At 41.3% G+C, this 144,179-nt stretch overlaps 6 protein-coding genes across 13 annotated transcripts; 4 read left to right on the top strand and 2 right to left on the bottom strand.

The window, feature by feature from the left end:
* The first annotated feature begins 4,486 nt into the window (after positions 1 to 4,486).
* On the top strand, positions 4,487 to 6,578 carry pth2 (parathyroid hormone 2). Its single transcript, XM_054614646.1, has 3 exons — positions 4,487 to 4,590; positions 4,821 to 5,000; positions 6,401 to 6,578. The coding sequence occupies exons 1-3, from the start codon at positions 4,487 to 4,489 to the stop codon at positions 6,576 to 6,578; spliced, it is 462 nt and encodes a 153-aa protein (XP_054470621.1).
* Positions 6,579 to 7,606: 1,028 nt separating this feature from the next.
* Positions 7,607 to 12,989, bottom strand: tedc1 (tubulin epsilon and delta complex 1). Of its 3 annotated transcripts, none has more exons than XM_054614433.1 (8): positions 12,683 to 12,989; positions 12,491 to 12,575; positions 11,859 to 12,082; positions 11,651 to 11,788; positions 11,266 to 11,337; positions 10,369 to 10,455; positions 9,325 to 9,471; positions 7,607 to 8,056 (listed from the first exon to the last, which is right to left on the bottom strand). In XM_054614433.1, exons 1-8 carry the CDS (start codon positions 12,824 to 12,826, stop codon positions 7,643 to 7,645), a joined length of 1,311 nt encoding a protein of 436 aa, XP_054470408.1. In that variant the 5' UTR covers positions 12,827 to 12,989; the 3' UTR covers positions 7,607 to 7,642. The 3 variants fall into 3 exon arrangements, with proteins under 3 accessions (XP_054470408.1, XP_054470410.1, XP_054470411.1); XM_054614435.1 differs by having other exon boundaries at positions 12,686 to 12,989; XM_054614436.1 differs by having other exon boundaries at positions 12,794 to 12,989.
* An 804-nt stretch (positions 12,990 to 13,793) lies between these two features.
* dnal1 (dynein, axonemal, light chain 1) lies at positions 13,794 to 18,198 on the bottom strand. 2 transcript variants are annotated; one of them, XM_054614096.1, is made up of 8 exons: positions 18,133 to 18,198; positions 17,108 to 17,149; positions 16,797 to 16,906; positions 16,389 to 16,444; positions 16,233 to 16,288; positions 15,970 to 16,096; positions 15,436 to 15,576; positions 13,794 to 15,109 (listed from the first exon to the last, which is right to left on the bottom strand). In XM_054614096.1, exons 1-8 carry the CDS (start codon positions 18,133 to 18,135, stop codon positions 15,060 to 15,062), a joined length of 585 nt encoding a protein of 194 aa, XP_054470071.1. In that variant the 5' UTR covers positions 18,136 to 18,198; the 3' UTR covers positions 13,794 to 15,059. The 2 variants fall into 2 exon arrangements, with proteins under 2 accessions (XP_054470071.1, XP_054470072.1); XM_054614097.1 differs by lacking the exon at positions 18,133 to 18,198 and adding an exon at positions 18,018 to 18,076.
* Positions 18,199 to 25,939: 7,741 nt separating this feature from the next.
* On the top strand, positions 25,940 to 59,563 carry gphna (gephyrin a). 2 transcript variants are annotated; one of them, XM_054613630.1, is made up of 24 exons: positions 25,940 to 26,051; positions 32,852 to 32,930; positions 34,661 to 34,718; positions 35,224 to 35,316; positions 35,784 to 35,878; positions 36,062 to 36,128; positions 36,555 to 36,860; positions 37,589 to 37,690; positions 39,289 to 39,426; positions 41,336 to 41,378; positions 41,622 to 41,759; positions 41,916 to 42,008; positions 42,890 to 42,945; positions 43,390 to 43,509; positions 43,612 to 43,670; positions 44,450 to 44,603; positions 44,785 to 44,906; positions 45,601 to 45,688; positions 45,879 to 45,952; positions 47,025 to 47,089; positions 53,128 to 53,231; positions 54,154 to 54,250; positions 55,939 to 56,077; positions 56,187 to 59,563. In XM_054613630.1, exons 1-23 carry the CDS (start codon positions 25,988 to 25,990, stop codon positions 56,070 to 56,072), a joined length of 2,349 nt encoding a protein of 782 aa, XP_054469605.1. In that variant the 5' UTR covers positions 25,940 to 25,987; the 3' UTR covers positions 56,073 to 56,077; positions 56,187 to 59,563. The 2 variants fall into 2 exon arrangements, with proteins under 2 accessions (XP_054469605.1, XP_054469606.1); XM_054613631.1 differs by having other exon boundaries at positions 56,171 to 59,563.
* Positions 59,564 to 61,182: 1,619 nt separating this feature from the next.
* pals1a (protein associated with LIN7 1, MAGUK p55 family member a) lies at positions 61,183 to 84,411 on the top strand. Of its 2 annotated transcripts, XM_054614382.1 has the most exons (18): positions 61,183 to 61,399; positions 61,519 to 61,583; positions 70,388 to 70,692; positions 72,246 to 72,423; positions 73,027 to 73,127; positions 74,517 to 74,624; positions 76,257 to 76,334; positions 76,519 to 76,659; positions 77,227 to 77,388; positions 77,862 to 77,939; positions 78,066 to 78,249; positions 78,377 to 78,448; positions 78,825 to 78,896; positions 79,928 to 80,095; positions 80,322 to 80,411; positions 81,747 to 81,859; positions 82,043 to 82,153; positions 82,313 to 84,411. In XM_054614382.1, exons 3-18 carry the CDS (start codon positions 70,498 to 70,500, stop codon positions 82,487 to 82,489), a joined length of 2,028 nt encoding a protein of 675 aa, XP_054470357.1. In that variant the 5' UTR covers positions 61,183 to 61,399; positions 61,519 to 61,583; positions 70,388 to 70,497; the 3' UTR covers positions 82,490 to 84,411. The 2 variants fall into 2 exon arrangements, with proteins under 2 accessions (XP_054470357.1, XP_054470356.1); XM_054614381.1 differs by lacking the exon at positions 61,519 to 61,583.
* A 3,495-nt stretch (positions 84,412 to 87,906) lies between these two features.
* On the top strand, positions 87,907 to 136,322 carry ccdc88c (coiled-coil domain containing 88C). Of its 3 annotated transcripts, XM_054613430.1 has the most exons (31): positions 87,907 to 88,329; positions 90,626 to 90,738; positions 93,587 to 93,695; positions 105,201 to 105,270; positions 106,259 to 106,317; positions 107,365 to 107,448; positions 108,615 to 108,758; positions 109,092 to 109,324; positions 109,843 to 109,924; positions 112,146 to 112,304; positions 112,499 to 112,645; positions 112,880 to 113,030; positions 113,129 to 113,310; positions 113,401 to 113,538; positions 113,716 to 114,000; positions 114,120 to 114,917; positions 115,697 to 115,824; positions 115,955 to 116,096; positions 116,187 to 116,297; positions 116,609 to 116,770; positions 116,897 to 117,174; positions 119,384 to 119,527; positions 120,444 to 120,630; positions 120,812 to 120,957; positions 121,797 to 121,886; positions 122,000 to 122,304; positions 125,559 to 125,648; positions 126,008 to 126,112; positions 126,207 to 126,344; positions 128,419 to 128,657; positions 131,768 to 136,322. In XM_054613430.1, the coding sequence occupies exons 1-31, from the start codon at positions 88,270 to 88,272 to the stop codon at positions 132,530 to 132,532; spliced, it is 5,844 nt and encodes a 1,947-aa protein (XP_054469405.1). In that variant the 5' UTR covers positions 87,907 to 88,269; the 3' UTR covers positions 132,533 to 136,322. The 3 variants fall into 3 exon arrangements, with proteins under 3 accessions (XP_054469405.1, XP_054469404.1, XP_054469407.1); XM_054613429.1 differs by having other exon boundaries at positions 115,955 to 116,297; XM_054613432.1 differs by lacking the exons at positions 125,559 to 125,648; positions 126,008 to 126,112; positions 126,207 to 126,344; positions 128,419 to 128,657; positions 131,768 to 136,322 and adding an exon at positions 123,794 to 124,207 and having other exon boundaries at positions 115,955 to 116,297.
* The last annotated feature ends 7,857 nt before the right edge of the window (positions 136,323 to 144,179 follow it).

The raw sequence follows: 144,179 nt of genomic DNA, 5'->3' as shown, positions 1-144,179 counted from the left end.
TGCTTTCATATCCAAATCATGTGGCTGAGGTTTGATTCATTCAAGTGAATCTTTGATCATTTTCAAACAGCTCTGTGTCACTGTACAGCAGATGACGCAAAACAACTAGCGGAGTTTGCTCCGGTGCTGGTGACGTAGTGATGAGTTGAGGAGCGATTCATTCAGTCCTCTGAAGCTCCGTATTGCACCAAACTCTAAGCCCGCCCACCTTTTTAGTTGTCCAATCAAACGCAAAGAATTTAATCTAAGTAAGCGGAGTGTAGTTGAGAGCACAATAATTGTTTGAACATTTTAGTTCAATGTATGTAACTTTTACAATACGAGTAGCAGAGATCTCTTACAGTTTAGCATAACGTTTTCTCTCCATCTCTGAAATGCTTTTCTGATATTGTAGCTTGCTAGAGCCTCGAATCACAGTTTGTCATCTTTATTACTTACTGATTCTGGCACCAAACGACACAGCAAGACGATATTTTCAACTGTGTAACTTCAGCCGACTACCCTGAGGTGATTGATATTCGCCTCTTGTCTTCCCTTTGTTTTGTCTCTAGCTAACCACGTGAAGTAATCATGATGTTGGCACTGAAAGGGTCTATTCCCGGTTGAGAAATGTTGAAACGAGAAACTAGTTTGATTCAACCACACTTAACCCCTAACCGTGTTTGACTCGAAAGTTTCTCCCCATTTGAAATGAACAGTATTAGCAGTCCATGCTGATGTCGGGGCTGTTGACAAGCTTAAACATCAAAATTCACTCAAGTTTCTCCAGAATTTGATCTTTGAGTGAATGCCATTTCCAGCTGATGAATGCAGTTCGGTGACGATGGCACCGATGGGAGGTGACTGTGTTTCTGATGAGAATACAGGTGGTGTGAGGTGACACTACTTTGTGTGCGACGCTTGTTATCCTCTGTAACATCAGTGTGTTGCACAGCCATTGTTAAGGCCAGCTGCTTCCTGTCTGCAGGTCATTATTTCCAGCAGCGGCCATAACGAGGTCCTTAAATGGTAACAAGCTTCCTGTCTGCCGACAAACCTCAGATTCTCTACGACCTTTATGTCTTGTTCCATTTCAGTACGCACCGAAAACGTTTCATGACCCAAAGGCAAAGTATCAAATACGCGTGTGTGAATGGAAACATCCAATTTTATTTTTTCATCACTTCCTGTAAAGCTGATGTTTGGAGATGAGTGGTTTCTTAGTACTGATATACTAACAAGGTGTCTATTTACAGCAGTGGTGGTCAACTCTTTCACTAAAACGAGTGTCAAAAACTCTCTCAATAAATTGTCGATGCCATTTGGTATAACAAAGCCAGAGAACATTTTTTTAAATGATTTGTCCAGGAAACGATAGCTATGCAGCACTGTCCTACTTCAGAGTATCAACGGATGCCTTTAATCCACAGATGTTTTCACCAGGGTGGCCTTGGAGAAAATGGTGAAATGATGTATATGGAAGTGATGGAATCATTGATGTGTCTACTAGATGCAGTGAACACATTTGTAGGATGACCTTCAAGTCTGTTACATGTGCAATAGTTATTCACACTATGGTGTGCTCATTGACTACCTTTTCCCAAGTTGAAAAAACAATTCAGACCTTTGTATGTGCCATAAGAATGGAAAAGTCTTGAAAAATTGCCATGCAAATGGTAACAAGCATGGATGAAGATTCTACCACACCCTCCTGTCAACAGGACGGATTCCTTCATTGCTAACTGGTTGGGACAAAATAGCCTTCCCTCCCAAACTAAAAACATCTAATATGTCACAATACATTACTTAAAGGTGCGAAATTTAAAATTCAGGGCATTAAGAAAGAAGTAAACAACTATTTGCTATGTAAAGATACAGTGTAGTGATGTCTACCTGAGCAGAGAATGAAGTCACTCTCGTAGCTTAACATTTAACAGTATACAAACCTGTCATGTCACTTTTGTTTTGATTAAACTTCCTGATTCTGCAAATAAAATAGTGTGACTATATTATATATATATATATATATATATATATATATATAGTATAAATTGTATCAATTACAACACTGCAGCATTTCTGTCAGGGTGCTTCCGTCACAAGGCTTTGGGGTCGTGTGTGAGCTAAAAGGCAGAGCTTTTGATTTACAATTTTACCTGTGTTGAATTGTCTACTTTGATCCCAAAGGTTCTTTCATCTAGCGCCATCATCAGGTCAAAATTAATTACGTCCAATACTGTACTTCGGTTTATAACCAAAAAAACCCCCAAAAAAGAACAACCTCAGCTGTACATTGTGTTTAGTGCTAATTAACAAATGCTTGCATGCTAACCCTTGAACTTATATTATACCTGCTAAACATCAACATGCTAGCATTATTATTGTGATCATGTTAGCATGCTAACGTTAAAGTGTAACCTCACCCCCAGGTCTGAGCCTTAGTCCACCTACTGCATCATTTTGAAAAATACAAAAGTTTAGGCATTATGCTGAGAGATGAAACCACACCCACTACTGTGTGAACAAAGTGTCGACAAATATAACAGCCACAGAAGCCTGGAAAATAGCAATATGACATTGGAAACTGAGTTTGATGAGTTTACCACGGTTCCACTGCCTCACAGGAGACCATTTTCTGAAACCAGTGTGGCGGTAGCATGAAAACATGGTAGAGATAGCAGGCTAATGTTAGTTAGCTAACTAGCCATATACGCACTCGTCATAGCATAGGAAAGCACCCTGATAATCAATCACTAACAGCCATTAACACTAAAAAACACATTTAAGTGTGCAGTTACTCTTTAATCTCAAGCATAGTCTCACACGCCTCTAGCATGGTTGTAGATTCTTTGCGGGCGTTCGGACCAGAATCATCCCTGCGTTAAAGGGCAGGTGGACACAAACATGACTCCAAATCAAAGCTAAAAATGAAGTAACTGCATGCTAACAAGTTTGCAAAATCAAGTCAATAGTGTTATAGCCAACATATCAATGTCAAATTAGTTATTGGAGGTTGAATTTACTATTACTTTATATATTTCACATGATTTTGTTGTCTTGTATGGAATTTTGATTATTGACATCACATCATATCATTTTTCCCTAAGTCCAAATGAAGTAATGCCTCAGTCTTTGAGAGAAGCATCAATTGTTTGCTCAACCTGCCACAGAGTATGAATGAACACACGCGCACACATATACACACACACACACACACACACACACAAGCACTATAATGGTATTCAGTAATAAGACGTGGGATTTCCACAACAGCACCATGACTAAGAGTCTTTGAAACAGGACACTAACAAGCTAACTGCACTTCCACTGGGGCTGTCCTCTTGCACGCTGGTGAAAGGTGTGTATGCTTGCGTATATGTGTGGGTGGGTTAGGGGGATGGGGGGTTAAAACACTCCAGTCCAGGGTATATAAGTATGTACGACAAGAAACCAATGCTTTTCAACCACCGTAGACCTGCATGCCGCCATTTACAGAAGCAACCGGCAGACCAAACGCACAGAAAGAAAAGCTGAAATCCAAGTTTTTATCCAAACTATTTAGAGAAGACGGGAGAAGAAATAAGTGGTAGATAGGAAGCAGCAACAAACAGATAGTACCTAACTGCACATACAGCATTCTATCGCTGCGATCAGTTTTTTGCCCTGAAACATATCTCTGCTTGGCTGACACCTGACCTTTAACCTCAGAAGTTCAGCCTGGACAGGTTCTTTGCTGATACAAACTTTTAACAGACCAACACGACCACCTGAGAAGCAGGTAAGAAATCAGCCGGACTACTAAAAACTTTTAACATTTTCCATATCCAACACCTTTCCATGAAGCTAATTCTACTTTATACTGTGTTGTATGTTAGTCTATTTTACTTTTTCCACCCAAGAGGGGTAAGAATGCATTTATAGAATTCTGTAGAAAAATTGTTTCTCATTGACTGTGAATTTTTTTTTTGTGGGTTATGTCGAACATACCTGCACAGTCTGAAATGGTTCATTAAAGCAGCATGCAAGGGCAGGGTCAGGGTTCCTCAATCATTTCTGGCTGCTTTAACATCCCAAATTCATGAAACCAGCAGCTTCCAAGTTGAATTTCAGTAGATTCTTGTTCTTGGTTAAAAAGTCCTTGGATAGAGCTCCAAGTGAATTACATAGAAATGATGACATACTCTAAGCCTATTTTATTTAATTTCAAATATACTGTATTCTGAGTCTTAAAAAAAACAAAAGACCCTAATCACAAGTTTCAACATTGTACAGAACCTTCTGATCTAAAGAATCCCAATGTAAAAATTAGTAATACGGTCACCTTGAATTGTGAAAGATTTCAGTTTTGTTTTTTTTCATTGTAAAAAACACACTGCTATGTATTAATAGTGATGAAAATATGTTTCTGTTTTTATGGTTTTGTATTATTTTGATGTTAATTTGATTTAAGATTGTTTATATTTACAAGCATATAAAGAAGAAGCATCTTTTTTTTTTTTTTTTTAGGATGTGTGAGCTGACTGCTTTCCCCCGTATGTCCTACCTGTTGCTTTGCATTCTGGCTATGACCTTGGTGACATCTGGCTTCCCTCAGCCTCGACTACATGTCAGGTGGGAAAACACACAATTTCGTCAAGGCAGAAGCAAAATATGAAATGTTAATGTTATAGTGGTTTTGAGTGAATACGTACCATTATTACACACCACTGAACTATCTAGTACCTTAGACACCTAACTTTATTTTTTCCTTAATTTGTTGTACTTATTTAGATATTCCTACGTACAATACAAATAAATTTGTTTCTCAATGAGCAATTAGGTTTTATATGATCTGATTCCAGAAGTCCTGATGATTCAGAGGAACCTAAACGAGACGACTGGGATGTCCTCTTCCCCTCCATCTCACTCCGTGATTGGAGCATTCAAATGATGTCATCGCCCAGCCTCGCAGCCGCAGCTGATAGCAAGGCGAGACTGATGAGGGAGGCGTGGCTGTTTGCCCCTGAGAGGGCAGAGGAGAGGTAACTGCATAGTGCGGGAAAAGCATTTTAATGATTTTTTTCCTTTAAATGAAACTAAAATAAAACGAGAAAGGTGCACCGCCTGACTAAACACCAACGGGATGTACGGCATGGCAGAACACACTTCATTCAAACACAAAAACAAGCCACGCTTATGCAGGCAATCGGCTCAAAGCTGTGGTTTATGACACGTAGCAGCATCTGAATGGTGGAAATGTACAGCAGGTGTAATGGTAGCTCCGTTAGCTGTCAGCAGTTAGCCAAACACAAATAATGCAAATAATAAAAGTGAGCCAACTAAGAACCATTGATGTACGCAACCAATGGGCTATAAAGACCATTGAAAACGCTTCATTAAACAAGCCGCTATGTATGCAAGCAATCGTATAAAATATATAAAAAACTGTTTATATAATCTTGGCGAAAACTAAATCAAACTCAACATACTGTATGTCTGCTTAGAAGCAGTTGAGTTGCGGCAAGGTATAGCAGTGTGTGTGCCGGTGGTTACGTTAGCTGTTAGCTAAACGCACTGTACAATTCTTTGTGTGTGTTTGTCAGCATGTTTAGTTGTCTATTCCTGTGCTTCCCTTGTTTGTGCAGACATATGGTACAAGGCCTAACTCTGACTTCATGTGCTCCTTTATTTACTTTGTTAATATTTCATTCGATGGTCCGTTTGAGTCAAGAGTTAGATGAGAAGATTGATACCACGCTCCAATTTGTGCGCTAGTTCACTAACTAACATGTTATATCTTGTTTAATACGCACAAAAGTTTAAAGTTTAAATATGACAGGCAGGGGTGGAATCTGTTCACTTTGGACAGAGCCAGGCTAGCCGTTACCATTGTTTCCAGTCTTAATGCTAAGCTAGGCTAACTGGCTGCTGGCTTCAAATGTACAGGTGGTATTGATCCTCTTTTCTAACCCTCGGGATGATAGCGATTTCCCAAAATGTGAAACTCATAGACGATATAAAAGAAGTGTACGTAGTCAGCATTTTGTCAGCCACTGGTTTGTGGACTGATGTTTTGAAGCCTAGCGTTCGATTTTCAGTTACAAGGATTAAAATCCAATCCTTCTCATTTAATTGGATTGGTAAAAAAGTGGGCGGGCATAGAATTGAGGGCAACCCGATACTGAAAACCCACATTTTTTTATGTAAAATACAATAAATCCTTTTTTTGATATTCCTTTGCATACATTGGGAAATAGGTGCACAATATTACGGGAGATGTGATTTTAAAGTAACCAATTTCATCTTTCATTTTCAACTACAATGCAAAGTGTCATGACAAAAACAAAAGAACAGCAGTAATATAAATGAAGTGTTGGAGACTTTGGTACCTGGATGGATTTCTTGTCACTGATCTTGAGGTCTTTGGTCTGTGTTTCTCTAGCGGGGAGAGGGCGTGGCCTGCTGAATGGTCGACTCAGGGCGCCCGCATGGTAAAGAGGAACATGGTTGTGGCTGATGACGCTGCCTTCAGAGAGAAGAGTAAACTCCTCACCTCCATGGAGAGACAGAAGTGGCTCAACTCCTACATGCAGAAACTACTGGTGGTTAATTCTTCATGATAATTTAGTCTTCACAGCCCCTCGACAAATCAAACCTGAATCCAGCACTGGAGCGATACCCCAAGTCTTTGAAGTTGTTTCTCAGTCCACAAACTAATGAGATAAACTACAGTAGACAGAAGTCATTAACACCTGCTGTATTATTATTCTAGCATCTTAACATTATTTTCGTACTTTTTGTAGCACTTTCAATATTTTATGACGCTAAAAAATAATTTGGTGTTATTCATTTTGATGAATAAAGAGGTGCAAATATTGTTTTCAATGACTGTAGCTTGTGTTTGGCTTAATTCAGTATAGCAGCTGAATTTAATATTGTTGTTATTCTATGTAATCATCTATTTGTATATTTAAAGACATACTTAGCTTTCAAATAAATGTACATAACATATTAAATAGTAGTTTAACATACTGGGAGATACGCTGGTTTGCTTTCTTTCAGAGAGTGAGATGAGAAGATTGATACCAATCTCGTGTCTGAGTGTTAAGTCCTGATCTGGAGCCAGGATTGGGTTAGCCTAGCTTAGCATTGAATCTTAAAAAGGGGGGGCTCTGTATAAAGTTCAGAAATCCTACCAGTACTTTTTTATTATTCTTACATTTCTGTGCATGTATGGATCAAACAAAGGAGAAAACAAGTTAATTAATGAGAATTTGAGGGTTTTGCAGGTTTTTTCTTCACTTTGGACAGAGCCAGTCTAGCTGTTTATCCCTGCTTCCAGTTTTTATGCTAAGCTAGGCTAATCATGTCTTAACTCCAGCTCCTTACTTAACGCACAAGTGTGTTTCTCAAAATGTCCTATAAAATCCAGTTCTCAAACACTTTTTAATAGTATTAATTCTATATTATATCATTTTAGCTGTAATATTTGTGATGTAGGAATTACATTTTATTTAGTTTTTTAAAACCCTTCGTTACTGTGTTTTTAAAAAATGACATAAATGTTATTACCATTTTCAGCTACAACAAATTAAAGTTGTTTAATAGATTATTTCTTTGTGAAAAAAGAAAATATCTGGATTCCGTCCGAATGTCAAACTACAAAATAAAATCCATATTGTGTTTATTTCTGAATGAATAAATCAGCAGTTCGAGGATTTAAAAAAGTCTGTGGCGGTATCAACACCAGTTCGTCCAAGCTGCCAATCATCTCCTGCAGCTGCGTCCTATTGGCCAGTCTCTGCCTGTCCCTCCTCTCCAGCAGCAGAGCCTCCGTCTGAAGAAGCAGCTGGGCAGCCTGAGACGCTTGGAGCTCGTCCGGGGTCTCTGCCCCGCGGTGGGTCCCTTCTGCTGGGCGTCTGCTGTGTCTGACTGGCCTCTCAGTCTGGAGCCTGGCTCGGTAGACCTGGGGGAGGGAGGGCAAGCAGGAGAAAGAGGAGACAAGAGGAGGGAGGCGAGAGGTGTCCGATCCACATTGCGACCTCTCTCCTCCTTCTCCTCTGTCCTCACCATCCCTTCTGGCTCTCCTCTGTCCTTTCTGGGGCATAAGACAGGAACATACAGCACACAAATATCATTACAAAACAAGAAAACGATATGGTCAATGTATTATAGTACAAAATGTTATGATAATACAAAGCTTTTTTTCATTAAATTGCCATATTTTTATATTTATATGGGACTATATAGCACTGGGCGATAAGTCAATATGACAATTCATAGTCCTTCAACTGAATCATATCATAATGAAATCATATATCAACCCAGCGTGATGCACAGCTCCGTCGTGTAAATTGATAATAGGAAGCACATAATAACTAATATTTCTCAGAAAATCTGATTCTGAAGTTCTGAATGAAATGAGAGAATACTTTGTACTTTTCATTTGTCAAGTATATAATTCACACAGGAACAAAACTGTATGGCTTTTCACATAGACTATTCAGTTATTCAATTGAACAGAAAACATACCATATTGTGATATACATCGTTATACATTGTTATCTAGATGTGAAATGGCCTATATCAGGATAGAAGATTTTGGCCATATTTCCATATATTATGTTTGAGGGGGGATCGGGTGTTCCTGGATAGAGTGTTATTGGTTGCTATAATTGCCACTTATTATGGTCCTGGGCATTAGTAGCTCCATTTATATCTGTTCCTGCACTGATGTTCCTGAGTCATAGATGTGACCAAAAATAAATACTTCTATTTCAAAATTGAATAAATAAATATTGCTTTGTTTTAATACATTAATTTGCATTTGTCAAAAGACTTCATGAATCACACAGGACACAATGAATGAAAAGTTTAAAGAAATAGTTCAACATTTTGGAAAGTTAATTTATTTGCTTTATTTGCAAGATGGAGATGAGAGGATTGATACCCCTATTGCCTCGTTAATTTTGCACGAAGACTGGAGGCAGAGGGAGACAGCTAGCCTGGCTCTGTGCCAACACCTCTATGTCTCACAGATCTGGAGCACATGGTCACAGTAAGAGCTTTTAATAAGGTCAGCAATGAGGAGCAGATCATCCGTTTTGCATCCGTCTAATGACGTGCCATGGCAAGATTCCCAGTGTGAAAAGCAGCCTGATGTTCTGCAATCTTCCGTTTGAGAGCTCATGGCCGACATGCACTTTTGTTTTTAACAAATGGATTTCTCCAAAACGATCATCAGAACCATTCGTCAAAGACCTCTGTAGGAATGAACTTTTGTGTGTGTGTGTGTGTGTGTGTGTGTGTGTGTGTGTGTGTGTGTGTGTGTGTGTGTGTGTGTGTGTGTGTGTGTGTGTTGCACACCTGTCCTGTAGGCAGCCTCAAAAGCATGTCCTCCAGTTTCTCTAGCCCCCGGTTTCCGTGGTGACACACTCTTGCATTTCCATAGGGTGCATCATGCGTAGGCTTCTTGATGACAGGATCTGTCAGATGGCCATCCAACACACTGTCCTACACAAACACACACACACACACACACATGCGCACACGCACACACACATGCTTTGCATCACATTTCCTGGCACACGTGGCTGCTGACATTTTTGGAGGACACTGAGTGGAGAATTTAGTCAATCTGTTGGCTGGTAATTATAATAGTACTTGGTCAAAGAAAATAATATATCAGTGTCCAAATCCAGTCACATCACTCTTTGTTACGAGTTTGTATGCTGCTGTTACTTTTTTTTGTTATAAAGATTTATAAAGAATCATGAATCACAAGAAAATGGCCCTGTTTACACCTGGCATGAACATGTGTCCTCCGTGATCAGTCACAAGTGGACAGCTCTGAGAACGCCAGGTCACACCCGGCGATAGAGTGCGTCTCGAGGGAACGCTTCATCGGATCTCACTTCCCTTTTCTATAGGCAAAGACCAATGTGTTGTTAAAAACAACACATTGGTCTTTGAGATGATCTCATTTATGCATTTGTGCCGAGCAAATGACGCACTTTGCTAACAATAGGCTTTGAATGAAAATATTTCATTAACTGTACCACTCAGAGTCAGTGGTCAGCTTTTAAGGTGGAATGTTTTCTTGTATGTTGGCGTTGTGAATAGATCAACACACCTTAAATGTCAACATCACGACGTTGACCGGTCTATTTGTTTTTACTGGCCCTCTTGCATGACATACGCTTTACTGATGATTGGATCTTTAACTGCTAAAAAAAAAATTTGTATGCATTTTAACTGGATTATGCATATCGAAATATTTAATTTCCTCACTTGGAGAAAAATGTGTCCCGGTCATTTGTTTCCTGTTGTGATCAGATAAACCAAAGACACATGTTGATGCCAGGTGTGAAATCAATTCTGTGTTGAATTGTGCTGCCGTGTCTCACTCACCATCCAGGTCCAGAAGACTTTCTCCACCTGTTTCCAGTTTAGATATGCTTCTAGCAGGTCACAGAGCTGCTGCATACAAACACAGTCCTGTAACACACAAACACACACATTAATGTCACGTTATAGTTTTAGGGACACCCCAAAGCATGTTGTGATAACACAGTATGAAGACGTACTCTCAGGCGTAACTTTAACACTGCATTTTATAAGATTAGTATATTTCACAGACAACCAAACAAACTTGCAACTACAGAGCAACTTTTCACTTTTTTGCAAGAAAAACTCTCTCTAAATGAACAGTTCAATGTTTAATTCTTAAACTAAGCAAGCCATTAAGTCAAACTTCACTATCATGATATGGCCAAAGCGTGGTAACAAAGTGTCAAATGAACAATAAAGAAGCTGATACACAAACATTTGATTTTCTTGGCGTGGAGAAAACCAAAATTATTTTGTGGGCAGAAAGTAAGATAGAACATGGTTGTTAACAGAGAGGACATGTTACAGATATGTAACTCTAACTATAGGCAGAGCACATTGTTAAGATAAGATAAGATAATCCTTTATTAGTCCCGCAGCGGGGAAATTTGCAGGCTTACAGCAGCATAGAGTTAAAGTGCACACAAGAGACATAGTAAAGAAAGACAAGATAAAAAAATAATAATAATAAAAAATAAAAAAAACGAGAAAAAAAAATGAAAAAAAACAACAAGTATTATAAATAAGCAATAAAAACAGTAGAAAAACACAATAACTGAAATATAATATTTACAGACAGAAAAAAACTATTTTAACTATTATTGCACAGTGTTTTTATTGTCATGTGTCATGTGGTCTGCTGGGAGCAGAGCTGGTTGGTGATTGCTGTTAATAACAGCAGCAAACACACACTTTTACCTCCGTTAGCACGGCAGAACTTTGATCAGAGGAGGAGGAGGATACAGAAGACGAAATGCTGGCAAAGAAAACCTGAGGAAACATGGATTTCATAGCTTATTTCAATACATATGTCAGCTACTTAAACTGAGAAGTTTAAGAAAAATTCCAGAATTTATGCAGAAAAACACTTGACAGTAACCAAAGGGATCAAACAGTGAGAGTGCAATAAGTAATTCTGTTCTTCTTTGAGGAGAAAAAGGCTACGGTTTGGATTGGAAACTTCTGTCATTTGCACGTTTCCTGCCCAAATCTTTTAACTTGCTTAACTTTAAGCAATGTTTCCCGACTGACGATTACAGAATGGCAGCATGTGGAAAAGTTGGAAAAGACAGGATTTTCTCACAGCGTGGAGCAAGCGGGTTCGCTCCTCTTGCATGGACAGCAGGGTCCGCCCCTGGTATCTCAGGCAGCCAATGAGCCAGTGTAGTCTCTTTAGAGATGCGGAGTCTGACGGGAGCCTGTTGGTGAGCTGAGGGTTCACCTGACAGAGAGATATTCAGTTATACACATCTACCAATACAGAATTAGGTTTAACGTGGTGGTACACTTACAGGTGTAGGTGCGAGCAGTGTTTTGTCCAGCTGCTGCACTCGCAGTGTCAGCAGCTCCTCCAGTTTTCCTGCAGCCAGCAGCCAGCCCAGCGCCAGGAGGAGGTCTCTGCTGGAGGGTCTCACTCCCTCCCCTCCTGCTCCTCCTCCCCAGCTCCCATACATCCAGCCAGCGTGGTAGCCAGTCTGCCAGAGGCCTGCCACCACCAGCTTCCTGTTCTCTGCAGCTAAACACAGACGGAGAAAACATACTCGATCCCTCAGCAATACTGCTTTAAACTGTTTCCATCCCATCAGCAGAAGTCAGTCTGTTTGGTTCCGTGTCGCCTTGTTTTTTGTTCTATTCAGTCCAGTGAGTGGTAATCAGTCGAGTTAAATGGGGTTATGCACAAAGTGGGTGTGTGATCTTACAGATGGTGAGCAACATTCACAGCATTATGTTTCTGATAGCACACAGAACAGACTTTGCATTTTGGACAATGTGTCATTTTGGGTTCTTTTCCACAGACCACTTTAATGTGTGTTTTGTCTAATGTTATTGTTTCAAATCATGGGGGAAAAAAAGCTTTTACGTGGAATTAAGTAAAGTGCTGGCCAAACAGCATTAAAGCCACAGAGAGATCACTGAGACTTGCCTCCTCCTGGCTGCACACTAGCTCCACTGGAAACGAGGAGAGACGTCTGGAGGACATCAGAGAGGAGCTGCCAGAGCTGGTCCTCCTGCAAGACACCAGCACAGAAACATCTAACCTAACTAGTGACCCAAGCTGTCAAATACCAGTAACACGTGTTAAAGACACTGCAGTGACAGCAGGAAACAAACGCACCACCTCGGGTCCGCCACCGAATTTAGCCCGTCTGAAGCTCTCCGGTGTGGGGACAGACTGCAGGCCGGTGGCCGCGACCAGCCTGCACAGCGCTGCGACCACCCGCCTCACCTCCACACTCACGGCCGCTTTACTCCGCTGCATGGCGGCCGTCACTCTCCCCCGTCACTCCACCACACCTTCTACCCCTGCAGAGACTGGTTCTTAATGCACATCTGTTCAAGAAACTTCCATCGCTCTGAAGTTGAGCTGTTGATATTTCGCGGCGAAGACAACGACTTCCGGGTACGAGGGGCCGTTGCCAGGGAAGCGGATGGGCCAAGTTGTGATTGACATCTACGAGGGCCAATTAGAAATGGGGTTCTGAGGGCGGGAGGTCGGGCTGACTTTTCATTGGTGGAGCTAGTTTAACCGGAGTTTAACGGGGTGGTATTTCTTATGTAAAGTTTGGACACACCTTCTCATTCAACTACTCTGAAGAATGTAAAATATAAAACATATTCTGGTTTGTTGAGCATTTGTTTGTTTACCACATAATTCCATATGTGTTCCTTCATAGTTTGGATGTCTTCAATATTAATCTACAATGTAGAACAAAATTAAAAATAAAGAAAAAACATTGAATGAGAAGGCGTGTCCAAACTATTGACTGGTACTGTATATATAAATAAATAAAAAAAATATATATATATTTATTTATTTATATATAAATAAGTTTGGACACACCTTCTCATTCAACTACTTTGAAGAATCTAAAATATAAAACATATTCTGGTTTGTTGAGCATTTGTTTGTTTACCACATAATTCCATATGTGTTCCTTCATAGTTTGGATGTCTTCAATATTAATCTACACTGTAGAAAAAAAAAAAAAAAGAAAGAAAGAAAAACCATTGAATGAGAAGGTGTGTCCAAACTTTTGACTGGTACTGTACATTCAATGGGTCTATAAAATACACTGTTTCCATGTATTAGTCCAATTACTAAATTATGATATACTATATTTCCAGAATTTACCAAGAATAATGTTGCATTTCAAGTAACTGATATACTTCAATATAATTTATTTCAAATTTGAAAATCATAAAAAAAAAGAACACAAACACTTCACAACTGCATGTTCAAACACGCCTAAATACCTTAATACATGAAAATCATTTAACAGAGACAATGATTAATGTAGCTAATGAGAACATGCTACATGCATTGACCTTGGTATCACGTTCAAAAAACAGGAACAACGTGTAATCTATGGATCCAAAATTAGATTAAAACTGTCAGTTAAATACAGTAGACTAGCTTCTGCCCTTCAAAAAGTTTAAAACATTTAGACATATAAATAGAATGCCTCCAAGAAAGTACCAGACAGAGCGGTGGATGTATCTTTTGCCTGTAAGTTGTCACTCTCAGCGTTGTTGGCTCCAGTCCTGACCAAAGGCCAGTGCAATGTGGCCAGTGATGGCCCCTTCATGTCCCATGAGAAGGATGGTAAATATTAGCTTCCTGCTTTATTGCTACTACTGTTTTCTACCTGAGAAGTCAGAGTTCTGTAACAGACCCTGATGCACATATTTGCTGGATTTACATTTGAGGTTCACACTAAAATGTATCACTCCAAGTCACTTTTTTCTCACCATCAATTGTTCCACTGCCTAGTCTAATATGATGTGAATGTAGCATTATACATCTTATATTAAGCTGTATATGGTCATCTCTCCATGGTGATGATATGGAGGGAGAACAGTGTTTTTGGCCCATAAATATTACTGTCCTCATCATGTATTTGTACTTATAATGTCTCATCAAAATGTCCTTTTCGTCCAAAGCCAATAAGGCCTTAAAGTGGCAATCATTTAGATTTCAGTCCTGTTTGATTTAAAATTTCTATTTGAGTGAAAACAATGGAATTGTGTTTTGAGTTTTACAGGGTGAGGCCTTGACTGTGCCCAAAATTCCATATATATATATTTTTAGAATTGTGTGCATAGTCCACGTTTTGTGCGTTTATTAAGAAAATCGGAAATAAAGCATTTTTTTCCAGGAATGTAACCACAGTTGGTAATACTGCAAAGATATGAAATATTGCATCGCCATAGGCTCAATCCCCATTGCGTTACTGCTTTCAGTGATAGATGAGGGACATGTATACCGATTTAAATCTTTGAGATTGCCACTTTAAGTTTTGACAATTTAACAGACTTTTCTCATTCTAAAACATAAACATCTGTGTATTTGGTTAACTTGTGCTTGTCTATTTATAACAAAGTTTATGATGTAAAAATCCTTTCATAAAAAGAAAAGCACCATGAAAAACCATACAAAACTTTAAAAAAGACTTCGGAAAAGGAGGTTGCAGTTTTGCAGATAGTCATGCTCCTCAGCTCTCTCCTTCTGCTTCATCCACTTCCTGTTTGATGACTGGGGTTCCTGGAAACCACAGGAAAAGAGATCTCCAATTATAACTTCAAAGAAACAGCGTATTGCTATTTTGTGTTTTGTGACTGACAAGACACATCATTTATTTTTGTTATCATTACCTAAACTGACTCACTAAAAAGACTCTCTTGGTTATGTTGGCAATGAATTTCGGTTCATTATTATTAATTATTCAGAATTTACGGACGGTAAAGTGTAATCATAAGTTGTCTTCAACCCTGGAATCTCATGGGAATGTTTTTTTAATTACTCATATATCCAGCAATGACTATACCGTCAATGGAAGCTAATTACAGGAGCAGCTGAAACCCTCTTACCATCTAGTTTCCGTAGATTAGGTAGTCTTTTAGAGGCTTCGTCCATCCAGGTCCCCTCAGCTGAATGCTTCTCCTCCAGAGGATTCCCAACAAACACCAGGTCTGCGAGGCAGGGCAGGTCGGCCATCCTCACAAACTCTCCTACAGGGCACAGAAATGACATCATATATCAAGTGAAAGTGGTCACAGAGGATTTTTCTACACCAACAAACCATCAGGAAAATACCTTTAAAAATATAAATGATTAAAGAGACCAATGCTAAAAAGTTAGAAAGCTTTAATGGCAGTAGTTTAAATCTTGACATACAGTGTAAAGGAATAAAAGGCTGCTTTTAATAACTCACTGCTGTCATATTCATCCTCTTCAATCAAACAAAATCATGTTAAGGCAAGAGGACGAGGAAGAGTTTTGTTTTTTTCTTAGCCTCATAAATGTTCCATGAAACCAGGAATAAACCCAACATAGTCATTTTCCAAAGTCATTAGCTCGGTTTATTTCAATATGTGTCGATTGCGGTTTTGAACGTAGCTCACCCCATTCTTTGACCAGGTTGTTGGACATGTAGAGGACTCGGAGTTTCTTCATGGATTGAATTCCCTTCAGTTTCTCAATCAAGTTATAGGAAATCCACAACTCTTCTAATGTTTCCCCCACTGCCTCCTGCACACACACGCACACACGCACACACACACAATGAACATTCAAAGTATGTATTAAGCATGTCTGAAACCCCTTTAAGAAAAAAGGGAACTAATAAAAACACTGGTAATTCTGATGCATACAGTGTGTTACTTACCAGCCCAGTGAGAGACTTAATGTTATTCCTTCCTAATGACAATATCCTCAAGTTCTCTGGAAGAACATAACACAACGACACATTACAACCCCACATTTCCATCAGTGAAGAGTCTGTGTTTGTGTGGTTATGTGTATATATGGAGTCAGGACTCACTCAGGCCATTGAGATTGGTTATTTTTTCAATGCAGTTTGTGGACAGAGAGAGCTTCCTGTGGAGGATACAGTACAAAACATATCAGGTATTTGAATGAGGGTGATTTTAAAAGCAGTGATTATCAACCTTTTGTAACTTAAGGCCCACTTCTTATTGTTACAAAATGTTCCATCAAAATGGCACATGTACAATCTAATCAAGACAAACACGTGTATGTTATGAAAAAAATATGTTTCTGTCACCAATGATATCAAATAAATCTGCATAATTAGGCTAATCTCAAGAGTTTAACGTGCCTTCAAATAATGCAGAGTCATAAAAATGGCATCCACGAGTTTGTCCAACTTAAGGTATGAATGGATATAAACATGTCAACCCATTATTGGTGGTATCTTTACAAGACTCACTCGCAGATGGTGAGTGTGGAGAGAGAGGCGTCCATCTTCTCTATAGGAGGAACCTGACCATACAGTTTAATGGCTTTACTCTCGCTCACTTTCTCCCCTGACTTCTCCTCCTGTGCGCACGCACACACACACACACACACACACACACACACACACACACACACACACACACACACACACACACACACAGTTTTAAACACTTGAGACATAAGGACACAGATAAACACTTGAGACATAAGGACACAGATAAACATCATGTTGCACAGTGTTGCATGGTGTTGCATGGTACTCTGTCCGTGTGGTCCACTCACCAGTTTGACCAGTGCCTCTTTCACAGTCGTTGCTTTGGCCTGCTGTAAGGACACAACATTGAGTTAGACAGGGAGAGACTAGACTCTAGTGTGAGGACACAACATTGAGTTAGACAAGGAGAGACTCTAGTGTGAGGACACAACATTGAGTTAGACAAGGAGAGACTAGACTCTAGTGTGAGGACACAACATTGAGTTAGACAAGGAGAGACTCTAGTGTGAGGACACAACATTGAGATAGACAGGGAGAGACTCTAGTGTGAGGACACAACATTGAGATAGACAGGGAGAGACTCTAGTGTGAGGACACAACATTGAGTTAGACAAGGAGAGACTCTAGTGTGAGGACACAACATTGAGATAGACAGGGAGAGACTCTAGTGTGAGGACACAACATTGAGTTAGACAAGGAGAGACTCTAGTGTGAGGACACAACATTGAGTTAGACAGGGAGAGACTCTAGTGTGAGGACACAACATTGAGTTAGACAAGGAGAGAGTGAGGACACAACATTGAGTTAGACAGGGAGAGACTCTAGTGTGAGGACACAACATTGAGTTAGACAGGGAGAGACTCTAGTGTGAGGACACAACATTGAGATAGACAGGGAGAGACTCTAGTGTGAGGACACAACATTGAGTTAGACAGGGAGAGACTCTAGTGTGAGGACACAACATTGAGTTAGACAGGGAGAGACTCTAGTGTGAGGACACAACATTGAGTTAGACAGGGAGAGACTCTAGTGTGAGGACACAACATAGATGGGTGCACTGTCTTCATGTCATGTTCATGGGGTTGAGACACGTCCTTCTTAAAGGGGACAGTCGTCCCACCCTCGGGTGAGCAGGAAGTAGAGGTGGTAAACACACAGCCCTGATGCTAGCCAGCTAATTAACGTCAGCTAATTAACCTCAGCCCACGTGAGCAGTCCACACAGGCCTCACAGACGGAGGACTCGCGTGCTAACATGTCGTAAACACCCGTAACTATCAGCGACACGAGGACCCGACGACACGGACACTCACCATGTCGATGGTTGACGTCGTCTCTCCGGTTGCTATGGCACTGACAGGCAGCCTACCGCCCGCGCATGCGCACTGCGCAGAGTCACTGTGCCAGGGTTTGACCCAGTTAAATGCAGATGAACAAGAGAACTGCTGGCTGCTTTAGTCATTAGACTGTAGGTAGTGCTGTATTAGTGACTGTATCACAATGTAACTCACTGCAGATGAAGTTTATCTCTCATTGCAAACCTATCCACTTGAAAGGAAAGGAAAGGTCTCATATATGGACCTTGACAGTCTGCAACATGAAGATGGCTCTTCATTTTGACCTTAAAACAATGTGAAGAGATTCTGGTCAAGTTCTGCTGTAGATGGAGACAATAAATGGTGGTGTGTGTGTGTGGATGCTCTACTGCAGATGCTCCCCCTGGATACTGCATTGCAGCAGCGCCCTCCAGTGATAGGACTTTAGTATTGCATCGCAGTCTGATCTCAGGGCTCTGTGTGCCTCTACTTTAACCTTGGATCAACTCTTGAGATTTCATTACATGTTTAACTGTTAGTCTAAGTAACCCTTGATGTACAGTAATGTGGATGTATAAATACTGCAATCTACTGTATGCCAAAGGTTCATGAGCGGGCGGGAAGACATATAATACAAATCAGAATGGTTTGATGTCAAGCAAGACCAAGCAAGGTCAAAGCAAGGTCAAATGTGGAAAGGTATTGAATGTAGCTGTTTCATACACTATTCTTATCATTAACAAAAGGGGGTGATCATAATGAAAACAATACATGTGGAAGCTACTTAGTAAAAAGATTAACAATGTGACAAAAAATACTGATTTAACTTTTTTATTTATAAAGAAAATTGAAGAAAACATAGTCTGAGGAATGTATATGTGAGGAAATCAGAACTGCGTCCATAGCAACGGTCTGCTATTCATAGCAGCAGTCTGCTCTAGATAAATAACAAACCTTAGAGTGCCGTAATTGACCAATCAGAATTGAGTATTCAACAAATTTGTGTTATAATTGCAATTTAAAGCAACAGAGTGCTGCAGGGATGAAATATTTCTGTTGTCCAACAGGAGGTCAGCATCGCACTGTTTCCCTCAACAGAAAGCCAGTAAGATTTGTTCCACTGGATTTTAGATTATTTCAGAATATAAACTCGGTGGTTAACAAATGGTTGTGATATTCTACCGACTTTTTTGGCAACATTTGGCAAGACTGGGCTCGTTTTGTTTTTGGGGTCGTATACTTTCTAGAACAAAAAACTCCCGCACACTGTCTTCTTCACTTGCATATAAATATATTTTCAGTACGTAGACCTTCATCAGGTTATTTGGTCGTATACTTTCAAAATCATTCGTACTCTTCTCCGATTCTTCCGACCCCAGGCTTTCACTTGGCTCGTTATGTCGCAAGTCTCCCCAATATTATCATCGTTGATAGAAATTAAATCGATAAGGTACTCGCTAGCTTCCGGGTAAGAACTTTTCAGCTTCCCAAGGGGTCAAGACAGAAAAAGTTTGGGAACCACTGATCTAGAATAAGAGTTTAATCTGAACTCTTCTTCACTCTTCTTCTAAATCCTATCACTGTAATTTGATTCCGTTCATATGCACATAGCATTGGTAGAGTGATACATTGCTTCTAATGAAGAGGTGTCTTAAATGCTTTCTCAGAAATGTCTCTCACCCAATGAAAACGGAGAAAGAGAGCAGTGACTATAATATATATATATATATATATATATATATATATATATATATATATATATATATATATATATATATATATATATATATATTATATATTGGGCATTAAAATCAATAACTCCAGCTTGCAAAATATGAAAGCTTCCTTTGAAATCTGAATTTTGAGCCTCTCTTTCAAGTCACACAAAAACATACTTATGTATACCTTAGTGTCTGTCAGTGGAAGAAGTGAGCTCACCATGGCCAGTGGGCCGGCTGAGCCGTTAAGGCGGTGTATAGTGTCACACACAGCTCATAATACGTCCACTGAAACTTTAGAGCTGACCCTTGTTGTGTACCACGTCAAAATGTTTGCTGACGTACGCGTCCAAACAAACCGACAGGAGACATATTATCTTCACTCAGTGGCAGTGATTGTTTATGTACAGAGTACTTCAGAACATTAGAGACTGACAGTGATGCTTACCATCAAATACTTGGTTGGATCTGTCACAATTGGAGCTATTCTGAGTTTTATTGTTAAAACAATATTTTATCAACAAAAAAAAAATTATTTATTACAATCACGCCGCAAGGAAGTGCACAGTGTCTGTGACAGCTGCTAAATAATCCACTCCTCCACTTCCCCATTTTTAGCAGAAACTTAATTAAATGACCAGGAAGTGGATTCAGATGGAGTCACTGAGGAGCTCTTTAGAACGTGACTTGAAACTGAAACCTCTTAGGTTTTGCAGTGCACACCAGCTATTCCCGCTCTGACGGTATTGTCCTATATATCCACAGTGCCAGATCAAATACCCTTAGTGGTGAATATTTTACAGGAGGCTTCACAAGAGAGACGTGTTAGGAAGGCCGTCGTTCCAGTCAGGTCAAGTAATGTCCATTTAATTCACATAGCCCATGACAAAAATATAGATAGCTTTTAAACATATGAGGAATGAATCCGAAAGGACATCAAGTAACTTCAGGTGGTTCCAAACAGATGGGACCTGAGCCACACAACCTCCTCTCCACTATGGACACCTGGAAAAAGGACAAACTACGCAATCGCACACCATTCACACAGATAGGAGAAAGGACACACCAACACACAGAGGGAAGTAGAGACAAGAGTAGAGGCTGAATCTCCTGGAGGACGAAGAACCAGATCCAAATCATCCAGACACACAAATGTGTGTTGACTACAGAACTAGCTTAGCATTAAGATTGGAAGCAGGGGGAAGAAGGGGAAAACAGCTAGTGTGGCCCTGTCTAGAATGAATTAACATATACCAGGACCAGCCATAGATCTGTGGCTCAGGTAAAGCGGTTCATCGTCCGTTCAGCCATCTTAGAAGTTCAGCAGTTTGAGCCCAGAACTCAAGTCTGCAAGTCAAGGCCGCCCTTGGGCAAGACACAGAACACCAAATTGCTCCCAAAGCCATCAGTGTATGAATATGAATTAGTTTTAGAGGAGTAGTTAAGGTCCTGATGGGCAGGCGGCACCTTGCATGGTAGCCTCTGCCATCAATGAGTGAGTGTAAATGGGTGAATGATGAGAGGTACAGTGCAGCGCTTTGTCTCCACAGACATCAGAAATTCACACTGACATGAAGTCCTCAAGAATGGAGTTCGGATCATTTCAGGTAACCCATAAAAGGTCATGTTACAGATCAAGTGACCGCTCAGGTTTGTGTGTGCGTGTTTGTGTGTGTATGGAGTGGGCTGGGTCTTGAAGGGACAGGCAGTATAAAAGAAGGTTGACAATAAAGTGGGTCTATGTGCCTCAAAGATGGATCAGTTTTCCTGACAGAGCATGCAACAGGCTGTTGAAGCTATGAAAAGTTCACACACAGCTGTTCTCAACAAGCAGGATCGGAGCAGGAGGTCAGGACGATGGGGATGGAATGTTACGGAAAGGAGACGTCCGACTTTGGAGATCAGCGTCCAAAGGATTGAGACACCAGTTGTTGCAGACATCAAAACAGCCGGCACTGCGCACACACTGACCTGGACAAAATGTCTCATGGGTCCGTCCAAAGCAAGAAAAACGTCAAGCGTCCTTCTTCCTCCCATCAGCCGACCAAGAGCCATCTCTGACAAAGTGGAACGCACTGATGCTCTGACAGCACACAGGAAGGAGACGAGCAAACCAAAAAGATACAGCGCCCGTTTACCGACTGGTAACGTTATGACAGAAAATACAATGTTTCACGTGTTGGTCACACAATGTGGGAAAATAAACAAGGAGTCTAACAAATACAGTAAAATCAGTGTTGCCTTTGCAGCGCAAAACAAAGCAGCTGTCCAGGATTTGGAGACTAGCAGCAGACTGATTAAACGGACCTTTGACGGTCAGCCAGCTGCAACGTCGACTCCAGCACCAGCGAACCCTCAGGTACGACAAGAGATGAACGAGGCTAGTGATCCTGGCGCCAATGACAGCAGCACGACGATGCCAGTCACGGCCGAACACGATGCCAGACTCTGCCAAGCAAGGCAACAAAGGGAATTCTGCTCCGATGACTCAGCCATTGACACCGAATCCGAGGGCCCTGAAGACGAAGGTCATCCCGAGAGGCTGGAGGAGGACGATGAGGACGAGTACTACACCAACCAGAGGATCACAGAATGGGTCCTCAACGTCAACTCCAGCCTCTTCTCAACAGGAGAGGAAGAGCCGAGCCGCTCAAAACCTGCAGAAGAGCAGGACGTGGCGACTATTAAGATCATCTACAGTGGAGACTGAACTTATTTAGTATTAGTATTGTTGGCATTTTCATTTTAACTCAAGTTCCACTCACTATGCCCTGGTCACATATAACACGGTGGAAGTTTACAACACCAGGTTTATGTTGTGAATTAAATCAAATCTGCCTGGTTAGGTTTAGGAAAAGATTAAATAAGGATGTTTGGTAGGTAAACTAAGTTACACAAGTTAAGTAATCCATGGTTGACTTTTTGTGTCACACAGGCCACGAACAGCGGTCTCCTGGGTGAGAGTCGTGTGTTTGTTTGTAAATTATTAAGATAATTTCTACCAGCAAACCAGGTATTACTGTAAAGGACTTGGTCTAAAAGCTATCCTTTTTACAACATACATATGTACCTCTCTGTAGAGAGATAACCAATGTCTATGAATATCCCTGTGCTCTGGAAAACTATAAAGGTCAAGTTGTCTGATGTAAGAGAGGCTGGCAGTGTTTAAACATTCTGTGCAAGTGTCTATTTCTTATTATTATTGATCGATAACAATCTCAATAATTTTCAAATCTGTGATTTTATTTTGTGTCTGTTTCAAGTGGTGTGAGAGACTTTCCACGACAAGGTAGTCAAGCTTTTGTTTGTGATGGAATAATAACCCCACTTCTTGTTTTTCTGATGTGAAGCAATCCAACAAGTTTCAAGTATGGTGTCATATTTACTTTAACTTAATAGAATATTTTTTAACAGATATAGGAATTGAATCAACTAATATTTATGTCTCCACAATTTGAAAAGGTAGGCACTAATCATTTCCATGATAACCATAACATTTATAACAGGATCACGGCCTGAGGCCTTCACAGGGACAATAGGCCCATAAGAAGGGGTTGGGTTTGCAGCCTTGGTGGAGGAGCAACTGAAGGTGATGGTCAGTTCTTGGAACCAAGGCGTTGCCCACTGCTGCCTCCTCGTGGACAGCCATCAGACACCGACGTCCTGCTGCAGACCAGACCTGCTTTATGAGAGGGAAGAGTTTATAGTGCCAACATTCTCACATTCTCATCCTCTCTAGTGATCAATGGTTGTTTCCAGTCTCTGCAAATTAATCTGTGAACATTACAACGGCCACAGAAAATAATATGGGCTTCACTCTATCTCCTAATACAAAAAATGCTGCAAAATCTGCATAAAGCTGGGCTTCTGGAGCAGCAATACCTATGAATGGTTACAAAATGGTTTGATTATGCAACATTAGGATGTTTTAAGGTTTGCTATTTACAATATAACTCAATGAGTTTTTGCCCAAATGACTGCATCATTTTGATCAATTGCACCAAACAAGCACTTCATCCAGTATTTAAATATCCTGATATTTTTAAATGAGTGACAGGTGAATGTGTTATCACTTTCTAATGTGGCATACTTTAGAAACGGTTTACAGGTTTTAACTAATGGTCGCAGTGATGCTTTATAGTTTAGCAATAAGCCATCAACAACAAGGATAAAACATGTCTGCTGGGGTAAATTCTCCTCCAGCATGACTTGTTCTGTCTTTTTAATTGCAACCAAAATGTACATTTGAACCCCTTGCAAAGCTCAAGTGCATCTCAACTTAAATCCATTTATTAATAGCCTTTTTAACATTTAAGCCGCTTAACATTTTTGCCCACCATCAACTCCACCTGGGCAAGACAGGTTAAGAGGGTAATTGGTCTGACTGGAGGGGCATGAGAGCTCAGCAGACGGGAACATGGGTGACCCAGGAGGACATTTGGACGGACCAGAGACTAGCTGGACCTATGAGAGGAACACTGGGGCGTCACTTTTATAATATGTGAGAAAGGATAACCATACACTAGAAGAATTTTGCAAGACTTTGAAAAGATGACAATTTCTGACATAGAAAGACAATGCTGATAAAATTACAATCGTATGCGCGTACACAGGAAGTAAATGTTGGACTTGTTACGATCATAACAGGAATGTTTTTTTTAGTCCAAAATGAATTTAATTAGTGAACACCAAGACAAAGACATAATCAACACATGTACACACAAAAAAAGATGATTGCAAAAAATAGTAAACAATTATATATATGAAAACATTTCATTTAAGTATCCAATTAAATTCTAATTCAATACCAAGATACGCAGCAGCCACCCCCTACTTAGCAGCCATTTTTTGCAGCAGTGATGAAGAGTCCTTTAGGTCAGGGGTTTGCAACCTTTTGTAACTTAAGGCCCACTTTTGATTGTTAAAAACAAATCTGGGAACCACCTTCCCAAATGAATGAGAAAAAAACACGACAAAAAAAAGTAAAGAATACTGTAAATATGTTGGATGTCATGACCAAATAAATATTCTGCTAACCCTTAACAATCATGGCTGACATTATGAATCCAAATTGAATGTATTATGGGTCATATTTCCTCACTACCTGCTTCGTTTACTGGTGCAGGGGTATCTCCCACATCGCTTAGTTTCAAACAACAATCCATTTTGTGTCACTGCATCTGAGGGAACGCTAGCTAGCAAACATTGAATTGGGTCATGATGGGTGTGGCGACACTCAAATCCAATTGCTCACTGAAATTATGCTTTGTTTGAATTACTATTTTCTGTTCTTGAGCACCTTTCCAAATAAAAAGAATTTGCTTTGTAAATTACTATTCTTTTTTTTCAATTCAATCGAACTATTTGCCAGTAGCTCCGCAGCCCACTAGATGGCGCTCTGAAGCCAACCAGGGGGCTTCGGCCCAGGGGTTACGAAGGTGCCCGTCTAGTGGAGAAAATAGTGTCCTCTAAGCTAGGGTGCCCGTCCAGTGGGGAAAAATAGTGCCCTTTAGGGTGCACATCCAGTGGAGAAAATAGTGCCCTTTAGGGTGCCCGTCCAGTGGAGAAAATAGTGCCCTTTAGGGTGCCCATCCAGTGGAGAAAATAGTGCCCTTTAGGGTGCCCGTCCAGTGGAGAAAATAGTGCCCTCTAGGGTGCCAGTCCAGTGGAGAAAATAGTGTCCTCTAGGGGGCAAAGACAGGCATAACATAATGCAGATGCATGTGGATAATTTAGCTAAAGATTAGCCTGAATTGCTAAACTAGGCAGTTTTTTTCCCAATATGGTGGCTTTGGGGCAAAGTTAGCCATATGTTATCAACCAAAAGGAGCCGGTTCTGATGGAGCTGGTGCTGCGGCCATGTTTGTGTAGAACTAGCAGGTCTCGTAAACACCTAAGCCTCTCCTGTAGCTGTAGTCACTCCTAACTGGACTCTCATTCATCCTATCCTCTGTCTTAACTTGACACAAATCCCGTTTTCTTTTTTTGATTTTTTTTTCGCGTGTGTAATGATGTGATCCCGCAACTCTCGCGAGATCTCGTCGTGACATCGCGAGACTCCAGCTGCCGTGCAAGGTAATCCTTCAGCCCGCTCTCCCCTATGTGCCGGCACAGTGCAGACAGAGGTTGTAAACATGGCGGCGGACGGGATGGTTCTCACCAACCACGACCATCAGACCCGCGTGGGGATCCTGACGGGTAAGGAGGCTCCTCCGCTCCCCGGGAGTGCAGCTCTGCGGCGGGCTGCACGGCGGAGTCACGATGCCGTCTCCGCCGCCGAGCTAGCCGTCGGTACCAGCATGCTAAGCTAACCGGGCTCGTTGGCTGCCATTGCGCTCTCGGTGGCCGTGTGTGTGTGTGTGTGGGGGGGGTATCGTGTGCACGGGGTCACAGTCACGAGCAGGGCTGCTTTAGATATTTGCACGACATTGTAGGGATGTATTTTTAATCGTTGTCAAGCGGGGACACCGGGAGGAGCACCGGGTCGAGAGGACCTTCACAATCAGACGCGCTGGTGCGGCCGCAGCAGCGCGGGGCTCTTATTGTGAAGGGGCCGCTCCCGTCTTCCGGTCTGGCCGCGGCTGCGTGTCGCCACCTTGACGGCCGCCGTAGAGGAGTCGAGAGGCTCCGGCTGCATTATTCATGTCGCGGTGCAGAGCCGACGTGTTGAGAGGGAGCCCTCCAGAAGACGGCCATTTCACCTGGGCTGCTGTGTGAAGCATGCATGGTGCATCAGGAGGAGAGGAGGCTGTGCAGGTGCTTTTTGAGCAGCTTTCCTAATTGGCTCAGCTGGTGGTGGTGGTTTGAGTCGTGCAGAGGAGGACTGGGACCAGTATACAGTCACCAGTAGCCCAGGCAGGAGGAGGAGGAGGAGGGACGTGAGACTAATGCTGAGAGGATGCGCCTCAGCAGCTGGGCTAACAGCAGCTGACGACCAGAAGCTCCATGTTCACATGTCACATGTCAACGCACGTTCCTGTGTGTGTGTGTGTGTGTGTGTGTGTGTGTGTGTGTGTGTGTGTGTGTGTGTGTGTGTGTGTGTGTGTGTGTTTAACTGAGGAGTTTAGGTCATGTTTAGGGTCAAATATGGGGTTGGGAACATTTGACGCAAGGCATGCCTGATGTTACATATATGGAGCAAAAGGTGTCTGAATATATGAAGAAATGTTGACCGTGAGCACATACGAACAGATATTTCTACTTGAATCAGCATTAGAGAAACCAGAGAAGAGAGGTTGTGCCTTTGTGTTTACTGGGCAGAAGGCTACATGTAGCTAAGATACTATTGGAATGACTTCCAATACACCAGGCCATGGTTCGTCCAAAGGGGGGAACTATGCTCGGAAAGAACCAAACCATCAAGAATGAATCCTACTAACACGTATTCTCTATGTATCCAAAGCCCGATACCTCTCCTTCCTCCAAAGATGTAAAAAAACGTCAAATAAGCAGCGAGCTGTGCACTGGATGATGGCCACTGTAGTTTATTTTTGAATCAACCCCACATACTCCTTCCTGTCGCTGTAAATGCTCACTAGCGCACTACATGTCTAATAATCCGCAGCCCAAAATAGACCCTGACAATATTTCCCTGTCCCAGTAGCATTTGTGAGAGAAAAAAAACAAAACACAGTGCTCAGCTGTTTCAAGAAATGATTTGGCTTTTTTAAATATTAATTATATATACATTTTGGTAGGGACTAATACAAATATATCTTCTGCATGACTAAAATATATATCCACTGTCCTAAGTTGCATCTCTGTTTCCTTTCAAGGTAGCAAGAAATTCCATGTTGTGGCTTGTTTTGTATGACACAGGGAAATATAAACCACAATAAGCAATAGGAATTCACATCACATAGTCAAATGTAACTGATCAATTGTTTTAGTATTGGTTCATGTCGTACAAATTGAACAAGGTCATGGAGTTGCGATGGGTTTCAATTTTTTCTTTTATTTTTTTACTGTGCAACTAAACAAAAAGTTTCTTTCTCGAGAGGTTAGATGAGTTTCCTGAGGATTCTCAAAATACCATCATAACAACATTATGTTTTGTTAAAGAATCATCTGGGGTTTTCAAAGATTGACTATATTTATTCTTCCAAAACCTGGAACTTAAATGTAATAATGGGGCTGGAAGTAGGAAAGTACTAAGTGACACCTTGTTGGTTTTGGTCTTTTCATTTCTGATCAAATTTTTATTGAATTTTAAGATATGCATTTGAAATCAACAAACAAGATAACATGAAAAACACAGGCGGGGAAAAAATAATAATTAAATAAATAAACATTACGAAGTACATAAATGGTACATCTATTCAAGTAAATATACATCTACCCCCCCCCCCCACCCACAACTGGCGACACCCACCCCCATATACATCTCCATATATTACACAAGGGAATGTGTAATGATAGAATTCATTTACATAGATTCTTGGATTTAATTTAAGACTGTAGTCCAGGATAAGATGTTTTTTCCTTTAGCACCATGTATTCCAGCTACTGAAAGTTCCATATTCACAACATCAAGATAGCTAGCTATCCACTGGGATTTTGTGAGAGTATGTGGGGGACTCCAACGTAGTGCCAGCATTTTTTTTGCTGCTGTTGGGCTGTCTAAAGAGATGCGTTGTTGAAGCAGTGATAACTTTAACAAAGACAAATCATTTAGTAGAAGCACAGTCGAGGTGCATGGGACTACATAATTCAGGTTTTTTGTCATAAAGGAGCATACCATTTTCCAAAAAAGAGTTTCATCTTTACAAAGCCAATACATGTGTATGAAAGAGCCAACAAGTCCTTCTGTACAAAGAGTACATAGCGGTGTTGGAGTTATTTTCACTAAAAGACTTTTCCGAGGTGTTACTATCCCTATTTTCATGGCTATAATTCTACTGTAATAATTGCTGCTGTTATTATAAGTAGTCTTATTATATGAATAATTTATGTCATATACATTGAATGTGTTGTATCTCTGTTATGCTGCTCATTCTGTACACATGACATCTATTGCATTCTGTCCATCCTGGGAGAAGGATCCCTCCTCTGTCGTTCTCCCATAGGTTTCTTCCTTTTTTCTCCCTGTTAAAGGGGTTTTTAGGGGAGTTTTTCCTGTGCCGATGTGAGGGAAGGACAGAGGATGTCGCATGTGCACAGATTGTAAAGCCCTCTGAGGCAAATTTGTAATTTGTGATTCTGGGCTATACAAAATAAACTGAATTGAATTGAATTGAATTAAGATAAATTAGGTGTGAAAAAATTGAGATAGATCTGCTGATGATTCGGATTTTTGGAAGTTTCAGATATAGCGTTCCAAATGTGATCCCAGTCCAGTAGCACATTATCCGTCAGGTGTCCGAGGTCTTTGGCCCAGACCCGTTCAATATACAGAGGTTTGTAAGAAGATACAGAGAAGAATGAGAACAGCTTTGTGTATTCAAGATATGATGTGATCCCAAAGGTTCATGTCATGGTACCCTTTATGCTTTAAGTGATGATCTTAGTTGTATGTATAGAAAAAATTATAACCCGGGTAGGTCGTAGGAAATATGTTAAATGACCATAGACCATTCTCATTAAAGATATCTGCTAGTTTATATACCTTTTTGCTTGGCAAATATACAAATATACCCCCCCCCCCGTAAGTAGTAAACAATTATAAAAAATTGGGGTGTCAAGATGCCATTTGAGATTTGTTTTTGTCTCCTTTTCAACGATGCACCATGTCGATAATAAAAATGCTATTATTGGGCCAAGGCGGAGTTTAGATTGTTTGAGCAGAATATTAGAATGAACCAGGTCCTCTGATCTGGAAGGTGAGGCAAGATTTTCTTCAATTAGTTTCCAAGATACTGATGCATCAGATTGAGAGTGGTCTCAAAACAAAAGATCATAAATAGTGTTTACATCTTGACCCATGGTTGTTTCCCGCCCCATATGAATTTGGAAATTAAGGAGTGAAGTTTATTCCAATAATTAGATGGTGGAGATAGGGGTAACATAGATGCAAAGACATTTACCTTCGGTAGAATGTCCATCTTCACAATTGAAACCCGATGCGATTTTGAACTGTGAGTCCATCTGTTAAGGTCGGATTCAATACATTTATAAAACCCCATATAGTTTTTTGATATGATCGTATTAAGGGAATTGAAGATTTCAATTCCAAGGTATTTAAAGTGTTTAACAACGGGAATATCAGAAGGCAGGGACATCGGTATCAGATGTTGATTTAATGGTAAAAGAGCTGATTTGGTCCAATTTATTTTATAACCTGACAAGGAACTGAAATCTGCAAAGGTGCTTAGAATGTGAGGGATTGAGGTAGGAGCTTTATCAACATATAATAAAATATCATCTGCATATAAGGAAATGATATGACTGGTGTCATTGAAAGTTATTGGAAAAATAGATGGGAGTTCTCTTAGAGTTTTTGCAAGTGGTTCAAGTGACAGAGCAAATAAAGAGGGGCTAAAGGGGCACGCTTGTTGACAGGAACGTGTAATGTGAAAACGGGGAGAAGCAATCCCATTAGTAACAATAGAAGCCGTAGGATTTTTATAAAGTAGTTTGATCAATTTAATATATTTTTTCCTCCAATCCAAATCTTTCCAATACTCCCCACATATAACCCTATCAAAAGCTTTTTCAGCATCCAGGCTAAGGACAGCACTTGGGGAATGCGATATCTTTCACAGCATGAATAATATGAAGAAGACGGTGCATATTATCAAAAGCCAATCGTGACTTAATAAAGCCTGTCTGGTCATTCTGAACCAATTTGGTCATATATGGTTCAAGACGGGATGCAAAAATGCGTTTTCAAGGAAAATGTTGACAATAAGAAAGCTATATACAAGTGGGCGGGTCCTTTTCTACTAAATATGCAATCCAACTGTGGTGAGAAATAACTCAGCTCCACCTTTATCAGCTGCATCATTAAAGTGATGAACACATCCATACATCAATAATTATAATTCAGTAATATAATAATTTTTTTTCTGGTCAGTAATTTTGCTTTTGGTACTTTTAAGTATATTTGGATGATAATACTTTTGTACTTTTACTTCAGTAAGATTCTGACTGCAGGACTTTCAACACTGCAATAAAAGTACATCAAGTAGTAAGCTGTCATTAGCTGATCACAGATACATCTGTATTGGTGTACATGTTGGCCAATAATAATATAGAAATATTCGTTTTTAGTTTGTCATCAGTGTACCCATCACGTAGTTTGTCTTTAAGATTGCACTGACAAGTTTATTTTTCAACTGGGAAACGTACACCTCGGTACACAACCTAATTTAAGAGATCCTAAGAGAAAATGTTGAAGTCGTGCTGTTTTTAAAAATGAATGGGAAGGTCATGAATTTGTGTCGAAGCCAAAAAGCTTCACAACGGTTCCCTAATATCACTTTGACATATTATCCGTCATTGAGGTCTTATTCATCAGTTGGTGACATTTGTAATGTCAGATCTTTGAGAGGAGGGAGGTGAGCTCGGTCGGCTTCACTCTTATCAAAATGGACACACTGTGCCAAGTCAAACAGTTAGGATCTCACTGTATCCGCTCATCAATTGAGTTAGTACAATACAATAAAGCTCAGATTAATGAAGCAGGTGTACTTATAAAGTCATATACTGTATCCTAGCTATGGTGGAAGTCAGCAAGTCTTGTGTTGCATCCACAGCCAAATCAGTCACAACTTCATATTGATGCAGTGTTCCGTCTATTTTAGAACAATTCATTGGTAAGATAGGGATGAATGTTTTTTTGTTTTTTTTCCTTGGCTTCAAACATGGCTGTAAGTCTGTCTGAAGAGCAAGAGAAATTAGACAAATTGTCAAAGTTTGGTTTAGTTGGACTCCACTATTCACGCTCACTGCCCAGTGATCACATTGACTTTACTCTTAACAATGTGTCAATTCAGAAAATATGTGTTGTGGGTTCAGGTTGAATTCAATCATGTGTCACTGTTATTGTTCCAGAGCCAATGTGAGTTCTTAATGTCCTAAAAAGCTGAAAATTAACTCTCCCACAAACTCAGAGTATATTCAGAGTTACTTGTTCATTCTGTGCTACTTTTCTTCTTATTTGAAACGGAGGTGTACAACTACAAAACAAGCCACATTTTGACCTGGTTTCAGAGATAAAGGTCACTCTTGAGAACACACTCACTTTCACCTAAATACCAGAGTTGAAAGCCTGCATGCTCTCTAAAAAGATTTGCCCTTGAACCCAGTGGACTAAGGTTTCACAACAAGCTACATTTTTCTGTGTCAGAGGGACTGTAATGTAAATGTCTGCAAGTGCTTCAAAAGTCTTCAAATGTAATCAAGTGTAATAGCTTTTAAACAGCTTGGGGTTCTGTGGTGAGAAGTCACTTATATTTATGTTCAGCACAATGTAGGCTAACTTTAACTTTTCTTTTAAAGAAAAAATGTATACCTATAAAGAAATTGTGGGAAGTACCATTATTGTCTTTCCTGCAATGGGTTGGATAAAATAATTAATACCACTCATATCTGTCCGTGAAATACAAGGTTTCAGCCGAAAGCTGGTTAGCCTAGCTTAGCATGAAGACTGGAAACGGGCAGAAAAAGCCACTCTACTGCTGTCAGAACCAGTCCATAAGAAAGTCTGAAGTTTGACTTGAAACTCACTGGGCAGACCTTCTAATTAACTGTGTTAGTCTATACATTTCACACAAGTGGATTTTGGACAATCTCAGTTTTTTCCTTCAACAATTCATAATGGATATTGTAAAATAAATATATAATTCATGAATTAATAGAGATCCGTGTTTAGAGACCGTGAAGGAATACAAGTAAATGAATTAAGTGTACATGTGTCAACTTCAATTGAAATGTCTCAATAGTACCAACCAAGGTTCCACTTTTATTGTTGTTGTAGGCAACCAGTCAGCGTATCATTGATCAGTTTTATTTTGCATCATATTCATCCGTCCTCTAACCTGAACTTCTCTCCCCTTCAGTCAGTGACAGCTGTTTCAAGAACTTGGCTGAGGACCGGAGTGGAGTCAACCTGAAGGACCTGGTCCATGATCCCTCACTGTGAGTACACACACACACACACACACACACACACACACACACACACACACACACACACACACACACACACACACACACACACACACACACACACACACACAATCAGACGTCTCCCTCCATCCCCCAATCATGTTAGCGTACATTCAAGGGTATGGTTTAATTTGATCAATAAGCGTTTCATCTGCACTGTCTGTAACTATAAACTGGAGGATGGTCATCACAACTAACTACAACCAGCTGCCCAGAGGTCAGAGGTCAACTTCAACCTGGAGGCTGGTGGTGGCACTCAAAAAGTGTAATTAAGTCTTAGTGTGCATGAGTAAATATGTTTGAGTAATGAATGCTTGATGCATTAGTGAGGGTAGTAGGTAGGGGCCTTTAAAACTAGTGTTAGCTTACAAGTTAGCAATATATTGCTAAGAGACAACCCAGGATTATTAGCTAGCTAGCCATAATATGATCCTAGAAATGTAAGGCAACATAACCTAAGCGTTAACTCACTTGCAAATAGCTAACCTGTTTAAATATTTGCTAGCAAACCATAGTAAGTAAATGGATAACTAGCCTGCTTTGATGTTGTGTAGTGGGGCGGCTGTGGCGTAGTGGAGAGCAAGGTAGTTCTCCAATCAGAGGGTCGGTGGTTCGATATCCAGCTTCGGCAGTCGATGTGTCCTTGGGCAAGACACTTAACCCCAAGTTGCTCCCGAAGGCTTGCCATCGGTGTGGACTGGATGTTGCATGAATGTTAGTTAGAGTCTGATGGTGGCACCTTGCATGGTAGCCTGTCATCAGTGTGTGAATGGGTGAATGATATGTAATATACTACTGATTGTAAGTCGCTTTGGATAAAAGCGTCTGCTAAATGACTGTAATGTAATGTAATATTCTGGCTAGCTAGCTAATGATCCCCGGTTGTCTATGAGCATTATATAGCTAACTTGTTAGCTGACGATAGTGTTAAATATCTTGCCAAGACGGTCACTGCTTACACTTGGTATGAGATAAAATGGTCTGGGAGTGTCTAAGTAGCAGCCTTGATTAGAGCTGGGTGGATTCTATGACTGCAGAGGAAAGGTGCCTCAGTGCCTCCTCTCTTACCTTGAGTTCAAGGAAAAGTGGTTAGAAAAACAGCCATGGAGCGACGTCACCACACGCCATGTTGAGGTTGACCTCTGACCTCCTGTAGCTGCGTGTAGTTAGTTTGATGCACATCCTTCTGTTCATAGCCAAATACTGCACAGATCGTATGCTTTGTGTGAACACATGAAATCATACTTTCAAATCTCTAGTCTTGAGTCGTGGCAGGGGAGTCTCAAAACACCCACACAAACAAATTCAGAAGTTCACACATGACAAGCAGTTTATAAACGCAGGTCCAACAATGTGTTATAAATGTTACAACGTCCACATATGTTTTGGATACAAATTGCAAATAATTGGGTTTATGTACAACAATAACTGTTTTTCTCTGCATTGAAAACAGTTTTTGTAGCGAGAGTCAATTTCAACATGAATCATGAGATGCATTTGTGAATCCCTCTGTGTGCATCCATTAATACTACGACTGATCTGACCCCATCATTTGTGGTCTACACACACACACACACACACACACACACACACACACACACACACACACACACACACACACACACACACACTTACAAACAAAGTCCACACATGCACGTGCACTGGCGTTACAACCTCTCCGTCTTTGTCCCCTCCTGCAGGCTAGGAGGATTCATAGCGGCCTACAAGATAGTTCCAGATGAGATTGATGAAATCAAGGTACGTGTCGTCGTTCGAGCTCACTAGCAATCCCATCACTCCCAGTTTTACAAGACACATAGACACGTAGCAATATGAGGTGAAGACTTCCCACTGTCCCACTGGCAACCAAAACATGTTTCAATCTGTCATAGAAGAGGACAGAGAGAGAGAGAGAGAGAGAGAGAGAGAGAGAGAGAGAGAGAGAGAGAGAGACAACACTGAATGAAAACAGTGGCACATTCTTCCTCACATACTTCCTCAATCTTTTTCCTTTTGGCTCACGAGTCTTATTATCATCCAACACTTAGGCACCCATGATCCTACACTTCAATGCTTTTCTAGCCACCCAATGCAGTGAGGATATGGTCCTGAATGAAGGTGTCTTTATCCACTGCAGCGGCCTGCTGGGCCCATAGCCTTCCAGATAAAGAGGATGCATGGTGTAGTTTTAAACTGTGTGTGTGTGTGTGTGTGTGTGTGTGTGTGTGTGTGTGTGTGTGCGTGTGTGTTTACATGTGCACAGGATACTCTTCTGGAGTGGTGCGATGAACAGCAGCTCAATCTCATTCTCACTACTGGAGGAACCGGATTTGCACCACGAGATGTTACACCTGAGGTACATAAGCATAGAGGCAACGACTGCAACACTTAATAGTGATAATAATAATAATATAAAAAAAAACTATAAACACGGCTGGGGTTAGACTTGCCTTTTCAATGTATACTTTTGTGATGGGATGCGCCAGATCGGAACTCTGCTGTGTGGTTAGAATATGTGTGCCCACACTTGACACTTAAATGCAATCTGCCTGATCAGATGTATTTCGTGGTCAAAGAGCGGCTGTAAAACGCTGGATAAATATTTCATGTTTCATTGCTGCTCACTCTTCCTCCCTGCAGTGTTAGTAGACTTTTTTTTAATTGAAGAATAGCAGCTAACGAAGCTCTGTTAATTCATTGCTAAACCTGCTTTCCCATAAATTCTTCAAAATAAGAGTCCCCTGTTATTTCGAAACAGCAAAATCGGGAAAAACAAGCCCTTCAATGTTTTAGCTAGCTGAGAACAGGTTCTTTGTGTTGCAGGCCACCAGAGAGGTGATAGAGCGAGAGGCTCCGGGTATGGCTCTCGCCATGCTGATGGGATCACTCAACGTCACACCACTAGGCATGCTGTCCAGGTGAAGACTTGATATTTTCACTACCATGTTCACCAGTCAGTTAAGACTTGCTGTCTCTATCAGGATGTGCAGCACTGAATCTGCTAATCTGTTTAATTTGAGTTAGTGTGTTAGTTTAACAGATCAGAGTGTGTGGTATCCTCTCCTGCTCTAATCTGCTTCCTACTTGCTTTGTCTCTCCAGGCCAGTGTGTGGCATTCGTGGCAAGACCCTGATCATCAACCTGCCAGGGAGCAAGAAGGGCTCTCAGGTGGGATTCTGTGCTTATCTGAACTCTGCTAGAATCCTATACATGCCCAATCATGTAATGTACGTCTACCTGCTAGCTATTATGAGAATCTGTAGCCAATTATGATGCGTTGATTCGACTTAATGATTTAAAAAAAAAAGTTAATTGTTCAATTTGTATTACTATAACATTAACTTTGTGAGGGGGTGTGGGTGTGTGGGGACCTACCATGCAGGCAGTTCCCTGTAAGCCTATTTTTTGAAGCAGGCTGCTGTTTTTCAGTGAAAAAGCTCCAAAAAACGACCGTATGCTCCCAGCCCAGCATTAATGTTATCAATATATTGATAAATCCATCTACGTTTTAAGTAAGAAAGTATGGAGCTACTACACTCAATCCAATGTCTGAAAGTGCTCCAGATCTATCTTGCTCGTTGTCTTGTTTTCCAGGAGTGTTTTCAGTTCGTCCTGCCCGCTCTGCCCCACGCCATTGACCTGCTGCGTGAGGCTGCCGTCAGGGTGAACACCACTCACGCCGCCCTGGAGCAGCTGCCCTCCCCCTCCCCCCTGCTGGCCAACATGCACATCGACGCACACATCAACATGCACACCATGGAGCGCGGCACCCAGTGCGAGGATGAGGAAGAGGAAGAGGAGGAGGAGAGGATGCGGGGTCCACACGTGCACAACCATCACCACCATCACCACCACCAGCATGGTTCCTCCCACATCACCGCAGCTGCCATCGCTGCCAAGGTAACCAGTCGCCGGGACGCGCCGCGACCAGTGCTGCTGCTGCTGCTGGAGACTTGATAGATGAAACTTTAATGATCCCTGTGGGGAAATTGGGTCATTGCAGCAGCAGGGTACTGTACTACAGACAACCACTGCTCAAATGCTATTGGCTGCTGCAGGACTGCAAAAATCTCACTTATTAGTAATAAAAGAAATAAGCAGCAGGGCATTTCAGAAAAATCAAAACAGTTCCGATCTTTTTTTCCCCTACTATGATTAAAAAAAAAAAGAAGAAAAATCTAGTCTGGGTCAAGCTGAGGAAAGTTTCTGTTTGGAGAACGAGTGCTTGAGTACATTTTATAACATCCCTTGGGAAATAGGATGGAAAGTAATCCCACTTAAATAATAATTACTTTTATATCCAAACATGAGACATTGAGAGCATGTTTAAAGATCAGTCAGCACTCCTTACTCCTTATGGCCTACTCTCACAATTCCAAATACTTGTTTGAATTCTGTGTGGAGCATAACTAGTAGGAATCAGTAGCACACACATTTGGTTAATATTTAGAAGTAGTCGATGGAGCAGCTGTTACATGAAAATGTCCACTTTTTGTGACATCATTCATTCACCTGATTGAAGCACTCCATTTCATCTCATTCACTGTCCGTGTATGTGGACATGTGTCTGTCTGTCTTCCTGTCTTCCTGTCTGTGTGTTTCTGCATGTGTGTGTGTGTGTCCATCAGACAAGCCATGCAGCGGTCATGGCTAAGGGCGGTCCCTACCTGCTCGGAAACACGCCCGCCCCGCCCACTCATTTCACCTGCTCCTGCTCCCATGACCAGCAGGTGAGACGCTCCCACACACCCCTCCTCTCCCTGTCATTGGTCACTTCATCCTGTCTTTCAGGTACACACTGCCTGGCCCTGTTCTACATAGATAACCGTTCTTTGACTGCCTTTTCTCTGAATTGCTTAAAATGCATCTAGAGCATTCGGCAAATATGATAATATTTAAATGTGATTTTTAGAAGCTTGTTTCTGCTGCCCCCAGGTGGCCAAAAAAGTTAATGTCGCTTATAAAAAAGGACCAATCCCAAATTTGTTTGGGATGCTTTTAGTTACTGGTAAAGTTAGTACATTTTGTCGTTAAACACTGAAATGTATAATGCGTACTTCATATGTAGAAAATCAATACACTGGCTTAAGGAAAGATATAGAAGGTTCCAGTTTTGAATAAGCTAGTGGGCAGCTGCGCTAAAGCTGCTAGCCACGGTGTAATGTCACCCTTTCATGAGTGCACTCACATGATCGGCTCACAGCCAATCAGGGTTCTCTGCTCATGTTGCCTTTAAGAAAAACAAATTAATCTTCCGACTGCTGTTCAGGTAGCTAGATAAAAATGTATACGATTTATTTAAGCCGGCTAACGTCATGTTAGCCATGACTAGCTTAACCATGTTTATAAAAGCAGTTTGTAGGTGTGATGGCTCTTTACGTTACAACTTGGGGAAAAAAAGCTTTTATGTATCTTTAGAATAATATTGGTACAAAATTGTGTCCATTTTTGTGGTCACCTTGGCAATTCATTGATGAGACCATAGACAATAAATCATCCATATGCACCTGGCACATGTTTGACTTAACTATGCTACACCTTAGAAAACTTACAAAAAACTTTGCAGATTATTATTTATCACAGTCACCATTTAAGCCCTTTTCATTTTTGACCTGTTAGTCCTCCAGAAGATTTGAATAACTGCAGATGTTCTGTTTTGTTCTTAATCTACCACAAATGTTCCAATGAATGCCATGTACCGGTGATTCCAGTTCAAATGACCTATGTTTTTCCAGACATTGAGGCTCTTTTTATTTCTGATTAATGGAGGCTACAGTGAAATTTTATTAATAAGAGCGTTAATAGTATTTTGTGTGACATTGAAAACCCATTGAGAGAAATAGTAAGTGTAAATAGAATTTGAAGATAATCCTTCAGGCAGGGATTTGGTCGGTTAATTGAAGTTAAACATAGACCTTGTTTACCCCATGTGAATGTGCCACACATTGATGTGGGGATGAATTGCCAAGTCACAGGAAGTCCACAGTCCCTAGTTGCTTCTAAACCAAATGCTAAAGTGTTAGCTGAACCATCGGACAGTGATCTTGTAAGGAAACATTGATGATTTTTGGTGTCTATGTTTTTGTAAGGAAGCTTTTGGAGGAAGTTCATTAAGTTGAATGGGACACATGAAACAATATATATATATATAAATCAAAGATAAAGCACTACTCAACTTGTTTCATTTGCAGCATATGTAAAAATTGATAAGAGTTCATTTTTTGCTTCAACAGATTAGATTGTCTAGATTGCATTCCAAATAACGAAGCGCCATGTAGACCTAAACTCAATGACTCAGCATTGTGTGCGTGTGCGTGTGTGTGTGTAGATCCCGGACTCTATCATTTCTCGAGGCGTTCAGGTGCTTCCTCGAGATTCTGCCTCTTTAAGCTCCACCCCTTCTGAGTCACCACGGGCAACACAGGCCACCTCCCGCCTTTCCACCGCCTCATGCCCGACACCCAAGGTACACGCACGCTTTCATACACACACACACACACACACACACACACACACACACACACACACACACACACACACACACACACACACACACAAATGATCACTAAGAAATCTCTGAAAATAAAAATCTTTCAACCATAAATAAAACTATTTGCACTTTGCATAAAATTTAAGTTTAAGAAGTTTTTTTTTATAATATATGCTTTACAAGTCTCATAGAACATGTCGAGTACATATGTATACTAATCTCAGCAGTTCCCAATAAAACAACAAACAATAAAGGACAGTTCATGCATGATTAGAGTTTTTGCTTATTTCTCTTCTGATGCTTTCATACCTTATTATAACAACTTCAAAACTTTAAAAAAAATTGTTTTCTTTCAGATTGTTTTGAGAGTTGTTTGTCCCAATGAAACCACTAAGATCCCTTACCAAATGGTATAAGTGTTGAGGATGGGCATACTAAATGTGACCCCGAATCCTGTCTCACTTTGGCTTTCAACTGGGTAGATTCATGTGAGACCAAATTCAATGTTTGTAGTCTGACGTGACTGTCGGCCTCTCTCTCCCAGTGAAGGACTACCCTCTGGTTAAAAGTCTCCGGGCCTTGTGTGCTGTTTGGAATTGTATGGGAGTGAATGAGACTGTTTGGTAAAACTGAAATATAAATATCTTCAGTTGTGGTACATTCACGAAAAAAATTGTCCTAAATTGATATAAAGGGATAGGCTATGGGGGGGAAAATGGGGATAAAAAACTCATATTTTGTGAGAGTTGCCTTAAATGTCAAACTCTCAAATGATAGTGGCCTTTATTTACCTCAAATACAAAGAGATTCAGGCTTTGATTGATGTAACAAACTTTTAGGCCTTTATTTCAATTTCAAGTATTTTCCTGTCGTCTATGCACGGATATTCCGTCCGCTACCATTTTAAGAAACTATTAATGCAAACTCAAACACTAATTCCATCAATGCAACAACAGATTAATGTCTCACTCACCACTTTGCCGCTCCGAAATTATCCCTGGTAGTAGAAATAACTAAATAGTTACACCTCTAACTAATGATTTTGTTGGTTGAAATGTTACATTGCATGGGCTTGAAACATTCAGTGCGTGGACTACCCCTCCTTTTCCTTTGTAGGCTTTTACTTTGAAACATGAGCGCAGGAGGCGCTGTCTTTCATTGACGATAAACTCAGCATTGATCGAAACAGTAGAGATTGGAGTTATTTAGCGAATGAAAATGGTATTTCTGTGTAAGAAAGGAACAAGAGCAGCAGAGCGGTGAGAAGAACATTACTCTGTTGTCGTTAAAGCTGAATTCATGTTAGTCAAAAGTATAAAGGAATTTCCACCAATCCTTAATGATTTCTTAATTTTTCTTTATTGTTGACCAGCCTTTTTTATTTTTTGTTAGTACCGGACATTGCTATTATTTGAATTCTGGCTTTATTTTCAGAATTTACCTTTTTTTTCATTTGTAATCAATGGCAACCAGGGTTATTAACATTTAAATCAAGACAAAGTGACAACTCCGGAAAAAGCGTGTTAAAAAAGATAATAAAAGCAATAAAGAAGTTGATGTATGGAGAAGGTAAAATGTCATCACAGGTTTTACAAACTGTTTTGATAACACTGTGCTAGGAGAGGAACTTCTGATTGCGATTAACAGAACAGAATTGGACCAATTCACCAATTCACCAACCAAACCTGGCTTTAACGTCCCAGCTAGAATTCATGTTACTTATGTGTCCATGTCCTGTGTATTCATGTTATTAATAGATCATGAAAGCCTTTAACCAGACTGTCATGTTATGGAGGAGAGGCATTTCAAATCTTCTCTTCCATATATTTTCATCAAACAATGACCAAATATAGAATAACCCATAGAATGTCCCGTCTCTCTGCAGGTTCAGTCACGATGTGGCAGTAATGAGAACATTCTGAGAGCCAGTAAGTTCAGTTTGCGTGCGGGCGTGCATATGCGTGCGTGCGTGTGTGTGTGTTTGCGTGTGTGTGTGTGTGTCTCATTAACATGCCAGCCCTGCTTCAGTAACTTACATCTCTGTGGAAAATGTTTAAACTTTGTGGTATTTTTTTTATAGTAACATGTTCAGCCTCTTACTCACGTTCACTTTCTTTAATTCTGTGTGTGTGTGTGTGTGTGTGTGTGTGTGTGTGTGCGTGTGCGTGTAGGCCACAGTGCGGTGGACATCAGCAAGGTGGCACGTCGTCATCGCATGTCTCCGTTCCCGTTGACGTCAATGGACAAAGCCTTCATCACTGTTCTAGAGATGACACCTATTCTGGGAATTGAAGTCATTAACTACCGAGGTGAGTCCTCAGTGTGTGTGTGTGTGTGTGTGTACTGTAGGTGTGTGCGTTCTGTTTAGTTTTATGCGTAGGATAGATCCTATTGTATTGTCATGTTGTTGTTTGTAATTTGCAAAACATTCACTAAACCGACGTGGCTCGGGCTCGTTTCTGCAGACGGTTTGGGTCGTGTGCTCGCTCAGGACATCTATGCCAAAGACAACCTTCCTCCGTTCCCTGCTTCCGTTAAAGACGGCTACGCTGTACGAGGTGAGACATCGGATAAACAGAACGTCAGGGGACACAAATGTAAAACAGCATCCAAGACAATAACATTCTATTTGACCTGGCTGACATCCGCATTCATCCACACATTTACACACATTCACTTCTTGGCATTGAATGAATTGGTCAATGGGGGAAAAAACCTCTGAGAATTGTCTTAAAAGTAATGTTTAAATTACTACAAACTCTCAATGATGGTGGCCTTTAATTTTCTCAAATGCACCGAGATTCAGGCTTTTATCGATGTAACAAGTTTTCAAGCCTTTATTTTTCCTGTTGTGTATGTACTGATTATTATATCACTGAACTGTTTCTATTATGTGTTTTCGCTGTTCATATTTTAACATTCATGCTTAGGGATAAGGGTGCGTTTTGGTTCTTTACAGATACTCTTATCGGTTCTTTTTCATGAATAAATAATCGCTTTTTGTTATGTTATTTCAAAAAAATTGACTGAGAACGTTATTAGAATTTAATCATTCACACTGACGGCTTTTGTTTAACATTTTGCAATGAGCCGAGCGAGCGCTTGTGTAACCATAGCGATGACGGAGCAGATTGAAATATTGCTTCCCTTTTATGATTACATCATGTTTATGCGTGCTGAACAGGTGTATTTATATAGTATATAAACCCATGAAGGTTGGGCTCTTTATGGGCATGACACAGAAATAAATGAATCATTCAATCAATCAAATATTTGCTTTTTACTGCTCTTACTGTACAGTAACGAGCGTGGAAGTAATCGTCACTGTTGTGCCAGAACAATTACCACAGACACTGTCGGGCAGCAATAACAAATATCTTGTATCTTATCTTGTTTTTTTATTATGAACCTAATCAACATGTATGTCGTTGACCCGTAGCTGCTGACGGCCCCGGAGATCGCTTCATCATGGGAGAATCACAGGCCGGACAACAGGTCAGCTATTAATACTCTGTTCTTAGTGTTAGGGTCCAGAGTAATACAACGTAGTACCTTAAGTGTGCTTTAGCAGTACAGGTACCAGCACCGCTAACAACACAGCTATTAGCACTTCTGCTAATACAAATCCCACCAGATACATCGGGCACGTGAGCAACACTGCTAAACACACATAATGTGGTTCTATTGGGGCTACTGTATTGGTGAAAGCGTCTGTGTGACTGAATAAACACACTCTCAGCCAGTCACATCACCGGTGTCATGGCCGCAGAATAGCTTAGCCAATCGTAGCAAAGCATGACAACAAGCAGAGAGAGCTTCTCCAGGAAATCCTCTCTTTATATTAGAAGTTGAGATATTAAACATCTGATCATATCAGCCCACTGATGTTGCCGGTCATCTTTTTGAAACGCATTCATGATTCGACGTGCGCGGGTGCAGCCCACACACACAGTGATGCCGGGCCAGGTGATGAGGGTGACGACCGGGGCTCCGATTCCCTGTGGAGCCGACGCCGTGGTCCAGGTGGAGGACACGGAGCTGCTGAGGGAGTCTGAGGATGTGAGTACACGAGTGAGGGTGTTAGCTTGAGTGCTGTCTAGTTTAACCGTATTATGTGTCACTGTTAGCAGGCATGGCGATATTGAGTCTGGCTTATTTCAGGGCACAGAAGAGCTGGAGGTGAGGATTATGGTCCAGGCCCGGCCCGGACAGGACATCAGGTAAAAAACAAAGCACAACGTGCTAAAGGAACTAGGTGGAGGCTAACGACTTTTAGGGGTGTCCTTGAATGGTCCACTATTTATACGATCCGCTCTCAGGAGCCTGATCCGACTGTTGATTCTCTATCAGCGGGATCTTTGCACTAAAATAAATGTGTCAATGAAACAAAGGATCGTTCCATTCTGGCTACATGGGGTGCTGAATGTCTGATGTTTACATAGAATTGCTTGGTATCTCCCAATAAATCACGATGTAAATCACAAAATGACCTTGTAGCCTAAATTGCGCCGTCCAAATGAACAGGACCATCAGAGCAGCATCTTGGCCATAGCCTCAGAAAGGAAAAAATAACAACAGCATAAGGTTACTAAAGAATAAATCTAATAAAGAATACATCGGTTAATCAGAGCTAAATGTATTTTGAATTTCTGAAAGATTCTTTGTAAGATCAGCATGGTGGAGGCACGTAGAAACAGCTGTCTGTCTATAGATCTCCTCCACTCCGTTTCAGTACTACGGACAGCGCCAACCCCTACACACCAGAAGAAGAAAGATGTTATAATGGATGCTTCAGCTCTTTTGTTTCGTTTAGAATAAATGGAAGCCAATGTCCCAAATGAGAATGTGGAGCAATGGCAAGAAAAACCAAACAAACATGATTCTTTGATAAGCCAAATCAGATTGGACTGTGTTAATACTTAGTGGTAATTCAAAGCTGCATTAGAAAGCCACCAGCTTATTACGATTGCAATGTGTTTGTGTGTGTGTCTCTGTACAGGCCCATAGGTCATGACATCAGGCGAGGGGAGTGTGTGTTGGCCAAAGGGACACACATGGGCCCGTCAGAGATCGGCCTGCTGGCCACAGTGGGAGTGACCGAGGTCAGCGTGCACAAGTTCCCCGTGGTGGCCGTCATGTCCACCGGAAACGAGGTACACGCACACACATGGACGGATGTGAAAAATGCACGCAGGCTTGGCTTTAAAATCTTTGCATTTACATTTTTGGGGGTTTCTTCTATGTGTGTGTGGTTGTTTGTGTGTATCTCTGTGTGTTTGTGTGTGTGTGTGTGTGTGTGTGTGTGTGTGTGTGTGTGTGTGTGTGTGTGTGTAGCTGTTAAATCCAGAGGATGACCTCCACCCAGGGAAAATCCGAGACTCCAACCGCTCCACCCTGCTGTCCACCATCCAGGAGCACGGATATCCCACCATCAACCTGGGCATCGTCGGAGACAAGTAGGAGCATTTTAGGTTTCCACAAAAAAACCTGCAGGAGGCACGAAACGTAGCGTTGCTGCCAGTCCTTTTGGCCAAAAAACAAACAGAAACGAAATGAACTCAGGAAATGTATTTGAAAGCGTACAGTTTTAAAAACACGTAGTTTGCAGCGCGCAAAAGAACTCTGCCTGCAGCATTTGGGCAATGATGTGTCTATAATTGTATTCATCACCTTTGGGTGATGGTGATACATTGATAAACATACAATACATTTGTTCTCATTTCATTCCAAACAAATTCAAAACTTTTTTACAAAATAACTAATAATACAACTAATAAGAATATCCAACGGTGGGAGTTTTCTTTCATTGAGTACTCATTTTGATGTTGCACTTAATTAATCAGAGTGAAAATGAATGGTCTGAATTTGATGCCGCGTTAAGAGTCCCTAGTACTGGATCCTTCACTTCCCATAATGCCACTTGATTGTGTCTTTTTGTCAGAACTTCTTTGCCTGCTGAACACCCTTATCTTTCATGTCCTACATCTACAGTTTGTACACAGGCTTTCTATTAATAATATGGCTTCACTGCAGCAAACCCCCCTCACAGCCGCAGAAGACGTTCTAAAGGATGCTGTCTCCATAAGCTGAGTGGTATTACTCCTCATTAGGTCTTGAACTGAGTTGGCTCTGTTGTGCTCGTGTTTGCAGCCCTGATGACCTGCTGTCAGCTCTCCACGAGGGAATCAGTCGTGCCGATGTCATCATCACTTCAGGGGGGGTGTCCATGGGAGAGAAGGTAACCTTTTCACCACTGATCCGTTCTCCTATAACTTACTGAATGATTCACTGACTCGTCATCCTTTTTCACTATATATTTGTTTGCCGACCGTTTATCCTCCAGGTTAGTTTTTCTGCTCTAATAAAGATCTGAAATGCTTTTACAGTGTTGTTGTTATTAATCTGTCTGTGTTTGTGTGTCTCATCAGGACTACCTCAAACAGGTGCTGGATATTGACCTTCACGCTCAGATCCACTTTGGACGAGTCTTTATGAAGCCAGGGTGAGATGGGGGAGATGGGTGGAGTAATCTGTAACTGCTTGTGCTGCTGCATCCTCTAGTAATGCTAATCCTACAGCCTCTGCTACTACTGCTAGAGTGCTGCAGGGATGACGTGTTTTTGTAGTCCAACAGGAAGTCGGCATCACACCGGTTCCCTCTACAGAAACCAACGGGATTGATTTTGGAAAATTGCAGAAAATTAACTTTGTGGCAAACAAAATTTTATGATACTCACGTGTGTTGTTCAGCGAGACAATCTTCACAAACGAACACCACTTAAAGAATTTTGAAGCATGAATGCAATCACCAAAAGTAGAAAGCTAATGTTAGGCTATAAAGGAACTCCACCACGGTCACATGACTTCATGCATCACCCCCCAAGCTGAAGGAGGACTAGTGTTCTAGTGATGACGTTTGGTCGTCTCATTTTTTTCACTTTTTTTAAGACGCATAAAAGCTTTATATTTCACAAGAGGGTATTTACTGATATATTTTATTTAGTAGAACCAAAGGTTAAAATATCTTCAGGCGTCTAACCTAAAACACATTGACTTCAAGACAAGGGAACAGCAAGTGCAAAAATGCTGACTCACTTCTGGGTTTTAGGACTCATTCCTGCACCACTCTAAACAGTTACTACTACTACTACTACTACTACTAGTACTAGTAGTACTACTACTACTACCACACTTACTAATGCTTCTTCTTCTTCTACTGCTACTGTTTAAGTACTCACACTACCAGTACTGTTGTTGCTGCTACTCCGATTTCTATTAATTACTACTGCTAATAATCCAATACTACTATGGTTACTATTCCTTCTACTTCTTTTACAAATATGAGTGCTGCTTCTAATACTACTGCTACTTCTACTATTGCTATTAACGTTGCTGCTAGTACTGCTTGCGCTACTACCTCTGTTACCGTAACGACTACTGCTACTTTTATTTTAGTGCTTTTACAAGTGTTTACTACTACTTCTACTACTGCTGCTATTTCTATTGGGGATGCTACCACTGCCTCTGGTGACATCTAGAGGAAAAATAATGACCCGTGTGTTTCTGTCCCTCAGTCTTCCTACTACCTTTGCCACAGCTGACATCGATGGAATACGGAAACTCATCTTTGCTCTGCCAGGTAGCATATTTATGTCTCAAGTAAATGTGTGTGTGTGTGTGTGTGTTCTTTGGGTGTCAGTGTGTCCTTGTTGTCTAATCCCCTAGACCATCTCTGACACCCCACCGCTTTTCCCTGCAGCTGTTTTGCTAGCATTTATTATCATTCAACGGTGTTGGTTAAGGCGGTGATTACCAATCCAGGACGCCAAAGATCACAGCTTGGATTTTTCTGCTCTGAGGTTGTCAGAATTAAATTTGTACTTATTAACACATTTACTTGATAATTTATACAAGTCTGTATTGAGTGTCCTCAATCAAAAATAATACCTATAAACCTGATATTTGTACACGGTGTCAGAGAAAGATCAGTATTAATACTATACTATGTATAGAATTAGATTCCAGTGGTGGCAGCGTAGGACTGTTTCCGACTTCCAGCAACTCCGGAGCGTTGGGAAGGCCAAAAGTAAAATCCGTAAAGATGCCATCGCCTCATTTATGTTGACGAAAGTGGCGGCTTACATATTCATTTAAGGAAGTTGATTTGATAAAAACAGACTAACTCGTTTAATCCGTTGCTCTCTTAATTCAAATTGAGGATTTTGTTCATTGATTTATAATTATTTTCAAGGGAGAAAATGTTTGGAGCCAGTGGGTTCAGGCGTGATCTCTTTCGTAATACAGTACATATGTTTAGGTATTTGCCAATTGAGACCCAGTTGAAGCTAGGGATTGTTTCATTGAAAAAAATATCATGAACGTACAAGAAAGAGTGGGTTTTACAGGCAAAACAAAACGAAAGAGTGACTCAACTTCTTTTGGCCCCTGTTTCTTAGGGGTTAGGGTGTTTTTCATATTATGTACGATTTGAATCGTACCATGCCTGAGATCCATTGCACTCCACCGCCGCTCAGCTTTCACATTAGTTAAGTTGTTCCGTACTTCTATGTCATCATCTACGTGATTTTTTGTTGTTGTTGTTGCTACAGCGTAGAAAAGTGTGCAGATCACAAGATCCAAAGCCCCATACATGGAGTCCACCCATTATGCCTCTATTGTCTTTGTTTTGGAGACCGGTGGCGTCTAAAAAATTTGAAATTCTACTTGTAAGAGGCTAATTGTGTTTGATTTTTTTTTTTGGTACAGTTAGTCAGTTTTCACACTTGATGGGAAAACATACCCAAGAACATAAGAACCGTTCTTGAGGCTAACCTTTCAAGTGTACTCGGGTCCCGGCCCGGGTCCCCGATGTGAAAGCCTCAATACTAAACCAACGCCAGCAGATAAAACTCAGCAACACTCTGGTAGAAGGCCAGTCCCTGAGGCAGCTTGCATTCTATTGGTCTGAGTGACACGATTGCAAATGGACGTGACTCCATCTATGATGTCACCTAAACCTAAAGGGTGTGTCTCCTGACGGTCTGACTTGCTTGAATCGGATGTTGAACAGAGGCCCAAACTTCCCAGTTGGTTTATAATGGTTGGCTCTTCCCTCAGCCTACTGTAGCCCGTCCCACCAGCCCCCGGACCCACATGTAGTGTCAGCCCCTGTTTTGTGTGTCTGTACTCTAGCTGTCCTCGTCATTGGTGTGTATGGTATGTTCATGTACTGTCCGAGTGATTTATTGCTGATATACTGGAACATTAGATAGTTAAATCAGTCACATCCAATAAGCAGGAGGTTCTTCTTATTTGATTCAAGCAGTCTCACTCCTGGCCTATGTGTATTCACCTCACTCTGCCTCTCAAGACAGTTCTTCCCATTTTTGCCCAGGACCCTGTATCTCTTCATCCACAGCACACACTGCATGTGCTTTACAGACAGGAAGAAGTTATACGGAAGCCTGAATGCACCCGATGCTCTAACGTGCTTTTTCCTGAAACGTTAATACACCTTGGCACTGGGAAATGTCACAGTGGTGTAACCATAGACTGTAAATAAGAAGTGGACGTGGTCCCACCATTGGTTTGTTGACTGCTGTTTTAAAGCCTCGAGTTCTGAGTTTTTGGAGTGCGGTAGAGACGCCACACACAGCCCTAAAGCATCCCCTGCTTTATGGTCTATTTGACTCTAAATGGAGCATAATTTACTAAATGAACATCATGCTGTATTGAAGAAGACTTGAAACTAGAGATTGAGACCATAAACTCATGTTTACAATGTTTACTGAGGGAATAAATCAAGAGAGAAGTAGAGTCATTTTCTCATAGACTTCTATACAACCAGAGGAGTCGCCCCCTGCTGGACATTAGAGAGAATGTAGATTTAAGGTACTTCTGCATTTGCTTCACTCAGCAGAACTGCAGGTTGCCACCTGGGTGTAAACTGACATGTAGAGATGCTACTTGGATTGGATAGCAAACAATTGATGCTGCAGTTTAGACGTCAAAAGTTTCCAATATGTGTTGTTCTTTAAATGTGGTTCATTCTCCTGCATTGAATCTATGCATAGCCTGATGTGCTCCTCACCAGAACTGTAACTACAAGTCACAAGTGCTGGCGACTCAGATCGCAACAGCTTCGGTCGGTCCGCTTGGTAGCGTTACTTCCTCCCATGTGAGTCTAGCTGCTCCTTCCTCTTCATGAACATGGAACAAATGGAGGATGGTTAACTGAGGAATTCCTCACATAGTTCACACCATCTCCTCCGACGTCTTCTCTCTTCTCTGCCTTGTAGTAATTTCAGTGGAATTATATATCCCGAACCTAATCCTTATCTTATAAATGTCTATATGAACGTTTCCCCAGTGTTCTTAGCGCTTCAACAGAACAACACTCAGCATTCCTAATCTCTAAGTGTTGCTAAACTTTTGTGGGTAGCTTGCTATCGATAGCTAGCACTCCTTAATAAATCACACACTGAAGCTGCAGTGAGTCTCTTGAGCTAGTAAAACAGAGCTTCAAGTAAAGTTAATCATATTTCATTCATATCTCCGTATGTTTTATTTTCAGACTACATTTCTTTTGGTACCAAAAAGCACTTCATTTTGTCATAAAGAAATTATTACAAGGGTTAGAAATGGGCGGAACTGTCCTTTTGAAGAGCTTCCAACAACAAGACTTAAAAAATATTGGCTTATAAAGCCGGCTGTAGAACCCCCAGTCTCTCTTTGACTAAAGCACCTTTCCTGTTGTGCTGTTTAAAACTGTGCAGTTCCACCCTTGTTTTCAGTGCTAAATGTCAAGTGTGTTGCCATGGTAATGTTAAGGAATCCTACAGTATAGTGTGTCCTGTGATTTGGAGTGTGTTGGTCTTTGCTCCGGTCCGGCACTGTACATGTATTGCTATTGTTATTAAAGGAAACTTCAACTTCAGAGAGACTGGGCCCTCCCTGCTGGAGGTCGTAGCCCCGAGTGAGACCAGTGAGGCCAGGCTACCACTAACCCCAGCACCTAGAGGAAGTAGGTCCTGATGCTGAACGCACAACGACCCATAAATGACCTTTCATCCTGCTTGGAAGAAAGACGTCCCGATAACCTTTTAGCCTAAACAGTAACATTAAACAACACACCAAAGATTAAAGTGTACTATTTCTGATTGCAACTTACTTTTGCCTCAAACACTTTGAAAAATTTGACCAGGGAGCAGAAACACACTCCCCCAGGAATCCTAGGAAATTTACCAGTTAACAAATGGCACTTATGTTAATCAAAATTAGAGTGGACGTGACACAAACTTTGCATGCAGCTTAAACTTTGCTATAGCTGCAAGGAATATGAAAAGCCAAGTTCATTGCCTGTGATCTTTCCCCTAAGAACAGCTTTGTGGGATTTTGACAAATCTCTTAATTATATAAACAAACAAAATGAATTTAAAGCAAGTGATATGGCATTTGAAAAGTCACTCTATTAAGCTGAGACGGATTCTGTTTGCATTGAGAGGCTGCTGCGAGCTTTCTGTGATAGCCAAGCAGTGCTACATTTAGTATTAAAGTCAATGATGACTCAACGTTAACAGAACATCTCTGTATTTTTACCTCAGCAGTTTCAATGTGCACATAAGCCAATACAGTAGGTTAAATATAGAAGGAACCCAGCGGCCTACGAGGCGCACTTATAGTGCAAAATGCAAATCAACGTGCTCATTTTGAGAACAGGGCAGGCCCACTGCAGTCAGAGTTCTGCATCCCTGCCGATCCAAGCGAGAGGATGTAAAGGAGTTGTGTATTTCTGCAGTGATGTGCATATTTTGTAGGCATCTGCCTTTTTGGTTCCCGTTGTTTTATTTCTCGGGAAAAGTTTGTATTGTGTATTCCCCGTGTCAAACTGTGTGACCCCCCCCAATAATATCTGTATCAGTGAAACACTACGTGATCACAGGCATTTAAATGGCTCTTAAATGACCTTCAGCTACACAAAATCCAAATTTTCACCCTAAGGAAGTTAGTCCTGCCCTTGAGCCAATGAAAACCAACTGTTTACCATCTCAAATCATACGTCTACATTATTACAAGTAGATCTTCACCACAAGCCTCAAACGACTGAACATTTAAAAATCCCTTCTCGCTCTCCCTTTAGAACACTGATCATACCCTCCCGCCCTAAATTGACCCCTAGAGGTCACAAATATATCTACAAAACCCTGACCTCCAAGTAATCCTCAGTAGATTGACCGATGATACCTAACAATAGCCTCTTAAGTCCAATTCGAAACTTCTGGCCTAGTTGTACTCATACTCATTTTCTCAATGTGGCCCAGCTTCTTGGCCTGGTCCCTGTTCTGGTCTGGTCACCTGCCATAAAGCCATCTCCTCCCTCCCCCTCCCCCAGTCACTTCTGTCACTACCTGCTTATCCAGAACTCATTTCATGCTGCGTTCACCAGGGAAATCTTGACAGCTGCCTTCCTGTTGTTGTCACACTGATTTTGTTTGTATGTCTTTATATATTTTTTCCAATATTTCAGCTCATTTCGAACATTGAATGGTCTTATTTTGAAGAGTTATTGCAAATGATAATTTTAATAGATCACTGATATTTTGACAAAATCTAAAAAAAAAAGACCAAAATGACCAGCACCTATTTTTGGGTTTTCATATTGCTCAGTCTGGGAGAGCTTAGACGTGCTGAAAAGTGAACTAGTATATCCGGTTCCTCTGTAGAAAGCTGCTTTGCTACTTTAATAATCACTGGATATAGGGGACACATTTGGTGCTGCTGTGGGAAATGGGGAAAAGCTGTAAAACAAATTCAACTTTCTTATTCTGTCCGTCTGCATGCACCGCCCACGGCGCTGCAATGACACAGAACCAAGAACAAAAAGGGACAAAGCAAACGGTAAACAGTGAAGCTGTCCTTTTCTTTACATGGTATTTATGTGATTATATACTGATGTCCTAATGTCAACGACATGGTCGATGGTGTTGTAGTTCTAATATTGATCTGTTTATAGTGATCTGTGAGAGGTTTCTGCTGTGCTCATTTCTCCACAGTCAGGTTGTTATTTTAAGAGTGGGCTAGATGTGGAGGGCGGCTGGCTCCAGATCAGCTAATGGAAAACAGAATTTGTAATACCTGGGTTTTTTGTCTGAAGAGGGCAGTTTCTATTTCAAAAACTTTGCATTAAAATGTCAAGATGAGGACCTGAATCCATCAAGAACTACATAATCCACATACACATTGGTTTTCTGCTAACTGAAGATGTTTGGGTGTTTCGTTACTCTTTAATGTCATTCTGTCCGCTCGTAAAGACAAATGAGAGCTGGAGGAGATGGGACAAATGTAGGCCATTTGATTTGTTGTTCGCCAAGATGTCTTTATTTTGTATATTTGCACCACCAATGAGATCTGTGTTCTCTTTTTTTTTTGCTTCCTCAGATGTGTTGCACGCATGACATTGCTTTGATTGTGCAAACTTGTAACCGTCCCAATCTGCCAGCAATCTGATAATTGATTGACATGCATGTTACTGTCCTGAAGACATTTTCAAAGTTCTCATGCTTAGCCAGACTTCTAATATGGTTCTGTTAGACGTGTATTCCTGAAAGTTTTGGTACAAGGTCTCCCATGTTGGTCATGCAGGTTGCCATAGTAACCCGGAATCGTGTTGTTTTCCAGGGAACCCAGTGTCTGCTGTAGTGACATGTAACCTGTTTGTGATTCCTGCTCTGAGGAAGATGCAAGGCATTCTGGACCCCAGACCTACAATTATTAAAGCTAGGGTAACACACACACACACACACACACACACACACACACACACACAAACACAAACACACACAAACACACACACACACACCACCAACCCAAGCTATTAAGTAACCAATCAATCCCCGTCTTGCTGACGTGTCTTTGAGTAAGACACTGAATTCCTACGTGCTCGGACCGACCTTTGACCTCACTGTGGAGAGGAGATTAAAGGGCAGCGTCCACTTTCTGAACGGCTCTGGTTTCAAAAATGAAATTCCCATTCAATCACTCCGTTGTCTTTTCAGAAAACTCTTTATTTAAAGAGGTTTTTTTTTAAACAGGGAACCAAGCCAACCAACCACAAAATCAAACATGACCTAAAACATTTGATTCAGCAAAAGAAAAAACTGAAAAAAAGTTAAAGGTACAAGAATGTGTACATAATTATTTTAAGAGTGAAGGGGCTACTCATCCCATAAACCATTGCAAATGGCGAACTCCGCCTCAGGAAACTGTCGATCTTAAGTGAAGCGGTAAACATTTCCATGGTAACGGGAGCTCCACCAATCAGAGAGGTCGCTGCTACTGTTGAAGATTGTGGGTAGTGTAGTATTTCTCCACCACATCGCAAATCTGTTTCTTAAAACGTGGTTGATATCGCACAGACATCTACCCTCGTTTCACATCTCATAGCTCATGGTGAGTCTACCTTGGATGGTTACATGACGTAACATTATGGCTGATAATTACAATCCTCCGTTCAGAATATGAAGGCTTTTTTCACATCCGGAATCACACAATTATTTGAATTCACAGAAAATTCCTTTAAGTGTGAAGCAATGTACCAAGACAACAATGTATTTATTAATTTAATATCCTTAACTTTGAGGGTTTGGGCAATGTGAAATCTAAGTTTGATAAGTCTGCAACATTTTGCGTGTGTGTTTGTTTCAGCTTTCCTGTGACGTGAAGCTGGATCCCAGACCAGAGTACCACCGCTGTATTCTCACCTGGCATCACCAGGAGCCACTGCCCTGGGCACAAAGCACAGGTAAGCACTGGACACACACACACACACACACACACACACACACACACACACACACACACACACACACACACACACACACACACACACACACACACACACACACACACACACACACACACACACACACACACACACACACACACACACACAGTGTTTCTCCTACATAAAGCCATCTGTGATGCACCATCAAGAAATGTGATTATCTATGCATAGTGTGCAGCGATAACAGCAATATATAAATATTCCAAACCCACCTTAGGCTACAGCCACATTAATAATGATGTTTTCTTTTGAAGCCGGGGTTTTAAAAAGGGAAACGATCTCCGGCCAAATTATTTCTGTCCATACTAACACGCCTGAAAACGAATATCACATGACTGTTCATGTACACTTGGCATGCGGCTGCTGGTGTAAACAGGAAACAGATTGGTTGCTTAGTTACAGAAAATATTAAAGTACTCTTAAATAATAAAAAGTCCTGCATGATACTTAAGATCATCCTCTATAATCTTTCTCTATAAAATCAAACAGACAAATTTTTTTTTTTTAATAAGTAACAAGGCTGCAGGTCTTGTTCTATCTCTCTCTCACACACATCAAATGTACTTTAAAACACGTCCAAATCAAAGTTTACTAGATTATGAGTCTATAACTTTGGTCAACCGTTGTCTCACTAACTTCCCCTCGTTTTTTTGTTGTTGTCTGTTTTCACTCTTAGCTCTGCCGGGTGACTGAAGTCCCTGTCGTACTGGAGAGCATTTATGCTTTTGTGCCTTTACAGTTTCTGTGTGGACTTCACAATAGTTGTTCAGAACAAAATAAGCATTAATAAGAAAGGAAAGTCCTCCAATTTGCATCCATCCTTTTCAAAGCCGCAAACCGTGACTTCAAACATCTGCTCCGGAGGTCTGATAGCGCTGCTCGCTAATCACGCCAACAGCTTCCTTCCTCTGCATGTCGGCAGTAGTAAAATTATAACATGCTGAGTTTAGCTTCACAACAGCCTCTAGTATAGACAACAGGGTCAGCAACGCCTGTAATCCGTTACCCATGTTGAATTAACCATGTAGTCGACCGGTAATCAAGGCTGTTGTTGTTTTTTTTTGCGACAGCGTGACCAATCAGGGAAGGCCGCATACTGACTGCTAAGACCCAATGAAGTAGCGAACGCGGGTGTCTATGTCTTTGATTTAAAAGGTCTCCGGTTCACCGCCTGTCCACACTACCTCACAGACCCGGAGTTTTCAAACTTACACGGCGTCGGTAGCGTTTTCCTTTTTAGGTGCTCTAAAACGTCGCAGTAGTACGGACGCTAGGTATAAACGGAACAAAAGATATGCGTTTCAAAAGGGAAAACGTATTAGTGTGGATGTAGCCTTAAAAATAGGTTGTGTTTTCAAAAAAGTGGCCGCTTTGATTGGACAAACCAAACAGTTACTTGGTGCTGTAGTTATTAGGAGGGGACATTAAGCATGTTTTCACCAAATGAGACAAAATCATGTTCAGTCAATGATCATAGCTACTTTTTTTTCTGATTGCTGTCTGGATGTTAAGAAAATTTCAACAAATATAACAAAAAATGTTTTGAAGAAGATTACCAACCCTAGCTTTAATTTGCATAGTGGGGTAAAAACATCCCACAAACACAGGCTCACTCATAAACACTCTCTGTCCCTCTCTGTCTCCAGGCAACCAAGTCTCCAGCAGGCTGATGTCAATGCGTAGCGCCAACGGTCTGCTGATGTTGCCTCCCAAAACGGAGCAGTACGTGGAACTGCACAAGGGAGAGGTGGTGGACGTCATGGTCATCGGACGGCTATGATGCAGGTACGTCATAGTCCGTTTCAGCCTGTAGTGGTAACTGTTAGGGGGTCGGGGGGGTGGGGGGGGGGGGGGAAACGCGTCTAACCTTAACGCCAGAATACTTTCTCCCCAGACTTCAATGTCACTCGCTACCGATTACCATGGCAGTGCCAGGACTTCCTGTCTGGACAGGAAACGGGCGGGGGCAGGAAGTGATGCATGTCTACCTGGTCGCCATTAGCTGTGATGTCATATGCAACAGCCAATCGGAAGCCAGCGGAGGCTGAAACCTCATTGGTCTGCTCTGAGGAGATCACTGTATTTCAATGGAGAAAAAAAAATGTGAAAAAAAAAATATATATATGAAAATACAAGATTTATTCTGTAATATTATTATTATTATCCTGATGATAATGATTATTAATATTCTTAATTAATATTCTATTTATTATTATTATTATTATTATTATCATGGTTCTGATTGAATATTATCATCTTAGTAGTAATCATTGCCCTCTTCTCTCCTGTTCATTTGCTTTGTGCGTTTGATATTTTTCCCTGGTAGATATAGATATATAGAGACTTTCTCCTCCTCTCCTCTCCTCCTGATCTTTAATCCTTTTATATCCCCCTTCTTTCGCTCTTCTTCTTCTCCTTCTTTTCTGCGCTGGCATCCTCTACCTAGATATAGAAACTCCTTGATAACCCCCCCTCTCTGCAGTATCATTACATCTACACCCGGAACACACTGACCCTAACATCAGTATTGACAGAAATATGAACTTAAGGCTTATAAAGACATCTTTTTTTTTTTTTTTTTTAAATGAAGCTGCTAATATAGTTTGTGCCAGTACAGTAAATATGACTTGTTTTTGCCAAAAAAAAAAAGAGGAAAGAAATCTAAGGATATTTGTTAACGAACTTTTTTTGTTCCAGATATAACATTTCCAACCATACTGAAACACTAAAACTCATCATGACTCTCAATGAAAGCCATGGAAGTATTTAAGGTGGGTCAGTAGCTCGGCTTTAAGGCAGAGCGAGGTGGAACTGGATGAGTGAATCCTCTCTCGCCACGCTGGAATCATTTCTGAGGTCTGACATCAGATATGAATATAAATGATATGATAAAATACATAATGGCTTCTACGATCTGTAGTCAGGGAGAAAACCTCTGTAAAATCCCAGGTGGGCCTCGTAGACAGTATTACACAAACGTGACTGCGACTTGTTCAAACCATAAAACAACAGTACAAAATTTGAAACACTCTTTGATAAATGTGATATTTTGCATTTTTACAACTATTTGCGATAATCTATGTTGTCTCATTGTCAACAAATTCCCATAAAATGACCAATGAAGTTCATTAGTGAGGATTGTGTGCTCGTTTCCAGTCTTTATGCTAAGCTAACCAGCTAATGGCATTAGCTTCACATTAAGTGTGCAGACATGAGAGTGGTCATGTTGATAAATCAATCTTTTTATCTGACTTTGGTGTTTACCAAAACATCTAACTATATAAAAACTTTTATAAAAGTCTGAATAGCTATAATTAAAAAAAATAAAAATATATATATATATATAAAAGTTATTTCATAAAACAGATGGGATTATTTTAGCCACGGATTATTGTACACATGGTGCTCCTGTGAGTATTTTGGGACAGCAGGATGGTGTATGTGGGATCGAGTCAAAATAAACTACAGTGGTACAGTTTTGATGAGACTGGAGCTCTGTGGCTCAGAGAAGTTAGCCTTATTAGGGGAAACACACACACAATCAATTGTTGGTTTGGGTCTTCTGGTATCATTTGTTGACAGCGAGAAAATAAAAAAACATGATCAGATTATCTTTAAAGTAGCCAGAGATTGATAACCATACCTTGTTGACATCTGGTCTCAAAGGTCGGCTACTGTTCAGCCAATCAGACGCCTCATTCTCTTATTCACACCGCACAACATGATATCGATATCGTTTCCCCCCCCCGACTCAGACAAAACTCCAACCCGACATCGCCTGAAAAGCAGGGTGTCGCGTTCAGGTGCTCGTAAACTACACGACCGGTGTATTCTACCACGACAGTGTTTCAGGTGCTCATCAAAAGTCAAAAGAATGGAATGCAGTTCAAGGCTGTAAAATAGACAAAATCACTTGACTGCTTTTCTCTCAACTGTACTGTACATAGTCTGAGCATCACTGGAAGAAAACCTTGTTTGATATTTAGCCCACAGTGAAAGCTAAGTTTACTATTAGCGTTAACAAAGTAGTATGTTGGTTGGCTGCTGTATCCTGCTGATTAAACACTAAATTGTTTACCGATTACCAAGGACCGTTCAAATGCATCATATGCAATCTGTGAGTCCCAAGCATTCACCAATGCACCATACCTTACTTAACTCTGATTCTTCCTATCAGTGTGCTCAGTACCAAACAAACCCACATGGTCAAAGGTTGAATGCTGCATTCAGGTCATGTCGGAATAATGGTACAAAACAAACTGGTACTTGTCTGAATTGAATGGTACTTAAGAGGACATAATTGACGTTTTACCCCAGATGTTGGTTGCTGCCGCTGATCTTCACGCTTCATTTACCCCCAGAGATACTAGGCCTCGTCTACTATCTTTCCTCTATGACCTCAATGCAGCACCGGGCAGAACATCTGAGCTTTGACCCCCCTCTCCTGATAGGCCGACGCAGTCTTCCTCCACCCGTCCCCTCCCACTCCTCTTCATCTTCCTTTCTTCCTCCCCCTCCTCCTTCTCCACACTTGCATGCCCATAAAGGTGAGGGGGGGGGCGTGTCTTTCTCTTTGGGCAGGTCTCATTCCAGGCGTGAGACGAGGGTGCAGCACCTGGGCGGGGCTTCTGATCTGACTATGTCACTTTTTGTGGCAGTTCTCGACGCGATCATTGGTGCGAACGAAAATAGTTTTTTTTCAAAGTCCAGGCTCTGGTACCAACACTGTCTTCTCATTTATCCCTCTAGCTCAGATGTCAGAAACTTCCCAGTTACCTCAAATGCACCATATATCAGCGGCTCATGCTGGGTTCATGTCATGGGTGAGAAAATGGAAGAACATGGTGACTTTTAAGCAATGGTAATCCATTCAGTCGAAGGACCACATCCAAATTAAAATGAAAAAGTATTTGATTAAAACACTCTCCGCGTTTATGTATTCTGCAGCTCATATTTACGATAAGCCGGTCACGACATGAACGCAGCATCAGAGCACGTCCTGCCACCTGCCCAAGGAGGACCATTCAAACCCAGATAGATCCATTTGAGTAAGAAGAAGCAGGTTATTGTTAAACTGCCTTTGTACTGAGTGATTCGTAACACTGGACTGAACTCAGTGTCACACTGCACACACTATAAACTATGACCAGCACTTGTAATGAAGCAATGACACAGCATTCTACTACTACTGTATAAATATAATGAAAAGGATGTTTTTTTCTGTAATGATATTATTGAAACTGAAGATGAATTAATAAAAAATAATCCTGATTATTCTGTACTTATTGCGGAAAGTTGCATTTTCTTTTCTAATTATCTGTGATATAATGACAAAAAATGTGTATAGTGCCGATATTTAACTAGTTTCAGTCGTGAGGGAAAGCTGTGACACAAGGTGTGCAACGCTAGAAACATCAGTCATATGCAGTTAATCACACCTATAGGTGTTTTGTCTTCATAACTGCAGATGACAAGGAGACAACTTCTCTAAGCAAGAAATGTAACAGAAGGGTATGGGCTATTGTTCCATCATACAAACACAAATAAAAATACATTAATGAGCAATAAGTATATATTTGCAAATTAGATTTTTTCTGTTTCATAGTTTTATATCTTTTTTTATATATATCATTTAAATTTTTAACCATGATATGCAAATTCTTAGATTTAAGGTCAAACACTCAGAATGAATGTTTCACAAACTAATTTTGAAATCAAAGTGCATGCCAAAACCAAAGGATGGGAAGGACATGTTATTGCTGTTGGGATTTTTTTTCTATATTAGATTTGTCAGAATATTGGATTCATCAATCATTATGTACTTGAAGCAATGCAGATGCATCTTTTTGTTAGAACGACTTCAAAAGTCTCAAAGATCGAGTTGTTTTAGGGATTTGAACACAATTTAAATCACCTCTCAAATTCACAAAGAGGCCAATTGTTTTATCTGAATAGGCCTACACCTGTTATTCTGAAAAACATGATTTTGTCTTCCTTATGAGCCTCCTTGTGTTACTGTTACTTTTCTTTGAATAACAGAATCTGTCGTATTCGGAAGGTGATTTAGTGATTGAAAACAAAGCCCAGGAAAAGCTTTTCGTTGGGGTTAGGGTTGGACAAATCCCAGTATGGACATGGGATCCAGTAAAGGAGGCCTGCTGACATGCAGGGATGTGTGCAACAACACTCCCATGTTACTGCCGAGATCATATATGTCTTTTGCTTCCTATTTGCAAATCAGCTGACGGGTCTGTTTCTGTGTGGGCTACACTTGATATTGGAATAAGGAGGAAAAAGGTGTTTCCACTGAATTAACTTTATATATATATATTTATATATTATATTTAGCCCCGCTGCTTCCTGCGGCAGACAAACCAGAATATATATTTATATATATTTATATTTATTTTATATATATATTTATATTTATTTATATATATATATATTTATTTATATATATATAGTACCAGTCAAAAGTTTGGACACACCTTCTCATTCAACTACTTTGAAGAATGTAAAATCTAAAACATATTCTGGTTTGTTGAGCATTGTTTGTTTACCACATAATTCCATATGTGTTCCTTCATAGTTTGGATGTCTTCAATATTAATCTACAATGTAGAAAAAAATAAAGAAAAACCATTGAATGAGAAGGTGTGTCCAAACTTTTGACTGGTACTGTATATATATATATTTATATTTATATATATATATAAATATATTAAATATTAATTTAAATGTTCAAAAAGGCTTGTTTGATACTAGCTTATCAATAGTAATGAACCCGCTGCAGTGTTCTCGAGCTACATTCCTCCGATGTAGCAGCGTGTTTGATTGGTTCAAACAAGATTCCTATCTCTGCCGTGTCCAATCAGCGTCCGTGTCGTCATCACGTCGGTGGCACGTCGCCCCTCCCCCTGTCTGGAGCTGGAAATGACAGTCAGCGGAGAGGCGGAGGAGGGTGAGGTCTGCGTCCGACACACGAGCCTGTGAGAGCGAGACCGTGGATAGAAACGAAACCCAGCCACCACCGGGGGGGACACTCTGAAAACACCAAGTCTCACCTGGATATAGCCGCCTGAGGAGGCCGTGAAGGCTCAGCACAGAGTGAGTACTCGGTGTTTGCGGGTCTGCTTTGTTATGAACAGGTGCTGCAGGAAGCGGCGGGGCTAGTTAGCTGCTAACACTAGCCTGTGACCGAGACTAACCCATACTCTGACCCGCAGTCCCCGGAGGAGGGAGGCTTCTGTCCACGTGGTCCCGTCCACGGTGTCTGAGCACGGAGGACTGGGTGAGTTTGCGTTGAGTCCTCTCAGGACCGTGTAACAACACGGGGTTCAGCCCGTAGCGCCATCACGTGACGTCACAGCGTCTGCACTGGACGTCAGACCGAAGACTGACTGGATCCCCACTGACGTCACACCACTGGTTGTGTTAAAGAGAGCTTGTTGGTTTCTGCCTGCTAGACACCGTCAGTGTCAGCTCTACCAGCAGTGCATTGTGGGGGATGTACCTGCTGCTGTGTACAGCTGGAGAACAAGGATACAACATGAACACATGTTCTCATGAGTGAACCTTCCATCTCCTTAGAGAGCAGTCTGTGTGGTGCCATGCATGCATATGTCACAGTGTCACATGGTGTGAGTCTGTGAAAGCCTGTGTTGTGTTTCTTTGACTCAGGAATGTAAACAAGGAGACACACAAGTGCTGACGGAGATGTATGGACTGTGGAGGAGGAAGGCAAACACGTAAACCTAAAGACTGTAGTTATATCTCGATCAGCACCGACACCACAGTCCCCTAATGTCAGTGACTGTCTCTCCCCCGCTGTGTCATGCTGTGGGCCTGGTCTGTGCTGCTTTACCATGTGTGGGGCCGACACACTGCTTGTGTAGCGGGGTCCTGTGGTGTGTTTTTGGGGGGGAAGATTAGACTCTTTTTAACTTAAACATACAAACAAACAACATTGTTAGAAGAAACGGCGTGTTGTCTCACACAGCTGGAGTGCGGGAGACAAGACAGTGAGAGACAATAGACATCAAGTGGATCCATGACAGGCTTAACCACAGGTTTCAACAGATCTATTTAGTATTCTTTATAATCTGCTGGATTTAGGGAACAGACACTTGTTGGATAGTTAGATGGAGACTGTGTATTTTAAATTGATATAGCCTATTAGGTAATGTGTTTGGATTGCAGTGTGAGTGTAGTACAGTTGTCTGTGCAGAGTGTAACCTTAAAGGGTGGGGTTTTAGTTATGTTTCACAGTGGCATACTTATTAGCGGTTGATATGTTACTGACAAGTTTGGACTTGAGCCGTAGTTCATTACTCACTTTAAAAAGAAAAATACTCAAGTATAGAGGGAGTTCCCATTTGTTATTACAGATGTTGACAAACTGCATCATTTTTGAATGATAATAGGCAATAAATTGATATGGCAAAACTCAGCATATCGTAAAATAATATTGTAATATTGTATCATGACTTAGGTATTGTTATAATATCGTATCGTTACTTGAGTATCTTGATTTATTTCCTTTTGCTTTCATCAGCAGATTAGAAGCCCTTTTCATGTATCACATTTCACAAGTTATTAAAGTTAAAATAGTATTTTATGAAGAATTTGGAAATACAAAATGATGACTACATTTTTTCTAAGATAGGTGTAAGATTTTTGAGACGTAGTAGGAATGTCTAACTATCCAGGTACCTTCCCTTCAGTCATGGCCGTCAGCCTATCCACTGACCTGTACGTCCACCTGGTTCCTCGTCTACAGTGTATAGTATGCTGTGTAGGACAGTATGTGGACTGACCTTTAGATAGGCTCTGATGCAGGTATGAGGTCACACAGCGCTACGGCGATCGGGTCAATGCCGACCTTAACGTTAAACACACTGTGAGCTAGAGAGGCAGAGAGGTGAGGACAGGAACACTGGGCCACAGGCCAGTGAAATACAGAAGTCCTCTGTTCTCTGGAATGCTCTCTCGATCCCTCTCTCACTCTCATTCTCACTCCATTTCTCTGACCTGATTGGGACCAAAAGTTAGACCGCTGCCAAATGAAAATGTGTCACCAAATCAGGTTTAGACGTAGACACGGGGGCTGATGTGTGACCTGCTCGGTGTCGTCCACCGCGGGTACGATGACGGTTCTTTCCTGGCCATGGCCTGTCAGTGTTCTTGATTCTAGTGTGCTGTTTGGGCATTTGTTAGCAGTCAGTCTCACAGTCAATGAAACTTGCCTCAGGCAGACCAAACAATGGGTTGGGCCGTGCAGTCGTCTTGAGGAACGTCTTGGGAAAACAACGAGAACATACAAACTCATGGTCATAAAGCCAGATTAGAGCAAGCATTTACCCGTAAATAGTAAATAACCATAGTTCCATTCAGATTTACTGCACCACTCCTTCATAGCTGAAAACGTTCCCACCTATAGTAAGTCAAAAGTTTTTCAGAACATTAACAAAGGTTTATTGAAATCTGTCCTCTATATATATATATCTTTTTGAATTTAGTGAATCATAAATTCCTTTAAGTATATAAAATAAACCAAGCTTGTGTCTGTATTCCCCCCTCTCCCTCATTGTGGCTTTTTTTTTTCTTTGTCTGGTACAGGGTGGTACAGCCCTTATTTTGTGTGTGTGTGCACGTGTGTGTGCGCGCGTGTGTGTGCGCGCGTGTGTGCGTGTGTGTGTGTGTGTGTGTGTGTGTGTGTGTACTGTTAAACACAAGAAGATAAGAGGCAGCTCTGCTTCTGCTCCCAGTGACATTTTCAGCTCACACAGACTCACTGCTTAACTTTCTCTTTATGCCACATAATGTTGATTTGTTTAAGAATTACAGGAACACCGCACCCGTTACTAAGCATCATTTCAATTTCAGCAGACATTGTACGGATTACGCCTGATTTCAACCCAAAGTTTGTTGTCCATAACAAGTTTTAGAAGCAGGCTAGATGTCTGCAGGAACAGTTCTTGTTTAACGTGCAGTTTGAGGGACTCATGATGTCTGATTAGTTTCCTGAACGATCAAAAATCAGACTGTCCGACAAACTTTATCATCATGTCCATGTCTTAATTATGTGTTAAAACTTACATGATCTTTTTATTGGGGATACGATGAAAGTTATTTTCTAAAAAAATCAAGTTATCTTAGGCAACTATTGCAAACACCTTTTTGGAATGTAAACCGAGGAGATGAAGTGGAATTTCAACTCTGACGTTGATGATGCTTGTATTCCTCTTTGAAACTAGAGTGCTAAGCCTCCTGTTGAGCATGCCATTGACGTTCACAGCTACGGGGTAACTATTTTCTCCGATCTCACGTCATGGCAAACGTTGAAGTAGTTCACCTCCCGAGGGATGAGTTTCCACACTTTGTTTTTTTCTTATTCATCTCTGGCAGCTTGTTAAATATCGTAGAGAAGCTGTTGGCCGCGGTGATCAGCTATCAGACGACATGAAGGTTTGAAGGAACCTTTCTCACATTACCTAGGTTGCACTGCTGGGTGACCTTGAACGCCACCCTGTCACACCCTGTGTTTGAGTCTGTATGATCTGGGAGTGTCTGAAAATGATAGGACATTATTTTTTCTTAAATAATCCAAAACTCCAGGCCTAATGGCAGCCAGTTGAGATTTTGCGGTGGCCCCAACCCTTCCATGGAAGAGCTTTTTGATTAACTGTTGCCTCAGCAAGACACACATGCATACACACATTCATACATGCACACCAGGGGGTAAGCTTTGGCAACAGATGGTTTGTGTGTGTTTGTGTGAGGGGGGGGGGGGTCATCATGTTTGGTTGTAGCTTATCAACCCTCAGTGTGTTTCTTTAAGATTGTGCAGTCCAGCAGATCCTCAGATAAAGTCAGATTTGACTAGTCTCTGGTCTGAGGGCAGAGATCCAGCAGGAACCGGCTGCAGGTCTTCATCAGCCCCACTATGTAGTCCTTTCTCCCAACAGCTCAATCAGCCAGTAGCTCTCGGTCACAATGTATGGATCACTACTCAAAGTAGGTCACGGATCTGTTCCCGCTAGCTTTCCACATCATTAGAGCAAAAGTATTTTAATGAGCCTGTCTCTGAGTAGGAGAAATACAAATCATTTTTAGGAACCTGCTTTATAAATGGCTTCATTTACATGTATGGACAGTGACACTCTCAACCTGTCTCAGTTTCCAAGAATTTGTTTTAAACTTAGTCAATACACTTCTTACAAAAGGAAAAACTAATTTCCAATATTCTTTTCTGTTAAAAACATCTCATACTGTGGATTAAAACTTTTAACACTTAGTCCCAAGGATTGTTCAATAATTACCTTCTACATCTTGATGCCCCAAATATTGTAAAGAAGCGTTACTTGCGGCCATCAAATGCTCTTTGTCATAGCCGTTCTGCTTTGATGGGATTTTCTCAGAGTTTAAGAGCAAGTGCAAAGGTGGACAGCAGACAACCACCAAAGGCTGAATATAACTGAGGCATGTCATTGTAATGTTAATTTCATTTGTGTTCATTTCAGGCCCTGACCCGGTTACTGAGGTAACGGCTCATGTCTTCATCATAACTGGGATAGAAAAAGACAGGAAACCTCATATTTACCTATTAAACAGCATTTGCACAAACTAAGGCTTGCACAGTATCATGGGAACATTTAAACCTAGAAATGAAAACGACCTGTGTGATTAGTCTGTCTGTCAGTAGTGCAAAGATTTTTAGATTTTCCTTTAACAAGTAAATCTAAGGCTACTTGAAAAAGTCATGTAAAGTAAAAAACCATTCAGGTGTTTTCAATTTCTTCAGCTGATTTAGATCTGGAGATTAAGAGGGACTTAACTTTGCTGATGTCACCAAACTCATAAATTGTATCTAACATTTCCTTCCTCAAAATTTCTTTTGCTATTTTAATCCTTCATTGTTTACATATTTTTTGCTAACCTTCTGCCTACTTCCTCTTAGACTTTGTTGGTGCTCTGCTGCACGTCTCTGCTAGTCACTGCTGCCGACTTTACACTGACACATCTAAATGGATGTTATTAATCAAACCTGTGCTTTTCCTACAATGTCAAGTCGGCAGTGAAAAGAGCCTAGTAGTACATTCTGTATTGACTTAGTATGGAATTAGGACACGGCAGCAGTTTGATGCACACACCGGGTCATTCACTAAAAACAATATACTGTACAGATATGTAGAATAAAGACAGTAATAATGTCATAAAGCAGTAAAAGGTGCAACAAACTAATATGTAACAGAGACAGTGAGGGTGATGAAGTGAAGACACCGTTGTTGATGAACCATGGGTGTGTGAGGGCTGATGCTATTACAATAAGGTTGTTTTAATGGACTTCAGCACTCTATGATGCAAAATGCACTTTCCCTCCAAACCATTGTTTCACAACTGCTTACCAATCTCCTTATCAATTTTAGTTTTTAAATGTAACTTTAATTTAGGCCAGAAAAGCATTAAAACATCCTAAGTTGGGCTTCCTGGAAGCTGATGATAAAGAAGTGCTACTGACCCATGCTCATGGTCACAGTCTGTGTCCTGTGGTTATCATCACATGCCTATCCCAGGCTGTTTGTATCTTTCTTTTAGTAGCTAGTAATCCATCAGAGTTATCTCAAGTACTTTGTTTTCCTTGCTCCAGGCCTCTGAATCAGTTTTAATAGCCTTTTTTCATCCCTACCGTGTGTTTGAATGCCACACATGGATGGTAGCAGTTTCATATTTGTTGTTCTAGGAGGAAGACCGGCCCTCCAGAGCAGCTGCTCAAATCCTCCTGCTCTTACCTCTGCTCACTGAGGTCTGAGCATCAGATACTGACCACTCAGGCCTTTAGCTCTGTTTTGTGGCTCCACTGGCTCTCAGACAAAAGCCTCATTCAAGGATTTGTTAAAGTCATTATACAATACATAAAATACCTGTCTGTCTGTCTGTCTGTCTGTCTGTCTATCTATGAATGCACAATGAAACATTAAAATAGGACAAGCTGTATAAAAGTAGCACTTAAGGAAGAAAAAAAAAAGGAAATGGGGATCAGATAGAAATCTATCAGGGCTCCAGACTAACCTTTTACATTGGTAAACCTGGTGAGCCTAACTTTTTTATTTAGGTGAAACCAAATTTGACTCCGGCAAAGATGTTGGGTCATGATTAGGCATCTTACCGGGGACAGGGGAGCCAGTGGTGGAGCGGTTACCTTACTGGGCTGGGCCTTACAGCGGGGACAGGTGTAACGGGCAGTGCAGCATTGTTCTCTTCATTTTGAATGATTAGTATTTTCACGGTTGTGTTGTCACTCATACACACAAATCTTAGTTGGTTTTTTTTCTTTTTAAATATACAATTATGTGTAGTGTCATTGTAAAATGAGTGTTTTAAATTGTGCTTTAAATAGACCTCTTTAGTCTTAGTAGGAATAAAGGTAGTGTTAAAGGAAGTGGTATTGTAATGCGCAAAACCGGCATAACAGGATGTTCCGTGTCATTAATATATATATATATATATATTAGTGTGGAGTGCAGAGGATTAGGTTGCAAGTTTGCTCCGCTTCAATTCACCAGTGTCTGCACTTTAAGTTTCGCTTGGTTAAAACGACCTGTTTGGAGACTCAAGTTGGATAATATTTCTCTTTTGAGACAGACTTTAATATCTAGTAAGTTTGGACTTTGACAATCCAAAATGTATTCCATGTTGTTTTTTATGATTAAAAATCATTTTGGGTTGGAAATGGGAGACAGTAAGTAATATAATGAATATTCCAGCCTTTTTAGTGAAAGCAATATACAGGTAAAACTAATCCAACGTGGATTTCCAGAGGATTGTTCAGTGATTTCATTGCCGTCTCCTGGTGGGATAGACATGTCTGTCTGCTGGACCTGAGGCATCCAGAGAAAAGCTTTGGCTCTTGAAAACAAAGATGTGTGCAAGCTTGTTCTTTATACTGATGTATTGTACTGTGGATGTATGATTAAAATGGAATGGCTGAAAAGGTCAAAAGGCAGGCAAATGATAGTTTAACATATCAAATATCTAAACCCCACTGATATCCTCTAGTACACTGAAGTGTACGATAATGCTGATTTCATTTGGATTCCACTACCTGTCCAACAACTGTTAACTTTCCCCTGGGACCGCCCCAAACACAGCCAAAGTAGTGATGCTCTGCTCCAGGTCAATGGACGGGTGCTAGCTGAGGACACCATGAGGTCCCAACAGTTTAAGGCCTCCCTGTGGTCAATGCTAAAACACTGGAGGAGACTAGTGTGTTTTGATGGCACACACACACACACACACACACACACACACACACACACACACACACACACACACACACACACACAGAACACACACACATACATACATACACTCCCTTCCCCCATCAGTGGAATTTTGTTCCCAGGGTTGCCTGGCATTCCTCACTGCTGCATCATGGGACCTCTGTCGTGTGTGTGTGTGTGTGTGTGTGTGTGTGTGTGTGTGTGTGTACAGTCCTGCTGGTAAGAGATAACATATCAACATGCTGTTGTTATTGTCGCACTGAAAGATAAGGCATCCATCCGTCTCTCCTGTTTGATTTTTACCCCCCCCCTCTCTCTACCTTGCTTGCCCTCTCTTGTCTCTCCCTCTATTTTCTCATCCATCCAGGTGTGTGTCTGTCTGTGTGTGTGTGTGTGTGTGTGTGTGTCTGTGTGTGTGTGTGTGTGTGTGTCTCTGTGTCTGTGTGTGGCAGGGGGACCACCCGGCTGCTGACAAAGCCGTTGTCATGGTTATGGGTGGAGAGTTGGGGGTGGGGGGGGGGTTGTGTGATGACGTTGTTGTCTCTGAAATACTAAAGAGAGAGTGATAGAATACCCAAAATGGTGAGAAAGTGACTTTGTCATAAATGGAGTAGTGGTGTTTTACTAGACTGTTACTAGACAAGTCATAATGCTGGATTTATAGGCCCTGAAACTAAGCTGTATCTCCTCAGAATGAGTGCTGGGGGCCACATGAATACACATCTTTCCACCAAAGTTAGAAATGTTTTGCTTATTTCCCATGAGAAACTTTCTGTTGTTTTTTTTTGTTGTTGCTCTCCTGGCAGGTTTAAATTGTTAAAAATAATAATTCATAATTCTGAGGAACAATCAGAGTTAAGAAACAGTTGAAACAAAATGCGGTGCCACCTGTGTGGTTCTTTCTTTATGTTTCCAGGCCACGTCAGTCAAATCTGAATCTAACCACACCAACACAGTCCTGATAAAGCAGATTAGCTCTGTCTTTTAATTTTTTAATTTTTTACTGTCACCTAACAAAGTTTCTCAACAATCTGTTATCAGATTGTTGATAACAGATTACAGTTTACGGGGCTATAATCTGTTTTGCTGACATGTCCAAGTATAAAAGCGCAGGTGCCAATAAAAAAAAATGAATGGCTCAATTTCATTGTGTACGGTGGCTCTCCGTTATGGTTTATTCAGACACTTGATGGTTAATGTGATTATTATCACCTGTGTTTTTCCTACTATGACCATTCCAATGGCAGCTGTGAAAAAGGCCGTCTTTCAGCTGTTTACGCCGACCTTGTTTAATTTTGTATTATTCCTTTATTCACATTACGCTCATAATGTTATCTGCTGAGATCTGGTAATACTGTAACACAGCTTAAAAGTTTTACCTCCAAATAAACAGTCGGACCTTCTCAGATGTCTGCAAATAACTTGAGTTCAATGTGATCATAGTTATAGAAACAACAGCCAAAATTAGAAAAATAAGTTTAGTAATTACCAGTTAGTAAGTTGATACAGCTGTTAACTAGTTAAGTAGTTGGCCAGTACATGGCTCAGTCAGTCCACCAGTAAGTTGTGTGGTTTGTTTAAACACTCATTCCGTTCCTGTTTGACCAGTCGTACCAGTCTGTTTACATCACAGGTAAATGGATACCTGATAGTCCCCGTTCACAAGACCTGGGTCTGATAGTGTAAACGCCTGATGGATATAAGGAAAACTCCTCATATTATGTAGCTGTATTCTATTCTGTGTTTGAGGGAATGTCGGGACGCAGAATGTCCCCAACTACATCAATGACACAGTGTTCTGCTTTCCCCACAGGTGAAGGTGTCATGGCCGCCCCGTTTACTGAGCTGCCCTCCTAGACTCCCCTGATATCTAGATACACATACGGTAGCCTTCCCACAATCCACACACGCCCACGCCGAGGGATGACGACCTCCCATCTGAACGGCCATGTCGCTGACGAGGGAGGAGGAGGAGGAGGAGGAGGAGGAGGAGGAGACGAAGAGCTGAGGGGAGGACAGCAGCACCGGGAGATGGCCGTCGACTGTCCGGGAGAGCTGGGGAGTCGAACGCTGCCGGTCCGAAGGTCCGCACAGCTGGAGAGGATACGACAGCACCAGGTATGCACACGCACACTTAAAGCGCTTAATTTACATTAACATTTACATCAAAGCTGCAACAAACATACATGTTGTATTTATGTATAATGAGCATTTCAATACAACCAAGGCTGATTCAATTGCTAATAAGTGCAAACCTGGAATGGGACCAAGCAAATCGAGTACAAATGAAAATCCAGTGAGCTCCAGTATGTCACAGTCAGTACAGCGCTGACTTCACCAGAGATAACAGCAGTGGTGGATGTAGCCACGTACCTTTACTCAGTTGGGGTAGAACTCCAGTTGCCTTGTAGTTTACTTAAGTATGCCTTTTTATACTTGCAATGCCCTGAATTTCAGAATGAAATACTTTGCTTTAGTTACTTTGCAGTTTAGGAATTTAGAAACAAAACACATGATACATTGTAAGACAGTTAGCTGCCCCAATAGTTTCGAAAATTCAAATGAGCCTCACCACTGTTCTGTGCATGAGACCAATCAGGACACAGAGGCCATTTTTCGATGAAAACATGGCAAAGAGACGGAACAACTTAAAGTTAAACTTCCATAAAGTTGGGAGATTAACAACACACTGGTTTTGGAAAAAAATAAACGTCTCAATAGTTGCAGTAGACCCATTTATATCCGACTTCTGGTCCGTTGTATGGGTAAAGCGGATTCCTACATTTCCCATATTCAAAACACAGTAACACCTAATCTGACAGTATAATTCATCATCTGCACACATTACACAGACAGAGCCAACCTTCACTGCTTAGTGACTACACATGGTTCCAGCCACACTTTCATTCATAAAACCATGTTGACATAAGCTAACATTTCCGGTGCTGTCAGGTGGAACAGTGAAATCATCCCCAGTGGAGATCGTTCCTGTGACTAGAAAGATGGCGAGGTCAGCCAAGACGCTGCCAGAATGAATAACTCTGTTAGCACCTCGTCTCACACAGTGAACATCTCGACAAACAGCAATGTTGTGTTGAAAGATAAAAAAAATATTGCCGTGGCAATTTGAATTGGGATTATTTTCTATAGTACTTGGGCTACATAGTTTTAGATATGATGCATAAGCAAAAAGTTATTTTGTTTCTAAATGAATCGGATCAGAGCGAACATGGTTGGTTGTTTCTTTTCAGAAAAATGATACAGAAAAAATGTTCTTTTACTTAATAACAGGATCAAAGATGGATTGCGGAAGATCTGGATTCTTAACTATTCATGTAAAAGTGACAAATCATTTAACCATCACATGTCAACGTGAACAGATCCAGGGTTAGTCTATTTTTAAATGAGAAATGATGGAACTAAAGAAATTAGGTCATTTTGTTATTGGGCACCTTTGTTATACATAACCAATTAATATTGGTTTTAGGTTGGTATATTATTCAATGTAAACATTAGCATTTTCCAAGGAATGAATGATGTAACATTTTAAATGGATCAACGCAAAGAGGCTGGATGGTACAAACTTATCGCGAGTGAACGCCTTTAAAAACCCCAAATTGTTCAGTTGCATTTCTATCTATGATGCATTCATGTGTCCGTACGTGCTTCAGGAGGATCTCCGTCGTCGCAGAGAGGAGGAGGGTCGGCAGCTGGACCTGAACACCTCGCTCAGACTCAGAAAGCTCTCCCAGCATCCCCACATCGGCATCGACAACCCCACATTCCTGCAGGACTCGCAAACATCGCAGCAGCCGCCGCTCGGCAGCCAGCACACACACGCACTGCTGGGTAAAAACACACACACACACACACACACACACACACACACACACACACAGACACAGACACAGACACACAGACACAGACACACAGAGAGGAGAGTAGAATTACAGATCATTGATGTAATGAAGCTCTCAGAGGGAATGGAAACAATACAGAGGTAGAAGTGAGAAGGGTGTTAAAATCTTAAAGATCATTTAAACCTGATATAAATGAAGGGATGAAGAAGAAGAAAAAAGAGTGGAGGGTGAAAGCAAAGAGATGGAGGGAGGGAGAGAGAGAGAGAGAGCTGTCTGGGAGGGAAAAGGAATGTAAGGAAGACTTGTCCGCTGTTAGGGAGGAAAATTCCTCAGGGAGGGAGAGAAGGACACAAGAGGCTCTTGAGGGCGACTTAATTAAAACTTTGTTGGGGTGGTAATGTTGACACACCATCACACAAACAGGAACACAAAATGTGAGGTCTTGACTTACACACACATTAACCTGAAGCTAGGACCAGCATTCTGATACTAAAGTAAATCTCTGTTCCCAGCCGGTTACCGTCCGTTCTCTTGTGTAGGTCGCTATGTAAACGTCAACGGTTATTAATGTGAGTGTGTTTTTTTCATGCAGAGTTGGAGGAGTTGCTGCTGTCACTCAAGCAGGTCCGGGGCTGCCTGTCTGACCAGCAGAGTCAGAATGACGTAGAGCTGGTTCTCGCACTACTTAACAAGGTAATATGAAGGGAGTTGGATGGAGACCGCTCAGAGTCAGACTGTAATGGGGTTTTTTTTGGGTTTTTTTAAAGACTTTCTAGCCTCTTACGTATAAGGGATTTACAGAGGTGGAGGGGTGCGCTCACTGCCATCTGAGCTGGAGCATCCATGACAACAGGGGCCTAACAAGATTTGTACAGTTGGAAATGAAGGATAGGGGATGGGGAGGGGGAGTGCTGGACAATTCAAATCATTTTGGAACTGCAGCTACGGATGGGCTCTCTTTTGTGCCAGTATTAAATATTCCTAAAGTTGGATATTTTTAAGCCCAAAGCTAACAAATAATTCAGTGTTTCTCCTGGAACTTTGAAGCAATTGTCAGCATCAGAAAGCTTTGAATGGCTCTTTGTGGCTGCAGGGAGATTTCCAAGAATCTTTTTTTAGCTAATATGAACATTTTACTTGTTTTTCAAGTAAAGGGACATAGTTATAGTTTTGGTTGCTGGCCCATAGTTCCTGTCTTCCCTCCAAATTTTCCTGTTGGGGTGGAGTTTGCGACACTGAGTATTGGTGACTAGTCAAACACAAAATATGAATCATCAAACTCTTTGCTTAAGCACCAGTGTATGATTGATCATTGGGGGAACACTGCTAGAACAATATCATTCTAGCAGTGTTGCTGTTGCTTGGTAGAGTTGTCCTTTAAGCTTCCAGAAGAGATGATTAACTGTACAAATATGACACAAACCTGCTATTTCAAGTTTTGTTTGGCTGAGATCATGTCCACACTAAGCAGGCTAAATCCCCAAAACGCTATATACCTGCGTTTTTCACTCTCCAGGTGACTGTCACCGTCGGTGTTGGGTCAGTTTCAAGTTACTTCCATTAATAAGTAACTTGTTACTTTACAGCATTACTGACTGAGAAATGTCGTTCATTAGAGTACTTTTGCGTTAATAAAAACCTCTTTGCAATTCCTTGCGTAGACTACTGTACACATGTCTTTAGAATGTGTAGACAAGGCCTGTACAGAATAGCTCAAAGATTTGAAGATTGTCATAATTTACACAAATATATAGGTTGATATACAAGCCGTTGTTATGCAACATATATATATAACAACAGCACAGACACACCGCAAAAACTAGGGCCCCAGATGCACACCGAGGTCCCTGGTCCCCGCTCTGTCAGGGCCTTGAATTATCAAAAAAAGTTTTTCTCATAAAGTCCCTGAGGACGCCTGCACTTTGAAAACGGCAAATCAAAACTTTCATGGATAGTTTATAACGTGAAACTGAGTGATATACAGTAACAAAAGTATTGTAATTGAATTGCACTTCGATGATGGTGATGATGTTAAAGGGGGACGTACATATGCTTAATGTGTCTTTCTTTGTTCTCCTTCAGTCTGACTTCCAGTCAGCGCTGAAGATCCATAATGCAGTGGCCACCAGCATGCACCGACCCTCTCCTCCGTACCCACACACACACCAGGCCCTCCAGCTGGCCATGGAGGTATATCACAGCTTACTTCATTTAACGTTTTAATTTGACCATTCTTGTTGCATCCTGTTCATCTGACAGAAAGCACACACACACACACACACACACACACACACACACACACACACACACACACACACACACACACACACACACACACACACACACACACACACACACACACACAGTCCAGGTCAGGGAGTGTATACTGTAATAACGAGGCTGGAGACAGAGCAGCTCTGTTCAGCATCAATTAGAGCTGTGTGCATGCACGTACAAACACACACATTCTTGTCAGACGACTCTTTTATGTTGCAATCACATTTTAAACAACAGCCCGTTCAGAATGAATGCTGCCATGGCCAGTTTTAGCTCATATTTGAGTTGATTCATCAGAAGGAGAGAGCCAAAGCCGTAGTTACATCTTCTTATGGGTGACTACCAGGTGTCATCAGGATGAAAATGACCAGTTCAAGTGAATGGGACATTCGCTTGAACTGGTTATTTTCATCAGTGCAGCAGCTATTTTTTCTGCCACCGAGTAGAGTTGGCTAGCTGTCGGAGCCATTCATGGCTCATTTCAGTGGAATCTCATTAAAGAGGAGCACATTATTTCTGCTCCACGTTGGCATCTCCGCCCCCTGCCCTGCATTTGGCTCGAAAGAAGGAAAGCTTTCAGCTTCCACACTGCACTGCCAGAAACATGTTCCTTTGCGGCTGATAAAAAATGTGGAAAAGAAAATACTGAGAAAATATAATATATTGGGCAGGGTGATTTTAGGCACTCAAAATATCTCACTAGCTTTTCTCCTCTTAAATGTACTTCATATTAGGGGCAAATTGCAACTTTTTTTACATTCTTACCCATTTTTCAATTGGGTTGATTTTTCTTCTCTGTTTTCACAGGCATTCTCTTAAGACAGTTGGCCTCATTCACCAACAGCTCTTAAGAATCATTTCCAATTGAAATAATTTTTTTAACATTTGGAGTCCTGTGCTCCACCCCCCTTTAGACTTACGTTTGGGCATTCTTGACTTAATGCTCTCACCTTTTCTTTTCAATTTCTGTGCAGCACAGTCTCATGCTCTTTTATGGGGATTGTCAGGCCGTTTAACCACTAATTAGGATCAACTGTGCTTTCAACTAGCGAGGATAATGGGATTCATCATTGTTAAAACAATTCTGCAGGAATTTGAGACTTTTCTAAGGACCTTTCTGAAGAACAAATTGAAGGTTGAACTTGGTGAATGTGGCCCATTATTAGCAGATAGCAGAATATATATATCATTTAGAGCATCAATGGTTGTCGTTTCTGAACTCCTCTCTTCTTCCTTGTTTACTTGTCTCTCCATGAGGGACCTGTTAACTACGACATCTTATCCAAATTTTGTTTTGGCGGTGGCCCAAATTGTTCAATTCCTGAACAATGGCAATTTTTTGTAATCTTACCCCACATATTGATCACATAATTATTTTGTAGGATTTTGGTTTCATTGCAGTTCAGAATATAGACACATATAATCACTCTCTGCAAAATCACTGTTATGTTCATAAATGTCTGCACATTGAAAAACGTTGAAAATATGCTATTATAATATACACATGATGATGCCAACAATGTTTTATGTCGCCATGGTTTCCAGACTAGGAGTCTCATCCAGTCAAGTCAGAACAAAGAGGGCCTGGAGCTCCACAGCCTGCTGTCAGACACACACATCCAGGTAGAGGCACGCAAGTCATTTATTAGCAGAGACACCAAAGAATCTTGTAGTGACAGTCATTGCTCCAGTCCTATCGCTGAGCTGGTGTGTGTGTGTGTGTGTGTGTGTGTGTGTGTGTGTGTGTGTGTGTGTGTGTGTGTGTGTGTGTGTGTGTGTGTGTGTGTGTGTTGTGTGTTTTGTGCAGTCGTTGCTCCTGGCCCATGACAGCATAGCGGAGACGGAGATGCAGCCTGAGCCGCTGCCCTCTGAAGGAGAGATGCTGACCCAGTGGGGAGGAGAGACTGTGAAGATAGTTCGCATAGAGAAAGCCCAAGACATACCACTGGTAAGACTAACGCTTGAGAAGGCAGGTACACAGAGAGCTGACATCCCATCATAACCACAGTGCAGCTTTTAGTCCACTGGCTTTAACTGCTCAGTGTAGTGATGATAGAAGGACTACTGGGGCCTTTCTGTGTGGGGATTGCATGTGGGCTGCAGCTATTGGTTATTTAGACTATAGAGTACTTTACTGATTATTGCATCAATTAATCGAGTATCAATTAAAAAAAAACACTCAAAAGTAGATCTACAAAAGAGCATTTCTATTTCTTCAATTGCACTCACTATTTTAATATTTCAAAACTAAACCCAGTAGTTGAACTGAAGAGAACACGGAGATATACATTATGAATATTCTGATTTGTTTTAAAGTGTTTTAAGCTCTCCTATAGGATAAGTGCACTGTAATTAAAATCTCTGTAAATAATTAGATTTAATTCAGAAGAATCTCTGATTAGCTTCTGTAAAGTACCAGCTTTTTCCTTCCCCCGGGTCAATGTACTGGATATGATATACTGTAAATAACCGAGACGTGCAGTCATTTCACTGTGTTTCTGTGTGTGTCCTGTAGGGGGCGACTGTCCGTAATGAGATGGACAGCGTAGTGATCAGCCGCATCGTTCGAGGTGGAGCAGCTGAACGGAGTGGACTTCTATCAGAAGGAGATGAAATCCTGGAGATAAACGGCATAGAGATCAGAGGGAAAGATGTCAACCAAGTCTTTGACATTCTTGTAAGTATCTCCAACTAGTTAACACTATGATTTGATCATCACTGGATGGTAACACAGAGTGATTTATGGAATAAATTAGTTTGAAGAATGAAAATTATTTGGGCTATGCTGGTTTGTTTTGATTCGGTCATGCCTTTTATGTGACATTTTTTGCAGTTTAATTTTTATTTGTGCTTTTTTATGGTGAAACTTTTACGCCAGGACCTGACTTAAAAAAGTGATTCAAATCTCAATAGGATTTCCCTGGTAAAATAAAGGTTAAAGAACAGTGTTTCAGTTTCACTAGTTATGGAATAGTTTCCTTTGTATGGATGGAAGGATTCTCTCATATCTTCATTACATGGAGCACTACAGCAAAAGAGATAAAGGATGATAAGTGGTCCAGAGATTCATTGCAAAATGCATACATATAATAGCTGACGAATAACAAGTGCTCTCTTGTGTTTTTGTGTGTGTGTGTGTGTGTGTGTCAGGCGGACATGCACGGCCTGCTGACCTTCGTGCTTATTCCCAACATTCAGAGCAAACCTCCTCCCGTCAAAGAGTCTGTGGTGAGTGCTGAGTCATGAACACCCGTGGGCTCGAGGATGAGTGGATTAAAAAGGTGTTGACAGGAATGAGGTGTGAAAATTGTCTTAACTTTTTTTTCCCCTGTCGTCCTTCCCTCTCTCCTCCAGATCCACGTGAAAGCCCATTTTGACTACGACCCCTCAGATGACCCCTACGTGCCGTGCAGAGAGCTGGGCTTGTCCTTCCAGAAAGGAGACATCCTCCACATCATCAGCCAGTCCGATCCCAACTGGTGGCAGGCGTACAGGGACGGAGACGAGGACAACCAGCCTCTAGCTGGACTGGTACCAGGTACTGGCTTCTGTCCATCCTTCCAGCCGCTTTTTGGGGGTCGTTTTTATTAGAGCATTTAAAGGCTACTCAGTGAAACTCTTGTTTGACCGTTGTTTGTTTGCCCTCTCTCCCTTTTTCTCTACAGGGAAGAGTTTCCAGCAGCAAAGAGAAGCCATGAAACAGACCATAGAAGAAGACAAGGAGCCAGAGAAGTCTGGTCCGTTGCTCTACTCTCTACACAATAACCTGATGACTGTGAATAACCAGCTTATAGCATCCTGGCTTTTTAGTTTACACAGTGTACAGTAAATAGTTTATTGTATAATTCAGTGATAATTAGATTAGTGCCTAGAAGGACCACAGGAAATATATTCACTTGAGGGAGTTTGTAAATGTCCAATTTTCAAGTTACAACTTACAGGAAAACCATTTAACACCCAAAGTGTGTGGGGTTTTTTTGTTCACCAAATAACATACATAAATTGTACAAGATGAGCTTCTCATGCAAAAATAAAATAATTGATTTAAAGAATATACACAGTAAATAAGCCTTGTAGCTCAAAAGTGTGTCTTAATTGTGTGCTCGGTTACAGGGAAGCTGTGGTGCGCGAAGAAGAACAAGAGGAAGAGAAAGAAGCTGCTGTACAACACTCACAGGAACGATGGTATGACTTCCTGTCTCTCTGTGACTCTCCAAAAATCTCGTCCAATGTAACAGGGACACAACTTTTGTTTGCATGCAAACTGCTTGTAAGTGTAGTCATGGATGACCAACTGTGAAGAAAAAAAGATTGAATGAGACACAAACGGGTATCTACGACGACTGATAAGGGCCATTGTGGGGGAAAAAGCGATCGGGGGGATTATGTGTACTCTGAATGTACAGGACTAAAGTGGTACATTTACGAGAAAACCCTCTAAAGTTTGTTTGAAAAAACCTTGAATATATTCCGACTTCAAAGTAAAATATGAAGACCTTCTGAATAGCATCCATAAGGTAGTGACGGCCTCTGAGTGAGTCAAAGGTCCTGAAAGATACATAAACCCGTTTTCTTTCATGTTTTTTTATGGTCTTTTATGAACATAGATCAATACTAATATAATTAATATATTTTGCACTCTGTGGCTCATGTTACCAATGTAATTAACTCCTTTTTACTTTTAACCTTTTTTCTTTTAACATACAATAGACCTAATACGACATCATAGGTGTCACATCTTTTACTCTAATGGACAACATTTTTCTCCAAACCGTATTATTGTTCTAACTTTAGTGTCATGGTTAAATAGTTGCTTTAAGATCAAGTCCACTCCACTATAAAGAAAATAATAAAGAGTAAATGCTCCCGTATAGAGAGCAGTTGGACACTCACCTGTTTACCCAAGAAGCATTTGTTCTGCTTATGAGAGGAAAAGAGAAAGTGGACAATCTGCCCTTTCTACACTGTCCCGGATAAAACATCACCATTCACAAAGTCTAAATATAGAACAAATATTTAAACAAATAAAATCAACTACTCGTTACTGACTTGCTGGCTTACATCTTGATCCATTCATCTTACATATGTCATGTTAGTTCTCGTTTCCGTTCCTCTTTGATATCCTCAGTTTCTGCCTCTAACCTCTTCTTACAGGTTTTTCCTTCTGACCTTTATTATAACTCTTTCATTCTCTTCTTTTCTTTCCATGTGCCCAGACATTGATAACGAGGAGATTCTCACCTATGAGGAGATGGCTCTGTACCACCAGCCGGCCAATAGGAAGCGGCCCATTGCACTGATTGGTCCAACCAGCTGCGGGCAGGCGGAGCTCAGACAGAGACTGCTCAACAGCCAACCAGAACGCTTCGCTGGAGCTGTACCCCGTAAGACTGAGACACACACACACACACACACACACACACACACACACACACACACACACACACACACACACACACACTGTACACTAAACACAGGCTTTTATGTGTCTGTGGATATACTTACGTGTGTGTGTGTGTGTGTGTGTGTGTGTGTGTGTGTGTGTGTGTGTGTGTGTGTGTGTGTGTGTGTGTGTGTGTGTGTGTGTGTGTGTGTGTGTGTGTGTTGCAGACACCACGCGGAGCCGTCGGGATTGCGAGCTGAGTGGTCGAGATTACCACTTTGTGTCTCGTCAGACCTTTGAGGCAGAACTGGCAGCAGGTAGGGTTACGTGTTATTAGATACTCTGACATACAGAGGCTATATAAATGGATTATTTAGAGTGACATTCTTCACTCAGTGTCAGACGCTGAACGACGTTCACCCCTGAAGCACCAGATCCATCAAAGGTGTATTCAATTTCACTCAGCAAATGACAAAATATAACTTTCAAGATTTCAAGCGAAAAGTATTTAGAAGTCCTTTATGAGCGCAAACTTAGAAAAAGTGCTTTTACAGTTGAAAAGTGTTAGCTAGAGAGCCTCAAAGCCAAACTAATAGATAGGTTACAGTATGTAGTTGAGTCCAATCCATATGGTCTGCAGGAACACAGACAATGTGCACTGTGACAGTTTGGGAGGAAAGAATGTTGCACTTAAGGAGCAACCTCCGGTTCTGAAAAGTGAAGCCAATGAGGAAGTGACTTAAACGAGAATGACCCTTTATCTTGATTTATTCCCTCAGTAAACATTGTAAACATGAGTTTATGGTCTCAATCTCTAGTTTCAAGTCTTCTTCAGTACAGCATGATGTTCATTTAGTAAACTATGCTCCATTTAGAGTCAAACAGACCATAAAGCAGAGTATGCTTTAGGACGGGGCTATCTTGTTGATTGACAGGTCGTTACCACGGCGTTGTCCAGTATGGCCGTTGTCTGTGATTTTGCATGTGACATAACTTCCGCCATCTGCTTATAAGGACACGCCCATGTACGCTTACACTCTATGTGGTATTTACAGAAGGGTCCATTGTCCGCCCTTCCGTGGTCACAGTGTAAACAGGAACTGCTTTTAGCAAATGCAGCATGGCTTTCTATGGTGTGTTTGGTTCCAAAACTTATCCATTACAGTGATTGTTATTTTGTTTACACCGTCACTGTTTTTGACAGTCATAAGGTTCAGAGTGTCTCATTTAAATAGCATATCCTCGGAGCACCCTATTGCAAATTTCCCTGCTGCGGGACTAATAAAGGATTATCTTATTTTATCTTATCTATAGATTAAGGTATAAAGATTTACAGATGCTGCTGTTTAATTGTGTACACTTTTTCTTTAATCAACTATTTCAAAATCTGGCAAAACAAGGGCGTGCCCTGTTAAGACATGTAGTGACGGTATCATGAGCCTCTAAATAAAGTGAGTGAGAAAAAAAAAATTCAGTCTGGATTAAGCAAATGAATTGTTACAATTTGACAAGTAATTATGAGGACACCCGACAACATAAAGGTTCTCTAACGTTGTCAGAACAACACACAGACGTCTCGTCCTAGTCTGAAGAAATGAAACGGAATCAACACAAATGTAGAATGACATTCCCCCTCTGTGGTTTGTTCCCAGGAAAGCTGATCGAGTCCGGTGAGTTTGAGAAGAACCTGTACGGGACGAGTTCAGACTCAGTGAGACAAGTCATCAACACTGGAAAGATCTGTCTGCTCTGTCTGCACACACAGGTGTGTGAACACACACACACACACACACACACACGCACACACACACACACACACACACACACACACACACACACACACACACACACATTGACCGACCACTGCAGATTACAGGTTAAAAGGTTTGTGGTTGAATCCTCACAGGTGTGTGTGTGTGTGTTTTCGTGTGTTTTCGTGTGTTTTCAGGCTCTTAAGGTGCTGCGGAGTTCTGACTTAAAGCCTTACATCATCTTCATAGCTCCGCCCTCCCAGGAAAGACTCCGAGCCTTATTGGCTAAAGACAACAAGAACCCAAAGGTATTTACTCACGTGTCCCTTCTCTCAATAAACTGTCTAATCCGCCTGTTTACCCTCGGTCAAAGATAAATATCACTGGTGTTTGCGTGTGTGTGTTTGCGTGTTTGCGTGTTTGCGTGTGTGCGTGTGCGTGTGTGTGTGTGTGTGTGTTGCGGACAGCCCGAGGAGCTGCGGGACATCATTGAGAAAGCCCGGGAGATGGAGCAGAGCTGCGGTCACCTGTTTGACGCCGTCATCGTCAACACGGACCAGGACAAAGCCTTCAACGAGCTGCTACGACTCATCAACAAGCTGGACACTGAACCACAGTGGGTGCCCTGCTCCTGGCTGCGCTGAGGACACACACATTCACACACACACAAATTAAAACAATCGTACAGTCACAATGGAGAACACGTTCACAGAGGTCCAACACATCGGCCGGTGAGACGCTGCGTGAGAGTTACGGCGGAGTATTAGGGCCACTGCTACGAGAGAACGAGTCTCTTGAGCGTTGAAATGATTTGAGATGAAGTTGTAATTTTATGGAAATAACGTCACAATATTACAACCATAAGTTGTTACTTAACAACACAATGTCACAATATTCAGAGATTAATTTGTCATTTTATGAAAATCACATCAAGATAATGTTGTTTATTGAGAAAAGTCTTGAGAATAGTATGAGATAAATTTAAAAAAGAAAATCTCAAAATTACATTTTATGACTTGTTCTTGTCACAGCTTTCTTGTAATTTGACTTTTTAATGTAAAACTACAACTTCATAAACTTAAATAAACATTATATTCTTGATATTAAAATCTTCTTCCTCAGAACACTATGACTTTATTTCTTAGATTTTACCCATTAACATTATACATTTATTGTTGAAATATGACTTTTCTTGTAATTCCAACTTTACTCCATAGCATCATGACTTTTGTCCTCTGTTATCATTGACTCTAATACTCCGTTGTACTGCAGAGAGTACATATAGTAGAATGTATTGACCCGTAGGCACCGTAATGAACAACACATGCCGTGTATACGTTGTGTGTGTGGACTCTCCTCAGAGGGAGGAAACCTTTAACAAAGAGAACCTGGTTGGTGTCCGACTGGTCCTTAAAGTTCGTATCCAGCCGTGACTTTTATACGACACTCATCTCTTTGTTATCATCACAATTCTTAGTAAGACCAAAATATGGACCTGGAAAAATGCCTTTTCCTTTTTTTTCTTCTTTTTTTCTAAGAGCTCTTAGTCAGAAATGTGAGGCCTCGTTCATTTTTCACCCTCTGCCTTTTATTCTGTCGTCATTTCAAACACTTATGATTCAAAATATTTAAATCACCACAGTCAAATTATTTTAACCTTTTTGCAGTGCCGAGAATCCGTGTTTAAAAATTAGATTTTGTGTTCAGTCTTCTTAGTTTTGATATTAATAAGTCGGCCCCGAAGCACAGGCCGAGTACAGAAGAGGCTCCTGGTGAGTAAATGTGAAGAATCACACACTAAGAAACATGGAATACTAAACCAATCCACGCTGAGCCGTTATTGCTATGAAGAACACTCACACACACCTCTGTATGTACACACCAGAACAGTGCATTAACCGCCGACTTTACCCAGAAGTCTCTCCATTTACAGCCTGAAGCTGCAGCCTTCTTCACACTGACTGACAGTTGACTGACTGGTTTCTGACCGACTCTCCTGTTAAAATACAAACTGTTGCAGTAAACACTAAAATAAAAGGACACAGCACTTGATTTTTCCTCTCTGACTGTTTTTTTTTTTTCTGACGTCTCGTCAGCTGACTCTTTCTGTCCGTCTGATCACATGTGAGCCTGAGCGGGTACAGAGAACGTGAAAGTTGTAGTTTTTTTTAGTCGTGATGCTGAAGTTATTATATATTTAGTGTGTGTGTCTGTGAATGTATGTATGTGTGTGTGTGTGCGCCTGTCTTTGAAGACAGCAAAGTATTATTATGACCTGAAATAGACCTGACAAAATATCACTGTAATCACTGGCTAGAGCATTTATATATTTGTAATATTGAAAAATAGGTTTATGAAGTCCAGAATGCACCAATAGGATTGCAGGTTTCACCTTTTGCCTCAACTGCCATTGGTCCAGGAGGAGGAGGAGGGGGGGGCTAAACGGAATTAACTGTATTGAATGTAAAGTTAATTGATACCACTTGTTGTTTATCAGACATCACTTCCTGAGTAAATCTGCTTTTTGTATGAATATTCACAACAATTAAATAAATAAATAGACGATTGATAGAAAATGTCTGACTATGTGTTTTTATTTTGTTGAAAGGTTTCTTCATGTACAGTTTTTTTCCCCATGTTTAAGGTTTTTTCATTTACATATTTTTCCAAAACAGATCTGGCAGAGACATCTTAAAGCAACTCAAATAAATGAAAGCCAAAGGCAAAAAATGGAATTGAACAGAATTTGGCATGACGTTCTCCACATGTGAGGATGAACATCCATCAACGGAGGCTGAAGGTTTCCTCTTTCCCTTTCATGTTCGAGAATGTGTAGCGCTACAAATTATGTGACCTGATGACTGAATACTTCCCATTTGGTTTGATTCCACAGAGGATGAACATTGGTTCAATGATGCCGATGGCTGCATGAAGCCTCTGCCATTCTTTTTTTTTTCTGATCAAAAGGAAATTCTGCATAATACCATAACATGTACAGTTTTAACCTCTAAAAACCATCAAAATACATGGTGACTTACTGTGTTTTGGGTAAAAGCTACAATACTGTTAAGTTGGGCTGTATTTTTACAGCAATTTATATGTGTATATGACAAAATAAATCTTATTCCAAACATCTTCTTACTCGCTTTTCTCTCACTCTCAACCGAGTTTCATGGTTTTCATCAGTGAATGGAACAGGTGAAAGTCATCACATGACCTAAGTGAGGAACACCAAAAACGGTTATAGTGTGACTGATGTTCCACAGTTAGTTCACATGATGACACCTAAGTGTCCATACGCCGTTGAAGACCATGAGATGTGGTTGAAAGCCCGCAAAAAAGCTTGTAAGTCAGCCTTTGAGTGGAAATATGTTGTCACTCGTACTGTTTTAAAGCGCAAGAATGAACTTCCGTTAGTAAAGCTTCCACCCAGTATGAGTTCATGTTCAGAGGAGGGGTCAACACCAGCAGGATCTCGTTTCACACAGTTTGAATCACAGAAGAAAAGAACCGTTCCTTGTGACCAGCAGCAGCGGATCAGACACCATCAGCTCCAACAGTCCCAAGACACAAGCAGCCATTCTGGATCAGAAACAGGCGGACGCTACTGGAGCCTGCTGGAGTGGCTGTATAGACCCGGACACACTTTTTATTCACACCTTTTCATTCATTGGCCCATGGTACCCGTTCTCCATCTCTCAGGCCTCCACATGGGGCTAATTATTGGCTCGTTATTATTAGCAGCAGAAATCAAGTAGAAATCAAGCAAAGGGCAACTATTCACCTGCCAGCACTGCAACAATCACCGTCATTCAATAACTGGACACACACAGTCACACTTAAATTACATAATCACGAAAAATCTTCAACGTTACAGTCAGGAATGAATGGTACAAAGTATCACTAATATCTCTGCTATAACTGTTATTTTTACCACCATTTAAATACTTCTTCAGTCAATGTAAATATAAGAATTCATTAATTAAAAGTTGAAAGATTCATGAAAGCTATCACTGTTTCAGCATTGAAAAAGCTCAGTATATCCTACCACCAAGCTTTCCAGTAGGAGCTCAGGTGTAGTAGAATAATTGAGCCACAGGGGGGCGCTGTGCCACAGATTATTGTTATTACCATGTGTGATCTCTGAAGTGGAACAAAGTCCACTTCCATGCCCACGTTAGTTCTCCCGGATCCACCACTTAAGCAAATAAAACCCCTTTGTCTCTTGGTGACTTTGCTTTGCTCTCCTCTTGTTTATCTGCGTTTGAGTCAGCTACATGTTGGCTCAGGTTCTGGACCTGGAGCCGGTGGATCTGCCTCTTTCCTGTCTGATCATGCCAAAATCAAAAGCACACTCTGGACTGATTTTGTACAGGTCGGATCCACCCTGTACTCCTCCACATGTGATGCTGTCAGGCTGCACTGAGATCAGCATGAAAACATCCCACAACACTCTCCCTTTATGCCAGAGGATCATGTTTACTGGATGTTTTACTTTACAAAGTAATCAGTACCCTTTAAATAAAGTTAAAGACTGTATATCAAAAGTTATAAAGTCCCATAGAAATGTTTTGTCATCAGTTTCTGCTGCTTTGCATTTGGCCTTTGTGTCCTTCTGATCTTTGGTTTCCTTTTCAACCTGTTTGAGGAGCAGTCAGAGAGTCTCAGTGCAGAGCAAGAGGGTTACCCCCAACGCACGTCTGTGTTAGTTTAAAGGGTACATTAAAAAAAATGAAACAAGTTAAAGTTAGCTTTTTTTGATTCTATAATTCTCTTCTTCTTTCTCTCTTTTTTCTTTTATCATATGAAGTAAATCCTTAAGTAAGGCCTTGAAATGCATACTTTATTCTATCTTGCCTATAATGTTGGTTTGATATTGGACGGAGCTTTCTCTATTTATTTCTGCCATCTAATTTCTATCAGCTCTTCAACCACGTTCCATCTTGTCTCATCATGGAGAAAAGTTTATTATATTTTAGATCAATCCATATTCTTCATTCTGAATCTACTCTTTGGCTCAACCCCAAGATAAGTAGGGATCCCATTCCATGGACAGGATGGAAAGATTGTCCCTCAATAAAATAGTCATAAAAGCCATTTTTTAAAATGTTTGCTCACTTATCTATCCCTTTATGGTCAATCATTGTGAGGTATATTCATAGCAACTATGATATCGAACAAAATAAATAATCCTACAGCTATTCATAAACATTCGGTTTGGCAGACAAAAGTGAGCATGAATACTGTCTGAGTAAATTACAGATAAACTAACCTTTGGGAAAACATTTTCAAGAGAAATAACCTTTTTTCTATGATCATGGTTATGGATTACTGGATTAATGGAACTGAGCCATTCCCAGTGTTAGAAGTTACATCTGTGCTTTTACTGCCAAGACAAACAAAAGGTCTGCTGTGCACGGCGAAGCAATGTGCAGTGTTATTAATAGAACGTGCTTCCTAAATGTTTAGGTTACTGTTAGTTATGGAGCCAAACACATAACTTACTGTAACTAACCCGGTCTGTAAGTACTGCCTGAGTGTGCTAAAAAAGTTGCTTGACAAAACTAAAATTATATTTTAGCTAAATAGCTAACACAAGTAAAAACTAACAATAGAAGGAACCATAATTAATATAACAGAATATCAGGATAATGTACATGCTCATCCAGTGTTTTGTCATTGTACTGACACTGATATCATCTTTGTTGTTCTTATCTGTTGTTCCACACATATTATGTTATCAAAAGAACATTAAATACAACAATAATGAATGAAAATCACTCACTACTATTACCTAACTCACAAAAATCCTCTCATTTAGAAGTACCAAAAAAGTAAATCTTCCATCGTTTTGAGGACGGTCACTATCTTGTTCCGTCTCGGGTCTTTGGCTGCTGACAAACGGCGCTGACGTCTGCCTCAGAGAGAAAAAAACCAACTCAAAACACTGCGCTGTGATTGGCTGACGTATCGCAAAGGGGCGGAGCCCGCGCTTTTCTGCGGTAGCGGATTGGTCGGCACTGCTGCCAGTCAACCCCTCCCCTGCTGCTGGTCGCACACGGTCAGGTTGATGGAGAGGAGAGAGGAAGATGTAGCGAACAACGGACACTTTAAACGTCCTCTGCTTCCATCTGTCGCGCGCTCCACTTCTTCACTTTGTTTTCTCAACTTCTCGACATTCACGGCCGTGCCGCCGCTTTACGGCCAGAGCCTCGTCTCCTAGGAGACGCGAACAACTCCTGAGAAGTTTGACCCGCTGCAGTCACTCTCACTGTTCGGAGCGGGACAGCGCGAGACACAGAGCTCGTGCAGGGGGTCGATGCCTCGCGGGGGCTTTGTTCCGTCCCGTGTGGTGACCTACCGCGAGCCCGCCGCGGACATCGACTGACCGGCGGAGCGTGGACGGTGATCGATCCCCGGAGACATGGACGGGACTCTGTCCGAGCTGCTGGCCGCCTTCATGCAGTCTCCTCTGGTGGTGTGGGTGAGTGGAGCACACGCACACACATACACACACATACATATACACACACACATATACACACACATATACACACACACACACACACACACACACACACACACACACACACACATACACACACACACACACATATACACACACACACACACACACATACACACACACACATATACACACACACACACACACACACACACACACACACACACACACATATACACACACACACACACACACACACACATATATACACACACACATATATATATATATACACACACACACACACTTCACAGTAGAAACACAGAAACACAGTACTCTAGTACTCTTCACCAGTAGAAACACAGTACTCTAGTACTCTTCACTAGTAGAAACACAGTACTCTAGTACTCTTCACTAGTAGAAACACAGTACTCTAGAAACACAGTACTCTTCACCAGTAGAGACACAGTACTCTAGTACTCTTCACCAGTAGAAACACAGTACTCTAGTACTCTTCATTAGTAGAAACACAGTACTCTAGTACTCTTCACTAGTAGAAACACAGTACTCTAGTACTCTTCACTAGTAGAAACACAGTACTCTAGTACTCTTCACTAGTAGAAACACAGTACTCTTCACTAGTAGAAACACAGTACTCTAGTACTCTTCACTAGTAGAAACACAGTACTCTTCACTAGTAGAAACACAGTACTCTTCACTAGTAGAAACACAGTACTGTAGTACTCTGACCTCTAAATACCTCCTGCAGTAGTTTGCTCTCGTGCACTATAAACCATTTATTGACCCTGCTCAGACACATACATTACAGTGACAAGGGGCAAGATTTTCAAAGTAAAAGCCTCAGGTTAACTGATGCTTTGGGACTTTCCAAGTTTAGATCTCATACAGAAAGAAAAGTCATTCTGTTTGTTCTGCTTCACCAGCCACAGTTGCATTCCTTCAGTTCACTCAGTTTCCTTACCTCTTCATCATCTTTTGCCCTTAAAATCATCACCCCCCCTGTAGACCCAAGTGTTCTCAGTGTTTCAGTGGTTTTAGCTGTATGCATGTCCATGGGCTGAGGGGTGTTTGTGTTGGAAAAACAACTTTGTCCATCTGAGCAAACAGCACCTCAGCTGATTTCTCTTGATCCAGCGAAGCTTTAAGCAGAAACTAATTTAAACTAAATCCAGTGTAAAGCAGCGTTCTTTTACCCAACTGCAACCTTCAGAAATGTTTGTTTGTACACACATTATTTGTATGCATATTTTCATAAACAGGCATATTTAATGGATTATCTGTGAAAGATATTTCACAACATGAACAGAAAGCAAAAAAAAGTAGGATTAAATGTAATCCTTCCTTGGTGGACGTTCCTCTAGATATCTGTGTCCTCAGAGTCTGGGGCCCGTCTGAATCTCCCCCTATGGTCAACATGGGCTTCCAGCCCGGACTGTGACCACCCACACAAAGCAGTCAACAGGTTATTAACTCTGTGGTACTTCCTGCTTCCCTGTGACCCCATCCTGTTGACCCGACCGCCCAACCAACAGTTTCTCACAGCTTTGTTGGACACAGACAATCACAATGAACACAGCCACGCTGTAGAAAGCTGACACAGGGACACTGAATAGTTACTCCACGTTTCTCTGTCTCCTTGTTTCTTTTTTCTTGCCACATCCAAGGTTAAAGAAAGGGTTTCTGTGACCAGGAAGGTTTCCCAAGATAATCTTGGAACCTGATTTTAGGCTATGTTCGGGAGGAGAAAATGAAAGAGTAGAGCTCGCTCCAGTGGCCAGCAGCAGATCAGACTGTGGTTGTACTGGGCAGCTTCCAGCTGTGTCACTGTGTGAGCGTGGGCCGGGCGTTCCTCAAAAAGAGAGCATTACTCTCAGCAACCCCCCGAATAAATATAGGCTTAAAAAAATATTAGATGTGCCGTATATTGCATTTTAATCCCAGTAAAGCTCAAAAACAAAGGTTCACATTTTCCAAAGGTTATTGGTGACTGCTGTTGTTCCTGCTGGCCACAAATGGATGCCCTCCAAACACACGTCAGTGTAAGCAATGGGGGACAAAATCCACTTTCAGTTTTCTGTGCAAAGATGTATTCTAATGTTCAGCCGCAGCCTTTTTCAAAACAAATTGTGTCACTTTTTGTCCATGGATGTTCACGGAAGGATTAGCCAGTGGACGTCACACAATCTGGAAAATCTTGATTCATCAGGACGGCCAGCATATTAAGTTTAATGGAAAAAAAAGATCAGTTCATGTCTCTAGGTGCCATGTGGTTGACTTCTCTTTCTGTCCCCAGGTGAGGACGTTGGGTCCTCTGGGTTCGTGCGAGGACGCGGGCTCAGAGGAGCGCGTCAACATGTTCATGGAGCTGGTGGACGGCGTCTTCCTGCACAAGATCATGACACACATGTAGGTAACGCTGCACCCAATAAGAGTTTAACATTTGTATTGTATGAGTCAGTGAAAATCAAAAGCTCCTTGGAGTGTATGGAGTGAGTTAATGAACGGCAAGTGAGTTGATGCTGTGTTTCCTGTGTGTGTGTGTGTGTGTGTGTGTGTGTGTGTGCGTGTGCGTGTGTGCGTGTGAGTGCGACCACATCCTGACGCCCTGGTTTCAGGTGGTTACCGTCACAGCCAGATGTGCTGCTGAAGTCTTCATCAAGACACACAGTAGAGTATGAAAGCTCATTAACAGTCCCTTTAGAGCTGAGCTGCTCTCTGTTTGGACGGTGATGTAGAAATGACACCGTGGCAGACAGGTAAGACAGTGAGGTGCTACATCTCTCAGCATATTCAGTTTATGCATATTTACCTAAGCTAGAGATGCACCGGGAGAATCAGTCCCAGCTATGAATGCAACACTTACTGACACAGTGGGTGCAGGATGTCCATCTCAGACAGCAGAAGCTTTTCAAAGACTGACACCTCCTATTCTACCAGGTTTTGTAAATATGACAGTTTTATTATGTTAGCAAAACTCATGGTGATTATGAAACATAATTAGCAGCAGTGTGGCTAATTGATGTTTTGGGGGGGGGTTTTGGCACTGAGGAAAAATATATATCAGGCTTTGGACACACACACACACAGTACTTATAAGGAGGACACGTTCATGTTGGCTTTGGTCTTTTCATGGGATTTGTTGACAGTAAAATATATTCCTTCTGGATAGGACAGACAGCATTTGGACCACAGGGACATTAATACTGTCCACAGTGATAATAACAATACATACCCACATGTGTGGATCTTCTCCCATCCAGACGGCCCCTCTGTCCCCAATCAGACCACATGTTCATATGTTGGTTATTGTCCTCAGAAACAATGATAATCGCCCTATTGTTCTCCACACACTGAATGTAGGCTGGGCTATTTGGAGGGGGGGTGTGATTAGGACTTGGTAGGGGTTTATGGGAAAGTGGGTTACAGAGGAGGAGGCCGGGGTGGCGGAGCCATGAGGAATATTACTGGAGAGCCCCTCAGAGAGCGTTGGTAAATCAGTCAGTCAGAGAGGCAGTCAGCTGTCATATCAGCCAGTCTGTAAGCCTGTTATTCTCTCCGACCTTTCAAAACATTATGGTATGTGGGCATCTTTGCTTGACTGAGTTGGGCTTGTTGACTCAGAATAAAACTATAAAGAGGATGCATTTCCTGAAGAGAATGTAACATTGCTCGCTGCTGATTATTAGCTGTTGAAACATTAGAAAAAGTAGGAAACACTGAAAAAGGCTGAATTTGAATTGGTGGTCTAAAAATAAATATAGTCACTGAAAGGAGTTGAGATGGCATTTAAGATGGACGCACTGAAAGGAGCTAAAGTGTAAATGTAGTGCACTGAATAAAGTAAGGTCACTTGAAGCGCAGAGAGATTTTGAAGCATCAGTTGAAATGAGAGTGCTGAAAGGAGTTAAAGTGTACCTGCCACTGTAGTGCACTGAATAAAGCGTCAATTTGCTTTCAGCGCAGAGTGAAGCTTTAGTTGAGTTAAAAATTGTGGAAATAGAAGTAATAAATTGAGATGGAAGTGGAAGTGATTAAAGAATGTAGTTGATGAGTTGAAGTGGAAGTACTGTGAGCAATCGTACATTCATACATTTGTAGGGATTTGACATCTCAAAGATTTTGAGTGTCAAATTAAATTAGTGCGTAGTGAAGTTGAAGTGAAAGGAGTTTAAACTGTGGAAGTGATGAATTGAGCTGTAAATGTAAGTTGAAGTGTAGTCTGAGTGATGAAAGATAAACTAGAAGATGTCAGTTGTGATTGTTGCAGTTTCAGTTTAGTGTAGGCAGTGAAAGCACCAGGAGTGCAATGTGTTTCAAAGTTAGAGCTGAAACAATTAATCAAAGTTCATTCATTGTTTAGAAGTCATAATAGTTTTAATAATCTGTTTATCCTGTCAGTAATATTTGAACTAAAATGGCAATCACTCTGTGGTTTCCAATTTGACAGGCGGAGGAATTGTTTCTTTTTTTAGTCATTTTTATTATATGAAAGCAAGCCATATGAAGATTTCACCTCAGGCTCTGATAACTGTTATTGTTTCCTGATATTTTGTCACATTTTGTAAGTTGAAGTGAATAGACATGGGACGTCAGTTAAACCACCAAAGGAGGTGAAACATTGGTTAAGTGAATATCAAATGAAAGCATTGGAACCATCAGTCCCAGTTTAAACATTCAACTTACGACCTCCAAGTGTTCCAGGTGCACGACGGCAAGATGCAAACAAGAAAACATGGCTGACCGCGACAAACTGATGTTTCTTTTACTAGAGTGCAGACCATTGAACTCTCAGAAAGTAAAGCCTCTTAGCATGTACAAACAAAACAGAGGGGGAAACCACGCATGAGGTAACAAGCGATGTCTTACATTTTATTTTAAAGGCCTCCATTAATATGAATACAGGAAAATATAGTCACCGCTGCCTTTTAGTTGATGGTTTAACATTTACAATGAGCGCGTGTGTGGTGTGACGTCAGACGACGGCTTCTTAGTGAGGTGGGGGTTGATGGATTTTCCTCCTGAATTCACCAGTAGGAACTCCGACTTCGAGTTGGCTGCAAGATAAGGCAAGGCCAAGCGAATGAAAGTGTGTTTTCAAGCCTCTGTTTATTTACAATAGTTTCCACTAGGCATCAAACTGACGTCATGTTTTAGTAGGTCAGCCAGACAACATTGTGTGTGTAATTAACAAGATCTCCATCTTAAGAAGCAACAAGTAACGTGAATCGAATCTTTCATGTGTGTGTCTCCATAGCGACCCCAGCCCAACAAATCAGAGGCTGAACAAGAACGTGAACAATGACTTGTCCCTTCGCCTGTACAACCTGACCGTTCTCACCAGACACATCAGGACGTACTACCAGGTATGCACACACACACACACACACACACACACACACACACACACATGCACACATGGCACACTATGGCAACGTGCACCTTGGCAACATGCATGGGTCAAACTACACCACAGTAGACAAGCCGCAGTTTTGATTGTGTTATTATTATAATTTTTTCCCCCATGCAAAAAAGTCCTCTCTAAGTAGAATTACAGTAAAACCTCATGAGCACCAAAATATAAAACATCAAATTTATCAGCATGGTGAACAAGAGACAAAAAATAGTGGAGACTCCCTACTGTTTGAGGCGGTCATGTCAAGTCTGAATATGTGTCCCTTCATTGTTATTTTTATTCCTTTAGACCATAAGGGTCCACTGATAAAATTCATAAAATTGAATCCCAGTTGTGAATATTTATCACCTGAAGTCCTTTGCTCTCTGTCTGAAAACCACACTTAAAGTGGCACAGACACTATTATCTCACCTTCCTGCGCCTTGAAGTTGGGTATGCTTGTTTTGGTAACCGCTGCTGACTACAAAAGAAGGGTCTCCTCCTTTCTCTCATTGGTTTTCACTCCGTTAACTTTTCTGTTTGCACGGGCAGGTGTGTTTTAGGAGGGATCTAGATCAATGAATGACTCGTAATTGATGTTATTCGATTGCCTAATTTGTATTAGAATATTCATTCTGGTTTAAATACACAATTTGATAGTATTTGCTGAGCATGAGTTTTGTGTTGTCCCATATATACTCCAGTTGAGTTCAGTGACAGATGCAGTGTCGAGGCCCAGGCTATTAATTGCAGTTAGATTATCTGCCAATCAATTGCTCCACATTTGTGTGTGTGTGTGTGTGTGTGTGTGTGTGTGTGTGTGTGTGTGTGTGTGTGTGTGTGTGTGTGTGTGTGTGTGTGTGTGTGTGTGTGTGTGTGTGTGTGTGTGTGTGTGTGTGTGTGTGTGTGTGTGTGTGTGTGTGTGTGTGTGTGATCATCTTTGTCATGTGTTTGTTTTCTGATGTGTGCGTTTCAGCTTGGGAGTTTTGAAAAGGAACAGGTCCTGCATGTGTGTTTGTGTCACTCGTGGGATGTATTGATCATGCTGCACATCAGTATGGATCAACCTTGAACTTGCTGGCTGATCATTTTTTTAGTTGCATGACAAGCAGTAATCTACAGCGATCATTATTAGCAGGAAGTAACACAGTGCGGTCAGATTATTTTCCTTTCTTGTTTTCTTTTTTGTTATTAGGCATTAAAAAATATATATTTTTTAACTGCTTTTGAAAGGTTTGCGAGTTACAGTTAAAGGTTTTTTTTACACACCTGGTAAACTCTCTAGTTGATCTAGACTCCAAACAGAAGTCCTGAAAGAGTTATTCAAATCATGACAGGGAAAATAAAGTCATTTCATTTTCATATCCTGTTGTATCAAAGTATCTTAATACATGCAAGCAATACACTCCCATCACTGTGTGGGGTAAGAGGTGTGTGTGTGTGTGTGTGTGTGTGTGTGTGTGTGTGTGTGTGCGTGTGTGTGCGTGTGTGTGTGTGTGTGTGTCTCAACAGGACATGACTGCTCAGCCAAATCATCTGCATCTGAGCTCCTTATCTCTTGATTTATTACACAAAAGACACACATGCCTCTGAGCAACAAGCTGTGATTAGCTTTGAGAGGATGGCTACATTACATCATGGGCCTGGCATTGGTGTGCACACACACACACACACACACACACACACACACACACACACACACACACACACACACACACACACACACACACACCTGTATCAGTGCAAACACTTTTCACTCTGTAATACAGTGGGAACCTCTTACAGTGTTGGATGATTGTTATAAATGTTTTTTAGCATTTGATTGACATTTGTGTATTTATTACATTAATAAGCCTGCACATTGGTGTTCTGTGTCCATCGATGGCAGTGACACAGGGTTGCCCGGGGAACAGTGAGTCAAATTAAAAAAATATATATTTTAGTTTGACTTTTTTTCATGTATGCAAAGACCCAAAATGAACAGCTTTCTTACCCATCTGAAGTGTATAACAGTACAATCTAAAAGCTGTAACTACACACAGCCAGCCAACTGTTAAAAGTGATTCGCCACCTAAAATCTATCTTTAAGACAGATCTGCCTTTAATAGTGATGGTCGTTAACATGTTAAATGATAACCTTCCACACGCCGTCTACAGTGTTACAGGAAGGTCCTTTCGCTTTTTTACTGACTTGGCATCTCATTTAAAAAAAACATGCTTTACTGCCGAAATTTGAATCAATCAATGAAACTTGTATAATGAACTTCACAACAAATCATATTCACTTCAAAGTGATTAAAAGTATAAATAGATATGCAGATAAAAATAGAATACGTACAAATTATAAAACCACAATATTATAAAATGTTATAGCAACATAAAAGACGAGTTTACGTTTGAACATATCAATATCTGATTGAAAGCAGCCTTGCAAAATGTTTTTGTTCTGCTTTGTGGAACAGCTGAAACAGAAGAACCCCACTGGTTCATAAACCAAAATCATCTCTGAGAGGTAGTCTGCTGCACGGCCATGTACGGCTTTTATAAACTAATATATATCAATCCTAAACTAACAGGTAACCAGTGTAAGGACTTTAAAATAGTATTGCATACTAGTTTAGGGCTCTATAAAAAGCTGTGATACAACATGGAAACCTTTTTCTGGATTATGTAAACCTTTGCCTGGGGTCAAGGACAACATTTAGTCTTTGGTGTTTGAATCTCAAAGACCCTGAACCAGTTTACACTTGGTTTTAAATGCATCTTGGCTTATTGGATCACAAGTGGAAAGTTCTTATTAGAGGCATAAACAACCACCAAGACGCATTGTTATCAGATCCCCCAAACCACTTGGCGAGGTGGTCCGGAATGCATTTGACCACAAATCTTTTGTTGTGTAAAAACCCGTATGCATCTTCATGCAAAGTCGGTAAACATATGTTACGAGTGAGTCAAACATCTTGGGTGACTTGGTTTTCCTGGACCACGTCAAGAAAAAGACCCAGTATTATTTAGATTTCTTCTCCTTTCAGTTGCTGTCAGTCAGAATGGGAACAGGAAGTGCATGAAGCCTTTGTGTCTAGTGTCTCACAGAATTATTAATTATAACACTGTTCATGTGTCGCTCATGCAGATCAGACAACAATAAAGGCCACATCTGCTGCTAACTGTGTGTGTGTGTGTGTGTGTGTGTGTGTGTGTGTGTGTGTGTGTGTGTGTGTGTGTGTGTGTGTGTGTGTGTGTGTGTGTGTGTGTGTGTGTGTGTGTGTGTGTGTGTGTGTGTGTGTGTGTGTGTGTGTGTGTGTGCACACTTGGTGAAGTGGGTCATCCTGGGCAGTATGGGGTTAATCTGTCCCTGATGGTTAATCTCTAACCACGGTCAAACACCCTGGCCTCAACACACACATGCACACACCTCATAGTGCAACCTTAAGTCAATGAGTTATGAGGCTCTTAGTTCAGGATCAGCCACAAGAACAATACACACCAACACACACACTCATTCACACACATACATATCCATCCAGCTGTTCATAAGGGGCTGGGCGTTGGCTTTCTCCTAATTAGATGAGGTCTCAGTAGACACAGGCTGATCCAGTGACTCCTCCCAGTCTCCCCAGTGACAAAGCCCAAAGTGTGTGTGCGTGTGTGAAGAGGGGGTGTCCGTCACCTACCTTCTGCTCCGCCTCTATTGTACAAATCACAGTAACCTGATATCACTAGCTCTGAATACTAAGCTATTTACTCTGTTCTCTCTCCTGCTGGGTTTTTTGTCTAACTGTTCCACCCAAACGCTGGAATAAGTAAGATTCATTGTTGGACAGAAAATCAGTCAAAGACATTTTAGACAGTAAATTCACCATCTGGTGGTGACGGCCTCTAAAATGTGAGGATTACCATTTACAATGTTTAAGATCATTGTAGACTGAAAACCTTACAAACCACTACTGACTAGAAGCTGTACTTTGACAAATGGGGTACTGAGATAATCTGTGAATATAATCTGGATTCTCTGGCTCCTCAAAGTGCTCGTTATGGTATTTGCAACAATCCACGATACCCGAACCGATCAGAGCCAGGTTGAGTCTCTTACCCAGAGTTCACACTATGAGCGGCAGAAGCAACGGAACCAACGCTGGCCGTGGCGTGCGACATTGTTGCGGTTTTGCTGTTGAATTGTTGCGGTTTTGCTGTTGAACAAGAGCACAACTCACAACATGTGAACCAGTATGAAAAATAGCCTCATTTACACTAAAACAGATACAGATTTTCATACTAGAGAGACGGACAGAATTGAGACAGACAGCGCTACAGTGACGGGGGATGCTTTATCCAGAGGTTGGTCAGATTACAGATATTTGCAGGCTGTCATTGGCAAGCAGTACGATCACCCTCTTTTATCCTCTCAAAGTTAAACTTCCATGAGTATGAGGAATTTATGAGAATGTACTTATTCTAAGAAAAGCCAGGAAGGACATTTTCCCTCACTCTTTCTGAGTGTCTGTGACTCCTTTGCAGCTCCTGCATGTAGAGGAGTGAAACTCTGTCTCTTGTGAAAGACATATGATTGTTGTGTAGTAACTTAAGCAGAGCTCTCCCCTCCTCTCTCCTTCTCGCTCCCCTTTCCCCCTTTCACTTAACTCCTCCTTGGTTACCGTGGGAACGGCAGAACAAAGCCCTGAGCCTACATGGGATGTTTTGGAACTCCATATCCTCTGGCCTACTTTGTACACACTTACACACACGCAGTCTGGCTGGGTGGATTGGAATATTCAGTGTGTGTGTGTGTGTGTGTGTGTGTGTTGTGTGTGTGTGTGTTGTGTGTGTGTGTGTGTGTTGTGTGGTTACTAGGGATTGGATTTGGATTTTTAACTTAAAGAGTAACTGCACACTTAAACATGTTTTCTTTAAGTGATAGACTAGATGATATGACTGTACTTTGATTAAACACATCAGTGCTGGTGTTTATTATTTATATATTTTTTTACCATAGAAGTATTTATTTATTTTATTAAAAAATGAAGACTCCATTATGTTTTCTTGGATTATCAGAAAGCGAGTTGAAAACAAGGTGATCCACAATTTTTGGGTCCTAAATAAATACATATGCAAATTAGGTGGGGTTTTTTTTTGCACTTAAATCTTAATTAATAGGGAAGTATTGTACTTTTTATTGCAATTATTCATTATTTGATAACTTCTGATCAACTCGTGGTTGATTTTGTGCGATGTGCCCACATTAGTGGAGCCATACACGGCAACACGCAGAACATACAGATGAGAAGAGCTGAAGCAGCATCAGCCTTCAAAACGGTCTTCACACCTTCACATGACTTAGTTTAGTGGTCATGTGATAATAAACTAATGGCCAAAGCGAAGTAAGGTGAAAGAGAAAATCTTAGGCAACATTAATTCTTTTTGCCCAAAATAATTGAAAATTCGGATCAACTTGTTAGTTAGCTTTCTGATAATCATAGAATCAATCTGTTATGTTTATTCTGGAAGAAGATATTTGTGTCTTTAGGAGTGGTTGGCGTTCAATAAGGGTCCACGTTGAGGGGCCTCTGTCTCCTGATTGGTTGGTCATCACGGTTAGTCCTACTGTGTTCTCACGCATATGTTAACATGAAGGAAAACGTGTTGTTTGAATCAAGAGGTGAGAAAGTGATGGATTTGGGATGGAATAGACCCATGTTTATGTGAGTCTATGTTTATGTTGCCATCCTCAGCCCCTTTGGACTGGTGGAAGGGAACCACTGAGGGCTGAGAGACAGAGTGCTAATGTTCCCTTTGTCAATAGAACAAAAAAACCACCTCAGAGAAAGGCCAGAGGAGGAGTAACTATGGAGGAAGGAATGAGCCTTCACTTGTCTCCCTTTCTGTCAGTTGGTCTTTGGAAACTCCAGCTCTATCTGCCCTCTATAAACAGTTTGCTGTTTACCAGCAGAACTGTGTACTTTAACTCCATGCAGCTCTACATACTGTCAGTCAGTGTGTACAGAGCGAGGAAAACTCTGCCAGCTATGTTTCCCTCCATATCTGACAGACTTTTGAAATATAGCATTTACAAGCAAATGAAGTACTTCCTGAATATATATGTATGTATACAGTCAGGTCCATAAATATTTGGACATTGACACAATTTTCATCATTTTGGCTCTGTACACAACCACAATGGATTTGAAATGACCATCATTCTGGTACAAGTTGATCTTTGTCTCATCTGTCCATAGGATGTTGTTCCAGAACTGTACAGGCTTTTTTAGATGTTTTTTGGCAAACTCTAATCTGGTCTTCCTGTTTTTGAGGCTCACCAATGGTTTACATCTTGTGGTGAACCCTCTGTATTTACTCTGGTGAAGTCTTCTCTTGATTGTTGACTTTGACACAGATACGCATACCTCCTGGAGATTGTTCTTGATCTGACCAACTGTTGTGAAGGGGTTTTTCTTCACCTGGTAAAGAATTCTTCGGTCATCAACCACAGTTGTTTTCCTTGGTCTTCCGGGTCTTTTGGTGTTCAAAGCACGTCTTGATTGTTTCATTTCAAATCCATTGTGGTTGTGTACAGAGCCAAAATGATGAAAATTGTGTCAATGTCCAAATATTTATGGACCTGACTGTACATACACACACACACACTAGGATGTGTTGTTACATTGGGGGTCTTTCCAGTGCTACTTTCAGTCTATAGTACAGTGAGATTGTGGTCCCTTTTTCTGTAGAACATCTTAACACCTACTTACAAGATTTCAGTTAAATCAGATGGAACTTGAGCCGAGAAATAAAGGACTACTTTCTGTTGCAGCTTTGAAGATCACGTCACTAAGGGACTATTTATAGGGCCATTTGTTGAGTAGGTTATGTTTTAACTCCTATACTGTGTAGCACACCCTCTCTCTATTCCTACAAATGTCATTCAGATTTGACCTCAGAAATATTTTGTAATTAATATTTCTTTGGACTAGACATCCATGTTCGGTGAGAAGCATACTTGCCCCTCTCTTTCATTTATTTTGTTTTTTTCCTGCGTTTTCCTGTAACTGGTTGTGGATGTCTTGTAGACCTGGTCGATTGACACGAGTTACCTTCATTCTTGAACACATTGTGCAAATACAGCCACATTTAGAAGTTACAAAATGGTGTGAGGTAATTTTACTATTTGTTTGCACTAATATTAGTATTCCAGGATAGTTTAGTGAATGTGTTTTTCTCCATTAATAACCGTAGTTATGAGATTTGATATCAGCACATCTGTAATTGGATGGGGAGAAGAGAGAAAATAGATTATGAGCTCTGCTGTGTGTTCAGGTTGAAAACCAGAACATGGCTTCAATGCCACGGCTAAGCTCATTGCTAACTAGCTTGTTTATTATAGATGAGACAGATAGACTTACACTCTCTAATAGCACCTGGACCTGCACTGTTTAAAACACAGTGCACACAAATAACTACCAAGGCAGTGTGAATATAGTGAATGTCATTGTCTCATCAAAATGCACTCTGTTTGACTTTAAGTTTGTTTAAGTGTGTGTCTGTGTGTGTGTACTAGTGATAGCTCAGATCTATAGATATTCTCCTGCAGCAATATCACCAGCAGGATCTAACACTTAAAACTGACAATGGATCAATAGAGCCTGCTACATGACCCATTTTAATACACACACACACACACACACACACACACACACACACACACACACACACACACACACACACACACACACACACACACACACACACACACACACACACAGGCATACAGTACATGCAAGGCCTGAATCCATGGCCCACTAACACACTGGGCTCACATTTCTAATCCCAGATCAATAACATGGTGGCGGCTAACAGGAGATGTGACTTTAACTGAGCCGCTGGGTTCAGGTTCAGTGCTCACCAACTTTCACACCACTTTAAATCAAAATGTGTAATGGAAAACAATTATTAACAGTTGTTTTTTCTGGGAATAACATTCCTTGTATTTGGGTCAGCCTTTTTGCCAATTTATATGTATTATATTGCAGATAAAGCTTTGTTGGATTCTGCAAATGAACAAATATCAAATATACAAAAAATAGGCCACAGTCTGGTTCATGGGAAAAACATCTGGGGTCTCATAATAAAAAAGTGCGTATATATATTTATATTTTTGGGGGAATTAGAAATCAAAGTGTTTATGGGTGTGCAAAATGTACTGATGAAATAGTGAGTATAATTTGATATGAGATTTGAGTTGGTTCCTTTACAATTGAAAGTGTTGGAATAGTTATGGCTTACTAGCACAAGCACAAATAACACTGCTGATTTGAATGTTGAAGATAAAGAGCATCTTTAATTAGCGTCTGCATGAAGTGAAATGAAATCATTCTACTGTAAAGACTCTAATCACGTAAAACTTCTACACTGTCTGCTTCACAGATTCCCCCTGTCTCCATACTGTGCGTCTCTATGGGGCAGAGCTTTCGTACAGGTGTGCACATTCTCCAGTCTAGTTTGTGTTGTAGATCACAACTTTTTCTGGGGCCTTTTTAGGTCCTGTTTTGCGCAAACACAACGGTTATAAATGATGACCAAGGGGCAGACGCTAACGTTAAGCAAAGTACTCAACCTGGTCCTGGGGACCTGACTAAAAAAGCTCCAAACAGCTTTAGATCTGTTATGATGTTTAGGTATGAAAAATGATGATGTTATTGTACTCTAAAATAACTCAAAAAGCACTTTAAAACTATGCGCCCCAGCTGTAGGGCTCATTCTTACTGTGTACTACAATAGGGTGGTACCAGCTGATAATGCTGCCCCCCCTCAGGTAAACACTGTTAGCGCTGTTAGCCTGTTTGGCATAGTACTGCTAGCGCTCTTAGCATAGCTAGATAAGGGACGCCGGCTCATGTGTAGCTCAAGTTGACTAAAATAGGTGATAGCATGGCTCTAAATTATTCACACCTGACAGTAATCGGTAGAGGGACCGATCAAGGGACGTCAAACATTTTTGCTAACTTTCATATCATGTTGCAACCATGAGCCCTTGATTTGCATATTTTAAGAATGACGCTTATTTTAGGCCTTGACAAGTGCTTATGTTTTGTCCATCCTTTATTATTATTATTAATAATTTATTCAGTTTGTGGCTCGAACCCAACAAACTATATAATGTGATAATTCATAATTATAACGCCTACCGGTACTGATCATCAAACTATGAAACACTTAAATTGAAAGCATACGTCAGTCAATTTGAATAGTCAGAGCATAGATCATTTTTTGACAGGCTGTTGTTATACGATGCTTCATCCTCACAGTTTGTGTGTCATGATGGTGCAACTGGTTACATGCTATTATCATTAAGTTCAAAGACCAGCTGAGCCTAAGTTGGTTATGCTGTTTTTAAGTTAGCTTAGGTTGAAAGTTCAGCCGACTCTGACGGTGTAGAGTCCGATAAGCTTCCCCCGGTAACACCAATGTAATATTTGGAATCTAAGAAGAACAACAATTTCCAGTTGTCAGTAAATGTCGTTAAACGGTATCTGTAAATCATAGCGATGGATTGGAAAACCAAGAACATGTCCTTCGAAATATCCTCTCTCTTGCTCTTTTAGAGTATATCTAATTAAGTGAATGGTGCTGGTCGACTCAATCTGCACTGTCTCTCCATGAAACAAACACAATGTTGTGGGCAAAGCCTCCAGACTGAAGGTGTGTTTCAGCTGAATTCCTGCTGTGCCTTAAAGACATCTGGTAGCCAGCCTGCATGTTTTAGTCACACTGTGTGTGTGTGTGTGTGTGTGTGTGTGTGTGTGTGTGTGTGTGTGTGTGTGTGTGTGTGTGTGTGTGTGTGTGTGTGTGTGTGTGTGTGTGTGTGTGTGTGTGTGTGTGTGTGTGTGTGTGTGTGTGTGTGTGTGTGTGTGTGTGTGTGTGTGTCCGTGTCCGACAGAGGGGGACTGCAGGGTCTCTCATTACCTCCTGGTGTATAGGCCGGTGTAACAGTACCTGCTGGCTACTTCAAAGCTGTAACCATGGTGTAAGCCGATGCGTTCATGTGCCTGTTTAGCAGATGATACTCCAGACCAGAGCTCTGTATCTCTGATCATGTTGTGACTGTGTCCAAATGTACACGAGCACATTAAGGATTGTGAGTTTTTCCAATCTGTATTTACTATGGAAATGGCATCAAATCACATGTGAATCTTTCCCTATCGTGAGAAGGTGTGTGTGTTTGTGTTTGAGAGAGACGTGTGTGTGTGTGAGAGAGACGGTGTGAAGGTGTGTGCTTTTTAGTGTATTATTCCAGCCAGCCCCTCCTTGCTGACAGTCACTTCCCTCATCCTACAACACCCAGATCTAACACACACACACACACACACACACACACACACACACACACACACACACACACACACACACACACACACACACACACACACACACACACACACACACACTTCCCTTCTCCTTAGCCAAGGGTCGTCAGCATGTCTCCTCCCAATGTCGTCCTATGTGACCTTATTCCACAGTCATGTTTCCTCATCCCAGAACAACCTGCTTTGTCAGTCAAATTACGTGTTTTGATAAAGACACTGAACCTCTGAGAGTTTCTCAGAACAAATTGAACTTGTTTTAATTTGTGTCGAACTCTCTCTTCCCGTCTGACAATCAGGTGTGTTTTTGGGAGACGGGAGAGGATATTCTGGAATGGAAAGCATTCCCCTCCTAGTGGGCTGTTTCTTTCCTGACTCAGACCCACACACACACACACTCTTCATGGCCAACAGGGTGTTTCCTGTTGGCTGCTCGCCTATATACACACACACAAACATGTAGGTGCACAAGTCTGGGTCAGCTGGTGGCTGGACTTTGATTCCTTTCCTGTGGGATCATCAATGTTAGCCCAACAGTTGCATTGTCCTGACTTGTATCCACTGATGTTTAGGAATATGAACTGCCCTACAAACCACAAGAACATTAATAAGATAGGATAATCCTTTATTTATGTGTGTATGTCTAAATGATAAATATAACCAGGCTGTAAACATGTAGAATTCTGCTGTAAAGTTGGGCATTCTTACATGGGGGTCTGTGGGGGTTGACTCCTTTTCCTGGAGCCAGCCTCAAGTGGCCGTTGGAGGAACTGCAGTTTGTTTTAAATCCTGTGTTGGCTTCATTTCCCAGCAAGTTGCCGCTCATAAAAAACAAAGTGGCCCCAAATTGTAATTGGATTCTTTTTCATTCTCATATATTGATATCAGCCTAAATCCAGCATCTCTCAAGCTTTAATTCTATTTTATTTTGTGCTTTTGTGTAACCTTAATGCTTTTGTTGCCCCCAGTTAGCTTCTGATGGACAGTTTGTGCTCCTGCAGTGCTTGTCAGTAACACTGCCTTTTGCACTGTTATCATTAAGACCGTGACATTCATAATGTATTTGTTCTTTTGCTCTATGTCCCACCTCCACCCTCCCATCCTCATCTGCTCTGCTACAGGAGACCTTACAGCAGTTAATAGTCATGCCCCTCCCTAACATCCTCTGCATCGCCAAGGATCCCATATCAGGTAACACACACACCTCACTGCTAATCAAGTCCTGCATATTTGTACTGTCTGAGGGAAGTTACATGATGTCCATTAATGAAAGTCACATATCCTGTTTGTTATTTAGTCAGATATAACTCTCTTGTTGATACTTGAATTTGGTTGACAACTATAAAAAATTTGCTTTTACCGACAGCAATATTCCGAAAAAAAACCTTCAATTTTATCTGAGATTATAAAGTTATGAGAAAACTTGGAAAAATAGTACAAAACCGTGGTATCTCCAGGCGGCGTCTGAATTTCGTTGCTCTTGAAGTAGTTTTATAATGATACATACACACGTTTTCTTTTGTGTTATTTATGTGTTCTTTTACGGACATAAATAAATGCTGATATTGTAGAAGTTACAGAAAAGTAGAGAGAAGGAGCTTTTATCTTTGGCAACAGGAAGGCGTGTCTTTTATTTCAGCACATCTAACACTAAAAACCAACTGTTGAGAAGACGTTGTTCCGAACACACAGCGTAACCATAGTTACACACTGATACTTGGGACCCGTGTGTCCCACTGTCACCATGTCGGTGTAAAGGGAAAACAACACAGAAAACGCACATATTAACTTCTCCTGTTAAGCCTGATTAAAAGTGTTGATATTGTTAGCGTCTTAGCAGCGTTCAAAACAGCGCTGTTGCTGTTTAATTTAGTAACAATAGAGAGTCTGTTGTCTGCAGTGAAAGGTTAGCTGTAGCCAGGTATACTGTAACACTGCCTGAGGTGTGGAACAGCCTCAGTCACCAGCAACCTTTAGATCATTTCTTCAAACATTAGGTTCAAAGACTTGCTGTGTGACTTTTATTACACTTTTCTCTCAAAGTTACCTTTTTATTTTTCACTTAGCTGTGTGGTGGTTGATTGGATTTGAAGTACTCAGTGCTCTGTGCTTCCTAAAGGTGTTGAATGTTAGAATGCATTCTGATATACAGCATGTCTCTGTGTTGTGTTTCCTCTAGCTAAGAGCATGGAGCAGCTGAAAAGACTATTGTTGCTGATACTAGGCTGTGCTGTCCAGGTAACACACACACACACACACACACACACACACACACACACACACACACACACACACACACACACACACACACACACACACACACACACAAGCCCAAACACAGCAGCTTACTGTACCACCCAGTCACTCAGCAGGAAGTCTATTTGGTTTTGCATGTCTGAGCACAGCGGTCCGCTGTGCTGATAAGGTTAAGGGTGGGACTGCAGGATCAACCTGCAAAAGGAGTTCCATCAATGGTTTAAATATACTGTAATAACCATTAGAGTTACGGTGCTTCATACTGAATATGTTGCCTAAATATATGCTAGTAAATATTGTAGTTAATTACGTTAACAAGTTTGGGAGTGTAAAATTTATGAAATCTTCTTTGAAATCTGTTCTTTTCAAATGGATTTGATTTAAGAATCAGCCAGATATGGCGAGTTAAGAGTTAATAGGGTTACCGGTAGTAAAGAGGAGGGGCTGGTCATGTGGGATGTCGGGGCGCAGGTGGTTTCTCTCTCTGTCTGTTTGTGCGTTCTGCTCTTTGTTGTCTCTCATTTCCTCCTCTCCCATGGCTCGGAACCCACCAACGTTTTGTTTTTTTTCATTTGTTTTTCCCTTGCACGCGGCTGTTCTGTTCTTCATCACTCCCTCCTTCCTTATTTCCCCTCCCTTTCTTTCACTCTTCCCTCTTTTTGTCTCCCTCCCTACCTGTACTGGTTCTACTGGTTCCAGGAGAGAGGCCACGAGGGAGCAATGAATGGAAAGACAGACAGAGGGAGGGAGAGGTGGATGAAACCATGAACAAATGTATATCAATGTTAATTGATGTTAATGTCAAAATAAAGACCTTTCCACTTCAGCAGTGGTCCAGTTAAACGTTTTCAGAACAAAGTCCCATCCATCACCATACATACTGCATTTCCCATAGTCCTGTTCTGCTTGACACCAATGTGATGGCAACAAAGAAACATAAAGGAGCACAGTTTTATTCAAATGTGTTTGCTATTTTCATTTCATGCTTTGTGTGTGTGTGTTTGTTTTGTGTGTGTGTGTGTGTGTCAGTGTGAGCGTAAGGAGGAGATGATAGAGAAGATCAAGCTGCTGGACATTGAGACCCAAGCTGCCATCGTCTCTCACATCCAGGAGGTCAGTGGAGCGCGGTGCTAGAAACCAGATCAATGTAGATCACAAGTTCAAGTATCTGCTGTGCTGTTTTTTTCCCAGCTTTACTGAATTCATCACTGAACATGAGTTCTGAAGACAAGCAGAACATTGACACTCACATAGTCTTAAAGGACACATATCATAAAAAACTCACGTTCTTGTGAATATATTTCGCCCATGGCTTGATAACTACCTTCGCAAATGTGCGCCATATTTGTCACACAAGCCAATCAGAGCAGACTGAGCTTTTGTTTTTGGTCTGGGGTGCCTTAAAGAGACAGGCGCTAAATACTGGAACAATCAGACACACACTGAGAGATAAATGTGTTTATAAAACCTCAGCGTGTAAACATGAAACCAAGAATTTTTGACTGCTTGCACTGACTTCAGAGCAGTTGAAATGATTTTTTTCGAGATGTTTCGTTAAAGAAAAAGTAGACCAGCTGCTATAACAAAACAAAATAAGAACAAAGACAATCTGTATTGGCCCGATATCTGTGTCAGGGGCAAAAAACGTGATGGAGAATCTCTAAAAGTTATAGTAGTTTTTTTCTCCTGATCCAATCCCTGACTAAAACCCATTATACGTTACGAACCACAAGTTTTGTGATCCGTTGCACCCTTGTTCTCGTTGTATGTCCATTCAGCAGGAAACATTCCAACATCAGCTGACATCAAAGAACAATAACCGCTCCTTCAGCAGTAATCAGTTTAAAGACATTGTTTTCTGAATATGATGTTTATTATAGCTCCTTCCTATTTCCAGACCGGTCAGCTCTTTTATTTTTATATAGACAGGCTGGATGATGAGGTCATGCTGATGATATTACCAAGCTAGTTAACCTCTTCAGCCCCACAGACACGTTGAAGAGTCCGTCATTACTCGCTTTGTGGACAAGCGTTGTTTCAAACTCGTACAACTTTATTGTTTTAGTATCCAGAGGTTTTCAACTGTGTGAAAAAAAAAAAGGCAGGCCAAATTACAGCAGTGTTGAGTTTTCCATTTAATCAAACAGTGCCACTGTAAAAAGTGTCACTTGGGTTTTAATATTTTTACCGACATTATAAATGTGTGCAAGGAGGAAGACCCTTTATGCTTTACCACTGTATGCAGCCTGACATTTCTTTATTTTATCTGTCTGCTGCAGGTGACCCACAACCAGCTGAATGTTCTGGACCTGTCCTGGCTGGAGGAAGGATCGCAGCTGGAACACGAAGAGCTGGAACCTCTGTCCCGCAACATGGCTGTGTCGCTACAGCAACTGATCGATCAGAGAGACAAAGCCAGTGAGGTACTGAGACTCACACACATAAACTTATTTCATAAAGAATGATAAGAAGATTTAATACACTTAAATCTCTTGAAATTATGATTAATTGTGTGATTTAGCATTTTTATCAAAAGAAGAACCTGCTGGCGGGTTGTGGGGTTTGAGTCCAATTGTAATGTTAAGTGAGGAAATGCTGTTTGAGAGGATTTTCCACTTGAACACACAAATATAAGCATTTATATCAGGAAAAATATCAAATTTAAATAAGAAAGTTGACAGAAGTAGCCTGTAACATCATTGGTATGGGAAAACAAGAATGAACGTGAATTTAGCAAAAACACTTCTGCCTTGTAGGTGATTGTGGATCTGACCCAGGAGAGGGACTACCTGTCCAGTCAACAGCCCCAGGAAGGGTGCAGGAACCTGGACATGAGCAGCCCAGAGCGTGGGCACAGGTCTGGGGGAGCTGGAGTAAATAACAGTGGATCGGCTGGGACCGTGTGTGGGCTGACCAAAGAGGAGAAGCAGCATCTGTCCGTGGAGCTCGCTGACACCAAAGCCAAGCTCCGCAGATACAGACAAGAGCTGTGAGTGTGGATCACATGACTACTTGTAACGTCAAAGGTGTCGCTCATAACGACCCCATGTGGCTAAAAGCAGAAGCTCATTGCAGACTGTTACACGCCTCCTTAAGGTTTCTGTGGGTTTCACTGGTTTTGGGCTGAACTGTGGTGATACAGCAGCTGGGAGTCATTATATATGCAATATGGTTATTATGTTGTCTAGTTCTGATAGATGTGCAATGTGCAACTAAGAGGATCCATCTATTTTGCAGATAAACTATACACTCCCACTTTACACACAGCAACTAGAAGTCATTCTGCACAATATACTGTCTGGATTCATTCACATAGCTTTATTAAAGACTTACAGTGAGTCTGCTGTGTTTCTACAATGTCATTACTGTTAGTTTTCATACTCTACAATTACCATCAACCTTTCTAGACATTACCAGGGCGTGGGGCTGATTATACAACATAATTAAGGATTGTAAAAAGAAAAAATGTTTGAAGCTGAGCTTTTATTTGTGTGTGTGTGTGTGCAGGGAGGAGAAGACAGAGCAGCTGATGGATTCAAAACATGAAGTGGAGCGGCTGGATCAGGAGTTACAGAGACAGAAACAAGAGGTCAGGACCTGTTTATACCCAGAAGTGACAGATCTGTATGACTAGAGGAAAACCACCGACAAAACAGAGGACAAGCAGTTTGGACTGCAGGGTTTCTGTCTAAAGTGATGCTTTTTCGGAACAAGGTTGATTTTCTTTTAGCTTTCTCACTGCGAATAAAGATAAAGGCATCAATCACATTGTATAGAACAGACGTAACGTCACAACATAAATGCTCTGTAAAAGATGTGATACAACTATAACTATATATACACACACACATTTTTTTTAAAACAATTTGAAATTGTTGGTTTTAAATTACCTTTGATCCCATGGTCCGTCCAAACCAACCACCCTTGACAAATGCAGATCAGACCAGATCCAGTCCTTCCGTTCATACATTTTCAGAGACATACCTAGACATATACAATGCCTAACTGTTCACCAGATAGAACTCAAGTAAAAGGAAACTCAATAACACAGTTTACCGTAGCATTAGGCTATACAACAGTTTACTTCAGACCGACTGCCAGACGCTGCTCTGGGTCAACAGGTTCCTGCTAGTTGGTCATCTGCCTTCTCAGATGTGGATCCAGCATCCTCAGGAGGACCTCGAACTGTCCCCGTCCTGAGACTCTATTTAAAAGCTTTTACTCAAGTGTTGCAACTGTTCCAAATTTGAATCGCTGCTATGAATAGCCAACGGCAACCTTATAAGTAGGAATAAAGTGTGGCACACTCTGGCTCTATATGCATTCCTTTTGTTCTGATGATGTTTGGGCCCTCAGGCCGTCTTCAGTTTGCCAACAAATGATGGCAAACTGGCAATTGCTACTGTGGAGCACAGCAATGGCTTGTTGCCCTACAACTAAAGGAATATAGTTATGACAGTTTCTTTGTTAGTAAAGTAAACAAAGCAAAGCACATACTAAAAGTCATCAATAGATTTGTCGGTTGTAGTTTGAAAAACAAAACACTCTAACACAACGAGGGTTAGGGGGCTCTCCAGGTGGTGAAATCCAACCCAGATTCACTCTGGTTAAAGAACGAGCTTTGTCCACTTGGCGTTTGACCTCGCTATATCTGCGTGTTTTCCCCTCCCTGCGTCCTCATTGATGCGTGCTTGCAATCTGGAACCTGGTCACTACGTTTTTATAGAGGTTGACATCTGGAACACAGCGAAATGGGAAAAAATAGGACAAAGTCTCTGCAGATACAGACACCTCAAAACACTTCTGGTGGGACAGAAGGGATGACTGAGAGGGATTCACAGTTTTAACGACATCACATCAACCCAATCCTGGCTTCTCTTCATTGGCTCCCTGTTTGTTTTAGAATTGATTTTAAGATTTTACTGATCACTTTTAAAGCACGTTTGGGGCAGGCCCCAAAATACGTAGCGGACATTTTGACCCCGTATGAGCCAGCTCGCAGCCTTAGATCCTCAGGTGGGGCCCTTCTGGCTGTTCCAAAGTCGAGACTGAAAACTAAAGGCGACCGTGCTTTTGCCATCAGGACCCCTCGGCTTTGGAACGACCTGCCTGAGGAGATAAGGCTTGCAGAATCAGTAATCTCTTTTAAATTACATTACATTACATTACAGTCATTTAGCAGACGCTTTTATCCAAAGCGACTTACAATCAGTGTATTCAACATAGGTATTCAAGAGAACTACTAGTCACCAGAAGTCATAAGTGCATCTCCTTTCTTAAACAAGCATCTAAGAGCATAAACCAGAGCAAAAGTATAGTGCAGAAGCAAATTACTACGAAAACAATAAGTGCAACGAACTAATACGAATACAATAAGTGAATCACTTCTTAAAACCCATTTTTACAGACTGGCTTTTATGTGATGTCGTCGCTTCAATGCTTTGGTTTTGCTAAATTATATTACTTAATTGTAATGTATTTTATAATTTTTTCTTGTTAGTTAATTTCTATCGTACTGATTGGTTTTAACGTGTTAAATATTGTTCTGTTATATTAGGGTTTAACTCTTACCTCATTGGGCCTCATTGTTGAGCTCTCTGTTGTTTTATTGCCTTGCTTTTGCTGCTTCGTCTGTCAAAGCACTTTGTAAACTCTGTTTAAAGGTGCTATATAAATAGTTATTATTATTATTATTATTCTTTTTGTATGAGTCTACACCTTTTTTAGGAAATTCCTAATTATTCTGCCTTTTAAGGTAGAGGGTAGATATCAGTATGTTACCTGATCTGTCTTTATGCCATTCTTCTCAGAACCAGTCCCTGTCTTGTGAGGCTCGCTCTGTCCGGGTGTACCGGGACGAGGTGGACTCACTGAGGGAGAGAGCAGCGCGGGTCGACCGACTGGAGACTGAACTGACCAGGTGTAAAGAGAAGCTCAATGATGTTCACTTCTACAAGACCAGAATGGAGGTTTGTTTTCATGTTTGATAGTATTGGTATACATTCACATGTTCCACAGTTGAGTTATGTAAAATGCTAATTTACTGCTGCAGTTAATAAACCTGGATGACTTGTAACTGTATGATTTACATGGACACTTCATTCAGAAACATCAGCATTGTTTGTATATGTGTGTGTGTGTGTGTGTGTGTGTGGTCATACAGGAGCTTCGCGAGGACAACATGACTCTCATAGAGACGAAGGTGCTGTTGGAAGAGCAGCTCTCTGCCTCTAGGGGGCGCTGTGATAAACAGCACACGCTGGAGAAAGACAACCTGTTACTTCGAGCTAAAATACACGACCTGGAGATGGTATGTCACTATGCCATTATCAACAATTTCATCATGATATCATTTATCCGCTATTGTAAAGGCTTTTACACATGAAACTGAAACTGACTCTTTGGCATAAACATATTTAGAAGGTTTTTTTATAGATCTATGGTTTTATAAGGCAGTTTTTCACATTACCAGACCCAGATTATAGACAAAATGATGCCTATTATCATCCATAATAAAGAATATGATATAATATGTGTTTTGCAGGAGAGAGACAATGAACGTCGGCGGTTGGAGGAGCTGGTGGAGGAGAACATGCTGCTGGAGATCGGACAGAAACAGAGTATGAACGAGTCGGCTCATCTGGGCTGGGAGCTGGAGCAGCTGAGCAAGAACCATGACAACACTAACACAGAGAGTAAGTTATATTTTGTGATACCCAGTTTAGTGTGTGTGTCCGGACATGTTGTTCTTTATATTTTGTCCAAACCAAAGTATTCTTTTCCTCGACCGCAGCTCGTAAGTCGCTGGTCCATGAGCTGAACGAGTGTGTTTCCAGTCGGGTGTTGAAGCTGGAGAAGGAGAACCGGGAGCTTCAGACCTCCATAGAGAGACTGAAAGAGGACAACCAGCTCCTGCAGGAGCAGCAGCTCCACAACCAGGAACTGGACAGGGAAAACCAAGGCCTCAGCAAGAAGGTAGGAGGACACATACATTATTTTCTATTACTTGTTACTCATTTGCATATTACTAATACCTACAGTACGTTTAACTTGTGTGTTTGTTAGATGGACTGTCTCCAGGGTTTATTGGACCAGGAGAGACTGACCAATCAGGACATGGAGTCTCTAGGAGAGGAAATACTGAAGGAAAAACAGAGTCTGGAGAGAGATATGCATACTCTGAGGGCTGAGAAGGACAGACAGGTAGGTAACACACACACACACACACACGCACACACACACACACACACACACACACACACACACACACACACACACACACACACGCACACGCACACACTCTTGGGTAAGGCTTTGTAAACGTTCATTATAAGATCCCAGACTGCATCAAACCTTATGCCACTCCTCCTGTCCAATCAGATCTCAGAGTTGGAGAGCGAGAAGCAGCACATCTCTGATGCCGTGGCGTCCCTTCAGGAGCGTGCTCAGTCCAACAGCGAGGCGAGGGTCCGCGAGGTGGAAACGGAGAACCGCCTGCTGCACCAGAGCATCACCGACACCAGCTCCCGATTGGCCAGCTTAGAGTCCCAACTCAAACTAGCCAGTGAGGATGCAGAGAGGCTGAGGGAGAGGGCGGGGCGGTGTGAGGAGGTGGAGCGTGAGGCCGCGAGGCTGGAGAGGAGCAGGGAGGCCCTGAACAGAGAGGTAGTAATACAGAATATATATATTTTAATATTCATTTTATATATAATATATTCTTAAAAGTGAACTGAATTGATACAAAACGTAACTATATTCGACCTACTTCTCCATTTTGCTTCGAGGTGGCCTCTCTGCGTGTATGCAGCGAGCGGTCCGAGGCTCTAGAGAAGCAGATGTCCTCCTTGGAGCAGGAGGTGCACAGGCTGAAGCGGGAGGCAGAGGAGGCCCAGCGGGAGCAGCAGCGACTGGGGAAGCACGAGGCAGAGAACGGCCTGCTGTCCAAGGAGAACCTGGACCTCCGCTGCTCCATGGAAAACCTGCGCTCCTCATCCGCCTGCCTGGCCACCCTCCAGGAGGAGCATAAAGAGGCACAGAGAGAGATGCAGGAGCTGCAGAGGAGGCTGGAGGAGGCCCAAGAGGAGGCACAAGGAGAAAAGAAGAGGGCAGAGAGGCTCGAGCTGAACGTGGCAGCCCTGAACCAGGAGAAGCATCGCTTAGAGGAGGAAATGCAGAAGAGCAGAGAGGAGAGGGAAGACGAGGAGAGAGAAAGGCAGGACACCCAGGCCAGAGAAGAGGAACTGAGAAGGGAAGTAGAAGAGCTGAAGGACGAGCGGAGAAGGAGGGAGGAAGTTGAAGAGGAGAGAAGGAAGCTCCAACTGGACTTGGAGCAGTCAGAGAAGGGCAGGAAGCACCTGGAGAAGGAGAGCTGGAGGATCAGTACGCTGCTTGAGGGGAAAGAGACGGAGCTGGAGGAGAAAGACAGGCGATTGGCCACTGTGAAGAAAGAGGGCGTGACTCTGACTAAGGAAGTGGATAGGCTGAGGGAAGTGTCGGTCAAAGCCAAGGACTTGGAGAGGGAGAACAAGGAGCTGCAGAAACAGGCCACTATTGACAAGAGGACTCTGGCCACTCTGAGAGAGGTGAGAGGACAAAGTCTGTTGGAAATGATTCATTTCTTATAGAGCTAAAAGAGTGAACCAAGAGATGAACAAACTTTAAATTCTTCACTTGTGGGTTTTGTCAAAGTAAAACAATATTGGACACTCTTTTCCCCTGGGCAAATACCATCTGCTGAGGACGCTCATGTGATCAAAAGCTCCAGAACAGCTAAAAAAAATGACCTTGTAGTTATACTGTTTTGAAAACTACTGTTTCCAAGGTCCAGAATTAACTCACAGTCTCAATAGAATAGTTTGAATTGTGTTGTTCCGTGACAAACAATTATATAAGTGGATATCAGCTACATTACCATCATCATCGTGTCCCAGCTGCATCTAAAGTCACATATCGTCCTCTATACGGTTGTTGAGGTAGTCTTTGCAGTGTTTCTCTGACATTGGGTGTTTAGAAACCAAATGAGCTTCCTGGATGTATGACTTCACCTGGAACAAAGGATTTCATTGGTCAAACATACATTCCCACAGGTGGAAATCGGCTGAAATCAAGATCTATCTGAATATTGTTCCCCCTCACGTTCAGCAGGGGTGTGAAACAGTTTGAAGAACGCACAAAATCAAAAAAGCTAATTCTTCGAATAGAAAACTGTGTTTGATGTGAAACGGCTCCAGTATTGGCCTAACATTCAGACTAACCTCCAGTTTGCATTGTTTTTAACCCTGACGGGCGTTGTATCCTCTGTTAGGAAATGTTGATGTGTATGAGTGTCATAGCTGCGGCTCATGTATCTTTATGTGTGCAGGAGCTGGTGTCCGAGAAGCTGAGCGTTCAGCAGCAGAGTGTTGAGTTGGAGAGACTCAATCAAGAGCTGGAGAAGATCGGACTGAACAGAGAAAAGCTACTACAGCAGGAGCACACACTGGAGGACAGGTAGTCTGCCCTAATACGCTGCTATCGCTTTCACATGCTAGGGTTGCTGATCAGATTGAGATGATTTCACGTGTAAAAATGAATGTCGGATGGGAAGTTGATCGACGGATTTCTTTGGTGCACACGGCAGCAGGTACAGGCTGCTGGAGTCTCGGCTCGAGGAAACTGTCCAGCAGACGATGAAGCTTAAAGAGGACAAAATCTCCTGTCTGGAAAGGAAACTGGAAGAGAGCAAAACACTGAACACTACGCTAAGTTCTAAGCTAGCCACCGTAAGCATATGCACACAAACTCTTACTAACAATCTCCAGAGTATGAGGTGTTGTTTTTTGCAGATGTGTTACAATTTATTTTTTTTACAGGGTGAAGAGAACCACAACTCCCAGCAGTGCTCAGGAGGTGACCGGGGTCCAGGGTCAGCCACTGCTGAACTGCTCCGGATCAAAGATCATCTCATTGATGTAGAAAAGAATGTACGATTTTTCTTTATTTTTTACTGTTTCTATCACATATATTTTTCTTTACAACTTATTCAGTTTCTTTGTGCATATCCATATTTTATGTAACATATTTAATATTATTTTTATATGTTTATTTTTCTTTAATTAATTATTTCGTAATTCACCTTTTTCACGCAATTAATGAGCATATTTAATGTTATCTGTTTAATTATTGGACCATTAGGAATTACTTGATGTGCCTCCTTTATTTTAGAATGACCATTTAGATTTTCTTTCTTCGTAGGCTGAGTTATTAATTGTTCTGGTGTCATCACGTTTTCTAGAACTCATCCCTGCAGATGGAGAGCAGCCTACTCAAAGGGCAGCTCAAACAGATGGAGAACCAGAACACGTCTCTTAACAACCAGATGTTGGGGCTGCAGCGACACGCCACCACCCTGCAGGAGCAGAATTCAGCCTTACATACACAGACTGCAAAACTACAGGTACACTATGTCCAGTTTGGTCACATAGTGATTTTGTAAAACTGAGCTAAGACGTTGGCAGGAACATCATTTGAACTTTTCTCCAGAAGATGTTTTTTTGTTCTAATGGATGTCTCTGTGTCTCAGGTGGAGAACTCCACGCTCGCCTCCCAGAGTGCCTCTCTCATGGCCCAGAATGCCGTGCTACAGGGCCAAGTCACCGCCTTGGAGTCGGAGGTGGAGACGTGGCAGAGGCAGCGCGAGGAGGCGTGGCGAGCCAGAGAGAGCGTGCTCAGCGACCACGAGCGCCTGCTGAGCGTTCACGAGAGGCAAGCGCACGAGTACGAGCAGCTCATCAGTCAGCACGCCGCGCTGAAGGGCAAGCTGAGGTCGGTGGAGGGCGAGAGCAGGACGCTGCACAGCAAGTAAGTGATGACAAAAAAAAAAAAATTCAAACACATATTAAGCATAAACAGGAGGAAACACGGAGCACAGTATTAGAACTTGGTAGATCAATATTTTTCATGTCACTGTGACTTCAGTGGAGAAGCTGTGCTACTGCTTATTAAAAAATGTTAGAGGGAAAGAGGTTGTAAGCTTGCAGAGAAATATATGGTACCCAACAGGCACCATTGATTCTCTAAACAACAGACATACGATAGTAAATATAAATCTTTATTTAGATCAGAACTATAGTTGGCCTGTCTCGTAGCTTTACTGTAGTTGTGATACAGCTGTAGTGAATTAAGGACTGACCAATGTAACTAAATGTAACAAAACGTCACTTGAGCTCTGTAAACAGAATATAAACCGATACATGGTGTCACACATATGCACACATTGAATGTTCTCAGTTCTCAGTCAAGTTGGATTGTTGTTTATTGACTTGTACACACATACATCATGTTTTACCACGACCAGAGGCCGTAGGTCACACAGTATTATTGATCAGTTACGGGGACATCAACCAACACAATTTAACCACAGCCCGACCCTCAACTCATACAAGATGCTGTAGTTATGTGTTCTATTTGGTTTTCATGGTTTTCATTTTTATTTCTTTTTAAATCACTGTAAGACCAAACCAGGGATTTCCCGGAGTTTTGTGGGCCCTGATACTGATCCCATACTCTTATTTACCTAAATGTTGATTTTAAGTTGGATCTACCACATTAAAAAAAACAGCTCGAGCCTATTTCATCAGACACGCCACAATAACCACAAGCTAGATGATCCAAATACTGAATGGCCTGGTTCAAAATCGTAAGTTTTTAAGCTTAAAGTGGCCCTATTATGCTTTTCCACTTTTTCCCTCTCCTTTAGTGTGTTATATATATTTTTTTACATGTAAAAGGTCTGTAGAGTGTAAAACCTGAAGTCCACGCCTGAAAGAAGTTACCCTCCCCCTCAGAATCACTGCTCCAGAGCTGCCTGAAACGAGTCCATTGAATTCTCTCCTTCTCACTTCTGTAACTTTATGAGGTCACAGAAGTTACCTAAAACTCTCCGGCTAGTTTGGCCCTCAAACAACAAAAGAGAGACGGAATGGAAGTTCACATCTACCATGGTGTATTGGTTATGAAAGCAGTCTCTTACCCAGGAGGCCCGGGATCGAATCCCTTCTGTGACCTGTCGTTTATTTGTCATTCTCTGGAGGAAGAGTTTTTTGAAATTTGAAACGTTGACCAATCACAACAGAGCGGGCTAGCTGACCAATCCTCCCTCTGGAGGGAGGAGCAAGCGCTACAACGGAGCATTTCAGAGAGAGGGTGAGAAGAGGTGCTGCACGACAGCCAGGATGAGAAAAACAAGGCGGATTATGATCATTAACGCATGCAAACATGTTGTAACTGTAACTTGAGATAAAAATATGCATCCAGAAAATAGCATAATAGGGACCGTTTAAGTTATTGATAGGATATTTAGGAAATGTAAAATTGGCTGAAATTTACGTGATGCGATCGGCTGTAGAGAAGACGTCCCAAAAAGATAAAAGATATGCTTCGTTTTAGCCAACAACGTTCCATTAATGTATACACGGACTGGCCCTGTTACTGAAAGCAAAAATCAGCTCAGGACATTTCAATATCCAACAGCATGGAACAAGTACAGACGTCACAGCTTACACAGAGAACGAACATTGCCCATTACCTTTGGAAAGGTTGCAGAAATGGTTCTCAAAGTACAAATCTTAATGAAAGAATGGCCGTGGAATTGACTGTAGATTAATATTATTTATTGGTACATATGCTTGACTACACTATGTGTTAACATGAGAAGACTCTGAACTTGTTTACCAGCCTTGGCCCCACCACGGTAACGTGTTCAACTAGCCAATGAAATGGAAGCTCTGTTTGTTCAGTTTAGCGATCTCCTCATGTTAATGTTGGCAGGTCCTCAGTAACTGATATTTAACCAACATCCTCACATTTTTAAAGAAACATAAGATTGATGCGTCCCTGCTCACCATGTCATTTATTTTTACCATATTTGTATTTGGGAAATCTGTGTCTGTGGGCATCACAGGTAGAGAAAGTAGACACCATACTCAGCTACATGGTACCAAATGTGAATGTTAACCAAACATGACCATGCTCAAGTTGTAAACGCAGACAATGTCATGTTCGTCTGCAGGTATTGTAATTTGCTGCAGCAGAAGGAGAAATACGAGGAGCAGGAGGGGCACGGTCGTAAAGAGAAGGAGGAACTGAACCAGGAGATCCAGAAGAATCGGCTTCTACAGCAAGAGAATCTACAGCTCAAAACTGAAGTGGACAGGTACTGTGTCAGCATTTGTTTTCTTAAGGTATACGCTTTTAAAGGGTTAGGTTCAGGTACAGTGTCATTGTGTAGTTAAAGAGACACTTTGGATGTTTTGAAGTGGGGTTGTATGAGGTACTTATCCATAGTCAGTGTATTACCTAAAGTATTACCTGCAGTAGATGGTGGTCAGCAAGCCACCAGTTTGTAGAAACCTACTGGAGTATCAGCACAGGAGCAAAGCAAAGTACTGCTGTGGACGAGGACAGGACCTATTGTAGACGCCTAAAAAAGTCAATGTCCGTTTAAGTGTAAACTCTATCTGGAATGTTTTTGCCGGGTCTATTTGACAGCTATACAGTCTATGTTTCAGATGGAGAACACAGGCAATTATATTAAATCACCATGCTCCATTGGAAAAAAACAGAAATTCAATCTTGCAGAAAACAGGGGTTGCTGGTCCAACACTGCCTCGATGAGTTATTTTGTTTGTGTTATTTTATTCATTTTAATTACATTTTTCTTTTTATTCAACAAAATCACAAACAATTTAACAGATTAAGGGAACAGTAGACCAGCAACCCCCGTGTTCTGCAAGGTAAAATAATGTTGTTTTTTAAAAATGGAGTCAGGCGTCTTTGGCGAGAGCATAGATGTTCCGCCGGAAACGGCTGACCGCAAGGTAAAGCACTGAAAATATTCTAAACATGGCATACACTCATACTGATGTAGATCATTTTTTCGATGGGCCTTCTCTAAGGTGTCTTTATTATGTTTTAATGACAGTAGTAGGTTGCTCATACAACCCCACTTCAAGCATCAAAACTAGCTTAGGTCAGAGGCAGAACCTGGGTGCACAGTCAGCTACAAATTCCAGTTGATCCCTCCAAATTCCTCATGTAGTTATTCTTTCTCTCTTGCCTCCTCCTTCTAGGTTAACAGAGAGCCAGTCACAGCAGTCAGATCAATGTGAGGGGCTGCAGCAGCGCATGAATGAGCTCAAGAGCTCATTAAGCTCCGCCCAGCTGGAAGAGAGACGATGGATGTCGCAATACGATTCGCTAAAGGAGCAACACCAGGGCCTGGATCTAACCATGACCAAACTGGACAACCACTGTGAGGTGAGCTGGACCTTTTTCTTTACCACCGGCCAGCGGGGTGAAATAAGTGACACGTGTCCTGAAGCACAGCAGAGGGATCACCATCACCTTCTCTCTTTTACTTTTCTGACCTGACCTGACGTGTGTGTGTGTGTGTGTGTGTGTGTGCGTGTGCGTGTGCGCGCGTCTCTGTGTGTTTTAGCTTTTGAGCCGACTGAAAGGGAATCTGGAAGAGGAGAACCACCACCTCCTGAGTCAGATCAACCTGCTGAGTCAGCAGAATCACAGTCTACTAGAGAGGAGCATGGAGAGCAAGGAGCTGTATCACCAGGAGCAGAAACTATACATGTAACTGCACGCAGCACCTGCAACACAAACTGTGCACCATAAACACCAAATCACTAGTAAACGGACTCTACATGTAACTATAGAGCAGACACCTGCACTAACGTGGAATTATCCAGAGTCACTTTTTCTTTTTTTGAATGACACGTGTGAACTTGTATGTTGAACCTGTAAACATGAATAGCCTGTATGACAAATTACATGGAAGGATTGTCTCATCTGTGGTTTTGTGTGCACATGAAGCCAAAAGAAATGAACCCTTTTGCAAACCAATTTGCTGGAAAGCTCCATTGTTTCATAGAGCCTCATCTCGCCAACACTACATACTATGTATTGAGACATACTTAATGTTTTTTTCTGGCATACTAAATAGTATGTTAGTATTGGTATTGGAACCAGGTGGCAAATGGGTTCTGGAAAGTGCAGCCAATGCAGAAGAACCTTAAACCTCCTATTAAGGGTCAAATAGACCATAAAACAGGGTAAGCTACATTGTGATTGTCTGGTCGCTACCAGGTGCCATGGTGTCTCTACGACAGTAGCCTGCAGACCAAATATGGTCACATCAGTTCACCATCTTGCAAAAAGCCAAGATGGCGATGGCCAAACCGCCGACTGGAAGTCCTGCTACACGTAGAATACATATTCCTGGTTTGAATCACATGACCTAAGTCATGTGAACGATCTTAACGTATAGGAATGAAACAGCGGATAAATTCAGTAATAACTGTCATGTATTGAAATGTCCACTGAGTGTCTGTAAAAATGAGATATACTAAAGTGTACCATGACCATGAATAACAGATTACAACGTGTTTGTGTTTTATTTGTTTTCCATGTAGTGATAAGTTGAACGCTCTCCGTCGCCAGAAAGAGAAACTAGAGGAGAAGATCATGGACCAGTACAAGTTCTACGACCCCACACCTAAAAAGTAATGCTTCTATGGACACTTTTCATTTTCACAGAATAAATGGAATAGCTGTGTGCAGTGTTCAGTGTGGAACCAGCCCCGTGTAACGGGTTAACGTTGTTGTGTCTCCTCAGGAGGAGTCAGTGGGCCGGAGCCAAAGCTTTAGCCAAACTGATTAAACCCCGAAAGGAGAGCAGCAGGGAGAGAGGGGCCGACCGAGACAAGGAGGGAGGCAAAGAGAGGGAGAGAGTGAAGACCGCCCCAGACATCCCGCTGCCCTCCCCACCTCCCTTCCTCCCCCCTGAAACTCCACCCCCTGTTCCCCAGCGCACAGCAAGTGACACTCAGGACAGCGGCCATGCCCACAGTAACCATAACAACCACACCAGCAGCCCCAGCCTGGGACCCCAGAGTCCAGCGCTCACGCCCATTGGCCGAGGTAAACACACTCACACACACCTGTCTTCATACACTATTCATTATATCTTTTTCAGCTCAGACCCATGACAAGTTCACCCTGTCAAAGATCACAATATTAATATTGACATCGGAGGAGCAATTCACGTCAATGATGTCATCTTTAAAAAACTTGAGTGGAAAACTTTTTGAAGTGTTTTCATTTGAAATGCACAATCAGCATATATCAAGAACATTTTGCTCATATTTTGGTTCCAAAACCTCAAAGCTGATGGAACATGGTGACTTCTGATCAGGCGCACCTCCCTATCTTCTCCTGTAGAGAGCGCTGTTGACCACCACGTTATATCACTGCCCCGTTTCTCACATCTATTAACATCCACTGTCCATCTGTTCTCTACGTGTTTCCATATTAACAAGACTGCGTATACAGTATCATTTTAATCGCACACAGAGGTATTATGGAACGTTCCAAACTATGTTTCTACTGGATTCTTTCCAAACTTTTTGGGAATTGGTAATGTATCATTATATTTTACACTTCCAGGTGCTTCATGAAACTTTAGAACTGTTATTATTTTTTATTAATAAACAAACAAACTTGTTCGATTCAGTCAATTGTAAACAAAAAGTGTCAGGACCTTTGTATCTTTGTAATACTCTATACTTTTTAGAGGGAAGTGCTATTCAAAGTAACTGTTGGTGCTAAGAAAGAAAAATAGATGACGGACTATCAAGCATTTGAGTTACTATTATTATCTGAATTTACCCTTATTAGAATGTGAAACATTCTAATAAGGGTAAATCACTTTTAAACTACCAAAAATTCAACAACATCTAACAACTATGAAATGATCAAAGCAGATGAAAATATTACAGATAAACGGTATTCTCTATACCCACATCTTTAGTCCCGCTGGTGACAAGGGGTCCCGAGTAGACTTTGCTTTGTATTTACACACACACCAAAAGGTAGGGGGCCACTTCACAGCTACGCATACTTTTCAACTTTCTGTCCTAATAATAGACGTGGGTTCTAATGCATGGTCCAAACTTTGTTTATGTTTCTATTTCCACGTTTTTTTTAGAGCTCTACTCTTAAGTGGAGTTCTACACATGGCTGAGCTCAATTCACTCTGTGGCTTTTTAAATTTAATTCCACCGGCAAGTGGATGTTGTCATATTAAATAAGTTGAAACATAAACAGTAAATCTTAACCTACATATGTCCTGTTTGTCTGCAGAAATGACTCCCCAACATATTCTTACAGCAAGCTTTTTTTTTGCATTCAGAGTGAATTAAGGTCATTCTTCTTGAGTCTAATGCATGGTTTTACTGTTTTCTTGTTTTATTCTCATGGATTTTCTTGCATGATTACTATTATTTAGCATTCTGTCAATAACTCTTAATCAACTGTTTCCTTTGAATTACTCACTGTCATTATTTCATAATTTTCTTTACGTTTCTCTCATCTCTCCCTCTTATCTCTCTCTCGACTCTCTCCATCTCAGCTCCCCCCACCCCAAAACGCTTCAGTTTCTTCCGCAGTAAAAGTCAAGAGAAACTCTTACCCTCCCCCCCATCCACCTCGTCCTCCTCCCGTTCCTCCCTCTCTCTCACCAGAAGACTGCGATTATGGTCTTCCACTGACATCACACCTGACGTCTTCACTAGCCAGCCAAACTCACCCAATGGAGTATTCTAATATCCCCCCTCCTCCCCCTTTTTAACCATACACATCATCATCATCATCATCATCAGCATCATCACTGCCATCTCCCTGTCAGACTCCTCAGCAACACTCATCACTGTGACTCTCAGTACTTCACACAATAATGCACATATCATACACACATGCACTTCATGAACACTAATGTAGTCACAATCCTCAAACCTACAGATAAACATTCAAAACACACACAAAAAGGTGCACGTTGCAGGTGTGAGCCAGCCGGCCTTACTAGTAAGTACTAAGCACACACGTGCAGCTGTTTTTATGTGTGCGTGAGAACGTGTGCGCTCCATGCTTCCCAGCACGCCAGGCACGCCCGCCCGTCCGCATAAGTCTGCATGTCCTTGAAGAGACGTTTCCTTTTTGATAAGTATCTCTGTGAATGATGTTTGTGCGTGTTAGTGTGCCTTCTGCTCACTTAATGGTTTTAATCTGGTGTCTTGGTGAAGATGGATTTCAGATCTCATCTCAGACTGGTCTGAGCTGTGAGCTTAAAGATAGATCTGTTGGCTTCACGAAGCTCCACAGCACCCATACTGCTGCAAACTCCGTCACCTAGCACCTCCTCCTCTTTCAACTTTTCCCTCTGCCTGTCTATTTGCTTTAACCCTTTGTCTGTCCATCCTCTTTCTGAAATGAGCTTTTTAAGCAGCAGAAGCCTATATGGGTTTTTAACACCAATCTTTTTATGCTAATATCAGAGTCTTTAAAGCAGCTAAAATAAGAATCAAGACACCATATCAGCTTAAAGTGAGACTATGTCTTTTTTAAATGACAAAATAATACTGTCTTCCTCTTAGGAATGGATAGTCAGATTCACAAGCAATTTAACACACACACACACACATTGTAGTTATAATCATTCATAAATATTCATATTGCTTTATAACATATTCATAACACATTATAAAGCATTTTATAAATACTGTATAAGTATAATAATTTGTAAAGTCATAAAAGTATCATACTATTCTTAATTACTGGTCAGTGTAAAATGTTTCATTCTATACAGTGCTGCTTTTAGCAGATTATATACCACATTCTAAGGATGTTTATGATGCAGTAGATGGGCATCATAGATGTATTACTTGGAATTTCAACGTACTATTATACTGTAATATCCACTCATGGACACAGTGACGGTTGTTCAGCAAAAGTCACATAGTTTCACTTTAAGTCTGATAAAGAGGAACTCATTCACAATAACTAAGACAGCATGGAATCCCTCACTTTGGCAAAAAATGCCATATTGATATTGTTACTGTTGAAAAGTGTCCAAAAGAACGATGAGAGCAAAATGCCAAAGAGTTAGTGTTGTATGTTACATCCAGTGATGTCAGTGTCCCTTGCGTTGGTTAGAAATATCCAGTTAAAAAGGCTAAATAGAGTGAGAACTCATTGAATAATAACAGAAATCGGAGTGCACATTGATGTCTTGCTTGGCTTTCTTGCTACTGTATGTGACGCACACCACACAGCTCATGGTCATATTATGGCGTGCAGGTCTAGAACGGTTCCTTACAACACTGCGATTTGGTCTGCAGGTTTGACTGACAGGGGCCGCGGTGTTTACCGCAGCAGTACTCCAGGAGGCAGCAGTGAGAGCGTCAATGGAGAGAACGGACACGGACAAGGTAACCAACATGTCGATGTTTAATGATGTAAGCCAGTGGCTATTTGGTCTTATCCTTCTTGCATGAAAACCTAAATTGAATCACTGAAAAGGAAGGGGAAGAGAATTAAGCAACATGTAATTTGTCCTAAAACCGCATCCTTTTACCAATACTTGTGGCTTTCAGAAATGCTTTGAAATTTCAGGTAAAAGGAGATATATGTATAGTATTATTGTTTATATTAATGCAGCATATAATAATGTATAATATTACAAAAGGTGATAGATAGCCTGCTTTTCAGAATAATATGAATGAATTATTCTACCATAATGCATTGGTTTGCCTCAGCAGACTAACCTCTCTGAGTTTCCTTCCCCCAGGTCAGACCCATAGAGCTCTGAGCTCTACTCCCAGCCATCAGTCACCCTCATTGAGCCTAACTAACAGCTCCAGACTGGGACAAGGCCTCGGCCGCAGGGCCAAAGGTAAGCCACACTATTAGTACCAATATTAATAACCCTTATGCAGGAGTTAGCAGGCGTGTGCATTTGTTTTGTAATGGTGCGTAATCATTTACAGGTCTATTCTTTGATGAAGACTCCCGCCACAACTCCTCTGACTCTATGTTTGGTCAACATGGCAACACGGGAGGTCGCCCAGGGTCGGCAGACTTCAGCCACAACACCTCCAGCTCCAACTCTCCTGTCAACGGCAGAGGTACACACACACACACACACACACACACACACACACACACACACACACACACACACACACACACACACACACACACACACACACACACACACATAGTGGGCGATTGTGGCTAAGTGGTAGATCGGGTCGTCCTGGGATGTCTCCCACATCACTTTTTGGTTTTAGGAAAACCAAACTATTTTATGTCACTCCAACCGAGGCAACGTTAACTATCTAACAGTAGCAAAAGGCGTCTCTTCCTGATAATGTGTTGTTGTTGAAATTACCCATTTGAATTTGATGTTTTTTATTCATGTGATCTTTTTTTGTTACCAGCTTTTTTATTCATTATACAAACTTAAGTACAAAAGAAGAGAGAGGAGCAATGAGCCACTCCATTGGCCCTCCGTTTCACAGATATTAAAGCTCATTTATTCACACGCATATTAATATAGCCATAGTCATAGTCATTGTACATTAGGCAAGACGTGTGAACCCTCAAACTCACACTTCCTCATATCAAAATAAACATACAGCTACAATCATATTTTACATTGAGGATATCACAAGATCAGTCATTTTAAGTTCCTTTTTAGCTTGTTTTCAGATGCATTGACAGTTCTAAGAACTGATAGAAAGATATCCATAGACTTATTGACTGATTATGTGAAGTCATCCATCTTGTAATAAACCCTTTCTACAATATATTAAGAGTAGAATCATTATTCAGTAATATAATGTGTAGGAGGCACTGTATCTGAACCCCATTGATATCAGATTCTGTGTCAATAACTTTCCTCCAAAACTGTTAAACTGAAGTAAACTCAAAAAACACCAAACGTCTTTAGGTTACATAGAAAACATATTGGGCTTTGATCATCTGCAGCCAACAGCATTACCTTGTTGATAGATAATATTTGTGTATCATTTTGTATTAGCCGGTGATCATTACTACCTGATGTAACAAATCCTGTTCCATATTCTCTTTCAATGGATAAGATATTTATAATTTGGATTCCATTCCATTCCATTCTGTAGTAATTCCAATGTATCAAAGTAATTTCCGTTGCATCTATATATATATATATATATATATATATATATATATATATATATATATATATATATATATATATATATATATATATATATATATATATATGCATGAGAACTAAGTTGGCCTTTCGGTGACGTAAAAACTAGAACTCTCATTGGAGCTAGTGTTTGGTTTGTCAATTCTGGGCTACTGTAGAAACATGACAATGCAACATGGTGGACTCTAAGAGGACCTGCTCCCTATGTAGATGTGAATGACTCATTCTAAGCTAATGAAAACACAACAATTATTAGTTTCAGGTGATTATAAAGTGATGAAAACATATATTATATTGCCATTTCTGCCCATAGTTCCTTCTAAATCTTACACAGTGGCCCTTTTACCATTGGATGTGTTAGTAGAGGATGGTTTCAGGGAACTCCATATGTATGTATGGAAGTGCCTAGTAGTAAATTAAAAAGAGAGTAGAGCCAGGTCATTTGTACGTATTTTTCAAGGCCGTATTTATATATGAAAGGTCATTCATCCCGCGGTAACACAATGGGTCCCAATATGTACAATTTATTTTGAAATATCTGTGTATTGTTATGCCAGTCTTCTTCCCATTTACACAATTCCACTGTATATGTTTCCACACCTTCACAGTGAACAATAGTTTGTTTTTCATTGTCATGAGCATATATAAAAAGAAAAGATAGAATAAGAACATAGAAGAGATAATAATAATAACAGCTAGCTCTGTTTGATACCAATTTTTATTTTTTATTTATTATTATCCTTTGGCAGTATCTACAAACCCTTTTAGATTGCACTCTGAGGACCACAATTGGACACCAGGCAGAATATTTGTAGGAATATTTAAAAAATTTCTATAATCTTATTTCTGATAAAATATAATATTAGATAGATAATAAAGTGAAATGATCTAGTCTATATATACATCTCATGCATGTTTTATATACATTATGCTGTCCTAAAAACCTCTTAAGCGGTACCCAGTTTCAGTCGGTAATAACTCGATATTTTTAACGTTCTTAGACTCATCAGATCGACAGGCTCGCTCAGCCAGCCTCTCTAGTGACGATGTCACGGGTCTGAGCCAATCACAACAGACTCTGTCACGTAGCTCCACCCTTCCATACGACCACGCACCCCAGAAGGCCCAACCGCAGCGCGGAGGCGGGGTTAGGACTAAGACCCGCCCGTCGTCTCCTGGAAACGAGATGGTGACGCTGGAAGAGTTTCTACAAGAGAGCAACAAACAGTCACCTCTTATGGTAAGACATATATGAATACATAGTGAAAAGGGACTTTACTACTATGATAATATATAGGAACACCCATGAAGAAATATAGTAAGCTCTACAATACATCAGTCACATTGAACTATGTTCATGTTGTGAAATAAAAATGCACATAGACTCAGTATCCACTTTATAATGGACAACTCCCTGTCTACACATCCCTTGAGACAACGAGTAACTCAGCAAAAGGGGTTAAAGACAACTTCCTCACAGTGAGTAACAAACACTCACCAGTGTAACGAGACAAATCCACCCCATGGGTCGGTGATTTTCTGCAGAGGTGTATCTGTAAAGGTCATGTCAGGGAATATACTACACCATCAGGGGGGATAGTGAGAAATAACAAATGAGTCACCTTAAAAGAAAAACAGAATGTTTTCCATTCTGTGAATCACAAATCCATTGTGTTTAATGTTTGCTTTTAGTTTAGTGACGAGTCATCCACCAAAAATAATACATTAACAATCTGGGAGGACTTCAAGTTTTAGGTCACGGAATCATCCTGGATCAGCCTTAAACTCATGAACACCTTAAATCAGCTCTTAGACTATGTACCGTATGTATTATTATCATTATGCTTTATCTCAAGTTCCCTTGCTGAAGATATTGGCTGATGCAGACAATGTTCAGATTAATCTTAAAGCGGATTGAATGCCGAAACGTCAGAAATGTTAGGATAGAAACAAGCTTTTGATGACTTCTCATCAGAGCCTTGAGCCCCTGAAGTCTGCTGGCGCTCTGAGCTACAGCAGAACATCCATCAAAAGAACGACTAACTGAACAGCCAGGACAACAAAATAAGGCAATGTTCCTTGAATAACCTCCTGGCACCTTTTGTTTGTGGTGTCAACAAAACCAATAGCAATAGTGAGAATTTAGATGACTGTATGGTGCAAATCATGCAGTAAATCTAAGGACAGACAGGGTTATTTGGTCAGTTCTTATATTAGGTTAAGGAAAAGAGCCAGTGGAGCATTTTCTTGGATCCAGATATTGCTGTACTGATTATTTCTGCAGGTTTCGCTGCGGGGACCTTTCAAGGACAGACTATATGACTATTGTGAATATGAATAATAAAAGAGGCGGTACCGTTTTTATATTTATTCACAGCTGAACAGACTGCTTGAGACAAACTAAATGATCCAATTAAAAATCATGAGCTATTTATCAACTCCACAAACAATCCTTGAATACATTTATTTAAATGTGTGTTGATATTTACGTTTCAGTGTCTTTTTCATTTCTATTGTTCATTTTCACTCTTAGTATTCTGAGAAAGCGGAGGTTTGACTGAGTCAGGATAAATGTATCTGAAGGAGGGGGGACCTGTCCCCTGTATGGTTATTTCACATTTGAAAAAAGACACACATTCTTTCCAGATGACATCCAACGTTGAGGAAACTGACTTTGAACTCCCTGAGAACCCAAGTTCCATCACACACCTCACAGGAGGAAAGAAACCATGACAGAGTGTATCTTATCTTGTCATAGAGCTACGTATTTGAGGTTATCAGTGCTTTTGATCAGTTAATAAACACAGTTTAATCTGCATCACCGTAGAGCAAATAAGACAGTTGGCCAAAGATGTGACATTTCTGACTGAGCAGCAGATGCTTATGTATTAGTCATTATCCACATTTCTAAAGTATTACTTAACACCTCTAATCTAACAGCAGTGTGTTGTTTCATTCCAGCCTGTCACCTACGTACGGAATGTACGGATTGTTAAATCAGTGGAAGTCAGTGAACATCTCATCAGTCTGCTGTTGCTCACTAAAATAACTGCAACACCCATAATAATTCTTATTGATGATCCCACAGAGAGAGAGAGAGAGAGAGAGACACAACACATGTTCCTTATGACTAAGAAATATGAAATCCAGGGTCATTTTGATTATGGTACCAAGTTTCAATCATGTTATAAATTAATATGATAAACAGTGATTCCCACCCTTTCACAGGTTTCAAAGAGCTAGCTAGCAACAATGGTCAAATCATATTCATATTTAACACAGCAAAGATATGTATAATGCTGTATTAATACTGTGGGACTCCTCTTGTCGACAGATATTGTGGGATGGCCCTCTGTGGATTTAGCTTTAAGGCCTTAATTATTTAGTTTATGAAGAGAGCTGAAGGCTCTATTGTCCACATGCTTCATATTTTAATCTTAACTTTCCTTTAATCAAAGTCCCACAAACCAATTTACATACAGAAAACTAAGGGCCAGGTTCTTCAGAAGCTTGAGTTTGGCGATTATGCCGTCGCCATCTTGAAATACGGAGTGACGTATGATGCGGATACAGTTTTTGTATTAGCACAATTGAAAAATATAAAAACACAACATAGATAGATTAAATGACAGTGCAGGAAGAGGCAGAAAGCCCACTGGGCTTATTTGAAGCCTCCATCTATATAATATACAATTTTCACAATACTATAACGAATACAAAAAGAATATACATATGGTAAGAAATACTGTTGAAAAAGCATTTTTACAAGATATGATTTATAATAACAATACATTATAAATACTCTGCTTTATGGTCTATGTGACTCTAAATGGACCATCACTTACTAAATGAACATCATGCTGTATTGCAGAAGACTTGAAACTAGAGATTGAGACCATAAGCTCATGTTTACAATGTTTACTGAGGGAATAACCTGGTTTAAACGGGGCCAAACAGTCGTTTTTGAACCCTTACAAGTTGATTAGGTCAGGGTTTAAGGTTTAGTTTAGTTTGTTTGACAAAATTCCAATACAGTTGTTAGAATACAAGTGTAAAGGACATTTTCCTCGTGGTCCCTGAAGTTCCATCAGTCTCTCCCTGCTAAGGTGGAGACAGCCGTCCAACAGTCAGTAGCAGCAGTCACAGTCAATGGAACAATGGCAAACATTATTAATGTGTCACACAGCAGCAGATGACGTATGTCAGTAATCAATCAGTATATGCTGATGGGGAGTGTTGAGTGACATGCCGTTCATGTGTCACATGCCATATTGTTAGATCTCAGAGTCACTTGGAAAACAATATTTACCTTATTTATTCTTTCTAATTGTATGTATTTCCTTTGCCTAGGTGTCAACAGGAAGCAGAGAGGACTTGATGACGGACTATTTCACCAGAAGTCCCGCCCCCTCGGCTCCAGGTGGCAGAGACCAGTCGACTCCCACCAGCTATGTCACGCCCACTGTGCAGTTGTCCAACCAGAGGCCAGGCCAGAGCGTCAAACCCTCGCCCCGCCAGCCTGTCGGCCAATCCCCGGCCTCAGGCCAACCCTCCGCCCAGAGAAGCGTCAAATCACTGAGCAGAGCTTTCAGCCTGGCCTCAGCTGATTTGCTGCGCTCCAACGGACCAGACAGTTTCCGTGGAAATGAAGGCCAATCGGACGTGGTCCTTCGGGGAGGGGCTAGTGGGAGGGAACGGCCGCTCTCTGCTCGTCTGGCTGGCCCGACCAATCAGCACGGAGACGGCAGCTTCCTGAATCCACCTATTCACCATTCGACCTCTCTAAACCTGCAAACGGAGAGACTAGCGGAGAGAGAAAGAGAGAAAGGGAGGACCCCCGTCTCTCGGAACGGCCCTACCTCGTCCTCCTCCTACCACCACCGCGGAGAGGTCGCCATGGTAACTCCCGTCAGGGCTGTGCCTGCCACAATGCCAGACGAGGCCTCAGAGCACGGGGAGGTGGGAGGGGAGGGGCAGTCGGGTGACTCGTCCCACTTAAAGAAAGAAAGTGAGAGAGAGGGGTGTGACTCCGGGGAACGCCCGAAGAGCACGCCTGCTTCTCCTGACCCCAACAACGACCCTCAGACTGTGTGGTACGAGTACGGCTGTGTCTAAACCCTGACACTAATCGACGTCCATGGGAGTGGCTGTGTCTAAAGACAGAAACCAAATCCTCAAACGACAGTGTGCTGGGGCTGAATCCAAACCCTCAGTCACAAGCATCAGTCTCTGGACTGTGCTTTTTGTATTGTGGATCAATGTTATTATGAGCTTTGCTCAAATACAACATCAACTGGGGATAAATGTAAATCCTGGAGAGCAAAGCCAATTTTAAACACATCCATCCATTAAGGAGATGAGACTTCTGTTTGTATTTTCTGGAACAACAAGACCTGATTCTGTGTACCAGCTGCTGATGCACCAAAACAATACTGTCATTTTTCATCACAAGCTGGATCTCTCATAGGTGGATGCAATGTAGATATGAGCTCAATCACTGACGATCTTTCTAAGGATTTAGACATGAACACCGCAACACTATAAATGATCTCTGAGAATGCTGGAATTTAATTGTTTCTGCCTTTTTATTATCGTCCTCTTTTCTGGAGCCCAAAGGTTGTTTTTTTTATTTTTCACATCCAGAAATGGAGATGGGAACTGCGAATCCTCTTTAAGAACACTTTAAGCCTGCAGGAACAGAGACAAATCCTACACGCAGAGCTGACGACCAGAATACAGAAGACTGACTTGATCTATGAGCTGGAACTCTTTTCACCGCTGACCGACGCACTGTCTGGCCCTGCTAATGTTTACCTGGGGGCCGCCGGTGCTGCAGAACTGCACGGCGGGAATTCAATAAAGGCAAAAAGACGCACCAGAGCGACTGAATGTAACACATTACTCCTCCTATTTCTGTCCTCCTCTCCTCTGTTATCTAGAACAAACACTGGAGAAGACGAGCGAGAGAAGGGATGGACTCTGAGGGATTCAGGCAGAGAGAGTCGAGGCAAGCGAAGCAGAAAGGCGTGTAGAGATAGAGAGCGGGAACAAATGGAGGGACACTGGGAAGAGGAGCGGTGGACAGATATAGAGATGGAGCGGAGCAACAGGAGGACGGAGAGATAAACGGGACAGAGGTGGAGGCGCTCCTCCCAGTTAAATTACAGTCTTTCTCCCTCCATCTTTAGATTCTGTCCCAGCATGCAACACTCTTAACACTTTACTGGAAACGTTGCACAGCCCGGGCCAACACCAGCTTCACAAACACATGCACACACGCACATATATAATGATATATACAGACACGGAGGAATTGTCCTTGAGGAGCCCCGTTGTGGCTTCGCTAACCAGTGAACACGCACACACACACGCACACACACACACACACACACACACACACACACACACACACACACACACACACACCACAACACAACACTGGGTAAACCACTGTGTTTTGGTAGGGTGCTCTGCTGCACGCTATGTTAGCCAGACAGTTGTGAGCACTGCACAGCAGAGAGAGAGAGAGAGAGAGAGAGATTCAGACCCACTGTGGTCTGGAGAGTTGGAGTTTTCTTTTGATGAATTAGGGAAAAAAAGAGTTTTTATAATAACTGAGTGCAGTGTTAGCTCGACTGCTCTGTTGGTAAACAGATGATTGTGTTCTCGTCACATGATGGGTCAAAGTGTCTCTGGTGAATCTGACTTTGGTGCTCCGTGATCACATTTGACACTGGCTCTGTTCTGGTGGCTTTCAGCAGCTCAAGCTCCTCTCTTTACTGGCTCTGACATAGTGAGACTTTCACTGATCTGTTTGCAGTCACCATTAGGATAACAGTAGCAGCAGGTTTACTACGCACAGGGAGGTTTTCACCTTCTTAAGAGCACTCTAGAATGATAGAACATGTTTAGTCTTTCACTCTGTCACACCTAACTTTGGTATTCTTCAGCCTGGACCCTATTCTCCCATGTTTCTGTTTCTATGAGTGTAAACTCCCAGGAGAAGTCTTGTTCTGGAACCCGGGAGGTGATGTGTCAGCGGAAGACAACAAGCTTGTGCCAGGCCAAGAGAGTTTGAGGTGTTGTGGTACAGAAAGAGAAGCTTGGTGCTATCGTAAATATTTTTAACCTCATGGCTGAATATTGACACAAGTTTGACATCGTGAATGAGGTCTTTGGATTCAATGGCTTTCTGTATTTATTTCAGTCAGAGTTAGAGGATGGAGAGATGTATAGAGATAGATAGGTAGGTAGGTAGGTAGGTAGATCGATCAGGGTGAATTAGCTGTGAAGCACTGGAGGCCTCCTGTGTCCACAGAAGAAGGATGTTTTTCTCTCTCTCTAGGGTTCTTACCTACTTATAGAAACAATTCAAACCTTTTACAGGATGTGGCGTTACACCGCAGTCGCCCTCGCCGCTCGTTAAGCAGCTGTCGGTTAGAGACCTCTCGATCAATTTCAAAAAAGTGTTTTTCCTGTTATTCACTCAGACAAAACAACATGGGAAGATAGGGTCCAGTTTGAAGAAAACAAAAGTTACCCATAACTGAAATGTAAAAATGTCTTAATCACATAGTTAAAAAAAGTTCAGCCCGGACTGTAAATCATGCAGCATGTCACACTATAAGAGTTTAGTATGGAGTTTCTGATGTGCACAACAATTCAACATTCTACTGGAGACACGCAAATGATTTGGTATCTGTGATGTCATCAGTGGTAGAGAGATGACTGTTGAGGTTAAATTACAAATACTTGGTGGTTTCTTTAAGCCCAGTAAACAGAGAGAGGAGGAAGATGAAGAGGTGGGGGAAAAATGAAAGTATGCCTCGGAGACAGATGATGGTGTCAATGGATGAAAATGAACCTTATGCTAGTTGTTCTGATCGACTGACCTTTTGTCTGTACTGCTGTTTGTAAATACAAAGATGTCACTCCTGCATTAGTAATGACTGACTGCAAAGACTTTCCTAAGAGCACTAGAATGATGAAGAGGAGGAGGAGGAGGATGTAACACTGGAGAAAGTGAATATTTGACTGGAATCCATCACTAACTTATCCGCTCACCTGTTGAACAAAAAGCACATGTCAATATGCAACGAGCTAAATTATTTTACCTGTAACATTTGTACATGACATTAGATTTTTTTATAAACGGGGCACATATTCCGAGACGTTTTGGATACTTTTTTTGTAAAATCCTCTGGAACTTCACCTTGAAAATGTTTGTTGATACCAAAAAATTACTATTTCAGAACAATTCCTGTACACTGGTAAAAATCATGCGGTTTCAAGAGTTGTAGATTATTTTTTAAATTGTTCAAATTCTACTAGTGAGATGATTTGATACCCTGAAGGGTGATGCTGTCGGTAGGGCTGCCATCTTTTTACCTCCTTTTTTACGTCTGCACTCAAAGTGGCAATCTTGGAGATTTTCATTGAAATAGTTTGTGTCTTTCACCAAAGGAGGTAACTCAATGGTGACTGAGCCTATTGCCCACTGATGCAAGTATTGCAATATTAATTCATATTCACAGTATTACCAACTTTGTCTGTGGCGACATTCCTAAAAAAAAAATGCTGAATAATCGTTCTTCTACATTGTATACACAGAAAAACATGGAACTATGCACCCAAGACTCCAGACTGCTAAACTCTAAACACAATTCCTTTTTTTTTTTCAATCCAATAGAAATTCTAATTAAAAAATCTGATATCTTTATGATTGCCACTTTAGAGCAAATCTGCATTATTAGTTGTCAAATATCCCTTCAGGCCATTTCTATATATATATATATATATGTGTGTGTGTGTGTGTGTGTGTGTGTGTGTGTGTGTGTGTGTGTGTGTGTGTGTGTGTGTGTGTGTGTGTGTGTGTGTGTGTGTGTGTGTGTGTGTGTGTGTGTGTGTGTGTGGGTGGGGGTGGGGGTGGGGGGTTGATTGTTCCTATTGGTCCGCTTTACCTGCTCAATGTCGGGAGCAAAAGGACCAATAATCATCATCATCATCATCATCATCGGACCAAACGGGCTGATGTCCTTTTAAAAGCGGTGTGTCCTCCGTGTGCGGGTCTCCCTACCAGAGGAGGACAAAGGGACAAAAGGACACCAGAGCAGGACGACGCTGCGTCAGAGAAGTGAAAGCAGAAGGTGAACGGAGCAGACGTCACTGACATTTCCTGCTGTAACTGGAACAACTGCTACTTCAGTTGACTTTATGACTGTAGCCGACTGCTATGCTGTGATGTGACTACTGTTTGATGAAAGGCTACTAGTGTAGAAAATTGAGGTTGAAGCTTTTTGAAAATAAAGATTTACAAACTTGAACTTATGCTTTATACTTTATTGTCTCAGCGGGTGCTTTAGCAGAGACACTAGAGTCTTTATTTAAGGACAGTTGGGCTTCATAGGAGACACTGACAACGTATTGTCAGTTATTATTGCCTCTTGTTGTGCACGGAATATAAAAAAAAACATATATATATATATATACTTTATATATATATATATCGTGTTGCATTGTATTTGAATGGCATCAGCTTGACAGGAAGTAGAGATGGACCCAAGCTTTTGCCTATTCATTTCTGTTCAAACGGTCCATAGGTCTTTTTCAAAGTGTCGATGTATTATTAATGATGATGTCTCCTGTAAACCTCAACAGAATGACACGTGCAGTACCAGGACCCTGAGACTGAAGCCGCTCATGTCATTCTGATTACTTTCACCTGTACGTTTGGGCTCATGATCTTCTGATGTCTTCTTATGATATTTCAGATATATTGAGATATATGTGTATTTTGGTGGATATATAAAAAATAAAAAAATGCACCAGATTACTCAACCAGAATAAATGTTTTTTTTTTGGCTGCATGTTTTTAGATATCTATTTACATTTTGTTGTGATTTTATTATTTCAGATGATGTGTACTCTGACTGTACCTGTTAGTATCAGTTGAGGGTTTATTGTTATGAAGTTCTGCCAGACTGAAGTGATGAAACAAGTCACTCACATCCATCATCCATCATCCGACCCTCATGCGTCTAGAATGACCTTTTCCATCACACATATAAGCTGCATAACCTCATGCTTTGCCCTTCATCTTGACATATTCGGCATGTGCGTTGTGTGTGTGTGTGTGTGTGTGTGTGTGTGTGCTTCAGGAAGAAGGACCATGCGCGTTTGTGTGCGTGAACGAGAGAGAGCTGGCGGTCATTGTGATGCGGAGCTGCGGAGCTGCGGAGCGGAGAGACCCGGTGAGAAACACGCGTCTTTATTTCACTGAGGTGAATATTTCTGTAGAGATGAAGTGTATTGTTGTGCCTGCGTTGAGTCTGTTTTATTAGTCCTGTCTGTCAGCGGTAGTCATTGATGTCCGGTATTTATAGATGAAGTGACATATCAGCGGACTCCTGTTGAATATGGATTATTATGGATCTGTTGGAGGGAAGAGTGAAGTGAGTTTAGAATGCCTCCACGTGCTCTCCAGTCGGGAGTTATTAATCATTGATCAGTTTGCAGGCTGTTTGTGCAGTCAGTAACACAGAGACCTGCTCCATCACTAGCTGGACTTTATTTACTGCATGCAGAGCTTTGTGTAATATTCATAATGTATAATTACCATGTGTGGAATCAGTGACTGGTTCTGAAGGCATGGGATCCATCACGTGGGCAACTTTATCTGTAAACTGTACAGATACTATCACAATATGAGAGGAAGTTCAGGTACAATACAGGTTCTTACAGGAATATAATGAGTAATTATGAAAATGATATTAGAGATACGAAGACAATAAGTTACCTTGTTGTAGTCTTGTTGTGTTGGTTTGGTGTTCAGTGTGTAGATGTCATAATGAGGAACATATGCTTCACTCACAGGCTGGTTTACTGACTGATGTATGGCTGGTTGGAGGATTCTCATAGGACAAGAGCAGTAACTGAGTGACTGATTACGTAAACGAGAGAATGATTAAACCGTATTTAAAAAACAAACCTATCTTGTAGCCCTCAGTAGGTGTCCAGCCGTGCAGTTTGATGGGCTGTAGTCTTGAGATCTTCACTGCAGCCCAAACAGTGGAGGTGAATGGAATTTCACTTCAAATCATTGAATCAAATCAAAGGGACAGAAGCTCTGTTGGACATATGATCTGGTGTCTCTATGTTGACAGCTGCAGTATCAATGCTTTCTATATTTTATCATAGGACAATGTGTAATGTGAAAGGGGTGGTCTGTAGGGACGAAGGTAACACATCATGTTCATAATGTTCTGTATATGATTGGACTTCTTTTTCAAAATGCATTCCATGATCCATGAGAGGTGCTTGAAAGCTCCGGAAAAAACTTATAACCTTGGGTTAATATTTTTCTTTGTCTAGCTGTGTATTTACACCGAGTGCATTATTCAAAACATAAGTATATTTTTATGGCTACACTATTCAACCAAATGGAAATGTTCCGAATAACTCACATCTTATATACACATTTACTAAAAATTCAGCCTGACTTAATTTGCTATCTCTGGAGATTTTGAGAAGTCACTAGAATTTAAATGGAAGTTCTATTCAATTCAATTCAATTCAGTTTATTTTGTAGAGCCCAGAATCACAAATTTGCCTCAGAGGGCTTTACAATCTGTACACATGCGACATCCTCTGTCCTTCCCTCACATCGGCACAGGAAAAACTCCCCTAAAAAAAACCCCTTTAACAGGGAGAAAAAAGGAAGAAACCTATGGGAGAACGACAGAGGAGGGATCCTTCTCCCAGGATGGACAGAATGCAATAGATGTCATGTGTACAGAATGAACAGCATAACAGAGATACAACACATTCAATGTATATGACATGAATTATTCATATAATAAGACTACTTATAATAACAGCAGCAATTATTATAGTAGAATTATATTATGAAAATAGGGATAGTAATGTGATTAATAATAATAATCGAAGTAGCAGTGGGTGTCAGTCGGCTCACAGCCGGCAGGCACGACTACGGTCCAGGTACCACAACGGTTCATGGAAACCTGCAGAGCGAGAAAGCAAAAAGGGCTTCAGGGTGGAAGTAAAGCTAAAATGCTTAATGGTACAGGTAATAGTAATAGTAATGTGACTAGTAATAATAATGGTGGTAGCAGTCGGTGTCAGCAGGGCCGTAGCAGGATGCACGACCACGGTCCAGGTACAGCCACGATTTATAGAAGCCTGCGAAGCGAGAAAGCACAAAGACTCCAGGGTAGAAGCAAGTCAATAAGCGTAATAGTACAGGCAATAATAATAGTAATGTGACTAATAATGATAGTGGTAGTAGTAGTGGGTGTCAGCAGGGCCTCAGCAGGTGGCACGATGACAGTCAAAATATAACCCCGATTCCTGGGAACCTGCCATGCGAGAAAGCACAAGAACTCCGGGGAAGAAGCAAAATCAGTAATGTGCATAAATAGGAGATTAATACATAAAGAGGGAGTGAGAGAAGAGGAGAGAGGAGCTCAGCGTATCCTAGGTAGTCCCCCGGCTGTCTAGGCATATAGCAGCATATCTAGGGGCTGGACCAAGGCGAACCTGCTATAAGGCGAGCCCTAACTATAAGCGCTATCAAAAAGGAAGGTCTTAAACCTGCTCTTAAAAGAGTTCTGTGGGTTTAAACAAATTGGAAGTGGTAAAATTACATTTATTGATAAGCTGATTTTAGTATTTGCTTGCAGGTTGTTCTGCAGTCCATATGACGCAAGGACATGATAATGTTGGCCAACAGTCAATTCAGTCTTTCTACTTCCTGATTAATATGGGATTCACTCTCATTTTCCTGTAACAAAACCTTGACTCCCTGCCCACAAAAACAGAGGCTCAGCCCAGCAGCTCTGCTAATTCATCTTCTGACTTCTCATCCGTCAAATATGGACACATTCTTGTCAGGCTGTTTTGCACCGATTTACTGGTAAACTGCACTGACATGGAGGGAGGAGCAGCAGCATTGCCACAGCACTACCATGTACCGCAATGCATTAGTCCCCACAATATATATTAATAGCATGAGTCAGAGCAGCGAGAGGGGGAATACAAGACTTCACATAGTGCTAATTAAATAAATCAAATTATAGCCAGATAATAGGTAAAAAAGGCAATTAAGTCTTAGCTAGCAACATGCAAAGGCATAAACTGCAAACGTAATTGAGTTTTCCTCACACTGAAGTGTTTCGGATCAGCAGTCAGATTCCATGTGACTTCTTCTCTTCATTCGTAATTCAGGCACTCTTTTCAAATCTCCTTACAGTCTGCACTTGGGTCCGGGCCCAGACATTGGGCACCAGTTGGACAGAATGCAGTGACCCTTTGTGTACACTAACCTCATTAATCCATGAAAAGGCCATCTCAGCTCTCTGCAGGCATTAGCAGAAATGCAGAAAAAGCCGACTCTGTTGGTAGTGTCAGAATGCAGCTCAGGCAGTAAGGCTAAATGTGGGGATCAAGGACTGCAAAGGGCCTCCAGGAGAGTCCCAAGGAGGGGGACTCTGGTAGCAGGTGTTTTTGTCATTGATGACGAAACTGGGTCCAGGGACCGGAAACACAAGGACCCATTAGACCTAAACCAGGGCCCTCACTTAGGCCCATTACCCCACTGGACACTGGAACTCCTTTTGGTAGACCTATCTCTCTCAATGAGTTTCCATGGTCCCTATAAAGAATTGATGACAGATTTGTGTTCAAGAGTCCTTCTAATTACCCTAATAGACCCCCGAGACCTCAGCCAAGGCCACAGTGGTCCTTAACCAGGCCTACAAGAACAGACCTGGGCCCTGCTCGATGCCTCCTTGGATCCTGTCATGGACCTCCTAGAAGGATGCTAGAAATTCCTTGTGGAGACCTGAGACCTCCATCATGGCCATTAGACTTAGGTCTCAGGGTTCCTCGAGAGGGTTTCAGGCTCAGAAGAACCCCTTGACAATACAGCTCAATCATTTAGAGAGTTCCAGGGTCCCTGGAAGGACCCTTAATGAGGTGTACTTATAGGGACCCTGAAAGCCCCTTGGGTTCCTCTGCACTAGGGCCATTAGGAGATGCAGTGGCCCTTTAATGGTGTTTCAGGGTCCATCTAGCAGGATTCAGGGCTTCCTTGTGACTTCTTATTTCACAACGTAAGGCACACTTTCAATAAGTCAAGATTTAAGTACCATGATATGATTTGACATAAGCCTTTTATATTTAGCTAATTAATGAACTGCTGTAATAAGTGTAATTCCATAATTGTTAAGTAGCAAATAAAGTACCATATAGTATCCTGGATGAAGATCTCTGGGATAACAAGAGGCTTAAGAATGGATTCCTATTATTTTTCTCCTTCCTCACTCACTGCCTCTTTCTCTTTCTGTCAGATAAGCCTGTTGTTCAGAGGGTGAGAGGGAGTGAGCAATTATGTCTCTGGCTAATCTCTGGAGAATACTTAATAGTTAATATTCTGTGAGAGTGTTTACTGGTAGCAGGTGTTTTATATAATTGGGGTCTAGCCAGGACTCATACGTAGCCCTGTGGTAACTGATATATCCTGTTGCTTCTACGTCACTCAGGATACGAGACTGTTATGAGCTGAAGCTGGCTGGTGTAAAGCTCATATCTTATTTACAATCAGCTGCATAGGCCTTTCATCCCAATACGGAGAATATCTCCAATAAGATTGTCTGGAATGCGATGAGACTGAGGTGTGTGTGCACACTTTTACATGTACTGCTGCTTTTCACAGTCGAGAGATCTTCTAGGAGGTCATTTTAGAGAACACGTTTTTATTCAAACACTGTATGTGGGGATACTTTAGAGCAGCTAGAGCATATGAATAATGTATTTAGTTTTCTACTCTCTCTGACTGACACATAATAAGCCATAGTACTATGTATTGTATTGCCTTATTGCTGTGATGTGGCCATATAGCTTATCACATTGAGTCGGGCAGGATTACCAAGCAGGCAAAGTCTCAGGTTCACTGCTTATTATGTTTGGTGGTCAGTTGATTCATTGTAGATTAGTGTGAGACTGAGTAGAGCTCAGCTGAGCTCAGCTGCATATTCTGAGCTTGAAATGATAAGAGTCTTTCAATAGCATTACTACTTCAGGCCTTATCTCATCATTCTCTAATTCTCTGTGTCAATTAGTTTCAATACCTTCATTATTTATTGTGCTGTCATGGTGCATATTGCTATATTAATCTTTTGAATTAGTTAACCTAAAGGTGACGGGCTGAAGCCACAATGCACAGAGCACTTAGTTCAGTGTGACATCGTCCTCATGTTGGTTGGTTGAATAATTATGTGGTGATGTTTTGTAAGTAAATATGTCACAGTTCTGTTTTGCGTGTAGGTGATTTCTGGGAAATGCAGTCCAAAAACCACACAGCAATTAGGAGACAAGAAGGCCATTGAGGTTTTCTTCAAAATGCCACGTACCTCATACTGACAGGGATATCTCCTACTGCAGCTGACTCATCAGAGGTTGGGATGTTTTGGACCCAATTTCAACCCAATTTTCTTCTAGTATTTTCAATTGTAATGAAAACTGGCAGTCACAAAACTTACAGGTGTGTAGTGGAGATCAGAATGTAGGCTGAGATAGAAAATAGGTCCAAGGCCAAGGCACCGGAAGCAAAGGGGTAGGAATGTCCATCGCACTTTATGCCCGTGGCACAATTTGCCGTCTTGGCTGGTGTGATCACATCTCTATTTTTGGGCTTACGTTAGCCGTGCTAATGACAGGATTATAGAGCTGTTGGCCCGGTGGTCTTGACTAAAATTTCTGGACAAATTTTGGATGGATTGCCATAAAATGACCATATGTTTATGGTCCACAGAGGATGAATCATAATCCTAATTGCTCATGTTGACCCCTTACCTTCCCTTTAGAACAACCGTAAACTGGACTTTTGTGAAACGTCTCAACAACAATTGGATGGACTGCTGTGACTTTTGCAACAGACCACTATGGGACTGACATTTTCTCACTGATCCACACCTAGCAACTCTATGAATATTACACAAAGCTCTACAGTCAATCCTTCACACAGTAAATTAAGTCCAGCTAGTCGTGGAAAAATGTTTCCGTGTTACTGACTTCACAAACACTGTTTGTCTCCCCTTCAGCCTGATGACTGTAACGTAGCAGATGCTGCTCTTCTTTTTCGGGCAGTGACCAGAAGTGTTTGCCTCTGTGTCTGTCTGTAGTGCTTCCTTGAGTGTGTTGTAAATCAAACATGGCCCGGTAGAGGATTTAAATCAAAAACGGTGCAGTCCTAGCAGAGACAGATTAGAGAGAGACCTCAGCAGCAGGGGAGGAGGGAGAGACATATTCACATCAAGTTTGATTTAAAGAAGTCTTTTCAGTATCCAGCGTATTGGATCTATTGGAGGAAATGTAATTGTGATGTGGGCCAGTGTTGCCCAAACCATCACCACAGACAGAAAATGAAATATAGTCCCTCATTCCTCACTTGTTGAGTTGTGTTACTACTGCTGCATGAGACCAAAGCCTAAGAAATTTTGCATCAGCATGTGTTGTTACAGAACGTCTCATTCCAGGAATTTAGGCATAATTGTTGCTGACTGGTAAACTAAAACAAACATAGATGATTTGCTTCAAGTAAGAAGTAAGCAAGTAACACAAAGTGATGCTGCGCTGTAGAGTGACACACAAACATCCTGTGATTCTAAAGAAATGTGTTTGTATGTCTATCACGATGAGATCAGAATGTTTAACCCTGTTACATCAATATTCTAACAGATGATTA

This window comes from Anoplopoma fimbria, chromosome 15 (genome assembly GCF_027596085.1).
Source record: "Anoplopoma fimbria isolate UVic2021 breed Golden Eagle Sablefish chromosome 15, Afim_UVic_2022, whole genome shotgun sequence".
In the NCBI taxonomy this organism is placed as follows: Eukaryota; Metazoa; Chordata; class Actinopteri; order Perciformes; family Anoplopomatidae; genus Anoplopoma; species Anoplopoma fimbria.
Note: the sequence above shows the minus strand (reverse complement) of the source record. Positions and strands in the feature narration are given on the sequence as shown.

What these genes read in the sequence shown, in the direction of transcription:
- pth2 (XM_054614646.1), top strand. Translation starts at nt 4,487, where the DNA reads ATGTGTGAGCTGACTGCTTTCCCCCGTATGTCCTACCTGTTGCTTTGC. An exon ending in CAGCCTCGACTACATGTCAG is followed by an intron (nt 4,591 to 4,820) that starts GTGGGAAAACAC and finishes ATCTGATTCCAG; the next exon opens with AAGTCCTGATGATTCAGAGG. An exon ending in CCTGAGAGGGCAGAGGAGAG is followed by an intron (nt 5,001 to 6,400) that starts GTAACTGCATAG and finishes GTGTTTCTCTAG; the next exon opens with CGGGGAGAGGGCGTGGCCTG.
- ccdc88c (XM_054613429.1), top strand. Translation starts at nt 88,270, where the DNA reads ATGGACGGGACTCTGTCCGAGCTGCTGGCCGCCTTCATGCAGTCTCCT. An exon ending in GGGAGGCCCTGAACAGAGAG is followed by an intron (nt 114,001 to 114,119) that starts GTAGTAATACAG and finishes TTTTGCTTCGAG; the next exon opens with GTGGCCTCTCTGCGTGTATG. An exon ending in CACAGACTGCAAAACTACAG is followed by an intron (nt 116,771 to 116,896) that starts GTACACTATGTC and finishes TCTGTGTCTCAG; the next exon opens with GTGGAGAACTCCACGCTCGC.
- pals1a (XM_054614381.1), top strand. Translation starts at nt 70,498, where the DNA reads ATGACGACCTCCCATCTGAACGGCCATGTCGCTGACGAGGGAGGAGGA. An exon ending in AGAGGATACGACAGCACCAG is followed by an intron (nt 70,693 to 72,245) that starts GTATGCACACGC and finishes TACGTGCTTCAG; the next exon opens with GAGGATCTCCGTCGTCGCAG. An exon ending in GCACACACACGCACTGCTGG is followed by an intron (nt 72,424 to 73,026) that starts GTAAAAACACAC and finishes TTTTTCATGCAG; the next exon opens with AGTTGGAGGAGTTGCTGCTG.
- gphna (XM_054613630.1), top strand. Translation starts at nt 25,988, where the DNA reads ATGGCGGCGGACGGGATGGTTCTCACCAACCACGACCATCAGACCCGC. An exon ending in CCACTAGGCATGCTGTCCAG is followed by an intron (nt 35,879 to 36,061) that starts GTGAAGACTTGA and finishes TTGTCTCTCCAG; the next exon opens with GCCAGTGTGTGGCATTCGTG. An exon ending in CTGGGCATCGTCGGAGACAA is followed by an intron (nt 44,907 to 45,600) that starts GTAGGAGCATTT and finishes TCGTGTTTGCAG; the next exon opens with CCCTGATGACCTGCTGTCAG.
- tedc1 (XM_054614433.1), bottom strand. Translation starts at nt 12,826, where the DNA reads ATGCAGCGGAGTAAAGCGGCCGTGAGTGTGGAGGTGAGGCGGGTGGTC. An exon ending in GTTCTGCCGTGCTAACGGAG is followed by an intron (nt 10,456 to 11,265) that starts GTAAAAGTGTGT and finishes TGTGTGTTACAG; the next exon opens with GACTGTGTTTGTATGCAGCA. An exon ending in TGAGGCTGCCTACAGGACAG is followed by an intron (nt 8,057 to 9,324) that starts GTGTGCAACACA and finishes CTTATGCCCCAG; the next exon opens with AAAGGACAGAGGAGAGCCAG.
- dnal1 (XM_054614096.1), bottom strand. An exon ending in AAGAGGCACTGGTCAAACTG is followed by an intron (nt 16,907 to 17,107) that starts GTGAGTGGACCA and finishes GCGTGCGCACAG; the next exon opens with GAGGAGAAGTCAGGGGAGAA. An exon ending in TCCACACTCACCATCTGCGA is followed by an intron (nt 16,445 to 16,796) that starts GTGAGTCTTGTA and finishes TATCCTCCACAG; the next exon opens with GAAGCTCTCTCTGTCCACAA.